Genomic DNA, 144,179 nt, shown 5'->3' on the forward strand with positions numbered 1-144,179 from the left:
CAGACTTTCATCTTTACATTATAGATTACATTGAAATGTATTTGTGAAGATAGATTATGTTATCTAGAAAGTTAATCTCAGGATAAAAAAGTATTATCAAGTATTTTTTATAAAAAGTAGAAGCATTGGGCATGACAGGGTTGAAACATGCTGATTTAAGTAAAAGGCTAAACTAAATGTTTGTGGCATTTCGTGGGTAGATGTTAGGGATGCCTTCTTAAAATGAATATATTAGTCATACAAAATAAAAAATTGTTTCATATCCTGCACCACTTCAAAATGTATCATCTTACATTCCTGTAGATAAAAATTCTGTTCATAATTGTGTGATAAAATAAGGGAAGTCTTTATCTCCATAATTTTCTGAGAAAAAAATTATCTTTTGTACATGCTAAAGGCAGAGTTACTATCAACAAAACAAAAGCAGCCATGTATTTTGCTGCCAGCTTTGTATCAGACACTCTGCTTTACATACCGCATCTTAAGTAATCCTTATCCCAATATTGTTAGTAGGTATATAGCAGTGGACTATTAATCAAATGATGCCGTAAGGACTTCTATCACTTACTAGGTCATTTGATTAGTAGCTAGTACTGCTTGGGCTACTACTGCTTGGGCAAATCAATTATCTTGCTTTCTAATCCTCAATTTTCTTATTAATCAATAAAATGGAGGAAAACAGTAAATGTAATTCACAGGATTGATGTAATTATTAAATAAAACACAATTTTGAAGATAGTATAGTGTAGTAATACTTTGCTAATAATTAGAAAGTGAATCTTGAAGATTTAGTTCATTTTCAATATTATATCTTTAATTATAAATTTATATAATTTATAATTTAATAATGTAACTATAATTTAATATATAACTTTAAGATGATTTAATCAATTTTTGTAGTATTCACAATGTAATGACAATTGGCAAAACACACTTATGTTTACACTACATTATCAGGTTTTTCTTCCTCACTTTCTTAAGTATAGACAATCAACAAAACAATAAATCTACCCTTGATCTGTAGCATTTGCTTATTTTCATGGTGCAAATACTTCCAGCATAAGAGTTTAAGCTATCAATGTGACATTATTGAGCTAGAATAGGGAAGAAATGGATAGTATGCTATTGCACAGTATTTCCACAAGACAGATAAAATAGAGGTAGAGCACAGGTGATATGCTCAAGAGCAGAGGTAATAGTAAAATGTAATAAAATATTTAGGAAATGATGGGTTTTGAATATTTAATTATTTCATTTTTAATATGATCTCTTTAATTATAATTTTATATAATTTAAAATTTAATAGTCTGTATTTAAAAACTGGCTAGCAGAATTCCCGAAAATTTAATAATCAGCTTTCATGAACTGGTACAAGGTGACTCCAGCATGACACTGGTTTTATCTTATGAATAAAAGATTTATATAATATTGAAAATTGAACAATATAATATATTAACAGAATTAAAAAGAAAAACCACATAGCAATCTTATTAAACGACTAAATAATTTGATGCAATTCATTATTCATTTATAATAGAAACTCTCAGAATCCAACATTAAAAGGCAGCCTTCTCGATTTGACAAATAGTGTCTATAAAAATCCTGCAGCTAATATCACAGTTAATTGTGGAAAATGATGATGAGGTACTGTTAGGGGATGAATAAGTTTGCAATAATGTTAACAGATCAGGCCAAAACAGTATAAGGGCAGAACAATGGGTTAGCTGATGCCAGCCATACAAAAATTAGAAGTTCTAGCAACACTGTGGGAATCTCAAGCTTCATAAAATTAAAATTTATTTGAAAGACACAGACTTAGAAATCCCATGAGGTAGCACTGGAGACTTACATATAAAACAAGATGCTGGCCGGGCGCGGTGGCTCATGCCTGTAATCCTAGCACATTGGGAAGTGGGTGGATCACTTGAGGTCAGGAGTTTGAGACCAGCCTGATGAACATGGAGAAACTCCATCTCTACTAAAAAAAAAAAAATACAAAATTAGCTGAGCGTGGTGGCACACACCTGTAATACCAACTACTTTGGAGGCTGAGGCAGGAGAATTGCTTGAACCCAGGAGGTGGAGGTTGCAGTGAGTTGAGATCCTGCCATTACACTTTTGAAGAATTTGATTAAATAGTTTTGCAAACAATAGGAAAATCTAACTTGTTATATCCATAATTTTTTACTTGATAATTGCATAAGTATTGTGGCTATTTAGAGGAATGCTACTCGTTTAATGATAAACAAATATTAATGTTCATTAAAAAGATAAATATATTAAACAAGGAAGGTAGTCATGAATATTCATGTACATGCAAAAAACTTAATGAGATATTGATAATTCCATCAAGAATATGGACAATATTTAAATTGAAAGACACTCACCCAGAAGTATTCATAATAGTAAATAATGCTTAGAGATCTAATTTAGGACTCTGGTTGAACAGATTATCACATGGCTGTTGAATTCTAGTAATATAATTTGTAGAAATTATATGCAAAATATTGAGCATAAAGAACTAAGTAAGAAGAGCATAGGACAAAACAGTGTGTATAATAGAGTATTAAAAACATTATGTACAGATGTTTGAATGCATTTTTGTTTGTCAGTTTAAACTTAAAAAGTCTATCAGCTAAATATGCATCTTCTGTAAGAGTCTTTTCAAAGATTATAGAATAGGCTACAACCATCTAATAATACAAATATTTTAATTTGTAATTTTTAAAACCCTGTGTTTGTGACAGAAGTGTCGCACTGGAACTGATTAAGAAGTGCAAAATTTATTTCTTAGAATTCTGTTTAACTTAGGGACATTGTTTTATGGTACAAACCATCAAAAAATCTAAAACATTCTTATAATCATGTTATATATGTGTGTATAGACATATATGTATACATGTACACTATATATGTATGTATATGCATATGTGCATGCATACAATATTTGAAGGTCATATGCCAAGATAGTAATAGTAATTACTTTGGATTCTGGGGATACATACAATTTAAATATTTTCATTAATGTCTTAAATTTTTCCTTCAGTTGAAATTTTTCTTCTGTAATTTAAAAAAATCAAAAAAGCTATAATATTTTTGCAGTTTTACTTAAGTATGGAAATTTGTCTAAGTGTAGAAAAACACTGGAAAAAATCTTAAAGTCCAGTAATAGAGAAATGATTTAATACATTTTGATATAATTTTATTAAACCTGTTCAATCATTAAAATGTTAATAATTAAGTGATAATAATACTCTTGAGTGAAAAATGATGAATACATCATTATAAATATTTCATAATTTTAATTTTATTTTCAAGCAATCTGTGTTATTATCTTAAATTGCATGCATTATCCAGAAGATGTATGATTATTTTACTTTCAGTGATTTTTAAGATTTTCACAATATAACTTTGTATTAACCTCAAATATTTTTCTTGTTTTTCTCTGAAAGAGTTATCTTTCTACTTACTTCAAACTCTCCAGCAACTGGTCAAAATGTACTTGTATTATCATATGTGTAAGATTTTATTAGCATAAATTGTGTTCATCTATATTGCTATACAATAAACATAAAGATAATACATGCCTACACCTTGGAAAATGTACTTATTAATATTCAATGATACATTATTTGAATTTCAGTAAGAACCGCTGGGCAAAATGATAAATATTTCAGTGGGAATTATCACAGCACATGTCTAATCCTTGGGTGGGAAATGAGAGGACTTTTGAACAGAGGGAGGAAGGAAATTTTTCTGGCATGTGAAGGTCTAAGTTCCAAGGCATGGGGGTCACTTATATTTCTAGGACTCAACATTCTTAACTCTAAATTGAGAGGAGCCATATTAAATAATCTGTAACATCCGTATCTCCTCAAACTCTCCAACACTTTCCTATATAGATTGAAAATTGAAGGGATAAAAACAGTAACATATCATCTTTACAACAATTATGTTAGCTTACCATTCATCAATATGCATGGTTACTATGGATATTACAAGGCAGTTGAAAATAGCCTTATTATATTGAATGTGCCGTTGCAATTACATCTTTTAATGTGATTTTTCTCTTTTCCTTTTTTTTTTTTGAAACATCCTATCTTGACTTTGGACTACTTTTAAGTTAGGTCATCCAGAAGATAGCAAGTGTTCTGTACTAAGAATACAGGCATACTGTGGATATGGCTCCAGACCATTATCACAATAAAAGAATCACATGAACTTTTTGGTTTCACAGGGCATATAAAAGTTATGTTTACACTACACTGTAGTCTCTTAAGTGTGTAATAGCATTATGTCTAAAAAACAATGTACATAACTTAATGTAATATTACTAAAAAATGCTAACAGTAATCTTAGCCTTCAGCAAGATTTCTGCTGGTGGAGGGTTTTGCCTCCATGTTTATGGCTGCTGACTGATTAAGGTAAGGTGGTGGTTGCTGAAGTTTGGGTGGCTGTGGCCATTTCTTAAAATAAGACAACAATGAAGTTTGCTGCATTGATTGACTCTTCTTTTCATGAAATATTTATCTGCAGCATGTGACACTGTTTGATAGCATTTTACCCACAGTAAAAGTTCTTTCAAAATTGGAGTCAATCCTCTCAAACCCCACCACTGCTTTATCAATTAAGTTGAAGTAATAGTCTAAATCCTTTGTTGTCATTTCAACAAAGTTCACTGCATCTTCACCAGTAGTGGATTCCATCTCAAGAAACTATGTTATTTGCTCATCCATAAGAAGCAACCCTTCATCTGTTCAAGTTTATTACATTATAGCAATTCAGTTATATCTTCAGGCTCCACTTCTAGTTCTAGTTCTCTTTCCATTTCCATCTCTTCTTCAGTTACTTCCTCCACTGAAGTCTTGAATCCCTCCAAGTCACCCATGAGGGTTGGAAAAAACTTCTTCTAAGCTCCTGTGAATGTGTATATTTTGACCACCTCCCATAAATCATGAGTGTACTTAATTGGAATCTAGAATCGTGAATCTTTTCCACAAGGTTTTCTATTTACATTGCCCAAATGCATCAGAGGAATACCTATCTATGGCAGCTATAGCCTTACAAAATATATTTCTTCAATCACAAGACTTGAAAGTTGAAATTTTCCTTGATTTATAGGCTGCAAAATAAATGTTATTAGTAAGCATAAAAACAACATTAATTATCCTTGTACATTTTCATTGGAGATCTTGGGTGGCCAGGTACATGATCAATGAGTGGTGATATTTTAAAAGGAATATTTCTGAACAGTGGTTTTCAATAGTGGGCTTAAAATATTCAGCTAACTACATTGTAAACAGATGTGCTGTCAGCAAGGCTTTGTTATTCTATATATAGAGCACAAGCAGAGTAGATTAAGTATAACTCTTAAGGGCCCTAGGATTTTCCAAATGGTAAATGAGCATTAGTTTCAACATAAAGTGGCCAGTTGCATTAACCCCTAACAAGAGAGTCAGTCTGTCATTAGAAGCTTTGAAGCCCGTCACTGACTTCTCCTCTCTAGCTATGAAAATCCTAGATGGCATCTTCTTCCAATAGAAAGCTGTTTTGTCTACACTGAAAATCTGTTGTTTACTGTAGCCACCTTCACCAGTGATCTTATCTAGATCTTCTGGATAACTTGCTGCAGTTTCTGCATCAGCACTTGCTTCATCTTGCATCTTTATGTTATGGAGATGGCTTCTTTCATTAAACCTCATGAACCAAACTCTGCTACCTTTCAACTCTTCTTCTGCAGATTTTTCATCTCTCTCAGCCTTCATAGAATTGAAGAGAGTTACAGCCTTGCTCTGGATTAGGCCTTGGTTTAAAGGAAAGTTGTGGCTGGTGTGATCTTCTATCCAAGCCGCTTATACTTTGTGTCAGTAATAAGCCTGTTTTGCTTTCTTATTATTTGTATGCTCATGGCAATAGCAATTTTAATTTCCTTCAAGATCTTTCCCTTCGCATTCATAACGTGGCTGTTTGGTGCAAGAGGCCCAGCTTTTACCCCATCTCACCTTTCAACATGCCTTCCTCACTAAGCTTAACCATTTCTAGCTTTCAGTCTAAAGTGGGAGATGAGTAGCTCTTCTTTTCACTTGAATACTTAGAGGCCTTTGTAGGCACATTCCCTGGCCTAATTTCAATAATGTTGTGTCTCAGGGAATAGGAATGCCCAAAGAGAAGGAGAGAGATGGAGTAATGGCCAGTTAGAGGAGCAGTCAGGGCACCCATAACATTGATCAATCAAGTTTGCCATCTTATATGTATGATTGTTTGTGGCACCCCAATACAATTACAATAGTAACATCAAAGATTACTGATCACAGATTACCATAATAGCAATAATAACAATGAAAATGTCTAAAATATTTTGAGACTTATCAAAATGCGACAGAGACAGAAAGTGAGCACATGCTGTTGGACAATGTTGCCAACAGACTTGCTTGATCCAGGGTTCTCACAAACCTTTGTAAAACACATATCTAAAAGCTTCATAAATCAAAGCACAATAAAATAAGGAATGCTTGTGTTCGTATGGACTTTAAAAGATCTTCTTAAATAAATGCTGCATGTATCACTTATTTAGAGATGGATACTTCTGCAATGCACACAGAATTTTTGAAATTAAAATTACATACTATAGTTTAAATATTTGTATTCTTGGCCATCATATTATTTGTATTATTAGGTAATTGTAGTCTTTTCTCTGACATGAGAAGATTCTTGAAGTACCTACCTATTTTAGGCTTAGTGTTCTTTGATTTAAGCCATTGAATAATAATCTGTTTGAAAATCTGGTCTGTCTGTGAGTTGATTACTCAGTGGGCAACAAGAGCTCTCCCTCTTTAGTTCAGATGTATGAGTTATAAAAATCCTGGGACTTTGGAATTTTTCATTTTACTTATTTTAACTGATACCTGAAGTATTTTAACCTTTGGTATGGGTTTTATTTTCTAAAACCTGGATGAATTACAAACAATCTAAGAAAGTCTAGGGAGGAAAAATAAGGGCAATTAAAAATGAGGTTTTCCCTCTCCTCCATTCCTCATATATTCATGTCCTTTCAGACACAATAAACCAACCTTTTCTAAAATTGCTCCTATCCGGCAACATATTACATATGATCAGCTTGTTCATTAGTTGCATGTCAATTCCCCCATTTAATCTGTAAGCTGCATGAGCGCAGAAATTTTTCAGGTAGCACCGTATAGACTGTACCTAGCATGGTGCCTGGCACATAATAAGGAAGCAACTAATAACTGTTGAATCAATGAAAGAAAACATGAACCTATTAGAAAAGCATCTTTTTCAAGAAATGGGAAATGAATTTTTGTTATATTGACTGAAAAAGACTGAAGGAAGTCATTATAATTTTGAGATATTCAATATATTTTTAGCTAAATTTTGGGGTGCTACAATTCATCTTATTTAATTGTTACAAGGACCTCTAAAAGTTCAGTTTCGTTGTTTCTATTTTGTAGATTAGAAAACCACAACGGATGGAATTTAATAACTTGCCTAAAGTCACTTAGCTAGTAGGAATTTGAATCCAGATTTGTCTGACTACAGAGGTGTTAAGAACTAAATTGTGCTCCCCAAAATCCATGAGTTGAATTCCTGCCCCACAATATGACTATATTTGGAGACAGAGAGACTGAAGAGGTAATTAAGGGTGTAGTCCTAATCCAATAGGAAGATCAATTTCTGTTCTTTAAGCCACTTCGTCTGTGGAATTTTCTTATGACAGCCTGAGCAGACTAGCACAAGTGGAGAAAAAGAAAAAAAAATAGCAAAAAAAGAAAGAAAGAAAAAAAAGAAATAAAGAAAGAATAGAATGTAACATAATAGCAAAAAATTTATTTATATGAATTTGGAGAAGAAAATTGTGGAATATCTTTCTTTGGACAATTTTAAGAATAGGCTGAGCTATTAGATTTAGATTTTATTCCAGTGTGATTTAGATTTTATTCTTCTTGGAGGCAGTGGTACGATTTAGATAATCTATTAAAATAACTGCTGATCCACATTTCCAGGGACTAAAAGAAATTTTACAAGATGACTCTAATGAGAGTTAGAGCTTAATATTAAAGGGAAGACCATTTATTTTCTTTCCATTTTTCTTTTTCACTCCTGGGCCCCTCCTCTTTCTTTTTTTTCTTTTCTTTTTTTTTTGTTATTATACTTTAATTTCTAGGGTACATGTGCACAACGTGCAGGTTTGTTACATATGTATACATGTGCCATGTTGGTTTGCTGAACCCATCAACTCGTCATTTACCTTAGGTATTTCTTCTAATGCTATCCCTCCCCCAGGCCCCCACCCCCAGACAGGCCCCGATGTGTGATGTTCCATGCCCCGTGTCCAAGTGTTCTCATTGTTCGATTCCCACCCATGAGTAAGAATATGTGGTGTTTGGTTTTCTGTCCTTGTGATAGTTTGCTGAGAATGATGGTTTCTAGCTTCATCCATGTCCCTGCAAAGGACATGAACTCATTCTTTTTTATGGCTGTCTAGTATTCCATGGTGTATATGTGCCATATTTTCTTAATCCAGTCTATCATTGTTAGACGTTTGGGTTGGTTCCAAGTCTTTGCTATTGTGAATAGTGCTGCAATAAACATACGTGTGCATGTGTCTTTATAGCAGCATGATTTATAGTCCTTTGGGTATATACCCAGTAATGGGATGGCTGGGTCAAATGGTATTTCTAGTTCTAGATCCCTTAGGAATCGCCACACTGACTTCCACAATGGTTGAACTAGTTTACAGTCCCACCAACAGTGTAAAAGTGTTCCTATTTCTCCACATCCTCTCCAGCACCTGTTGTTTCCTGACTTTTTCATGATTGCCATTCTAACTGGTGTGAGATGGTATCTCATTGTGGTTTTGATTTGCATTTCTCTGATGGCTAGTGATGATGAGCATTTTTTCATGTGTCTGTTGGCTGCATAAATGTCTTCTTTTGAGAAGTGTCTGTTCATACACTTTGCCCACTTTTTGATGGGGTTGTTTGTTTTTTTCTTGTAAATTTGTTTAAGTTCTTTGTAGATTCTGGATATTAACCCTTTGTCAGATGGGTAATTGCAAAAATTTTCTCCCATTCTGTAGGTTGCCTGTTCACTCTGATGGTAGTTTCTTTTGCTGTGCAGAAGCTCTTTAGTTTAATTAGCTCCCATTTGTCTATTTTGGCTTTTGTTGCTATTGCTTTTGGTGTTTTAGTCATGAAATCCTTGCCCATGCCTATGTCCTGAATGGTATTGCCTAGTCAGTCACAGCTTCCCTTTGCTAGGAGAGGGAAATCCCCTGTCCCCTTGCGCTTCCCCAGTGAGTTGACACCCTGCCCTGCTTTGGCTCACCCTCTGTGGGCTGCACCCACTGTCTAACCAGTCTCAATGAGATGAACCAGTACCTCAGTTGGAAATGCAAAATACACCCATTTTCTGAGTCGATCATGCTGGGAGCTGCAGACCGGAGCTGTTCCTATTTGGCCATCTTGGAACGGTCTCCTCCTCTTTCTAAAATCTGTCTTGGTGATTGGCCTCTGCCACAGAAAAACCAGCTAGAGAAAATTTTGCTGAGTGAAAAATATTTCATGAGAATAAAAAATGTTTGCAATGAAGGCAAGGAGAAGTAGGTATTTCAAATGTAGGCAGTGTGAAAGGATAATAATAATTTATTAAATGCTGCACCCCATCTTGATTCTTGAGGAAGTGTTTTGAGTCCCCAGATTGGCCATGGAAAGCACAGTCTTATGGAGGCTCCACTGCTTGTAGCCCCAGCAACTCTTGGGAATATGGAAATTTAAGAGTTTTACTGTGGTGCAATGATTATCATAATTAGTCTGAGGATCTAGGATCAGGCCCATCAGGCATCAGGAGGCAGTGGGAGAGTTGAGAGGATTAAGCTTCTTCCAGCTCCTCTTTGTTTTCTGCATTCGTAATCAGCAAACTAACTTTGAGCATAAAGGAAAAATGATTTTGGCAATATGGCGAACTCACCTTTCTGGCCATAAGTAGAAAAAAGTATACAGTTGTTGCTCAGTTTTTACATTAACTAGCTTAGATCAGCATTCATGTGATATTTAAATTTCCTTCTGGAAGCAACAATAAGTAGCAAATTTATTCATTCACAAATTTTTCTATTTTCTCATTCATTTAACAAATATATTTAGCACACCTACTATGTATTAGAGATGTACTGCTAGTGGGAATACAGTAGAAATACAATAATTAATTAATAAGAAGACATAATATGTGCCTTCATTTAGTCAGTAAAACCAGACTAACACAGTAAAATAAGTGTCCTTACCATTTCATTCTTCAGTATAATATTTTATGCCAGTTTTTGATAACTACTCATTGAAAGATAAATGAACTTGTTGGGCTAGCTTGGTAAATGTTATAATTTTTATTATTTTCTACAGAGAAAATATTTTCTAATTTATGTTGGAGCTATCTGTGCAGTGGTTTCTCTAGAGTTGTACATCAATGTTTCACTATAAAATGAAGTAATATATAAAATACTACTCTATACCATAATAAACATAGCAATACTTTGAAAAAAAGCCAGAAAATTGACCTGCTAAAAGTCTGTTTCATGCTAGCTTACTATGGGTCTGTGATGAGGAATAAATACTACATTTTACTGTCATTTCAGCATCCATTGATAAGTTTTGTTTTACATGAATCTAACCATTCTTACATATTATTATCAGTTGTTGCTTAGTGTGTTAAAACTCATTAATGTTCTCCTGCCAGATAGATTGTGTCTTGTGACATTCTAAAGACATAGATTGATAGATTGATTGATGCCTTGACTTTGACCATATCAGGGTGTGATGGCAGTCCTCTCGCTCTAGGTACATGAATCCTCATGTGGATTTCCCCCAGCCATTGAGTGGAGGTAGGGATGTACGGACAGGTGAACCTGAGTTTGCATTGCACAAGCAGGAAACAAGATGACTATGTGATGACCCTTTCAATTGAGAAATAGAAAAAGGTTTATCCTGGAGATAAAACAAGTTCAGATAATTTTACTGCTCTGCAGAGCTTTTTTCTGTTTTTATTTTTTTAAAAAAACACTTAATCCATATCAGTAGCCTAGATAATATTGCTGCTTTTCTCACTGGCCTTATGCTGAGAATCTTCATGGTGGTTCTCCCACTCTACTTTGAAATCTTTCTTTTCTTGAAGTTGACACTGTGGCTGGATGTTTCACATTTGTTGATGTTGGTAGAGAAATCATTATATTATGGAACCAACAGCCCCATGGCCTTCACCCATTTCCAGTCTCTGCTTGTTTGCATTTGGAATTTCCTTACAGGACTGAAATAGAAAAAATTATGATGCTCTTTCTCTCTGGAAGTTTCTGTTGATCACAAGATCTTTATTCTAGGTGTTGTTTTTTTAATTATTAATTTGATTCCATTTGATTCATAACTTCCATAAATTTCACTAATAAATCCCTTCCTGTTTTCTAACACTAATATTATTTTACTCTTATTTTTCTACTTTCACTTGATACTAGGAGTAAACTTAGGTAAACATGGGCTCCATCGTTCATCTTGGACTCTTTCTTATTTTTAATTTAACTTTCTTTGGCCCTTAAGTGCAGAGAGGTAAGTTAATCACACTCATCATTTCAAGGCCAGCTATCATCATTTTCTATGCAAGGCCCTTTAGATTTTATTTTTTGGTATTCTTGATATGTGAGTGTTGTTTTCTCCTTTATGCAAATGCCCGCTCTCATTTTATGCCGCACTGCTGGCACCCACCAGAGTTGTCTTTTTCTTTTCTTTTTTCATTTATTTTCATAATTCATTAACCTCTTGCTTGCATTTCTGACTTTCCTAAGGTTAGATCTTAGGGAAGAGGCCACACTATTTTGTCATTTTGTCAGAAACAGAAGGTGAGAAAAACAGATCAACACAAATAGCTACATAGCTTAAGTTTGAGCCCAAGGTTGCTATGGTGCTGTGTCCCTAGTGAGGTAGTTTACCCAAAAGTGTGTCTCCAGACATGCTGAAGAAAATTTTATTCCTTATTAGACTGATATTTGTTTGATATGTGCTGAAGAAGGATCTAGAAAACAAATTTTAACAACTTTGATCTAGCTTCTGAAAGAGAACATTCAAAGGAATTACAGCTTGATGATTCTTTGGGAACAACATTGTTCAAGCCTCTCACCATTCTGAATGTCCCCACAGTACAGAAGCTGTTTGGAAGCCTCATTGACGTTTGTGATTTTAGACACTCTGTGCTTTCCAAAAAAATGTATAGAGCAGACGTGATTTGACATGAACTTAAAACTCACACATGGTGTTGGCACTGTGGCTTTATAAGCTCAGAGGTATCCAGGGACGATTACATGAAGGATGTTTACTATAACTCTATTCTTAATGAGCCAAGCAGGCTAACTACTGAGTGCTTCACATGAGGCATTACATTATGAAAGACTACAGCAGCAATTTACTAAACTGTACATTAGGGACCTAAGTTCGTGCATCTCTCTAGTGACTAATTTGCTACTCCAAAATAAACGAAACTCTACCCGTACCAGGCAAATACTACATGTGTGGGGCCCTGAAATGACTTGTTTGATTCTGCTATCTACAGAGCTAGAGAATTATTCATTAGCATGTATTTGTTAGCTTTGGTTATAAATGTAAAAATAAAACTGAAAATTTTATTAACAACTGTGATAAGGTATTTTAGAATTTCTGTTTGAAATAAAGACTATTTCCCTTTGTCAGATGAGTAGGTTGCAAAAATTTTCTCCCATTCTGTAGGTTGCCTGTTCACTCTGATGGTAGTTTCTTTTGCTGTGCAGAAGCTCTTTAGTTTAATGAGATCCCATTTGTCAATTTTGGCTTTTGTTGCCATTGCTTTTGGTGTTTTAGACATGAAGTCCTTGCCCACGCCTATGGCCTGAATGGTATTGCCTAGGTTTTCTTGTAGGATTTTAATGGTTTTAGGTATAACATTTAAGTCTTTAATCCATCTTGAATTAATTTTTGTATAAGGTGTAAGGAAGGGATCCAATTTCAGCTTTCTACACATGGCTAGCCAGTTTTCCCAGCACCATTTATTAAATAGGGAATCCTTTCCCCATTTCTTGTTTTTGTCAGGTTTGTCAAAGATCAAATAGTTGTAGATATGCGGCATCATTTCTGAGGGCTCTGTTCTGTTCCATTGATCTATATCTCTGTTGTGGTACCAGTACCATGCTGTTTTGGTTACTGTAGCCTTGTAGTATAGTTTGAAGTCAGGTAGCGTGATGCCTCCAGCTTTGTTCTTTTGGCTTAGGATTGACTTGGCAATGCGGGCTCTTTTTTGGCTAATATCCAGAATCTACAATGAACTCAAACAAATTTACAAGAAAAAAACAAACAACCCCATCAAAAAGTGGGCAAAGGACATGAACAGACACTTCTCAAAAGAAGACATTTATGCAGCCAGAAAACACATGAAGAAATGCTCATCATCACTGGCCATCAGAGAAATGCAAATCAAAACCACAGTGAGATACCATCTCACACCAGTTAGAATGGCCATCATTAAAAAATCAGGAAACAACAGGTGCTGGAGAGGATGTGGAGAAATAGGAACACTTTTACACTGTTGGTGGGACTGTAAACTAGTTCAACCATTGTGGAAGTCAGTGTGGCGATTCCTAAGGGATCTAGAACTAGAAATACCATTTGACCCAGCCATCCCATTACTGGGTATATACCCAAAGGAGTATAAATCATGCTGCTATAAAGACACATGCACACGTATGTTTATTGCAGCACTATTCACAATAGCAAAGACTTGGAACCAACCCAAATGTCCAACAACAATAGACTGGATTAAGAAAATGTGGCACATATACACCATGGAATACTATGCAGCCATAAAAAATGATGAGTTCGTGTCCTTTGTAGGGACATGGATGAAACTGGAAAACATCATTCTCAGTAAACTATCGCAAGGACAAAAAACCAAACACCGCATGTTCTCACTCATAGGTGGGAATTGAACAATGAGAACTCATGGACACAGGAAGGGGAACATCACATTCCGGGTACTGTTGTGGGGTGGGGGGGGGGGGGGGGGCGGGGACAGCATTAGGAGATATACCTAATGCTAAATGACGAGCTAATGGGTGCAGGAAATCAACATGGCACATGGATACATATGTAACAAACCTGCACATTGTGCACATGTACCCTAAAACCTAAAGTATAATAAAAAAAAAAAAAAAAAGACTATTTCCCTAGCTATACATGATCTTTATTCCAATAGAATTTCTAGAAACTTTTTTTTTTCTGGATTGGGTTGAAAAATGAGTCTGTTTAAATGTTATATTATGAATTCACAAGTTTTATAAGTATATCAATCATATCTAATGACCTTGGATATCAGGCAGAAAAACAACTCTATCCCCAGAACTGTAACATGTTTTTCTTCTCAGTAATGGGATTACTTTTCTTCTTTTCTTATCATTTTGTGGCAGTTTCACAGAAACAACAACAAAGATCTCCTTTGAGTACATTAATAAGCAAAATCATTGGTCTGAATCATTATAGTTAGTTCACCTTTGAGATTTCTCAGTTCCCTTCCCTTCCCTTCCCTTCCCTTCCCTTCCCTTCCCTTCCCTTCCTTTCCCTCTCCTCCCCTCCCCTCCCCTCCCCTCCCCTCCCTTCTTTCCTTCCCTTCTCTTCCTTCTTTACTTCCCTTATGTCTTTCCTTCCCTCTTTCCTTTTTTACCTCTTCCCTTCCCTTTCCTTTTTTCCCTTCCCTCTTCCCTTCCTTTCCATTTCCTTCCGTTTTCTTCCTTTGTTTTCTCTGTTTTCTTCCTATGCATTTTTCCCTTCTTCCTCCCTCCCTCATTTCCTTTCTTCCTCCCTCCCTCCCTCTTTCCCTTTCTTCCTTTATTCTTTCCCTATTTCTTCTTTTCCTTTCTTTCTGTCTTTTTCTTAAAGAAAAAGGTCCCAAGCCAAGCTGGATCTGCCATGATGCAGGTTCTGGCATGTGCATCCCCACTGCCCTTATTGCATTGCTTAGGGAAAGGCTGACATTCTTCCCCATCTGGATATGCCTGGGGTCCCAGTTACTGGAGGCTGGAGCTCCTGGGCCAAAGGGCATTCTGGGGTTTGGAACCAAATCAGCAGTTCGCAGAATGGCCTGAGCCTGGTGGTGACCTCACAGTTTCAGAGAGAAACTGGGAGGAACTGTGCTGTCAACAACAGGAAGTTGATGAAAAATGAAAGAAGCCCTTGGGGAGTGAAATGAAGAGCAGATGGCTTTAATTGTTAGCCTTGCTGTGACAACTGACAAGAGAAATTCTGCTCTCTTGACGTTTAAAAGATACCAGAAATACCAGTGACCACATTCCATAGCTTCTTGAAGGTTTCCATGTCAAGGAGTTCAAACTCCTCTCTATTTTCATTATTGAGCAGTCCATAAAAACTGCAGGTGATAAGATCCCTGATGGGTTAGCACTCTAAGAGTTTGATAAGGCACTGAGTGCACACAGTGTAAGGGAGTGGGAAGTTACGGTGAAGGGAGGCGCCTATGCAGGGAAGTTCTGAGTGATTTATAATCTAGGCTGCTGCAAGGAAAACAAGCTCAGGTGGAAATCAAGAGCTGTCTCTATAAGCTCAGTGGATTTTCTTTTATTCCTATGACTATAGAAATCCAGTTTAAATCTGTAGTTGTCATATTGTGGAATAGTCCTTTGTTAAAAAAAAAAAAGATTTCTATGAAAACTTTAAAGAAATGAAGTAAAAGAGAAATGAATGTTAACACAGAGATATGATGCCTTATTTGCACAGTCAATTCATTTGTAAGAATTAGAATCCCAAACTATGGAAGGTGGCAAGTGCAGATCCCGTGTATGGAGCATCTTAAGGAACTAGAAAAAAACACATACATGCTTCATGCTGAGAGGTGGATACTCTGTATTACATCAATATGTAATTATTCGATTGAATGTTGCTGATGCATTCTAAGTATTAACCAAATCTTTTTCTTCTCTGGTGAAATAAAATAGAAACATTTCCCCATTACTGAAATCTTAATTAGGGCTACTAAATTAAGACTTAAATGTGAAAGATGAGTTTTGTTCTTTAGCCAGATCCTATAGCATCTCTATGACAATTACCACTATGTTTTCTAGTTTTTCATTGTGACTCTCATATAGAAATCTCCTAGCTCTCTCACCCCTGGGTGAGATAATTCTGAATATGTCCTGCACTGGCTTCCCCCAGAGCTCCCTGGCAGGACTGACTGAGCTCCAGTTACCCACACTGATAACTTGCTTGAAAATTAATCCTTCATTGGCTTCCCTCTCTCCCCCTACTCAATTCCCGATTAGTCTAGTTGTATTTATTCATCTCACCTTTTACTTGAAATGAAATCTTTGAATTGGCTTCTGGAAGAACCTAACATAAAACCCCTTTCCTGATGTACACACCCATTCCATGCAGTGTTTTTATACCGTGTTCCTGCATGGAGCTCTCATCACACCCTATTTTAAGCATTTGTTTATTTGCTCTCATTTTTCATTACACTATGTACTTTTTGAAGTTAAGAAATGTGATTTAACTCTCCATATTTGGATCCAAACAATGGATGGCATCCAGATGGTGCTTATAAATGTTGTTGAAGTGGTGAACATTTTCCTGTCTCTGTTGTCCTTCTGACCCACTCAGTCACAGGTTTTGGCATTTCTTTCATTTCTCCTGCCCAAGCTTTCCTCTCCTCTCACCATTACCCTGGCTCAGGCCCTTACCATTTTGTGAATAAACTTCTGTAATAGTTTCCTACTCGCCATCCTAGACTCCAATCTCAGGTGTCTATTTACACCAGACTCCAAACCACAGGACAACTATCCCTCCAAAAACACCAGTTTCATTTTCTCTCTCCCTTCCTTAAAATGTCCAGTACACACACACACACACACACACACACACACACACAAAATATATGTATACATATACATATATATGTATTTTTATTTTAGTCTAGCCTGTGTTTTATCATAGTCTAGCATTTCGTTAACATTTTTGTCTATAGTGTTTTCTTTGTAGCTAGACAAAAGTTACATACTGCAGATGAGGTATATTATTGTGGTAAATGTCAGAGGCCCGAGACACAGACTGCCTGTTTAATCCTAGGTTTACCCTGTGTTGAGTTCAGTGATGGCCCTCAAAAGATAGAAGGTCCTAATCCCTGGAAACCAGTGAAGTTACCTTATAAAGTTTTCACAGAGGTGATTATATTAAGGCTGTTGAGATGAGGGGATTATTCTGGATTATCCTATCAGGTGCTTTTATAGGCTGAATTGTGTTCCCCCAGATTCATATGGTAAAATCCTAATCTTCGTCCTTCAGATTATGACTGTATTTGGACAGAAGGCCTTTAAAAAGATAACTAAGTTTAAATGAGGCTGTTGGGTTGGCACCTAACCTAATATAACTAGTGTCCTTATAAGAAGAGAAGATTAGCACATATAAAGAGACACCAGGGATGGGTTTAGGCAGAGGAAAGATCTTGTGAGGATACAGCAAGAAGACAGCCTTCTGCAAGCCAAGAAGAGAGACCTCAGAAGAAACCAAACCTTTCCACATCTTGAGCTTGGACTTCCAGCCTCCAGAACTGAGAAAATAAATATCAGTTGTCTAAACTACCAAGTTTGGTATTTTGTTATGGCTACCTTAACAAACTAATGTAGGCCATCAAGAGTGTCTTTATAAGAGACACACAGAAAGAGATTAGACACACACATCGCAGAGAAGGTGCTATGAAGATAAATGTATTAGTCTGTTCTCGTGCTGCTAATGAAGAGATACTGGAGACTGGGCAATTTATAAAGGAAAGAGGTTTAATTGACTCACAGTTCAGCATGGCTGAGGAGGCCTCAGAAAACTTTCAATCATGGCATAAAGGAAAGCAAATATGTCCTTCTTCACATGGTGGCAGGAAGGAGAAGAAGAATGAGTGCCAAGCCAAGGGGAAAGCCCCTTATAAAACCATCAGGTCTTCTGAGAACTCACTCACTATCGTGAGAACAGCATGCGGAAACTGCCTCCATGATCTAATTACCTCCCACCAGGTCCCTCCCATGACATCTGGGGATTAGTGGAACTACAGTTCAAAATGAGATTTGGATGGGGACACAGCCAAACCCTTTCAATTAAGTAATGAGAAATTTGAAGATGCTGGCCTTGAAGATGAGAGTAATGTGTCCACAAACCAAAAAATACTAGCAACCATCAAAAACTGGAAGAGGCAGGCATCGGAATCTCTCCTAGAGCCTCTGGAGATAGGGCGGCCCTGTCACCCCTTGATTTTGGCACAGCGATAGTGTTTTCAGACTCTGGGCCTCCAATAATTGAAGAAAATAAATTTCTGTTTCTGTAATCCATCAAGTTTGTGTTAATTTGTTACAGCAGCTACAAGTAATTAATATAGACTCCTTATTAGGTGTAATCTGGGGCAATTATATTAATCTCTCCAAGCTTCAGTATTTTCATCCGTAAAGTGTTTCCTTATCTCACAGCGTTATCTAAAGACTAGATGACTTAATGTTTGCAGAATCCTTAGAATATGTTTGGCACATCCTGAACATTCAATAAAAGTTGCTTTATTCTTTATTTTGAAGAAGATCAATGACTTCTACATATACTTTAATACTGTATAACATATCTTTGCATTACATACTTTATGATTAGAATGTCAATTTAATAATTATTTATTGTGGGCCAGGTGCAGTGGTTCATGTCTGTAATCCCAACATTTTAGGAGGCCAAGATGGGCAGATCACTGAAGGTTGGGAGTTCAAGACCAGCCTGGCCAACATGTGAAACCCCATCTCTACTAAAAATACAAAAAAGTTAGCTGGGCATGGTGGTGGGTACCTGTAATCTCAGCTATTCAGGAGGTTGAGGCAGGAGAACTGCTTGAACCTGGGAGGCGGATGTTACAGTATCACACCACTGCATTCCAACCTGGGTGACAGAGAGAGATTCCATCTTGAAAAAAAAATTATTATTATTTATTGTGCATCATCTACTTATCTACTTATAGACTAGTGCTATAATCTGAATGTATTCTCCAGCATTTATGTGTTAAAATTTAATTACTAATGTAATAGTGTTAAGAGGTAGAGTCTGTAGGAAGTGATAAAGTCATGAGAGCAGATCCTGAGATGGGATTAGGGCCTTCATTAAAGGGCATCAGAAAATGAGTGCATTCACTTTTGCTCTTCCACCATGTGCGGACACAGCAACAAAGCACCACCTTGACACAGAGATAGCAGCCCTCACCAGACACCACATCTGTTGGCACCTTGATCTTGGACTTCTCAGCCTTCTTATCTGTGAGAAATACATTTCTACTGTTTAGAAAGTACCCGGTCTGTGGTATTTTGTTATAGCAGCAGGAATAGACTAAAACAATTAGGTTCCAAACAGAATAAAAAATGTTGACTGACCTCAATGACTATATGACACTACAGTCATTTTTAACTTATTTAGGGTGAAAGAAAAAAAAACTTACATTTTTTTTTCTGGTTTCAGAACTTAAATACTTAACTATATAATATATGGTGTATATAGATATTTCTTTGTAAAAATCAATGAGTTGAGCAAATGTGTGCCTTTGAAATATTTTCATCTTGCTCAAAGTAAAACAAATATTCCTATTTAGTCTTCCTTTGTTTGTGGCAATTTTGCAAGAAGGAGGTATATAGAAGATCAGGTTCTTTTATGGATGATTTTGTAATTTCCTGATTAGTTGCCTGTGTCCACCATTGAAGGTGAGTTGTGGAGATTTATGCTGATCTGAGCCCAGTGTAGATTCACTCTAGCATTCAATATTCATTGAATACGTGAACAATGCTCTCAGGTACCTCTGGGTGAGTGTGCATGCTGCAACCTCTCAGACCCTGGTCAAAGAATAGCCAGGGCAGATGCAGTTGTCTCAAGAGGATTTTAATAAAATCATGCTTTCCTGTTTATTGTTTGGTGGGACTTTAATACGATATGCAAACTTCAAAAACAATAGCTGAAGAAAGCGAAGTAGAGGATTCCAGTTCTGATACAGAAACACTATGCCCTGGCATTCCTAAAGTTTACAGTTGGTGACTATCAGGAAAGCAAATATTTCATGCAAGGGTAAGCCCTCTAATTGCATTTCTGTTGAATGCTTGCCAGAGCCTCATGTAGAGGGTTCCACAGACGTATTTCTGATCTCACCTTCCCATCGGAGGCCATTTCAAAAGTGCCTGTGGGTGGAAGGAAAGAGGAGGAAAGTCCAAAAAGCACAGGAGGAAAGGCAAGAGGTAGAGGGAATGAGGCAAGGAAAGGAACAAGAGAAACCCTCTTGGGAAGGGAAGCTGTGTTTCATTTTAGTTGCTTGGTTTGGACGGAAGCCTATAAGAGATTGAATAACATAAGAAAACATACGGCCGCCCTCTCTTCTCATTCTCTTTGAATGTATGTAGAATTGCACTAGTGAAACCCAGAATCAAACTCTCGGGAAAGCATATTCTTTAATACTATGTTAATTAATTAAAACCTGTGCATAAAAATTAATTTTAAAATCCATACAATTTCATCTCTGAAAAATGTAATAATAAATTGTTTTTAATTTTTTAGCAAAGATTAACTTATTTGTTTGCTGGTAATTTTTCTTTCTTATTTTTTGCCAGGATTTGTAAAAAACACATTCTCATAAAAAATAAGAATATTATTTATGTGTTTGCTAAGTTACCATTACTATAAGATATAACAACATAAAATACACACTCAGAAAATATTTTAACACATAAACAGTTTTAAATGAGGTCTCAAGACTTGCTTCATAATAGGCTTATTTTTAACACAATTATATGCTCAGCTTCATTTTTCTAATTGCCAAAGTGGGAGTAAAAATTGTACTTATTTCATAAGGTTTTTGTGAGTATTAAGTGTGCATGACTCAGAATGGTGGCACATAGTAAGCACACAATATGTAAATAAATTCATATCTTTGAAAATGTTGCAATCTGATTAGAAAAAAAAGAAATAAAAAGTAAGGGTAAACAATAAATATTGTAGAAATAATCATCCATATGAACTTTTTGCAGAATTGATGGACAAGCAACATGGTTTTGATATAGATGTTTCATTCATTCATTCATTCAATAAATTCATTCAACATTTATTGAGCAGCTACTATGTGCTGAGCACTGTTCTGGGTGCTAGAGTTCCAGCAAGAGATAAAATGGAAACATTTTCACTTCCACAGAGCTAATATTTCAGTGCTGGAATACAGACAATAACCTAGTAAAAACTGAATAAACCATTATACCAGACAGTATGATAAGTGCAAAGAAGGCAAAGTAGGATAATGGAATAGTTGAGAGAGTTGTGGGATAGCCAGATTTAGTAAAGAAAAAAATACAAGATGTCAAGCTAAATTTGATTTTCCAATAAATAACATTTTTAGCATAAGTATGGCCCAAATATTGCATGGGACAAAGTATACTAAAAATCCATCATTGTTTATATAAAATTCAAATATATCTGGAGAGCCTATCTTTTATCTGGCAATGCTATATGGGGTGAAGAGCTGAAGATGAGATATTTTAACACAGATCTGCCTTTTATCCTGTTTTTGGTGGTAGGAGTTGGGGGAGTGCACATCAGCTCTCATAATTTCCTCTTGCTTGCATCTAAGGAAATTCATGCTGTGCCATAGTCACACAAATCCAGTCCTATTTGTCACTGGGCCATTGGGTCTATTCCAGGTGTCAGTGTATGAGGCCTGTCTGTGCCTTCTCTGACATTTAGTACTGACAGGTTATGGGGTTCAAAACTCACTGAAATTACATACTGAGTTGATTGAAGGAAGATGACCAGAGTCCAGGTCTCAATCCCAGGCTGACATTATATACATTTTGTTACAAGGTATTTTAATTCTTGAGCCAGAGAAACACCTGACTTAAATGTACCAAAGATAATACTTTTAAAAGTATATTGTGATAAAAAAAAGTCTATTGTGATCAACAATTACTTCAATATAAGCTACTTCCACACAAATGATGTTACCTGGAAAATTAAAAAAAAATCTTCATAGAAATCTTTGCACTGAACATTTAAAAATTATTTAATAGATTTTTCCTTCATCAGCATGGCGTACTTTTCAGTATAAGCAGGTATGATCCCTACATTTATTGCTTGACAATACACAAATTTCCTTTACACTTCAGCTATGATATTAGAAAATAAAGAAGAAGAAGAAGAAGAGAAATCCCAGAAGCCTGAAATCTATGTTTCTGAGTGGTGAGAAACAGCAAACTGAGGAGGCTGGCAGTCAGGAGAGCCAGGATCAAACTGGCAACTATGGGAGTTTGAGTCTGTATTTTTGTTTTCTTTTCCTTTTCTTATATTTCCGAGAGAAGCACTACAAAAAGAATGTCTTTGGCTTGAGGAAATCCAGGCTGTTTTGGCTGGCTGGACCTTTTCTAGGCTATAGGAGGTGGGAGAGGGAAAGAGATAGATTAGGAAGGGCAGGAAGGAAAAAGAGAAGTGGAGGGAAAGAAAGAAGGCATGAATGGAGAGAACTGAAAATAGTGGAAGAAGGAAGAAAGAAAGGTGAGCAACAATAAATTATCTATGTTGGCTACATTAAAATATTGACAACTAGATCATTCCAGATTTCACCATCTGTATTCATTCTCGTCATCACCATCATCTAGACTTATTCTCAAGACTCCGCCGGATGCAGGACACTATGTGAGACGATACGCCATGGAGATCTTGGGCAAGAAGCTGAGTGGATGACCCCACCATCACTTAGGTACGATCCACTTCCTCTTCGGTAGTGGAGCTTTATAGTATGTTTCTCAGGCTGACCATGTGGAGACAGAACTGGCCAGTTGTTGCTGTTACCATGTACAAACTGTCTTTCTCTGCCCAGGCTAGGATCTCAAAGTTGACTTCAGAACTCTTTACAACATCACGGCTTAGTGACAGGAAAGCTTGCTTTCCAGCAGCTCCTGGCCTTTACTTATTTCTTTCACTCCCACCAATTTATCTTTGCAGTCCTGGGGAATATTGCCAAGTCTCCTCTAGATGGGGGTGAGCACTGTAAATCCCTAATTCCCAAACTAATCTTATAGCAGGGGACGTGTTCTGGGCAGCCTTCCCATTCAGCTAACACAACACGTCCTTTTTTCCTTCCTGAAGTGTGTTCTATATCCTGCATGCTTTCTTATCCAAAAGTTAATTATCAAATTTACTGCATATTTTTTAAAAACCCAGAACACCTGAACCTGGGACAGCACACATTAGTTTTGTTATATGAACTGAGAAACCAGCTTGTATTTTTATTTAACCAGTGGAGTTTCCCTAAAACTAGAGAGTATTTCAAACAGTAGGCTTAGTGTACCCAAAGACAAAAGAGTCCCTGTAGACCATTCAGAAAATGGAATGAACATGCACCAACCCTCAGTTATTCAGAAATAAATGACCCAGGGTGTTCCTTTTCCAGAATTTTCTTCTTTGTCTAAGTGTTTTACATTTGACCACTTTACTTCTTGTTAGAGTACTTATCAGAAGAACAGAAAAAAATAAGGTAATATTCAAATCCCAGTATATCACCATATGATTCACCAGCCAGTATTTGTAAAAACAAAGAACAAATTTTTGTATAATTTCAACAAGAAGTACATGTAAGACAAAAATAGAACATACTATAAAAATCTAAAAGGCTCCAAACTTTTGGGGGCTTCTCAAAAATTACAATCTTAGAATTTCTGTGCATATGTATATTTTAATATTTTATGAAATTATTTTTATACTCTTTAAATATTTCTCATTTTTAAAAAAATTGTGTTATTTATTAAATGTAGTTGGCTATAAACCTATATTGTTAAATAATGAAATTAACATCATAATGAATATTTTCTGACATCCTATAACAGAAATTTAAAAAATTTTCTACTACTACTGCTACTACTAATGGAGATTAGGTATATATATATGTATGTGTGTTTGTGTGTGTGTATTTTTTTAAACAGGGTCTCACTGTGTCACCCAGGCTGGAGTGCAGTAGCATGACCTCAGCTCACTGCAGCCCCAACCTCTCAGGCTCAAGTGATCCTCCCACCTCAGCCTCCTGAGTAGCTGGGACCACAGTGAACATCACGATGCTTGGATAATTTTTAAATTTTTTGCAAGGATGGGTCTCGCTATGTTGCCCAGGCTGGTCTCAAACTCCTGGCCTCAAGTGGATAATTCGTCAAAAATAAAGATAAATCTAATATTCAACCACAATTTTTTTTTTTTTTGAGATGGAGTCTCCCTCTGTCACCCAGGCCAGAGTGCAGTGGTGCGATCTCAGCTCACCACAACCTCTGCCTCCCCAGTTCAAGCGATTCTCCTGCCTCAGCCTCCCAAGTAGCTGGGATTACAGGTGTGTGCCACCACACCTGGCTGATTTTGTACATTTGGTAGAGACGGGGTTTCACCATGTTGGCCAGGCTGGTCTTGAACTCCTGACCTCAGGTGATCTGCCTACCTTGGCCTCTCAAAGTGCTGGGATTACAGGGAATTTAAGTTCAGTTTAATTGTGGTAGAGCAAGTCACTTGTCTGAAGATAATTGTTCAAAGAGAAAATTAAAATTACCCAAACTGACCTGATAGAATTACTTCTACTCTGCTCTCCTCAACACAAGACAGTTTTTGGTGTGTCAGGTCAACCCTGCAGTGGGAGTTAAATACACATTTTATTCTAATATTTCCTCAGTCATGATTTAACTGTCCAAACACTTAAGCCACTGGAAACTCTTCCTATTGGCAGACTCTGTTAAGCTTCCTGGCTGCATTATTTCATCCTCATTTGCTTTGAGGACTCCTTCAGTGCCTATGTTCTATTCAGTCTTAGCACAGGAAGCCTGCAGGTGCTAGCCTTTTGCATCTTTTTTGTTTGTTTGTTTCATCCTCCATGGGGAATAGGCTAGAGAGAGCCAACTAACTAAAGAATTCCATTGGAGAATATCTGGAGCCAGCAGCTGTGAAACAGCAATCCAGCATTATGCGTGCTCTCTCTCTGTCAGGGAAGGCCTAAAGGGTGTGGTGAGTGGCCACTTTTCCAGATGGTCTGCGTTCTGTGATGAGGCCATAGCTGTATGATGCCTCTGCTCTGAAGATGGGACATTTGGCCTTTGGATAAATGTCATTCCCCAAACTTTGAGCCGACAAAACTACTTTTACTGCATGGAATGTTTTTCTTATCTTCAGTTAGGCCAGAACAAAAAAGCCTTGATTATACTTTTCTAAGTATCATTCACTTTACTGTCAGAGAAGTTGTTTTCAAATTCTAGAATTTTAAATACTGGTTTTACTTGTGTAAGTGAGATGGGGGGTGGTGGGGAAAAATATGGAAACAGGATAGGAAAGAAAAAGAGAAAATAATGTGTTAAAAAGAAAAAAAAAGTTGAGAAATATATATTGTTGTAATGTCACGGAACTTTATATACTGAATGCTAGATATGCTGCTTTTTTCTGCTCTCGAATCAGTCCATCTGTGTCATCCTTAAAATTCTTCAAGGGTCCTAAGACAGGACATTAACCTGAGACATTGTTCGAACTTCTGAAATCCTGTGCTCATGCTCATTAGTCCTTCTGATTGGCCAGGATTTGTCATCAGAATGGTCCTAGAAGATGTCTCTGATATTGGTCTGGAATCTATTGTCTTTATCAGCAGAAGGCAATCCCCATATAGCTGTGGGTGATAAAATGCCTCATCACATAATCCTTATATTCAAGTTCCAGTATATATGATACATTATGTAGATTATATTATCCAGTCCCCAAACTGCTTTACTCATTCAATAAATCTTTTTTGAATACTTACCAAGTGTCACGTGCTGTGTGGGGACATAATAATGAACCTTATTAGGATTATTCATTAAAAAGTGTTCTTTTTAACTTCTAGCAAGATCTTTCCCTTTTCAAGTTCCTGTGTATTCTGACTAGATTATGTATATTTTACATTATTTTCAGGTGATTTTTATTTCGGATGTAGCTTATTTGACCCGCAACTAGATTTTAATGTCATCACAATGCTTAACATATTTTGAGGCACATAGGAGATTTTTTTAAAAAAAAAAAAAACCATATCAACTAGAGAAAAATCCATTAAAAATAGGTTTATATAAAAAGTTTAAAGAAGAAGAAGAAAATGAAACAATTTCTACATCATAGAAACATATCTATAGTGTTGAGTCAAAATTAGCAATATTTTGGTTATTGTCTTAAATCCGAGCACATTATAAATATTTGTCAGAGAAAGTCAGACATAAACAGTAAAAATCGCCCAAGCATCTTTTTTCATTTGCTCATTAACAGAGATTGGAAAGGGTTTTTTGGGGGAGAGTTATGTCACCTATTCTAAGATTATGTCTGTGTTTTTATGGTGCCAAACATTTGCATTGAAATGAGAAATGGCACAGGTCTCTTGATTGTTCATTTGGGTAAACTATCATGGACTAGACTTTTTTCCTTCTTTATATGATAGGCCTCAGGTTACAGCTAACCTAAAAATACCGTGGGAATGGTAGGAATTGGAGGGGCTTCTTGTGAAAACACTGTTAGAGTGGTCCCTCTTGAACCTTTGTGAGAAGAGGGAAGAAGAGTATTTTTTTAGTTAGAAAAATAAAGCATGAAGTTATAATCTAGTTTCTTCATATATTGCCCTTCAGGCAATAGAAGAAAACAGTTTCACTTGAGTCACTTTAATAAAATACTGAACTATATATTTTGTTTCTAAACATTGTGTTCTTTTGGAAAACATGCTGTAAAGTTTCTAAGCAATGGAAATTTCATTGTGATAGTACCTTTGCCAAATTTTTGGAAAGTAACATACACATAAAACTCTTTATTGCTGCCAAATTCTCCTGTTGAACCGGGAAAAAATAAAATATTCCAAGTAAAATGTCTGCTAGATTATAACATATATGGTCTACACTTGCAAGACTACATTTACTTCCACCAGGCAGTAAATATTATGCACTCTCACTTACTTAATATTGGCTGGCATTTTGAGTCTAAAAACAATTTCAGGGCCCCTAAATGGAAGATTTTTTAAATAAACTGTGCTCCTCAGAATATGACAAGATTTTCCTAGGAAATCTGCGGGTGTTATATGAGTTAATTTTTTTCTCTAATGAAATATTTTTACATGGTCCATTAACAGGATTCGAAGTGATTAATTTTTTCTTTGTACTTTTCTAGGTAGATCTTTTAGTGGAAAACTTGGGGCAGTGAAATTGCCAAAGCATTAAGAAAAACAAAAGAAAACAAAAAGAAGGGCAAGATACAGGCCTGTTTAATTTTCAAATTTAATAATAGTCTATGGATAATTGAGAGTTGGCAGATATAATGTTTCTAGTCAAGTCCTGCCACCTAAAGAGAAGTATTTCATATCTGAGCCTTGTACAAATCACTGGCAAACACTGTCCAGGGATGCTGTATGGAATTCATCTCTTTCCCGGATTTCAAAAGTACATAAATCCACAATGTTTTGAATGGCTATGTTTATATTTCATTTCCCTTCTTTTTTCTTTTTGGAGGAAAGTCAATCAACCCTATCTTCATCCTTTGCTTCCACTCTTGGTAGAGTATGAGTCAGAGCAGAAATGTTCAATTAAATAATTATCTGTGATCTCAGAGTATATTTATTATAAGGTCTAAAGGAGAAAGCATAAAAAATCAGAACAAAGAAGCTAGAAGAGAAAACAGAACACATTATGGTGAATAATAAATACTGTTTTGCTCACTGGAAAGCCTTTAAATTACACCACTTCTATCTAATAATTGTTAACCATCATATTAGCCAAGCAAATTTTACACTCGTAGCATTGATTTAACAAATAACATTATATATCTAGCTCCATGCAGACTGAGTCTGGTTGTCCTCATAGGACTTTAAACAAAACAGGCACAGCAGTCGTACCTAATTGTAAGGTTATTTAAAGGAAAAAAGTCAATTCTGTAAATTGCTTTGCAATAACCACTACGTATAGTAAAGAGCTCAAAATGCTTGTTTAAAATATCTTATAAAATCAATTGTCTTTATTGTTTTGTGTTTGTACAATAAAATTGTACTTCAAATAAGCCAAAGTTTGCTTACAATGTTCACACTGTGTGCATTCTGCATGTTATTCTTCTTCTTTTTGGTTGTTTTATGTTACATTTTCATTATCACCGAATAAAAAAGATAAAAATGTTTTTAAAAAAATTATGTATTTAAAATCATACAAGAAATTAACTAAAATGTTATATTATGATCTTAATGCAACAATAATTAAATTGAAAGATATACCTGTCAATAATGTTGTAATAACAATAATGTATAATGCATATTTAAATTTCCAACACAGGCACGTTTTTATGTTAACAACAAGTAAATTTTGTTTGCTTCAATGCAACAAAAACCTGGAGATATTCCATAAAACATTTGGAAAAAACATATTTAAAATATTTAAAGTTGTAGTTATTTTATGTCTCTTTGTTGTTGCTGTTCAGAAGACAGATACTTTGGTTCTAAGTCTGATTTTCAAATCAGATTTCTTTGGTTAATGGCTAAATTAAACATCCTAATTTTATTTTCACAATGAGTTAAATGAAGAGATATTTAGGGTTAGCCTTTATTTCCATGATTCTAACTGTCTGGAAATCTCTTCCCTTTGAGGAGGAATTAACACTCTCAGTGTCTCCTTAAAGGGTGGTTTGCTGTGAAGCATTTATGAGTTTTCCCTTCTACATACACTCATGTTTGGTATTTTGGTTTTAATCTTCTCATTCCTTCAGGGTAGCATTTACTTGTAGACATTTTAAATTTCTATGATGCGATTTTTTTTTAAGTGGAAAGATACATTTTATTTTTCAAAGAAGAATATAATTCCTTCTCTTATAGGCATTGAGAAAAACCACTGGTGCCAGAATCTGATTTGCAACTGGAGAAAGTGTATCCTACAACTCAACAAGACACTCACTGCATTGCTGTTCTATCTTGTAGTGTATAGGCCACCTCTAATGTCACTGTGCTGGAAATGGCTTTTCAAGTAAATGTTGTGTGGTGTCCAAGTAGCTTCTCATAAAACAACCTGGAAAGCAGGAGGTACAATGAAGTGCACAGGCTTTCAGTCATCCCTTGATTAATCACCAAGCTTACACACATCAGTACCCTTACTTTTGGTGTACAACAATTTATTCAAAATATGTTTGATTAATTGTATATCCATCATTACTGGGAAGGTTGTGCATAAAATACAATATGAATGCCACTGGCATAAAGCTACAGTGTTACCAATTTGCATGAGTTTATAAATGTAGCTTTATACATCATTTAACAGTTTAATAATTTTGAAGAGGACTTTTAACAGAATTGTGTTATATTAAAGTAGGTAGTGCTAAAATCTAAAGAGTGATTATATATGAATATATACAAGTCATATAATAGTCAAAACACATAGAATTTTCTTAGAGAATATAAAAGGATACACTAAACCTTCAGGGAAAGAAAGTTGTAAACAACTGTGAAATCTTACAAGAAAGGTTAGAAGAAAATCGTGTTTTATTTCTCTCACTTTGGATGCTATATAAATGATATGAGTGAATATTAGTTTGTAGACCATTTTGATTCTGGTAAGACCATGCTAAAAGGTTGTCTACTATATTTTGATCTAATCTTTTTTTTTTTTGAGACAGAGTCTCACTCTGTCACCCAGGCTGGAGTGCAGTGGCACGATCTTGGCTCACTGCAACCTCTGCCTCCCAGGTTCAAGCGACTCCCTTGCCTCAGCCTCCCGAGTAGCTGGGAGTACAGGCGCTCACCACCATGCCCGGCTAATTTTTGTATTTTTAGTAGAGACAGGGTTTCTCCACATTGGCCAGGCTAGTCTCAAACTCCTGACCTTGTGATCCACCCTCTTCAGCCTCCCAAAGTCCTGGGATTACAGGCATGAGCCACAGCGCCTGGCCTGATTGACAGGGTTTCTCCATATTGGCCAGGCTAGTCTCAAACTCCTGATCTTGTGATCCACCCTCTTCAGCCTCCCAAAGTGCTGGATTACAGGCATGAGTCACAGCGTCCGGCCTGATCTAATCTTTTAAAAGGAGCAATCAGTTGGTAGTACAATTGAGAAAAACTGTGAATAATTAAGGCAATGTAAAAGTACTGAAATATTAGGCAAAATTCAAGCAAAGAAGTTTCTTTAGTTAATTGGTATGAATGGTTAGACCTCACAAAAAACAGATCCTACTTTTCAACAAAGAAACCATGACAAAAATAGCAACAACATTCAGTACATGCTGTACAATTAAGCACATGTGCAAATTACCAGTAAAATTGCTGACAAAAAATGTATCATGTCTGTGTCAATATCCAGTTTATTTCTGGAAATGACTAGGGGAAGAAATAATTGATAAACTAAATGTCTGATATACAAACATATCATTTAAGATGTTTCTGCTTCTTGATTTATTAGAAAGAATAACAACTAGGAGAGGAAAATACTAACCTTCCATTGTTTACAGTGGATTTAAAATTACACAGTAAGCGAACACAAAAGATGTTCTTGGAATACTCTGTTAAATAAATTTTCAATGAGAATTCCAGAGGAGCCATGATATTAAACAGATGTATTATTTTCTAGACTTAAAGTAAGAAGGAACGATAATAATTGTTTGTGTATATACAGAATACTATCTTAATATTTATTGTTTTCTCAATAAAATATAGAGATAAAATACTGCTACAACACTATGTTTGAGATGAAAGGGTGGTTAGCAGCTTATTGAACTTTAAATTTTGAGTTTGTATTAAATTATTCAATTTAATAATTTTAAAATGTCACTTTCAGAATAACCTTGGAAAGGATAACTTCTAATAAATTCTTTTATGAGTCAGACTAAAAGCCAATCTTTGTCATGTCTATTAAATCTCTCTTTGAAATATGTGTAGTCTATAGGATTCTTTTTGTTTGACATTATTTCTGAATTGGCTAACCTGTACGGCAAATTACAACAATGCAATTTCAAAATAGAATAACCATGGAAATGCCGGTATCTCTTACAGATCTTGATTTCAATCCTTTGAATATACACACAGAAGTGAGATTGCTGGATAATATGGTAGCTCTATTTTTAATTTTTGAGGAAGCCCGATACTGTATTCCATAGTGGCTGCACTATTTTACAACCATGAAAATGTATAATAGCCTGATTTTCCTCAAGCTGTTCATTTTAAGGAATTGTCACATTTGCCCTTTCTTTGCTTTGAGGGGTTCCTATATCAGAGATCCAATGCTGGGGGGTATGAAAAGATGAATGCCTCAGCTAAAGAAGAGAGAGGAAATTTACCCTTCCTCTGTCTTTTTGTTCTATTTGGCCCCTCCATGGATTGAATAGTGCTCACCTACATGGGTGAGGGTAGGTCTTTACTCAGTCTACTGATCCTAATGCTGTCTGTTCTGGAAATATTCTTACAGAAACACTTAGAAATAATGTTTCACCAGTTATCTGGTGCTCCCTTACCCCAATCAAGCTGACATATGAAATTAACCATCATAGTGTTACCTTTATGATGGCTGGGTTGGTAGGTGGTTCTGTTACAGCTTGTAGAAGGAAGTAGTTCTCTTCAGGCTTTTGTAACATATCTCTCCCTAAATGACTTACTGTTTTCCCATGGGGTCAAATACTTCATTTTTATTGGCAACTCTGAAAGCCCAGCAAAAACTTTGCCAATCTCATCACAGGGTAAAAATGTTTCCCTTTCTGGTTACCATTTTCCTTCTCTCTTTTTCTATGATATCTCCTTTCCATACTGAACTGCCATTCAATGTCATGTCCCGCATCCTGTAGGAGCCCATCTACCTTAACCTTACCATCTGCAATGCATGCCTATTGATTTTCTGTTTACTATGTTGTCACCAGAGAAAATTTCTTAAGTGAGTTTTAGCATTGCACATTTGTGTTTATGTATTCATTTATTTGCTTTAAAAACTTTGGACAAATAAGTTACTAAATTGTTAATAACCAGTGTTTAGCTTTTCAAATCAAACAAAAATAAAATGAAGCCAATTACCTTGAAATACTAAGCAACATCTTAGAGTGAAATGCAATTTGGCAAGTGGGAAGGCTTGAGGCCACCCCTTGCATGTCTAAGCTCAGTTATGCCACATGACTTGAGCTTTCACTGTACATATCAACATAACTGGAATAACAGAACAAATTATTCTTAAAAGTCTTTAGTACATCCAAACAAATTTATGCCTTTAGGAAAGGATACAAGTTACTTTAAAAGCATATTTATTTTGAGACCCAATTCACAAGGCAATTTATTTCTCTCCAGCAGAAACAGAAAGTGGACTTCTTAATTTATTTCTCTTTCTGTTGATTTTTGTGACTTAAAAAAATACATATGCTTCTAAAAATCAGAAATTATTGCCAAATAATTAAACTATGACTGATAGAGGAATGGTGTTGCTGTGATACATGAGACGTAAAATACACAATTATTAACTTTGAAGAACTCATAATTTGTTATGATGATAAAACTTAATAGTAATATAAGAAGAATTCATTACAAGTCTGTATAATCAAAGAGTAGGAAAACAAAGCAAAGGAAATTATTTTGATATTGTTTATTTCATTCTCATCATTGGGCAAAAACAAAGTTGCCTAAAATTAAGGCTTTACTGGTTGGTTATTCAACTCCTCATTTTGCTTCATTGTCTTCAATGATACATCCAAGGATGTTGTGGATTAGCTGGAATATGCCATCTCTGGGTGACGTGGTTCTGTCGTGTTATGTGATTAGAAAATGCCTTACACTTTTTCCATCTCCTGAGGTTGTTCATATTAACCTAGAATGATAGCCCTCCATGTGTGACACCTTAGTTGCCACGAGCATTTTTAGATTTTATTCGGTGTTTCTGCCTAACTGGACTACCTACTCTAGTCACTAGGAAAAAATGATAGCAATTGTCAGTTGAGTTCCCTTAATCTTATGAAAGAAGAACTATTAAATCAAGACTTTATGAAAACAACCAAAGACTTAGTTGACCACGTGTGTATGTACCTTGTGGAATAAAATGTTTGTGGCTTACCACATAATTAATAAGCATAAATAAATATTTAACCCAGATTTGTGCAGCTTGTATGGGTCGCTCCTTCATACTTTTGCAAATCATGATTTGAGGCATCATTCTATAGATATTGGGAAGTCATTTGGGGGGTGTGTGTTTGTGTGTGTGTATGTGTTTTCAGATTATTTTCTGGAAGGGTTACATGTTTTATGAATCCAAGTAATTTCTCTACTGGAGACCTTTCTTCTGGCCATGGAATAACTTCTCCAGGAAGCTTTGATATTCCCATATCATTCTACCACAAGCCTGAATATAGATAAGTCATTTAATTCCTCAAGCAAAACAAACAAACAAATGTCCTAAAAGGAAATTTATGTCTTTATTTTTAAAAGGAGAAATGTAATATTTTTCTTGGTTCTTAAAAAAAATCAAAGCCCTGTCATAACTCTACTTCTCATAATATGCTTCTTATACATACTAGATAAAGCTACAAAATAGTACAGGCATTTATTAGCAATTATTCTATTACTAGAGTATTGCTAAAATCTTTTACCAGATCTCCTTAGCAGAACTGATTTTACGTTGGCTTTGCCTAGGTAATTTGATTCTCTTTTCTCCTTATTCTTTGATATCTCTGATTCTCCTTTGGTTTCTGGAATTCCATGCTGATCCATGTGGAGCTGGTTACTTTCATAAATGAATACCAATTGATAAATAAGAAATTTACCAGTTGCTCAAATTTCAGTCTTTAAGATAAAGAGATGACAAAAAATACACTCATTTATGTTGCTAATTCTTCTTTACACACTGAATACAGCCAATACTACAGAAGAGCTGATGCAACTCCTCTCAGGAGTCAAGAAAAAGAGGAGGAAAAGGGAAAGCCATTAAATTCATTGGCTTGTGATATTTAAAAAGTTTCAAAAAGTAAAAATCTATTCAGAGGATCTCATTTTGTGATGACTTCTTGGACAATGACATCGATTTTTATCCTCAGCCTGTGTGGTCTTACTCTCTGCCATGCTATAGTCATTAAACAGGGCCAACAATAATATCTGTCAATAGTAGCCTTGAATACAGGACTGGGCAGTTAATGATCTCTTATGTTAATTAAAGCCAAATTGACTTTTGAAAAGTAATTTGCAAATTTCAAATTTTATTTGTCATATTGGGATAAAAGTCTTCATTTATGTGTTTTGAACTGAGTATGTAATATTGGAAAGGCTACAGACTTTCTTCTTCTTTTTTTACATTTTATTTAATTTTATTTTAAGTTCCAGGATACATGTGCAGGACATGCAGGCTTGTTACACAGGTAGACATGCGCCATGGTGGTTTGCTGCACCTATCAACCCATCACCTAGGTATTAAGCGCCACACGCATGCATCAGCTGTTTATCCTGATGCTCTCCCTCTGCCTCACCCCAGACAGGCCCCAGTGTGTTGTCCCCCTCCATGTGTTCACGTGTTCTTATTGTTTAGTTCCTACTTAAAAGTGAGAACATGTGGTGTTTCATTTTCTGTTCCTGTGTTAGTCTGCTGAGGATAATGGCTTCCAGCTCCATCCATGTCCCTGCAAAGGACATGATCTCATTAGTTTTCATGGCTGCCTAGTATTCCATGGTGTATATGTACCACATTTTCTTTATGCAATCTATCATTAGTGGGCATTTGGATTGATTCCATGTCTTGGCTATTGTGAATAGTGCTGCAATGACCATACATGTGCATGTATCTTTATAAAAGAATGATTTATATTCCTTTGTGTACATATTCAGTAATGAGATTGCTGAGTCAAATAGTATGTCTGGTTCTAGGTCTTTGAGAAGTTGCCACACTGTCTTCCAAAATGGTTGAACTAATTTACATTCCCACCAACAGTGTAAAGGGTTCCTATTTCTTCAGAGCCTTGCCAGCATCTGTTGTTTCTTGACTTTTTAATAATCGCCATTCTGACTGGCATGATATAGTATCTCACTGTGGTTTTCATTTGCATTTCTCTAATGATCAGTAATGTTAAGCATTTTTTCTTATGTTTGCTGGCCACATAAATGTCTTCTTTTAAGAAGTGTCTGTTCGTGTCCTTTGCCCACTTTTTAATGGGGTTGTTTTTTTCTTGAAAATTTGTTTCAGTTCCTTGTAGATTCTGGATATTAGATCTTTGTCAGATGGGATAGATTGCAAAAGTATTCTCCAATTCTTAGGTTGTCTGTTCACTCTGATGATAGTTTCTTTTGCTGTGCAGAAGCTCTTCAGTTTAATCAGATCCTATTTGTCAATTTTTGCTTTTGTTGCATTTGCTTTTGATGTTTTCATCATGAAATCTTTTCCTGTGCCTATGTCCTGAATGGTATTGCCTAGATTTTCTTCTAGGGTTTTTATAGTTTTGGATATTACATTTAAGTCTTTAATGCATCTTGAGTTAATTTTTATACTACAGAAGAGCTCCAGTTTCAAATGTCTGCATATGGCTAGCCAGTTTTCCCAGTGCCATTTATTAAATAGGTAATCCTTTCCCACTGTTTGTTTTTGTCAGGTTTGTCAAAGATCAGATGGTTGTAGATGCACAGTCTCATTTCTGAGATCTCTATTCTGTTCCATAGGTCTATGTGTCCGTTTTTGTACCAGTACCATGCTGTTTTTGTTACTGGAGCCTTGAAGTCAGGTAGCGTGATGCCCCCTTCTTTTTGTTTAGGATTGCCTTGGCTATATGGGCTGTTTCATGGTTCCATATGAATTTTAAAGTAGTTTTTTTTCTAACTTTTGAAGCATGTCCATGGTAGTTTAATGGGAATAGCATTGCATTTATAAATGTATAGTTTACTTTGGGCGGTATGGCCATTTTCACGATATTGAATCTTCCTATCCATGAACGTGGAACATGTTTCCATTTGTTTGTGTCCTCTATAATTTCCTTCAGCAGTATTTCTCCTTGAAGAGGTCCTTCACTTCCCTTGTTACCTGTATTCCTAGGTATTTTATTCTGTTTATAGCAATTGTGAATAGGAGCTCATGATTTGGCTCTCTGCTTGCCTATTATTGGTGTATAGGAATGCTTGTGACTTTTGCACATAGATTTTGTATCCAGAGACTACTGAAGTTGCTTAACAGCTTTAGAAGCTTTTGGGCTGAGATGATGGAGTTTTCTAGATACAGGATTATGCCATCTGCAAACAGAGACAGTTTGACTTTCTCTCTTCTTATCCGGATACACTTTCTTTCTTTCTCTTGCCCGATTGCCCTGGCCAGAACTTCCAATACTGTGTTGGGTAGGAATGGTGAGAGAGCGCATACTTGCCTTGTGCTGGTTTTGAAGGGGAATGCTTTGAGCTTTTGCCCATTCAGTATGCTACTGGCTGTGGGTTTTTCATAAATGGTTCTTATGATTTTTAGGCACGTTCCTTCAATACCTAGTTTATTGAGAGTTTTTTAACATGAAATGATGTTGAACTTTATTGAAAGCCTTTTCTGTGTCTATTGAGGTAATCATGTGGTTTTTGTCTTTAGTTCTGTTTATGTGATGAATTACATTTATTGATTTGTGTATGTTGAACCAGCATTGCATCCTGGGTATGAAGCCAGCTTGATCATGGTAGATAAGCTTTTTGATGTGCTGCTAGATTTGGTTTGCCAGTATCTTATTGAAGATTTTGGCATTGATGTTCATAAGGAATATTGATCTGAAGTTTTCTTTTTTTTTGTATCACTGCCAGGTTTTGGTATCAGGATTATGCTGGCCTCATAAAATGAGTTATGGAAAAGTCCATTTCAATAGTTCAGAATAGTTGCAGATGAAATGATACCAACTCCTCTTTGTACCTCTGGTAGAATTCAGCTGTATATCCGTCTGGTCCTGGGCTGTTTTTGGTTGCTAGGCTATTTATTACTGCCTCAATTTCAGAACTTGTTACTGGTCTATTCAGGGATTCAACTTCTTTCTGGTTCAGTCTTAGGAGGGTGTATATGTCCAGGAATTTATCCATTTCTTCTAGATTTTCTAGTTTATTTGCATAGATATTTTTATAGTATGCTCTGATTGTTGTTTGTGTTTCTGTGGGGTCAGTGGTGATAAACCCTTTATCATTTTGTATTGTGTCTATTTCCTTCTTTTCTCTTTTCTCCTTTATTAGTCTAGCTAGTGGTCTATCTATTTTATTAATATTTTCAAAAACAAGCTCCTGAATTCATTGATTTCTTGAAGGGTTTTTCATGTCTCTATCTCTTTCAGTTCTTTTATTTTTTTTTTCTTTTTCTTTTTCTTTTTTTGAGACGGAGTCTCGCTCTGTCTCCCAGGCTGGAGTGCAGTGGCGCAATCTCGGCGCACTGCAAGCTCCGCCTCCCGGGTTCACGCCATTCTCCTGCCTCAGCCTCTCCGAGTAGCTGGGACTACAGGCGCCCGCCACCACGCCCGGCTAATTTTTTTGTATTTTTAGTAGAGACGGGGTTTCACCGTGGTCTCGATCTCCTGACCTCGTGATCCGCCCGCCTCGGCCTCTCAAAGTGCTGGGATTACAAGCGTGAGCCACTGCGCCCGGCCTCTTTCAGTTCTGCTCTAATCTTGGTTATTTCTTCTCTTCTGTTAGTTTTGTGGTTTTTTTTGCTCTTAGTTCTCTAGTTCTTGTATTTTTGATGTTAGGGTATCAATTTAAGATCTTTCTACCTTTTTGATGTGGGCGTTTATTGCTGTAAATTTTCCTCTTAACACTGCCTTAGCTGTGTCCCAGAGATTCTGGTCTGTTGTCTCTTTGTTCTCATTGGTTTCAAAGAACTTCTTGATTTCTACCTTAATTTGTTTATTTACCCAAGAGTCATTCAGGAGCAGGTTGTTCAATTTCCATGAAGTTGTGAAGTTTTTGAGTGAGTTTCTTAGTCTTGGGTTCTAATTTGGTTATTCTGTGGTCTGAGAAATTGTTTGTTATGATTTCGGTTATTTTGCATTTGCTGAGGAGTTTTTTACTTCCAGTTGTGTGACTGATTTTAGAGTAAGTGCCATGTGGCACTGAGAAGAATGTATATTCTGTTGTTTTTGAGTGAAGAGTTCTGTAGATATTTATCAGATCCACTTGATCCAGAGCTGAGTCCAAGTCCTGAATATCCTTGTTGATCTTCTGTCTTGATGACCTAATATTGACGATGGGGTGTTAAAGTCTCCCACTATTATTGTGTGGGAATCTAATTCTCTTTGTAGGTCTCTAAGAACTTGTATGTAGTTGGGTGCTCCTTTATTGGGTGCATATCTATTTAGGATATTTAGCTCTTTTTGTTGAATTGATCCTTTTACTATTATGGAATGCATTTTTTTTTTGTCTTTTTGGATCTTTGTTTAAACTGTTTTTTCAGAAACTAGGTTTGTCACCCCTGCTTTTTTTCTGCTTTCCATTTGCTTGGTAGATTTTCCTCCATCCCTTTATTTTGAGCTTAGGTGTGTTTTTGCATGTGAGATGGGTCTCTTGAATACAGCACAATGATTCATCTTGACTCTTTGTCTGGCTTGCCATTCTGTATCTTTTAATTAGGGCATTTAGTCCATTTATATTTAAGGTTAGTATTGTTGGGTGTGAATTTGATCCTGTCATGATAATGCTAGCTGGTTATTTTGCAAATTTATTGATGTTTATAGCATCATTGGTTTTTGTGCTTCAGTATGTTTTTGCAGTGGTTGCTAATGGTTTTTCCTTTCCATATTTAGTTTGTCCTTCAGGAGCTCTTGCAAGGCAGGCCTGGTGCCTCAGCATTTGCTTGTCTGAAAAGGATTTTATTTATCCTTCGCTTTATTTATCCTTCATTCCTTTTCATTTATTAGTTTGGCCAGATATGAATTTCTGGGTTGGAAATTCTTTTCTTCAAGAATGTTGACTATTGTCCCCCAATCTCTTCTGGCTTGTAGGGTTTCTGCTGAGAAGGTCACTGTTAGTCTGATAGGCTTTCCTCTGTAGGTGACCTGGACTTTCTTTCTGGTTGCTGTTAACATTTTTTTTTATTCATTTTGACCTTGGAGAATCTGATGATTATTTGTCTTGAGGTTGATCTTCTCACGGAGTATCTTACTGGGGTTCTCTTATTTCCTGAATTTGAATGTTGGTCATCTTGTTAGGTTGGGGAAGTTCTGCTGGATGATATCCTTAAGTATGTTTTCCAACTTGGTTCCTTTCTCCCTGTTTTTTTTCAGGTACCCCAGTCAGTCATAGGTTTAGTCTTTTTACATAATCACATAGTTCTTGGAGGTTTTGTTCATTCCTTTTCATTCTTTTTTTCCTCTAATCTTGTCTGCCTGTTTTATTTTAGCCAGATAGTCTTCAAGCTCTGAAATTCTTTCCTCTGCTTGGTCTATTTGGTTATTGGTACTTTTGGTTGCATTGTGAAGTTCTCCTGTTGTGTTTTTCAGCTCCATCAGGTCATGTATGTTCCTCTCTAAACTGGTTATTCTGGTTAACAGCTCCTTCTGAAGCCTACTTCTGTCACTTCATTCATCTTAGCCTCCACCTAGTTCTGTGCCCTTGCTGGAAAGGTTTTGCAATCATTTGGTGGAAAAGAGGCACGCTGGCTTTTTGACTTTTCAAGGTTTTTTAATTGATTCTTTCTCATCTTTGTGAGTTTATCTAGCTTTGATCTTTGAGGCTGTTGATCTTTGGATGGGGTTTTTGTGGGGTCTTGTTTGTTAATGCTGGTGTTGTTGTTGCTTTCTGTTTCTTTGTTTTTCTTTTTAATAGTCAGGGGCCTTTTCCACAGGGCTACTGTGATTTACTGTGTGTCCACTACAGACTCTACTTGCCTGGGTCCCTCCTGCACCTGGAGGTGTCACCAGTGGAGGCTGCAGAATAGCAAAGATGGCTGCCTGCTCCTTCCTCTGTGATCTCTGTTTCATAGGGGCACTGACCTGATGCCAGTGGGAACACTCCTGTATAAAGTGTCTGGTGATCCCTGCTGGGGGCTGTCACCCAGGCAGGAGGCATGGGATCCCAGACCTGTGTAATGAAGCACTCTAGCTGCCCCTTGGCAGAGGGGGTGTGCTGCGCTGGCAGGAATCTCACTCTTCTGGACTGCTCAGATTCCTCAGAGCCAGCCCGGAGAAAGACTAAGTCTGCTGATTCATGGTGACTGTGGCCACCCTTTCCCCCGGGGGCTCAGTCCCGGGGAGATCAGAGTTGTATACCTAAACCCTTGGCTGGAGTTTCTGAAATTCAGGCAGGGAGACCCCACCCAGTGAGGAGGGATGGGTCGGGGTCCAGCCTAAAGAGGCAGTCTGGCCATGATCTGCCACAGCCACTGTGCTGCACAGTGGGAAATTCCTCCTGTGTCCAAACTGCCTAGTCTCTTCAGCACTGGCAAGGGAAAAACAGCAGATTGGAGCTGCAGTGATGGCTGCCACCCCTCCCTTCAGGAGCTCAGTAGTCTTAGGCAGTAGGCAGCCACAGTGATGGCGGCTGCCACTTCCCTAGGAAGCTCAGTTGTCTTAGGCAGCTGGAAGCCAGTGATGATGGCCACCTTTCCCTCTGGGAATTTGGTTGTCTTAGGCAGACTCCAGCTGAGCGGCCACTGAGAATCTGCACAGCTCTGTGCTTGGGGCCCAAGGCCTTGGTGGCATGGGCTCATGAGGGGGATCTCCTGATCTGCGGGTTGCACAGATCCATGGAAAAAGCATGGTTTCCCCGGCAGGGTAGCACAATCACTCTCCCTTGGCTGGGGGTGGTAGCTCTCCTCTCCCCTGTGTGGCTCCCAAGTGAGCCATTGCTCCACCCTGCTTTTCCTCATTCTCTGTGGGTTGCACCAACTGCCTAGTCAGTCCTATTGAGAGAAACTGGATACTTCAGTTGCCAGTGCAGGATTTACTTGCCATTTTCATTCTTCTTGGTGAGACTCTCCAACCACTGCTGTTTCTAGTCACTTATCTTGGCCTTGGTGATTTTCTTCTTAATTATGTAATGATAACTTTATATCTAAGCTATTGCTTGATTAAGAGTTGAAATTAGCTTCTATTTATTCATTTATTAAATAAAATAGAACATCATGCTGGGTTTGAGGAATAAATAAAAGCAGAAGGAGGTCTTTCACTTCTGTGACCTAACTGTATGGTGGAAAAGAAAGACTTAAAAAATAGCTTATGTTTACAAATATTATATTAGAGCAGTGATTCCTACTCAGGGCTGTGCAACAGAAATATATGAAAGTTTATTTCTTCAATGTTTCTTAAAACATACATGATTGACTGTGTGACTCTCATGGATATGAGTTTTAAAATATTTTACTTTGAGTCTGACATACACATCTCCTAGTCATATAAAAATGATTCTGGCATTCAGAGGATGGAAATTTTAACTCAGGCTGGGAGACAACATTTGTTCTGGGACATCTTTTATTCTGAGTCTTGAGAATAATGTAGGAATTCACTAGATTGAGAAAACTGAAGGAAAATTATAGTGCAAGAAACATAGATGAAAAGGCATATAGGCACATATAAATAAAAGAAAGACTATTAATGTTTAAGTGTAGCATGGCATGACAATGACCTCTGGAAACCCATGGCAAAAACAAGCAAACACCAACAACATGAAAAAACAGATCTGTGTTGACCAATCACAAAATAAAGTGTCCTTAAAAGTGAACATGTCAACAGAAATTTGAATCAAAGTAAATGACTCTGTCTATGTAAGAGCAACTTTTATTTTCTGGCAAAGAAAGAAGCAGTGCATATGGTAGTGTGCAGGAATAATAGCATGGGAGCAGTTTCCACCCACTGAAAAAATTTGTTTTAATATGTTTGTTCTCTAGGCAATATCCTCATGAACACATGTCATAGATGAAACTCTCTGCCATTTTTGGATTAGTATTTTTTTAGTTTTGAGTAAATTAAAAATTAAAAGTAGGTATGATTACATTTATAAGACAAAAGTTATATTTACATGTCACACATTGTGCTAAGCATTTTAAAAACACTGCTTCATTTAAAAACATTGCAAATTTTTACAACTATAAAATTTATTAGCTTCATTTTATTGAGAAAAGCTAAGATTCTGAAAAGTTGAATGGCTTATCTAATATACTTTGTAACTTCAAATCCAGACCAACTTCTAAGTCTGGCTTCCAATGGACCTGCTCTACAGTCTTCTTGTATGGTTTGGAAACACCTTTTTTTCAGAAATACTTAGCCTATAAGGAGGAGTATGGTAGAAAACAGTTCTGAATGTCACAGAACAAAACACCGTCTCTGTACTTTTTCTCTGTATACACGACAGAAGAAAAACTGTCAAGCAGTAAAGTCTTCACCTGCAGACAGGCATTACTTTCAAGTGTCTCCTTGAGAATATGAAAGATAATTGATAACTGCCATGAATATGTTAGTCAAAATTTGAGTGCATTTTGTTTCAAATTGAACTCTAAAATGAAACATACTCTATGCCAGAGGAAATTCTTTTTTTTTTTGAGATGGAGTCTCGCCCTGTCACCAGGCTGGAGTGCAGTGGCATGATCTCGGTTCACTGCAATCTCCACCTCCCGGGTTTAAGGGACTCCCCTGCCTCAGCCTCCAAGTAGCTGGGATTACAGGTGCCTACCACAATGCCCAGCTAATATTTTTTGTATTTTAGTAGACACAGGGTTTCACCATGTTGGCCAGGATGGTCTCGGTCTCCTGACCTCGTAATCTGCCTGCCTCGGCCTCCCAAAGTGGGAAATTATTTTTTAAAAAATTATTGTATGTATGCAAGGTATACAACATGATGTTTGGATATGCATATATATAGTAAAATTAATAGTACAGTAAAGCAAATTAACCTATCCATCACTTCCTGTATTTACTTTTAGTGTGTGTGTTTAGTATAAGAACTTAAAATCTACTCTCAGCAAAGTTTCGGTATACAATATGATATTATTAACTATAGTCCTCACAGTATACATTCATTCTCTAGACTTATTCATCCTATGTAATTGCAGGTTTGTACCCTTTGACCTACTTCTCCCTATTTTCATTCTCTTTCTGCCCCTGATAACTACTGTCCTACTCTCTGCTTTTATGTAATTGACTTTAAAAAAAAATCCCCCATATTTGTGAAATAATGCAGTACTTTCATTTCTGTCTCTGGTTTATTTCACTTAGCATAATGTCCTCCAGGTTCACCTATGTTGTCACAAACTGCAATATTTCTTTCTTTGTTAAGGTTGAATAATATTTCATTGTATATATAGAGCACATTTTCTTTATCCATTCATCTATCAATAACACTTAGGTTGTTTCTGTATGTTGGTTTTGAGAATAATGCCACAATGAACATGGAAATTCAGATATCTTTGTTAGGTGGTGGTTTTATTTCCTTTGGTATATACCCAGAAATGAGATTACTGGATTATATAGTAGTTCTATTTTTAATTTTTTGAGGAATCACCATACTGTTTTCCATAATGGCTATATCAATTTACATTCCAGAAGGGAATTCTTAAATAAAATTCAAGGGGAGGTGTTATAATTTGGATATGATCTGCCTGTCCCTGTCAAAACTCAGGTTGAAATTTTGTTCCCGATGTGGTGGTGTTGGCAGGTGGAGTCTAGGGGGAGGTATTTTGCTTATGGATCAAATCTGCTATGAATAACTTGGTGCTGTTTACATGGTAGTGAGTTGAGTTCTTGTTGTAGTGAGACTGGATTATTTATCATAGGAATGGACTAGTTCCCATGAGAGTGAGTTGTTATAAAGCCAGAACACCTCTCAAGTTTTCCCCTCTTCACACATATCTGCTTTCCTTTTGACCTTCTCTGCCATGTTGTGATGTGGTACAAAAGTCCTCACTGGAAGCAAGGGGCATGCCCTTGAACTTCTCAGCCTGCAGAACCATGACCTAACATAAAACTTTCATTTTCCTTTTTAAATAAATTACCCAGTCTCAGGTATTTTTATAGCAACCAAAAATGGACTATGACAGTAGAGATTAGCTCATGAATGTTTATTGGCCCCTCTTCCCTAGGTCAGAAAACAGGATTGATATCCTCCTTCTTCATAATTTACAAGGTCAGGTTATTGGCTTTTATGAATACGTAAAACCCTCTGTTCTGTGTAGGCTCACATATCAGCTATATTACTGTCTCATTCTTCTTAGATCTATAGTTTACTGACTCCCTGTCAGTCTTTCCTATTAAGTGAAAGGTTTAGCATGGCTTTCCTCTTCATCCCAAATTTGACTTATCAAGATGGCTTCAAAATTTATGGTATAAACTTATATTTTAACTTTTCATTGTCTTCATCTCTTGCATTCCAATCTTGTAATCCGGACTCACAGCTCCCAATTCCCAGCCTCATACTCCAAATTTCCAACTTTATTATTCCTTTGTAAATGTAACAATACCTTTATCATTAAACCAGTTGAAATTATTAGGTTCTTCTTAATTGGTTTGATAACTTCTTCATCTTTGGAACATTCTTTTCCATCAGCTTCTATGACACCATACTATTATGGACTTTTTTTCTTTCACCTTTCTGATAGCTCATTGTTTCATTCCCTTCATGAGCACATGTTCCCCACTATTCTTTTTTTAAAAGATTTATTGGGGCATAATTGATAGATAAAAATTGTAAACAATTAATGTAGATATTTTAATCAGTTTGAACATATGCATACACCTATGATGCCATCACCACAGCCAACGTACTAAACATACCCATAACCTTCAAAAATAAATTTCCTTGTGTCATTTTGCATGTAGTTTTGTTTGTTTTGGTAAGAACATTTAACATGAGGTCTATCCTCTTAAAAATTTTTAAAGTGCACAATATTGTATTACTAACTATAGGTACTATGTTGTACAACGGATCTGTAGAACTTATTCGTCTTGTATGGCAGAAACTTTATACCCATTGAAGGAAAATTCCTCATTCTTCTCTTCCTACAGCCACTGGCAACAATGTTTCTTAGATTTTTATCCTGAACCTCTTCTTAATTTAAATACTTTGTATGAGTAATGTCATCTGTATCCATTACATTGCACTGTCATGTGTCCACTTACCCAGAAGACTCCAGCTCAGGTTCATCTCCTGGAGACTTTGGAGATGTGTATATCCAATTACAACTAGAGATTTTATTTTAAAGAAGTATTTCCAGGCAGAAAAAATTTGTGCAGAGATCATAGGCAACTGTGAATTTAGAGGATATAAGACTATTTCATTTTGAGTTAAACTGAAGAAAGGCAGAAAGATAAATTTTGAGAGACATGACATATTATTCGTGGAGGTCCTTATAAGACATATTAAAAGATGTGATTTAATCTGAAGTACAACACAGAGTGATTGAAGGTTACCAATCATAGAAATGTGATTAGAGAGATTACTCTGAAAGTGGGATACAAATTGATTGAAGAAAATGCAGTGGAGAATGACCAGTTGGGAATTTTTTTAACCTAAGTAAGAGTTTGTGGAAGTCTGAAATAAAATAATTAGAGAGATAAAAGAAATCTGAAATAGAGAGAAATATTCATGAAATAAATGTATTAAAGAATCTTTTATGCAGTTAGTATAGTGATTCAGTTGACGTGAAGTGAACTTCTTTCACATTGAAATAAATTTAGTAGAGTTCCTGAAAATCATATTTGGGAATATGATCAGAGAAATATATAAGTGTATGTACATATTTGAAAAAATACAATAAAATATGTCAAACTGATGAATTTTGGAAGTTTTACTTGATCCAATACAATTGAGTGATCCATAAAACTTAAAAAGCAAACAAGCAAGTAAAATATAAAGAGTAAGAACAATAACAAAAACATGGATTATATATTTGTGCATTGATAAAGAGAAGAACTAAAGCAAGTTAGATTGTTTTCTACTGACTAAATCAATTGAAGTTGGCTAAATGTCACTATGTTTATGTTTACATCTGTTAGACCAAACCTATATGAATAAAAATACCAATTAGATCATTATTTGATATCACCGAGGAAAAGAATAAGTTATTGCTGTTTTTACTGCCCATCAAATATGTTGGCATCAGGTAGACAGCATTTAGAATATGATCTGCCTATGATTGAGAGAAATATTTATGTTTTGACTTATATTTAAGATTTTCAATGTTACCATATTTTCTTTGGCTACCAAAGACATTAATGCTATTTCTGTTGAGTTTAGAAAATTTTAACAAAAAAATTAAAATGCTATTTTTCCTAACCTAGCACATGAGTTTAAGTTGCAACATAAATCAAAGTAAAGAAATAATGATTATTTATTCCTCAAATATTTTGCTGAGTGTCTACTCCTTGTCAACACCCCCATAGTTGCTGTGGCTATAGTAGGTATGGGAAAATTCCCTGCTCTCAGTGAAAAAGTGAGAACATAAACTAAATAATTATATAAATAAGATGATTTCAGGAAATGTTATGTGTCTTAAAGAAAATAAAATTGTAATTGCTTGAAATAACTAGATATGTAGGTACATGAAAGAAGGTCAAGGTGGTTGAGAATTATGAGTAAGAAAGTGAAAGTATGGATATCAGAGTGAAAGGTGGAAAGGCAGGCTCAGTTCACATAGGACTTTTTATGCAATATATAGAACTTAGATTCATTCTAAATGTGAAATCTGTGGAGGGTTATATGGAGTGGAGCTATATGATAAAATTTATAGTTCTAAGTGACCTTTCTGGCTCCTGTCTAGAAAATGGTTTGAAAAGGATGTAGGTCATGGTGGTCGGTTGGTGAGAATGAAGTGAGTTAGAAGGCATGTGCAGAAGTCTAGTGAGAGATAACAGTGGTTTGGACCAGGATTGTAGAGGAAAGAAAGTAAGAGCTTGAAGGGTTTAGGATATATTTTGGAGGTAGTCTCACAGGCTGGCAAGTAAATTGGGTCGGAGATGACGGGAAGAGGGGATTCAGTGATCCACCATGAGCAAATGGATAAATACTAGTATCACTTACTGACACGAGGAAGATAGAGGTTATGTTTAAGAGGGGGACATGGGGGTAGGGAGGATTAAAACTTATGTCTTTAACATGGTAAGTTTGAGGCATGGTAATTTTAAGGTATCTGTTAATCATCCAAATAGAGATACTGCATAGGTAGTTGGATATACCAGTCTGGAGGTTTGAAGTACTGAACTGAGCTAGGCATAGAGATTGGAATAATCAGCACATAGATGACCATTAGTGTCCACATGAGAGAACTAGAGAGAAGGTAAGGTAACCCCAAAGAAGTCACAGGCTTTAGTCAGATAGGAAGCCAAGTACTTAGAATGTTTAGAGAATTAATAACATAGGGGAATTTGCTAAATAAAAAGAGAGTAGGTGTTTAAGTGGAAGGGTTTGGGGAAAGGCTGGGAAAGGAGGAGGGTGGCAGAGGATTACAGAATGGTGTAGAAAAAGAGGGTGAAGAAAGGAGGAGGAGAAAGGGAGAGAAGCATAAAGAAGGCAACAGATGGGTGAGCCAAAGGAGGAAAGCTGATCAAGGGGCTGAGGGAGGAAGAAAGGCAGAGGAAAGGAGGTGGGACTGGCAATGAATTGGCTAAGGGGAAGATGTGGGGCATCTTGAGAGGAGGGGAAGAGGGGGAAGAGGAGGGTGGGGAGCAGGAGAGAGAAGTCAAGGCAGGTGAAAGAGAAGTTTCCATAACATTAGTTTGGAATACACAGGATTTTAAAATTCATTTGTTTTGACTTTGTTTTTACTATCTTGAGGATTTTTCTTCTCAATTGCCTGAAAGGCAATTTCAATCAGGGATGTTTTTGTTTAAAATTCAGATTAAGCTATTCCGAACGCAATAATACTTTATATTAAATAACACGGTCATATAAATTTTCTTCTCTATTCTGAAGCATCCTATGGCATAAGCAGGGACATCGTTTTATGGAATAAGTGATAATATTCAAACTTGGGTTAAGTGATTTATGGAGTTGTCAACATATTTATTCTACTGTACTTAGAGATCACTGTCATAAAGTGTATACTGGTTTCTGGTGATTGCTGTAATAAATTACCACAAATTGTACAGCTTAAACCATCATAAACTTATTCTCTTACAGTTCTGAAGGTCACTGAATTTCTGAACTCAAGGTGTCACCAGCACCACATTCCCTCTGGAAGCTCTGGGAGAGAATCCATTTGTCTGCTTTTTCCAGCTTCTACAGGCTCCCTGCATTCCTTGGATTGTAGCCTCTCCTCGGATCTGCAAAGCCAGTGGCAGAGATTCTTCAGCCTCTGACTCTGCTTCCTTTGGCTTCAATTATATAGCCTCCTTCTCTTTTGTCTGTAGTCAAATCTCTTTCTATCTACCTTTATAAAGATACTTGTAATGCCATTTATGGCCCATCTGGATAATCCAGGATAATTTCCCATTTCAAGATCCTTAACTTAATTACATCTACAAATCTCTTTAGTTAAATAAAGTCACATTCACAGTTTTCAGGGATTAGGATCTGGTTACTTTGGGGGCCACTATTCAGCCTAAAATATATAGTAATACCACAATATTAGCATTAATTTTTCCCCTGGGTATTTGAGAGAGAACCATTGTTTTATTTTATAATGCTTTTATATGATCCATCTCACACTGTATATTTTTGGTGATGTGGCCCTGGGATAAGCAGGAAATAAAGTTGCATTGGGAAAATGGTTCTCCAGCAAGGTTTCTTTCCATGTTGCTATTCTTACTTTTAGATCTTCCCACCAGAGATATGTACAATACAGTGAGCTTGTTTTTCTCAGCTAAGCAGATGAGATGGAGAGATGGCTGTCCTAAGAACTGCAGTATCTGTCCTGGAATGAGAGACAAAGAGGACTGTCTTTTGTCTTCTCTCTTGGCCCAGGAAGACATATATTCTCCTTTTTGGCTTTAGCTGAGCGAACAGTCTACAGTAAGACACAAAGTATCAGTATTTATGGTGGAGACGCCTGGAGGGAGGATCCTCTGATTATTCTACATAGCGCCAAACTTTCTGATCTTTGAAAAATCTAAAGCACTTTGCTCAGGAGGCATAGTTTTAACCCTGGTGGCCTAAACCACAAATTCCAACTACTTAATTACATTCTGCCTAGAGTGTCCTTCCAAGTATTCCAGAACACAGTGGTGGTTTTCATTTCCTATCTTAAGCTGCTCTGTAGTTGTTCTATTGCTATTATTTAAAATTCCTGAGAACAGACAGATGCTCGTTTTGAAACAGGAATACACATTTCCTATTGAATGAGCTAATACTCTAAAATCTGGTTGCCATATTCCATCTCTAAAGTTGAATAAAAAAATGCATTAGAGGAAACATAATAAAAGGAAACAGTGAAAGAAAATATTATACAAGACAAGGCATCTGTCCTGGTTAAAACCCAAACCAGTTAATGCAGAGAATAGGCCACTTATGTGACTTTGGGTCTGGCTAATGTTCTCATCTGGAACAAAAACAATAAGACACTTGTACTGGTGCCGCAAATGGACAGGCTTATTATTTTTCTAATAAAATGAGTTAAATTTGTTTGAAGGGAGGATCACAGAAGGATGAGAAATTTCCTTACAGCAATAGCATTCCATTTAAAGTAACTCTGTTGTATATTATAGCTCCTCATTCTTCCCATCTTTAGTTCTTTCAAATCATCTTACACAGCATTCACATTTTTAACTTTATAATTCACTCATTGTTAGAGTCATTTAACCATTACAAAATAAATTAAAAAAAACAGAATCAGAAAATTTTGAGAGCGGAAGGGAATCTAGCAATGGTTTATGATTCCAAACCTCTCGCCTTTCTCTTCTGTTTCAGTGGAGGAGCTCTCTCTTCTTTTAAGACAGATCCTTTTAACTGTGCTTCGATACTCGACCCTCCACCATGGTCACTACAACCTACAAATTGGCTTCCTCTGGTATGACTTAAGCTCCTTCTATCTACTTGTATTTTACTCTTGATATATAAATATGCTAAGTTTCTTCCATGTACAACCATAGCAATATTTTAAAAAGAGATGGGTGTTCTTTTTTGCATTTCCTGAGGAGGACTTTCCCCTCATCCTGCCAGAGTCAACTGTTTGACTTTGGGAGAATTGGAATTGTTGACTCTGGACCTGATTGAGTCAGAGGCCATCACTATTTGGCTTTTGACTTCAGAATAAAATATTTGAGTCTACAGCATGACCAAAAGTTTTGAAAGCCAGGCTTGGCTGGGAGGAAAAAAAAACCTCTAAAACTATTTACCTCCCACTGATGTATTAAGTATTTGCCTTACCACCCTAGGTTGTAGATATTTTCTAATTACCAGGGATGAAAAGTCAAGGGATGTCATGAAGAAAGTGTGTCATAAGGGGAGGTGGGAAATCTTTCCAGTCCTTTTACCAGGTCAGGGGTGGATGAAGTTTATGGTGAGACTTGCACATCCCGGTTGCCCCTCTGTAGGCCACGGTTCCAAATGTGACCCATGTTATTAAGTAGGAAAAAAATGCGCAGAAAAGGGCAAGGTTGATATCACTTCCTGTTTAGAATCTGGGAGGAGATGCATATGCAGGTTCCTGCCATAGCAAAGACCAGCCCAGGCTGTCTCTGTTGGAGATCAGCATGTTAGTAGCCAGCAGCAGGCCAGAGGGATGCTTTTGCCCAGCTGCATGAAGGATATGTTTTCTCCCAGCCTAAATGCTATCTTCAGACGAATGAAGGGAAGTAGAAAACAGTGTTGATGGGAAACAACTTTCTTTATCCATAAGACTACTTTATATAAAAAGAAACTTTCGGTTACCTAAGACTAAGGTTAATGTGGCAAGTGTCAGTTAAACTTTTGCCTCCACTAACCCAGGGGGTGAGACACTGGGTATTTATCAAATATTTTTGGATATTAAATATCTGTGGAATACCCTTCTTGTATTTGGAGTGCTTGTCACATTTCTAGCATAGCCTAAGGAAGCCAGAGTTGATTCTGCCAGGTTTCCTTGTTACTGATGTGCAGATTCTTCTCAGATGTGCTCAAACACAAACGTGAGCAAAGTGCCATAGACACAGCAGCGGTAGCATCTGGTTCTTTGGAGGCAGTTGTGATAGAGCTTCTGACATCAGGCCCTGCTTTTGTTGGCATGAACTGTGTGTGGGTCTCTAACATCAGTGCAAACTTTATTATCATTACTAATGCTGAGTAGTCATGGCAGAATGTTGTTGTTGAAGTAACCATATTTTAGGAGCCACCTAGCATGTTTTAAAAATTCCTTTTCCATTTAAGCTAATCTTAGGTAGCTAGGAACTACAGCTAGTAAGAGTCAAATGTATCCAGTGCTTAGTATGTACTATACACTGGTTTAAGCACATCACATGTATTATTTACTGCAAATAATTAACATCGGCAATATTAATAAAATAGATACTATTATTACCTACATTTTACAGGTGAGGAAACTGAGGTATATGGAGATTCAGTAATTTGCCCAATATTAACCAGTAAGTGGTAATATCTGGGACTAAAACCCAGGCATTCCAGCCTCAAAGCTCATACATAAATATTTTATACTTCCCTTTTTGTTGCCTGTTTTTATAGTGCATAAGTAAATCACAAACCCCATGCACATACATTGAAAATGCTTTCCACCTATCTCATTTCTGCATAAAAAACTTTGCTATTTCCTATCCTTCTTGCCATTGCTAGACATGTTGAAAGCACGGCTTACTTTTGCTTTCCCATTTCATCCCCTATCTTCCACTTCTCACTCCACTGATCTATGGCTTCCTTTCCCAATGCTCCCTGTAACTGCTCCTTGTCAAAGTCACCACAGGTTTTATCAATAGTCTCTTTTCTGGTTTTTATTCTGACTCTATCTCCTATAGCATTTGGTATGTGATTCCTTACTTCTTTCTTGATTCTCTTTAGCTGTGCAGTTTCTGTGATATTTTTGTGGCCTGCTTTTTATCCACAACTCTGGCCAGTGTTTCTTAGGGTCCTTTATGTATTCTATTTCCTCTGATACACCTTAGAGACCTTTTAAAATTCACAGTCTCATTTTCCTTTTACATTTTTTACTTTCCCTGGATAAACCTATAAATATTCTAGATACAGAAACATTGATAAACCCCTAATTTATACCTTATTGTATAGATTTCTCTTAAGATCTAGAATCACATATCATATTATCTGCTGGAAATATGTTCCAAAAGTATCTCAAGTTCAAACTAATATTCCCCACATTAAACTCATCTTCCCTTTTTTCCCCAAACTTCTCTTGCCCCTCCATTTCTATTATTAGATAATACTGATTAATTTTGTTTTCCTCAAGTCACATCTCCAGTTAGCCATGAAGTCCTAGATACACTCTGGCTTTCATGTCTCATGTCTATCCCATCCTTACCATCTCTACCAGCCCTGTTTTGATCCCTTTGTCCTGCTTCCTGCAATAGCCTTCCTAATTCATCTGCATGGGATTTCCTTTCTACGTTTCCTACATCATGCACAGTAAGCTTTCCAAAGCATAAAGGTAATTGTTTTACTCCTCACTTAACATCTTTATGTGTCTCATTACTTTCAGGGTGCAGTGTGAGCTTCTCGGCCAGCCCTGTGTGATCTGGCCTGTGCTTATCTAGATACTTGATTACCATACAACTCTGTGTCTACATACCACATTTCATCTAACTGATTTATTTGCAGTTCCCCTAATACACATGCTGTCTCATGCACCTGTTTTTGTTTACTATTAAATTCATCTGACACCGTTGGCTTACTTTAACTGATCCATCAAAATTCATCTCAGATTTTACCTCTTCCCATGTCTTTTTTTGTGTTCTTCCTAGTGGTAACAGTGTTAACTGTCTTACTCACTAGACAGACTTTCAAAAGGCATTTGCTATATCTTTTATCTCAGGATATTCAGGTCTTCCATGATGACTGGACTATTGTAGAAACTAAATATTATTTTACCAAATTAAATGACATCATATATATATATTTATTTGAAAGTTGAGTAAACTAAGGTTCCGAGGGGTTAAGCAATTTGTTGAATGTTAAACTGCTAGTAATTAGCAGAGGTGTAACAACTCTTTACTGTTCTTTAGTTTACATTCTCAGGACTTAACAAAAAGCATAAAATGTAGAGGAGACTCAATATATATTTGTTGAAAGGATAAATGGAAACAGAAATTAGAAAAATCTCATTCTTTTTAAACAAAATGCTAAAAAGAAGTGAATTTCAAAATAGTACAAAGGAGGAAAGCTATAATATATTATTTTATAGTAAAAGTATCTTATTATGAAATGTAATAAATGAATTGAAGCAAATTTTTGAGTGTGGCATTGTGATTTTATAGGGAGCCAAATTGTATCTGTATTTTTCATTCTTTAAATGTGTCATGTAGTTAATTATATTGAATAATATCAAATTAAAATTAAGATACAAATAACTTCCATGTTTAAAGGAAAGTAAACATCTCCCAGATTTATAGTAATATTTTGAATGTCTAAAATATTTTCTCATAAGCATGTCTTTTAAAATTAGTAAACCTATAGAGATTACTATATGCCATAGACAGGATTTGAAAACATGCCCTGATGATCTCCATCCTGGTGTTATGCCTCATATAATTTCTTCCCTTTGAGTGAGGGAAGGGCCTATGATTTGTTTTTTAGTCAAAAGAATATGGCAAAGGTGATAGGATATCACTCCCATGTTTGTACTACGCTTTATAAGACTTCTTTTAGCAGACTAGAGCCAGAGTGTCTCCCTTGCTGGCTTTGAAAAACTAAGATGCCATGTTATGAGAGGGCCTGTGACAGCATCACCTGACAGGGAACCTTGGTGGCCTGGAAGCTGAGAGTAGCCCCAGTTTCTAGTCAGCAAGAAAACAGTGAAGTCAGTCTTATAACCACAAGGAGTTGATATCTTCCAGTGCTCATGTGAGCTTGGAATAGACCCTTAGCTTCAGAAAGGAATGTAGCCTGGCACTCACCTTAATTTTCTCATCCTTGTGAGTTTGAGCCAATGATCTAATAAAAGTGAGCCTGTACTTATGATCCACAGTGACTTTGAGATAATATGTGATGTTTTAAAACTTTCTAAGTTTGTGGCAATATGTTATGCATCAGTATAAAACGACTGCAGGTGCCTCTTCAACATGTTTAATATGACAAGACTTGCTATAAACTTCTAAATTTTGAGAACAAATAAATACATTAATTTATGAAAAGCAAAACTTAAAAGCATTAAAGGAAAATAAAACCTAATGATATCTTAAATAATTTGGGTTCCAAAAAATGACCAACAAATTGTCATGAGAAAAATACATGATAAATCAACTGAATGAATGAAAATGAATAGCAATGTTATATATTCATTTTAATGAGATGGAAAATAAAGGAAAATGCAACCATGTTTATCTTGGGTTTGAATCAATATTCATTCACCGTGCTGTTTTAAAGTATTTTATGGTTATGGTTGTTTTACAAACCATGGCAGCTCAATCTCTGTTTTATTTAGAAAAGCAAAAATATGTTAAAAATAAATAAAAGTTATACAAAACAAGCAATAATTTTTAGAGAAATAATGCAAACTTCAATTACCTCTCATGTTATTTAACACTGAATATCAATAATCAGCTTCTCTAAAATAATTATGTCTTATATTGATCCTTTCCCAAACATATTTCTTCCTTTCACAGGATATTAAACATCTGATTTGGTCAGTATCAAAAAATAACTTCTAACATTTACTTTAAGAATTTTTCAACTTAAGTTTAAGAATACAGCAGAATAAAGCTTAAAGAAAACAAATGTTGAAGCAATCAAACACTTAGTAGTTTTAATTCCCGATTTCCAAAACTTATCAGAGGGAAAAAATACAAATGGCCTATACATATTTTAGACTGTTATGTTCAATATAAAAATTCAGATGTAACAGACACCTTATTTGGAAATTTGGTAGATAGAATCTGTCAGGGTTGATCACAACTTGGAGAAGAGACCCAGAGACTGTTACATTGGGCTTGGGACTATGAGAATTCTATTTACTTAAAAAAAGTATGGAGAATTTAAATGCTCAAAATTTGCTGTTTTAGGACACATGAAACTGAAGTAATGACTTTTATGGCTGCCTAACTACCTCTCATTTGTAGTTTTAAAATATTAAAATTAAGAATATTGGAAATAAATAAATGATACCCTAAAAATGCCTCTTCCAACTGTGTGAAAAATACAACAGTTTCATGTTACTATCACCTCTCCTATTTTTCTTGTCTTAACAAGACTTTGTTACTTCCAAATTCTTAAGTGTTCTGAGTAGTCATGACATTATCATTCTGTATTTGTGATAGGATGACTAGCTTTAGATAGCTCATAGGAATTGTTATTCATTTCTTGTTTCATGATGTTCAGGGTACAACATGTACCAACACTTTTTTCTCTGTTTTCCTTCCTGCAGCTGATCTGATATTAAAGTGCTGGCTTTAATAAGTTTCCACTCCAGTCTAAAATAGATAATGTAAGAAATCCAGAAAGCAGAGGCTGCCAAAGCTCACTGTTTCCTGAAACCAGATTGCTATTTTACTTCTTCCATTGTGAGAAAACACAGGCCTCCAGAACCTGCCCCACCTCTTCCTCAGAGTCAATTGCACCGCCTGTGATCCAGTCACTTCACTGAGGAAGTGCTCTATGTTGAGGGCTATCATCCAATTTCACTTCTTACTTTATTGTTTGTTTTTTTGTTTAAATTTCATTGCTTTCACATCTGGCTGGTGCAGCTTTTATGTGGTATTAAAAGTATGTGTCCAAAAATGTGTCCCAGATGAACATCCTGTTTGCCTTTTGATTTAAATTTCTGTTTAGTAAACCTTTGTGGTTTGGATACAGTGAGGAGTATTTTCGGCAGAACTCCCTACCCACTTCCTCAAAAATAATGACTCCCCTGTCCGTTCCTCCCTTCCTTATGTCCTCTGCTAAATTAATATTGTCTATCATATGCATTCTTAGTGATATTCAAGAATATTACCTCCTCTCACCATGATAAAAATCTATATCTAAAACATTACTGTTTCAGAAGCTCTTCCCACAAAAAGGCTATTGTACATGCTCTGTCATTAGCAGCAAATTGAAAATGTACCCATCAGGCCCTGGTAGAAAAATAACCAGTTTTTGAATTATGAGATATTTGCTTCATTCGGAGAAACATAAACAATGGCTTTTTAAAAAATAGGTTAGCAACTGAATTTTTTCTAGTCAAAATCAGAAAAGAAATATGTTTAAGGTATTTTAAAAATATTTCCTGCAAATTGGTCACAGAAATTCTATTACAGATGAATATATTTACTTGACATATTGCATAAAATTATTTTTTTAAATAAAATATTGTTTAAGCCAATTTTTTTGAAGCAAAATCTTTGGTTGTTCTTGGCATTTTTTAATTTGCTTACTTGGGGGTATATTCTCCCCAAATCCACACATATAATTTTCATTGCCTCTAAAAGGGGTTATGAACACACATCTGAAGGAGAATTGACCACTTGTTTTTTGATGTTTTAAAGCCAACTAAAGCATAAACCTCTTGTTTCCTTTCTGATCCCAGGCTTTTTCAATGAGAACAATGCTTATGCAAGATTTCCTAGGGGGATTTTGTGGTTTGAGGTTTTAATAATCTAGGCTAAAATTCACATAGGAACCACAGCTGCTTGGATAAGACTCTTAGACCTTTTCATTTGAACTGTAGTGAACTTACCAGAATTTTTAACTATTCTGAGCTCTATCTGATATACAAGCAGGGCATGTGGTAGCTGTATTTCCCACGTAAGAATATCTGTATACTTGCAAATTGTATAAAATAACATAAAATAATATGCATTTTTCCTTAAATACTTGTTAATTTGTTTAAAACAGATTTGACTCTTTTAAACAGTAATGAATATTGGTGTTTTGATTCAGTAAGGGGAACCTATGAAGAATACTTTAACAATTAGATCTTTAGCACTGTTAAAATAGAATCTCTTCATTTGCTGAAAAAAAAATAAGCTATGTCTTTACTATATTACTCTTTCGTGATACTTTTTGTAAAATTGATTTTGTATACAGATGCCCCTTTACTTGATGCGGTTACGTCTCCATAAATCCATTGTATGTTGAAAATATCATTAAGCCAAAAATGCACTTAATACACCAAACCTACTGAGCATCATAACTTAGCCCAGCCTAGCTTAAATGAGCTCAGAAAACTTACGTTAACCTGTAGTTAGACAAAATTATCTAACACAAAGCCTATTTTATAATAAACTGTTGGATATCTCCTGTAATTTATTGAATGCTATACTGAAAGTGAAAAACAGAATGGTTGTATATGTACTCAACATACAGTGTCTGCTGAAAGCATTTTGCTTTTTCACCATTATAAAGTTGAAAAATAGTAACTATTGTAAGTCAGTGACCATCTGTACTTCTAAAATAGTAGTATTGTGTTTAAAATGTAAGATTTATTGGAGAATCTGGGCTTTACAGATGCCACTGACCAACCAGAGTCTCCTGTTACCAGCCATGGTCAACCCCACCGTATTCTTCTACATTGCCATCCCTGGTGAGCCCTTGGGCCCCAACTCCTTAGGCCTGTTTGCAGAAATAATTCCAAAGACAGCAGAAACCTATAGTGCTCTGAGCACTGGAGAGAAAGGATTTGTTATAAAGGTTCCTGCTTTTGCAGAATTATTACAGGGTTTATGTGTCAGAGTAGTGAGTTCACATGCCATAATAGCACTGGTGGCAGGTCCATCTATGGGGAGACATTTGATGAGGACTTCAACTTGACGCATACAGGTCTAGCATCTTGTTCATGGCAAATTCTGTACCCAACACAAATGATTTCCAGTTCCTCATCTGCACTGCCAAGACAGAGTGGTTGGATGGCAAGCATGTGGTAGTTAGCAAGGTGAAAGATTGTATGAATATTGTGGAGGCCATGGAGTGCTTTGGGTCCACGAATGGCAAGACCAGCAAGAAGATCACCGTTGCTGACTGTGGACAACTCTAATACATTTGACTTGTGTTTTATCTTAACCACCAAACCTTTCTTTCTACAACTCAGGAGAGTGCCCCTCCACCTCATTTGCTTGCAGTGTCCTAGAATCTTTGTGCTGTCACTGCAGTTCCTTTGCCTTCCATATTTTCCTTATTCCCTTCCATGCCTAGCTGGATTGCAGAATTAAGTTTATAATCCTGAAATAAAAACTAAATTACAAAGAAAGAAGATCTATTGAACAATCTGTTCACCAAGTTCCTGAAGTATGAAATACATTAAATTATAGCCATCAGGTATATTTAAATGAGGCTCCAATGTTCATATGAAAGGCAAGCATTCAGAGTCTATCACAGTGTTATAACGTTATTTAAACATTTATTTAATCAACAAATGACTGCATACTGAGGAATTTACAAGTAGAGAATATAATAGAGAGAAAGTTTATGAATGGTCCAGCACTAAATTTAAGTGAAGGGCCTAATCCAAAGAGGAAAACTTTAAGAGCTAGGAAAGCTTAAATGACTTCGGGGCTCCTTTTCAGGGCATAGAGCCTCAAAGATGCTGGCTCTGCAGCCTGGGAGGCATTTCTCTGGGAAAACATAGCCTTGGAAGGATACCAGGCTTGAAGGACTCTGCCCTTGCTGGGCATCAGCCCCACGTGCCTTTACACACAATGAAACTTAGTGGTTCTCACCTAACCAGTAGTTTGCAAAGTCTTCTACAGAATCCTATACATTTACAGAATTGTATGATGGATTTCCACAGGGAGAAGGGTGTTCTCTGTTGATGAGTAAGTAGGATCTGGATATCTCCTTCAATTTTTGTCAGAAGTGTTCCACATTTTATCAGCTTTATATTAATTTTCTGGTTAAGATTTAATTTAAACCCATCCTTTGAGGAAATGAAAAAGGACAAGTTTAATTTCTTGCATTACAGAGTATTAAAAGAGTCACAGCCTACCACATATTTCGTATGACCCCTAACCCTGAATATGAATGGGTAATAGATCACCCATGTTGCATTATGGCCAAGGTAGTCTGTGCGACTCAGATGACACCAGCTGAATCCCAACACTTCGGAATTAGACATTACACTAAACTGTTGGCAAGCATGTACTAAAAGAAAATTTGGTAGATAACAGGTACAAATGATAAATGGTTTCTTGAAAAGAAATCAACCAAAATGTTAGGGTTGTTAAGATAAATGTTAAGATTTATTATCCTGGCAACTACAGACACAAATCAAAGCATCCTCTGTCACTTTGGTCATCTATAAGCCCTCTGCATTGGATTTCCTTTCTCTACTGGTTGGTTTGGTAATGCTTTCTCACTATTCCTAGATAAAATATTACTGATAATTAATTTTAAGTTATTATAAAAGAATATGAAATCAGCTGTTTCAAAATCTGGGTGTACACTCTAAAGGATAGCAGGATTCTCTGCTCCCTCAGAAATATGCTTTCCTAGAATAACAGGCTTTGAAGACCATTCTCACCATTCTCCAATTTGTGAATTCAGAGACAAATGTAAGGACAGCACTTTCTAGGGATAGATATATTCCTTGAATGGCTTGTTTTGACCACTGCAAAAACTCTCTGCATGAATATCCCATTTGAACCTCTACACTAAGAGACTTGACCAAACTTTAACACAACTTCTGGTAGCTTAAGGCCACTTGGCTGGAACAACCTAGCCCCCATTTCGAGTTTCTGTCTGTCTGAAAAATCTCAAGGCTGTCAAAAGAAGTTAGTGTTTGTTTTAGGCAATATATGACCATAGGTCCCTGACCTTAGCATTTGTTGAAAGGGGCTTATAATTCTGAATCTTTCCACTGCCCGTTTGAGATGTATATGTATCTCCTACAACTCAAGAGTGTCTTTCTAAGGATCCAAAAGCCATTCCTTTGAAATATAATCATCAGGAAAGACAGGACCTCTGTCTCACAGTCTCTGGGGGAGGATAGAATCCTAACTTCCATAACTGACCACTAGCAGACACAGCTTCCCTGATCACATTTGTACTGACCAACACTTTGTAATTTTTCAATTGAGTCCCCTCTTCTTCTCCCTCCCTACACCCCATTCTCCCTTTAAAATTCCATATCATCTTTCAGCAAGTTGGAATGAAGCTTAGCTCTTTTCCTTACTGTGAGTAGTTAGAGAATACAATATCTTCAACACCTTAACTAATGTCCAGCTTTGTTTTTCTTTGACAGTTTTAAAAGAGGAAACAATGATCTGGCTCTTGAGGGAGACTGTGGAGAATGGTCTGTGAGGAAACTGAAGCTTAGCATTGAGGGACCTTGCTTTTCAGGAGCTTGCTAGCAATGCTGGAGAGTAGTTCAGCAAGTCCTTGAGGGTGATGGGGTTGTCTTTGATAAGAATCCAAGAAAGTGTTACTTGATTCATACACGAGAGGCATAGAATCAGGAACTACAAGAGATAGGAAGTCTGGTGGAAGGTGAGTGAATTACCAAGAAGTTATCTCCCAAATTGGACAAGACCTGATAGGTTTGAAAATTGTTGAGATAGTTCAGCTGTATTTTGCATACTCTGACAATAGTTCAAGGCCCCAGAGGGAAGAAAAGACTTTAAACTCTAAGTAACTCTGAAAGCATTAACTTTGGAAATCCTCTGGAGTGAGGCAGGCTAGGAGAATCAAGTTACATGAGCCACCATTTAATCAACATAAAGAATGATATCATTCCATGGAACTCTCTGAAAAGCAGCCATGAACAAAGCATGAGACAATGATAATAAAGGATAAGATTATTAGATATCTCAATCAGCAAGGACCATTGAGAAAAACTAAAAAAGGAAATGTCTCTTAGTTACCATGTCCAATGTGCAATAGATAAGAACTTACAAATTTTCTTTCAAATGTTATGTGAAAATTATTTATACTTTTGAAAAGCTATTTCCAGATCACGCCTGTATGAGTCCATTTTTATGTTGCTGATAAAGACATACCTGAGACTGGAAAGAAAAGGAGGTTTAATTTGACTTACAGTTCCACATGGCTGGGGAGGTGTCATAGTCATGGTGGAGGGCAAAAGGCACTTCTTACATGGTGGCAGCGAGAGAGAATGAGTAAGAAGCAAAAGCGGAAAATCCTGACAAACCCATCAGATCCCGTGAGACTTATTCACTCTCACAAGAATAGCATGGGAACGACTAGCCCTCATGATTCGACTACCTCTCCTTGAGTCCCTCCTACAACACATGGAAATTCTGGGAGATACAACTGAAGTTGAGATTTGAATGGGGACACAGCCAAACCATATCAACACCGAATACTGTACTTCTTTTAACAGATTCAGTATGGATTAGATGAAATGTAATGTTAAACACTGGGTATGTAAAACATGAATAATATTTCTTTGCTGGTTAAATATTGCCAATGAGATTTCATTGGATTGGTACTGAACATGTCTAATTTTATGGTTGTTACAATGATTTGGATAAGGAGGACACAGTCACAACTAAGCACTTCAGTGAAGCAAAGTATGCAGTTTTGTAGCTAAATTTCAGAATGATTTGGTAAGGCTGTATAAGTAGGTAGAATAATATGATGACCAGCTACCTAAAGTGAAAGTATCATATTTCATCTGTATAAAAGTTACAACTGGATGTTGCAAAGTGGAAAGGAGTTATTCTTACTTTGCCAGGTATGTCATGAGAAAAAAGACATTGCTGAGTATAAATAAACATTTTGAGCCCAAATGAACGAGAGAATCATTTTTAGTCAGGACCCAGAAGTTTATAAGAATGATCAAGATAGAGGGTGGAGACAACCAACACTGTAGTTTGGGAAAGTCCAAGATTTAATCATTAACAATTTCAGCTGCATCTTCCTCAATCTTATTGCAGTTCACAACAGTTCCTTTTTCATGAAAACTCTGGCATTTGTTTGGTTTGTCTTTTACTTTTCAACCATCAGGCCCTTTGTTTTTCGGACTCCTCTTTTTCCTGTACCCCAAAATGGGCTGTTCCTTAAGGTCCTATTTTCAGTTCTCTTCTTCTACTACAGGCTTTTATTTAAACATTTTATTAATTTCATTAAATGTATTAAAGTAAATACATTCAAAGCTCTGGCACTGTCTTTGCACATATTATTGCTCATTGGATGGCAGTAGATAATATTTCTCCCTCTGATATTTCTTCTACTACTATAAACAACCACAGGAGCTGCTGCCCCTTAACCACTGTGAACCTGTCTCAACACCGGTGAATTAGATGTAATATCTACTTCATAGGATTAGCTTGAAGACCAAATGAGTCAATATATAAAAAGTGACTAAGCAAACTGCTTAGCCTGAAAATAATCTATTTCTTTTTCTACATTTGCTTCTTGTTTTGACCTATCACATGAGGGTGATTCTCAGGTTGTTCTCCATTCTAAATTGCTCTCCCCAACCCCTCATTTTTTTAAAAACAAAAAAAGTATTAAAGATCTAAATTGCTGTTGAACATCCCTGATTTGAGTTCATTTTTAAAAAATAAAATCTTTCTTTGGCTGTTTAGATGGAAACATTATTTCTATATGCTAAAAATATTTCATAATAGAGGGAGAAAAAGCAAAAATAAGAATTCATTAACTTTCCATTTATATCTACATTTTTTCCTGACTTTTCTTTTTCCTTTGGGAGTTCTATCATCTTCTGTGCTGCAAAAGTTGATATTTCAGCTTCAATTTTTGAAAATTGATAATTTTTCTTATTACATAGCAATATATGTTTCATGATGTAATATAAAATTCATAAAATAGGACTAATAAAAAAAGACTATAAAGAAACTCCTAAAATTTCACCAATCTGAGGTGATATTTTGATTATATCCTCCAGGTACATATTGTATATGTATTTGTATATTGAATATGTATATTATTTTATCGACTGCTTTGTTTCACTTAAAATATAGAAATATTATCTACACCATTTCTCAAATTACACATGTAGCTGATTATAATTCCATTTAACTTGTTTATAATATTATAATAAACAACATACAGCAAAATTTTATGTCATTTTGACTTAAAAAATTTTTCTCCACCATATTCTATTTTTTTGATTTTATTTACAAAATTTTCCCACATATATTTTGTTTATTTCCACCATTATACTAATGTATTCCTTTTACTTATTGTGAAGACTAGTAAAATAGAGTAATTCAATTCAGCTTTTTAATTGAGAATCTACTGTAGGTCAGATATGCTAAGTACTAAGTAAAGTAAAGAAAGACGAATAAGAAAAAAATTCTTTCTTTACACTAGTAAGAGAGATAGAAATGAAACTTTTAATGTAGTGTGGTGTATGTGATAAAAAGTGCTTGCACAAAACAATTATTGGAGTAATGAGTAGAAATTCTACTCAAAAGTATACATTTAATATATTACACATTTTATGAAGCATATATACATTTTTAAGAATTGTAGTGTGCTATTAGTTGGTATATTTTGAACTATTACAATTAATATTAAACATTATTAATATTTTAAGTGTTAAAGATCAAACAACAAATCTCAATAAATTAAATTTAAAAAGCATGATATTAATGAAGCACACCTATAATCATAAAAGACAAGTGACTTATAATTTATTTTTAAATAAAAGGAGCCTTGAGTCTATACATATGTGAACACTCATGGAGTCAATACCCAACCAAGACCGGGGAGGTGGGGGGATGGGGAATATGAAAGCTGTGCAAATATCAAATACCTAGTTTATTTGAAATTCAAACTTAACTTCGTGTTTTGTATTTTTATTTGTTATTAGGTTGCTGCAAAAGTAATTGCAGTTTTTGCCATTAAAAGTAATTACCACAGTTACTTTTGCATCAGCCTAATACATCTGTCAATCCTAAGTCTAGGCTATCTCACTAAGGGTAGAAAACCTGATGTGAGATATGAAGGATGAGAATGACCATAAGAAAAGCTAGGATACTGCAGGAAATAATAAGTGCAAAGTCCTTACAGCAGGTAAGAGATTGGCCTGCTCCATAAACAGAGAAGGGGTGGGCACTGGAGCACAATGAACAAAAGAGTATTGGAGAAACAGAAGTTCAATAAGGTCACAAGAGAGAGGGAATAGCAAAGAAGGAATGATGATGCTACTGGTCAAATTCATAGAACACATTGAAGAAAATGCTGTGGATATTAATGTATTTCAGTCAGGGGATCAAAAAACCAAAATCATATTCCAGAAAAAGCATATTAACAGTAGCGTTTAGGAAAGATTGGAGAAGATTAAGAGTGAAAGCAGTTAGTTTCAGTTAGTCATGTGAACAAAAGAGGAGAGCCTGCATTAACAAAGGTAGAAAATACCCTTCATATGAAATGTGAAGTTGAGTTTGAATTTCAGATAAACCAACTAGTTTATACTGGAATATAGTGGGTTTTAAATTTCTCATTTGTGATCTACCATTAGAAACATTTTAATCCAGCACAAACTATGTGCATGTGCATGTAAACACACACATATACACACCTATTAAGAATATTACAAAATAATAATGTACTCAGCCTTACTACAGGAAATCCTCTCTGATATTTTTATTCTAATCATATGTATTCTTTCATTAAAAATCTTTGGTAACTACCCACTAATTTTTATATCTACAAATGGATTATGATAATTTAAAAATATTATTTTAAGAACAAATTCAGAGTAACGTCAGCAAGATGAAAGACTAAGAAGTTATGCTCTCTTTTCCTCACAGAGACACTGAGTAACAACAATAGATGAACCAGAATACCTCCATAAGAATTCTAGAGGTCAGTCAAAAAGCTACAGTGTCCATGCCATTGTAAAATCAAGATGAAATCCAGTGAAAGGGTTAAAAAAAATTGTAGCATTTGGCATGCCCATTTACGCCCCTTTCTCTGCATAGCTAGTGCAAAAACAATTAGAAGAAAACCTCTTATACCATGGTCCTTTCTCAGGATGGAAACAAAAGGGTGCACCTTGAATCTAATGCTCTGGCTTACTGGGGACGGCCTGTATTAGTCCATTCCCACACTGCTATAAATAAATACCTGAGACTAGGTAATTAATAAAGAAAACTTTAATTGGCTCATGGCTACACAGGCTATACAGGGAACATAATGCTGGTATCTGCTCAGCTCCTTGGGAGGTCTCAGGAAATTTACAAACATGGTTAGAGGCAAAGGGGGAGTGACCAATTCACATGCCTGGGGCAAGAAGAAGAGATAGAGGTAGGAAGTGCCACATACTTTTAAACAATCAGATCTCATGAGAACTCTATCATGAGAACAGGATCAAAGGTGGAAATCCACCCTCATAATTCAATCACCTCCCACCAGGCCCCACCTCCAACACTGGGGACTAAAATTGCACATGAGATTTGGGCAGGAACACAAATCCAAACCATATCTCTAGCCAAGAGACTGGTTTCTATCTCACCTGACTCAGATGCAACCAGTGTCAGAGTATAAAAGCCACTGAAAAACAGAAGTAAGTAACATGCTGCAGTTCTGCAGGCAAATGCCAGGGTGAGCAAAAAATCATGAAAAGCTTGAGAGGTCTTAGAACCTCCAGTTAGCCCAACTGGTGAAAATCTTTCTTTGCACAAGGTCAGTATGCAAAGACTGGGACTGGTGGTCATTTTTCAAATGAGCAAATCCCAGGAAAAAATTACAATACATACAAAGAAAGAAGAAATTTGACCAAACAAAGGAACAAAATAAAACCTAAGAAGCCAACCCTAAGAAATACAGATCTATGAGCTGCCTCATAAAGAATTTGAAATAATCATCATAGAGATATTCAAGACATTCAATGAACTGAAAAAAAAGATCACAGATAGACAACTAAATGGAAACAGGAAAACTGCATGAACAAAATGAGAATATCAACAAAGAGAAAGAAGCTATTACAAAGCTCTAAGCAAATATTCTGGAGCTGAAAAATACAGTAATTGAACAGAAAAATTTATTAGAAAATTTCAGCAGCAGATTTGATAAAGCAGAAGAATCGGTTAACTTGAAAACAGGTCATTTGAAATCATCAAGTTAGAGATGCATAAAGAAAAAAGAATGAAGAAAAGAAAAAAGAGCCTTGGGACTTATGAGATACTATCAACTGGGCCAAAATACACATTATGGGAATCCTAGAATGAGAAGAGGGAGTAAAGGTGAGATATAGTATTTAAAGAAACAATGACTAAAAACTTCCCAAATCTGAGGAAAGAAATGAACTGTCAGTGAAATAAAACAGTCTAAAATCAAAGGCAAAAGAGAGAATCTTGAAAGCAGTAAAAGAAAAATGATTTGTCACATACAAGGGAACCTCAATACGACTACCTGTGGATTTCTCAGCAGAAACTTTGCAGGCTAAAAGACAGTAGGATGATATTTTCAAAGTACTGGGGCAAACAACAATTGTTGACCAAGATTACTGTATCCAGCTAAATAATTGTTCAAAACTGAAAGATAAATCAAGATTTTTCCCCAGAGAAACAAAAGCTGACAGATATTACCACTAGACATGCTCTGCAAGAAATGGCAAAGCAACTAAATCAAGTTGAAACAAACAAACAAAAAACAGTAGAGAATAACACAAAGCTGTAGGAAAATATAAGGTTCTCCCATAAAGGTAAAATCATGAACAAATATAGTAACCTGTACTATTGCAATTTTGATACAAATAATTTAAATGACAACAGCATTTTAAAAACTACAATTGTATGTTAATGGGTGCACAATATATAGAAATGTAATTTGTAAAAATGATAACATAAATTGGAAGAGTGGAGCTGTAAAGAGACAGAAGTTTTGTATGTAATTATAGTTAATTTGTTATTAGTTTAAGAAGGAATGCTATAACTTAAAATGTTTTATGTAACTGCAATTATAGCAAACTTAAATGGAAATGGAAAGGAAATAAAAAATCACTATAGAAAAATCAATAAGACAAAAAGGAAGGCAGCAATAGAGAAAAGAAGGGACAAAAAAGCCATGGAATAACAGAAAACAATGAACAAAATGGCAATAATAAGCCTTTTCCTATCAGCAATTACCTTAAGTACAAATGGATTACACTTCCCTATTAAAAGGCATAGATTGGACCAAGCACAGTGGCTTCCACCTATAATCCCAGCACTTTGGGAGACCAAGATGCAAGGATCACTTTAGGCCAGGAGATCAAGACCAGCCTGAAACCCAGTCTCTAAAAAATTTTCTCAAACTTAGCTGGGCATGATGGCATGAACCTGCAGTCCCAGATATTTGGGTGGCTAAGGCAGGAGAATCACTTGAGCCTAGGAGTTTGAGGCTGCAATGAATTATGTTTGTACCACTGCACTCCAGCCTGGATGACACAACAAGACCCTGACCCTGTCTATTAAAAAAAAAAAAAAAGACTGGTTGAGTGAATAAAAACAATTAAAAAAATCCACTTTTATGCTATCTACAAGAGACTCACTTTAGATCTAAAGACACACAGGCTGAAAGTGAAAGGATGATAAAAGATAGTCACATTTGTGACTACACAAATATAAGATAAAATAGACTTCAAGGGGGCAGGGCCAAGATGGCTGACTAAAAACAGTGCATTTGGAGGATCTATCACAATAAAACATAATAAGCATGTGAAACCTTCACTGGCAACCAAGGTATTCAGGTTCTCTCATCAGAACTCACTAGGAGGCTGGCACGACTCCATGGAAAAAAGGAAGAACAGTGCGGTGCAGTGGCCCACCTGAGAGCCACATGAGGCAGGGGACCCCCTCTCCCCAGCCAAGGGAGGCCATGAGTGTGCTACCCAGCCAGGGAAACTGTGCTTTTTACAGCACTGGGACTCACAACTGCCTAACATGCTAAGCTCCCTGGGTGGGGAAAAGGTGTTATCCATCTCTATAGATTCAGGCTATGCATTTCCCCTGCTGTATGCAGGGAGGCTGGACTGCTTGGTCCCAAGACTTGTCCCCCACAGCTCAACATAACAGCTGTGGCAGTCTGCAGCCAGAGTGCCTCTTCAGGCCTGACTCTGACCCAACCTTCCTCATTGGGTGGTTCTTCCCTGCAGGAACTCCAGAAACTCCAGCCAGAGGCTCAGGGACAGAACCCAGATCTCCCTGGGCCTGAGCCCCTACAGGGATGGATGGCCTCAGTCTCAGCAGACTAGCAGACTTAGCCTTTCCTCCTAGTAGTTCTGAGGATTCCAGGCAGCCCAGAGGAGTGGGTTTTCCCCTAGCAAGGCACATCGCCACCACCAAGGGACAATGTGCTTCATTAAATTGGTCCTATTCCCTGTGCCACCCAACTGGGTGAGACCCTCCAACAGGGGTTGTCAGAGACCCTACACAGGCACAATCTTACTGACATCAGGTTGGTACCCCTCAAGGTCAGAAGTCCCAGAAGAAGGAGCAGGCACCCATCTTTGCTGTTCCCCAGCCTCCTTGAGTGACATCTCCACGCACAGGAACGAATCAGATGAATAGGGCCTGAAGTGAACACCCAGAAAACTGCAGCAGCCCTACAAAAGAGGGACCTGACCATTGAAAGAAAAACAAACAAGTGGAAAACAACAACAGTATCAACAACAACAACAACAAAGCCCCCACAAAAACTCCATCCAAGAGTCAGCAGCCTTGAAGGCCGAAACTGGTCAAACTCATGAAGACGAGAAAGAATCAAGGAAAAAAAGCTGAAAACCCAAAAGGCCAGAATGGCTCTTATCCTCCAAACGATTGCAACATCTCTCCATCAAAGGCACAGAACAGGATGAAGGATCAGGTGGGTGAATTGACAGAAGTAGGCTTCAGAAGATGGGTAATAAAAAACTATGCTAAGCTAAAGGAGCATGTTCTAACCCAATGCAAAGAAGCTAAGAACCTTGATAAAAGGTTAGAAGAATTGCTAACTAGAATAACCAGTTTAGAGAGACACATAAACGACCTGATGGAGCTGAAAAACACAGCATGAGAACTTCGTGAAGCATACACAAGTATCAATAGCTGAATTGACCAAGCAGAAGAAAGGATATCAGAGTTTGAAGACCACCTTGCTAAAATAAGTCATGCAATTCAAGACTAGAGAAAAAATAATGAACAGGAATGAATAAAGTCTCCAAGAAATATGGGACTTCATAAAAAGACCAAACCTATAATTGATCGGAGTACCAGAAGGAGACAAGGAGAATGGAAACAAGCTGGAAAACACACTTCAGGATATTATCCAGGAGAATTCCCCAACCTAGAAAGACAAGCAAACATGCAAATTTAAGAAATACAGAGAACACCACTAAGATACTCCATGAGAAAATCAACCCCAAGGCACATAATCATCAGATTCTCCAAGGTTGAAATGAAAGAAAAACTGTTAAGGGCAGCCAGAGAGAAAGGCCAGGTCACCTACAGAGGGAAGCATCAGACTAACAGTGGACCTCTCAGCAGAAACTCTATAAGCCAGAAGAGATTGGGGGCCAATATTCAACATTCTTAAGGAATAAAATTTTCAACCTAGAATTTCATATCCAGCCAAACTAAGCTTCATAAGCAAAGGAGAAATAAAATCCTTTTCAGACAAGCAAATGCCAAGGGATTTCATTACCACCAAGCTTGCCCTGCAAGAACTCCTAACTGAAGCACTAAATATGGAAAGGAAAAACCTGTACCAGCCACTGCAGAAACACATCAAAATATAAAATATAAAGACCAATGACACTATGAAGAAACTGCATCAACTAGTGTGCAAAATAACCAAATAGCAGCATGATGACAGGATCAAATTCACACATAACAATACTAAACTTAAATGTAAATGGGCTAAATGCCCCAATTAAAAGACACAGACTGGAAAATTGGATAAAGAGTCAAGACCCATTGGTGTGCTGTATTCAGGAGACCTATCTCACCTGCAAAGACACATACAGGCTCAAAATAAAGGGATGGAGGAAAATTTACCAAGCAAAAGGAAAGCAAAAAAAAAAAAAGCAGGGGTTGCAATCCTAGTCCTGACAAAATAGACTTTAAACCAACAAAGTTCGAAAATGACAAACAAGGGCATTACATAATGGTAAAGGGAACAATTCAACAAGAAGAGCTAACTATTCTAAATATATATGCACTCAATGCAGGAGCACCCAGATTTATAAAACAAGTTCTTAGAGACCTACAAAGAGACTTAGACTCCCACACACAATAGGAGGAGACTTTAATACTCCACTGTCAGTATTAGACTGATCAATGAGACAGAAAATTGACAAGGATATTCACAACTTGAACTCAGATCTAGATCAAACGGACCTGGTAGACATCTACAAAACTCTCTACACCTAATCAACAGAATATACATGATTCTCAGTGCCATATGGCACGTATTCTAAAATTGACCACATAATTGGAAGTAAAACACTCCTCAGCAAATGCAAAAGAATGGAAATAATAACAAACAGTCTCTCAGACCACACAACTCAATCAAATTAGAACTCAAGATTAAGAAACTCACTCAAAACCACACAATTACATGAAAATTAAACAATCTGCTCCTGAATGACTCCTGGGTAAATAATGAAATTGAGACAGAAATCAACAAGTTATTTGAAACCAAGGAGAACAAAGACCCAACATACCAGAATTTCTGGGACACAGCTAAAGCGCTGTAAGAGAGAAATTTATAGCACTAAATGCCCACATCAGAAAGCTAGAAAGATCTCAAATTGACACTCTAACATCACAATTAAAAGAGCTAGAGAGGCAAGAGCAAATGAATCCAAAAGCCAGCAGAAGACAAGAAATAACTGAGACACTGAGACCAGAGAATAATTAAAGGAGATAGAGACACGAAAAACACTTGAAAAAAATCAATGAATCCAGGAGCTGTCTTCTTTTTTTGAAAAAATTAACAAAATAGACTACTAGCTAGACTAATAAAGAAGAGAGAAGAATCAATTAGACACAATAAAAAAATGATAAAGGGGATATCACAGTGACCCCATAGAAATACAAACTACTGTTAGAGAATACTAAAAGCACCTCTTTGCAAATACACTAGAAAATACAGAAAAAATAGATAAATTCTTGGACACATACAGGCTCTCAATACTGAATCAGGAAGAAGTTGAATCCCTGAACAGAACAATAACAAGTTCTGAAATTGAGGCAGTAATTAATAGCCTACCAACCAATAAAAGCCCAGGACCAGATGGATTCACAGCTGAATTCTACCAGAAACACGAAAAGGAGCTGGTACAATTCCTTCTAAAACTATTCAAAACAATAGAAAAGGAGGGACTCCTCCCTAACTCATTTTATGAAGACAACATCATCCTGATATCCAACCAGGAAGAAACACAACAAAAAAAAAGGGAACTTCAGGCCAATATTCCTGATGAACATTGATGTGAAAATCCTCAATAAAATTCAGGCAAACCAAATCCAGCAGCACATCAAAAAATTTATTCAACATGATCAACTTGGCTTCATTCCTGGGATACAAGGCTGGTTCAACAAATGCAAATCGATAAATGTAATCCATCACATAAACAGAAACAAAGACAAAAAGCACATGATTATCTCAATAGATGCAGAAAAGGCCTTTGATAAAATTCAACATCCCTTCATCTTAAAACTCTCAGTAAACTAGGTATTGATGGAACATATCTCAAATTAATAGGAGCTATTTATGAAAAACCCACAGCCAATATCATATTGAATGAGCAAAAGCTGGAAGCACTTCCTTTGAAAACTGGTACAAGACTAGGATTCCCTCTCTTACTACCCCTAGTCAGCATAGTATTGGAAGTTTTGGCCACGGCAATCAGGCAAGAGAAAGAAATAAACGGAATTCAAACAGGAAGAGAGGAAGTCAAATAGTCTCTGTTTGCAGATGACATGATTTCATCAATAGATGCAGAAAAGGCCTTTGACAAAATTCAACAACCTTCATGCTAAAAACTCTCAATAAATTAGGTATTGATGGGACGTATCTCAAAATAATAAGAGCTATCTATGACAAACTCACAGCCAATATCATACTGAATGGCAAAAACTGGAAGCATTCCCTTTGAAAACGAGCACAAGACAGAGATGCCCTCTCTCACACCACTCCTATTCAACATAGTGTTGGAAGTTCTGGCCAGGGCAATCAGGCAGGGGAAGGAAATAAAGGGTATTCAATTAGGAAAAGAGGAAGTCAAATTGTCCCTGTTTGCAGATGACATGATTGTATATCTAGAAAACCCCATCGTCTCAGCCCAAAATCTCCTTAAGCTGATAAGCAACTTCAGCAAAGTCTCAGGATACAAAATCAATGTGCAAAAATCACAAGCATTCTTACACACCCGTAACAGACAGAGAGCCAAATCATGAGTGAACTCCCATTCACAATTGCTTCAAAGAAAATAAAATACCTAGGAATCCAACTCACAGGGGATGTGAAGGACCTCTTCAAGGAGAACTACAAACCACTGCTCAATGAAATCAAAGAGGATACAAACAAATGGAAGAACATTCCATGCTCATGGGTTGGAAGAATCAATATCATGAAAATGGCCATACTGCCCAAGGTAATTTATAGATTCAATGCCATCCCTATCAAGCTACCAATGACTTTCTTCACAAAATTCATATGAAACAAAAAAAGCCCACATCCTCAATCAACAACCAAAAAAAAAATTGAATATTCTATTTTAATTCAATATACTACAAGGCTACATAACAAAACACGGTATAGATCAATGGAACAGAACAGAGCCCTGAGAAATAATGCCGCATATCTACAACTATCTGATCTTTGACAAATCTGACAAAAACAAGAAATGGGAAAAGGATTCCCTATTTAATAAATGGTGCTGGGAAAACTGGCTAGCCATGTGTAGAAAGCTGAAATTGGATCCCTTCCTTACACCTTATACAAAAATTAATTCAAGATGGATTAGAGACTTAAATGTTAGATCTAAAACCATAAAAAACCCAGAAGAAAACCTAGGCAATACCATTCAGGACATAGGCATGGGCAAGGACTTCATGTCTAAAACACCAAAAGCAATGGCAACAAAAGCCAAAATTGACAAATGGGATCTAATTAAACTAAAGAGCTTCTGCACAGCAAAAGAAACTACCATCAGAGTGAACAGGCAACCTACAGAATGGGAGAAAATTTTTGCAACCTACTCATCTGACAAAGGGCTAATATCCAGAATCTACAATGAACTCAAACAAATTTACAAGAAAAAAAACAAACAACCCCATCAAAAAGTAGGTGAAGGATATGAACAGACACTTCTCAAAAGAAGACATTTATGCAGCCAAAAAACACATGAAAAAATGCTCATCATCACTGGCCATCAGAGAAATGCAAATCAAAACCACAATGAGATACCATCTCACACCAGTTAGAATGGCCATCATTAAAAAGTCAGGAAACAACAGGTGCTGGAGAGGATGTGGTGAAATAGGAACACTTTGACACTGTTGGTGGGACTGTAAACTAGTTCAACCATTGTGGAAGTCAGTGTGGCGATTCCTCAGGGATCTAGAACTAGAAATACCATTTGACCCAGCCATCCCACTACTGGGTATATACCCAAAGGACTATAAATCATGCTGCTGTAAGGACACATGCACACGTATGTTTATAGCGGCACTATTCACAATAGCAAAGACTTGGAACCAACCTAAATGTCCAACGATGATAGACTGGATTAAAAAAATGTGGCACATACACACCATGGAATACTATGCAGCCATAAAAAATGATGAGTTCATGTCCTTTGTAGGGACATGGATGAAACTGGAAACCATCATTCTCAGCAAACTATCGCAAGGACAAAAAACCAAACACCGCATGTTCTCACTCATAGGTGGGAATTGAACAATGAGAACACATGGACATAGGAAGGGGAACATCACACACTGGGGACTGTTGTGGGGTGGGGGGAGCATGGAAGGATAGCATTAGGAGATATACCTAATGCTAAATGATGAGTTAATGGGTGCAGCACACCAACATGGCACATGTATACATATGTAACAAACCTGCATGTTGTGCACATGTACTCTAAAACTTAAAGTATAATAATAATAAAAGAAAAAAAAGAAAAAAAAAGAAAACCTCACCATCTCAGTTCAAAAACTCCTTAAACTGACGAGCAACTTCAGCAAAGTCTCAGGATGCAAAATCAACGTGCAAAAATCACAAGCATCCCTTTGCGCCAACAATAGACAAGCAGAGAGCCAAATCATGAATGAACTCCCATTTAGTCACCACAAAGAGAATAAAATACCTAGGAATACAGCTAACAAGGGATGTGAAGGACCTCTTCAAAGAGAACTACAAACTACTCCTCCAGGAAATAAGAGAGGACACAAACAAATGGAAAAATATTCCACACTCATGGATAGGAAGAATCAATATTGTGAAAATGGCCATACTGCCCAAAGTAATTTATACATCGTATGCTATTCCCATAAAACTAACATAGACATTCTTCACAGAATTAGAAAAAAACTATTTTAAATTTCATATGGAATCAAAGAAGACCCCAGATAGCCAAGACAATCCTAAGCAAAAACAAAGCTGGAGGCATCAGGCTACCTGATTTCAAACTATATTACAAGGGTACTGTAACCAAAACAGCATTGTTCTGGTACAAAACAGATATATAGACCAATAGAGCAGAACAGAGACCTCAGAAATAACACCACACATTTACAACCATCTGATCTTAGATAAACCTGACAAAAACAAGCAATGGGGAAAGGATCTCCTCTTCAGTAAATGGTGCTGGGAAAACTGGCTAGCCATATGCAGAGAACTGAAACTGGGCCCCTTCCTTACAACTTATACAAAAATTAACTCAAGATAGATTAAAGACTTAAGTGTAAAACTCAAAACCATAAAAACTCTAGAAAAAACCTAGGCAAGGCAATACCGTTCAGGACATAGGCATGGGCAAAGACTTCATGACAAAAATGCCAAAAACAATTGCAACAAAAGCCACAATAGAAAAATGTTAGCTAATTAAACTAAAGAGCTTCTGCACAGCAAATAAAACTGTCATCAGAGTGAACACGCAACCTACAGAATGGGAGAAAGTTTTTGCAATCTACCCATTTGACAAAGGTCATATTAGACCTTCTGGATATTACCAGAATTTACAAGGAACTTAAACAAATTTACAAGAAAAAAGACAAACAACCCCATCAAAAAGTGGGCAAAGGATATGAAAAGAGACTTCTCAAAAGAAGACATTTATGTGGCCAACAAATATATGATAAAAAGCTCAACATCACTGATCATCAGAGAAATGCAAATCAAAACCACAATGAGATACCTTCTTGTGCCAGTCAGAATGGAGATTATTAAAAAAGTCAGGAAACCATAGACGCTGGCGAGGCTATAGAGAAATACGAATGTGTTTACACTGTTGGTGGGAATGTAAATTAGTTCAGCTCTTGTGGAAGACAGTATGCCAATTCCTCAAGCAACTAGAACCAGAAATAATATTTGACCTAGCAATACCATTACTGGGTATAAACCTAAAGGAATGTAAATCATTCTACTATAAAGACACACGCACACGTATGTTTACTATAACACTATTTACAATAGCAGAGACATGGAACCAACACAAATGCCCATCAATGATAGACTGGATAAAGAAAATGTGGTACATATACACCATGGAATACTATGATGCCATAAAAAGTAATGAGATCATGTCCTTTGCAGGGACATGGATGAAGCTGTAAGCCATCATCCTCAGCAAACCTAACACAGGAACAGAAAACCCAACACTGCATGTTCTCACTTATATGTAGAAGTTGAACAATGAGAACACACGGAAACAGAGAGGGGAACAACACACACTGGGGCCTATTGATGGGTTGCGGGGTGAGGGGAGGGAACTTAGAGGATGGATCATTAGGTGCAGCAAACCACCATGGCACACACATACCTATGTAACAAACCTGAATGTTCTGCACATGTATCCTGTTTTTATTTTTTTAAGAGGAAATTAAAAAAAAAGAAAAAAAAAGCAATGCTTGAAATAAATAAAATAATAGATTTCAAATTTTAAAATTTCACAACGGAAACCAAGATATTGTACGATAAAAGGGCCAATTCACTGAGACAATATGACAATTATAAGTGTTTATGTACCAAACCTTAGAGCTAGTAAATATGTAATGCTAACTTTGAGAGAATTGAAGGGAGAGATAGCAACATAATAATAGTTGAAGACTTTAATACACTCCTTTCAATAATGGAAAGAGAAAACATTACAACTGATAGCACAGAAATAAAAAAGATTATAAGAAAACACTATGAACAAATATATACCAACAAATTCAATAACCTACGATAAATGGATAAATTCCTAGAAATATATAACCTACCATGACTGAATCATGAAGAAATAGAAAATCTGAACAGACCAATGATGAATAAGGAGATTGAGTCAGTATTCAAAAACCTCTCAACAAAGAAAAGCCCAGGACTGGATGGCTTCATAGAGAATTCCAAGCACATTCTCTTACTGACAGCATTACCCTGATACTAAAGCCAGGCGAAGACACTCTAAGGAAAATAAAAACCTGTTGAGTCTATATCACTGATGAATATTGATGCAAAAATCCTTTTAAAACAGTAGAAAACTGAATTCAACAGCACATTTTATAGATTATACACTATGACCAAATGGAATTTATTTCTGGAATGCAAGGATGTTTCAACATACGAAAATCAATCAATGTAAAATACCACACTAACAGAATGAAGGACAAAAGCCACATGATCATCTCAATACATGTAGAAAAAGCACTTGACAAGATTTAACACTCTTTCATGATAAAAATATTCAACAAACTAGGAATAGAAAGGAACTACCTCAACATAATGAAGGGTATTTATGAAAAGCCCACAGATAACATCAAATTCAACAGAGACAGACTAAAAGCTTTGCCTCTAAGATCAGGAACAGGGCAAAGATGTCCATGGCACTCCTATTCAATATGGTATTGAAAGTCTTAGCCAGAGTAATTAGGCAAGAATAATAAATAAAAGGCATCCAAATCAGAAAGAAAGAAGTAAAACAGTTTCTGTTTGCAGATGGCATTACCACTAATGTTTCTGTTTGCAGAGGGCATTACCAATAATGTTTCTGTTTGTAGATGGCATTACCACTAATGTTTCTGTTTGCAGAAACCATTACCACTAATCCTGTGGCCACAGATGGTGCCCAGTTTGAGCAGGAATAAAATACTACATAGGGTTAACTGGCCAAAGTCCTTTGAATGGAGCACAGAAACCTGCTTTAGAGAGCACTTGAATAAAGGCCCAAAATTTAAAGTAAGGTATAGTTTCCTATTAAAACTTTAGTGTTTATAATATTATATACTTTCCACAGAGAGGAAAACTGTCCTACCATGTTGATGTTTTAGCTCCTGACTCCCAACAGATGTATGGTGAAACAGTATGTCACATTCCACGTTAAAAAAAAAAAGAAGAAGCAGAAGCAGAAGCAGAGGCAGAGGCAGAGGCAGAGGCAGAGGCAGAGGCAGAGGCAGAGGCAGAAGAAGGAGAAGGAGAAGGAGAAGGAGAAGGAGAAGGAGAAGGAGAAGAAGGAGACAAATAAATTGAAAAATAACATCTTGTGTTCTTGGGTTGGAAGACTCAATATTGTTAAGACGTTCATTCTACTAAAAGAAATCTACAGATTCAATGCAATTTCTACCAAAATGTCAATGGCTTTTTTTTTTTTGCAGAATGAAAAATTCATCCTAAATTTCATGTGCAATTTAAATAAACCCAGAATAGCCAAAACAATTTCAAAAAAGAACAAATTTGGAAGACATATGTTCTGATTTCAAAACATATTACAAAGCTACAGTAATCAAAATAGTGTGGTACTAACATAAAGAGACAAATAGACTAATAGAGTAGAATAGAAAGCCCAGAAATAAAGCCCTGGGTATAAGGTCAAATGATCTCTCACAAGGATACCACGGGGAAAAGCTAGTCTCTTCAAACAATGGTATTCGGAAAAGTGGATATGCACATGCAAAATAATAAAGTTGGACCCTCGCCTTACACCATATACAAAAAATAATTCAAAATGGATTCAATACCTAAATGTAAGACCTAATACTCCTAGAAGAAAACATCAGGGAAAAGCTACATGACTTTGAACCTGGCAATGATTTTTTAGCTATGACACCAAAAGCACAGGCAACAACAGCAATAATAGACAAATATGACTATTTCAAACTTAAAACCTTTTGTGCATCAAAAGGCTCAATCAACAAAGTGAAAGTGTATTTAGAATGGGAAAAAATATTTGCAAATCACATATCTGATAAGGAATTCATATGCAGAATATATATAGAATTCCCACAACTCAACGACAAAAAATCAAATATCTCAATTAAAATATGGGCAAGGAACTTCAATTGACATTTCTTCAAAGATGATATACAAATTGCCAACAAGCATATAAAAAATGCTTAACATCTCTAATCATCAGAAAAATGCAAACTAAAACCAAAATAAGATATTACTTCACACTCATTAGGATAGTCACTATGAAAGTAAAAAAAAACAAGTGTTGTGAGAGATATGAAGAAATTGGGACCCATATGGATTTCAGTGGGATTGCACAATGGTGCAATTAGTGTGGAAAACAGTATGGAAGTGCCTCCAAAAATTAAAAATACAACTGATGTATGATTTAGCAATCCAACTTTTGATATATAAACAAAATAAGTGAAAGTAAGATCTTGAAAAAATATTTTCACATTCATGTTTACAGCAGCATTATTCACAATGATCAAGAGGTAGAAGCTACCCAAATGTCCAAAGGCAGATGAACTGATAAACAGAATATGGTGTACACACACCAGGGAATATTAGCCTTAAAAAGAAGGAAAATCTTGTCATATGCTACAACATGAATGAGACTTGAGGCCATTATGCTAAGTTAAATAAATTAGTCACAAAAAGACAAATGCTCTAAGATTCCACTTATATGAGTTGTCTAAAGCAGTCAAATTCATAGAAACAGAAAATAGAATAATGTTTACCATGGCCTGGGGGAAGGGAGGAAAAGGATGTTGCTATTTAATGGATATAAAGTTTCCGATTTGCAGGATAAGAACATTCTGAAGATCTGTTTTACAACAATGTGAATATAGTTAAAACCACTGAACTGTACACTTAAAATTAATTAGGATGGTAAATTTTATGCTATGCGTTTTTTACTACAAAAGAAAAATTGGTTCATCTTATGCATTTCCTTATACCAAATTGTATCTTTCGTCTCTCTCCATAATTTGTGGCAGTCATTGCATTCTTTTTATCTCTCTTTTTTATGATAATGAAACTGGTAATTTGCTTATCTCCTAAATATCACAATAGACAAAGGGAGGCAGAAGTACGACACAATATCAGTGCCATATAGGTAATTCAATCAATATTCCCATTTATTGACACTAAAACACATTATATTATTTACTTCTCAAAACTACCCTACGGAGTATTTTAGTGTTTTTTTTAAAATAAGAAGACAAAGGCCTATGAGGATAAGTAATCTGTAGAAGATCTCATAGCTGTTAAATTTTGAAGCCAGAGTTAGAGCTCATGGTCATCTCACACTGATGTAAAAATCTATATTCTTTCCACTACACTGTATTTGATGAACTAACCTTCCTGCCCCCATATTTGGCATTAGGGAGATTTTCATGAGGATATGAAAGGACATATTATCTCTTGATATTAATTTCCATATCTGTGATAAACCTGATATCCAGATATTGACCTGAAACCCTGGGGAAAAACACGTATTTAGGAAAAGTATCTTTAAAGAGGATATTTAACTAGTACTAGATAATTGATTAAGAGCTTATTAATTTTCAGACTAAATGCTTATTGCTTTTATAAATGATCTTTTATTTAATGTGGGATTTTCAAGTGGGCTTGAAAGTCTGAATGGCTAGACTGAGTAAGTGCAATAGATAATGTAGTTGGTTCTTACAAATTATTTTCTACCTTCAATCCAGTTGACCCCTGGCTGCCATTCCTCCAACTCTTCCAGTGATTTTGTAAACATGTAATTATCTATAATAAGTCCTTTTCCTTTTGAAATGCTTATGGTATTTTCTCTTTCATACAACTGGACCTGACAGATTAAAGAAGGAAGCTTCACACTTAGTAAAAGGTAAGACAAGATGAAACTCAATCACAAACTCTAGTCTTTTACTGTAATAGAAAGCTTAGACCTGTGCTAAATATGCCTTCATAACTTTTAATCTGTTTTCACCATCTTCTCAACCTAGATAGACTTGCTCATTAGATTGGTAAGCTCTAGGTACTAGGTATTCAAGTAAAGAAACTTCTTGAGGTACAGAATAAATGAATATCATTCTCAGAGTACCAACATTTTGAAAAAATGAGAAGAAAAATGGCAGCAGTAAAAGACCCCATTATGAACACAGGCTAGTAACTTTCTTAATCCAAAATTTCAATTTGTTATAATGACAAATACATTTTATTCATGACAAATGTAAAGTATTGAAAGAGAAATAATCAAATAGTTTATAGCCTATACTCCTCTATTTCCTGAGGATGCTGGCTTTGTAATTTTTGATAGTCAAGAAAACAATCATAAACCTAATACAGTGCTTTTGTGCAAATATTCTGTCTCATTTCACTTGGAATATGGAATATAATTTTGACCACTGCTTTTTGGCTGACCCATGATAAAGATATAAATTATCTAGAAAGGCAAATAGATTATATAAATGGGATTCTATATAAATCAAACACAAACTCCTGGAAAGTTGAAGAGTAAACGAGATGATTAAACATCACAAATTAACATGGTGCTTGTACTCAATAAACATAGCTATTATAATTATTTAAAAATTAATAAAGAGTTAATACTATACTCTTTATAAAATGAAACACCAGGACAAGAAAATAATGCAAAGGATAGCTTAACTGTGAAAAATAATTTAATATTAAATAATGCTTAGAGTTGTTAATCCCAATCAATACAATATATATCTTTTCAGTGTCTCTTCACATAAATCTTATATAATACTATTGCACAAGTTTGTTAAAAGAAAAAAAACTACTAAAAATAAATGTGTGTGTGATTTTTAGAAGACTACATATTTATATGTTCCACATATTGAATCAATTTTCAAACGTCAAATTTTTAGAGTGCTTTTGGAGTGGAACACATCCTGAGTGTGCCCTTTCAGTCCAGTCTCTTACTGATGCTCTCCTAATGGCATTCACACATGCATACAGCTCGCCTCCTTAGAAGCAGCCTGCTTTAAGATTGAAAATATGACTGAGAGTGGCCAAAATACAACTCTCTGTGAGTGTTCCAGTTATGTCCTAATTAACTTTCAATGTGTCAAATTCAAGTGTTAGAAAATGGCCAAGGAATTAAGGAGGTAAGCTGAGATTTTACACTTTTCTCAATTTTAAGCTTGTTATTAAGTGGAAAATAAAGACTACGTGCTTTTATTGCTTTAAAAAAGATAAAAAATGACATTTAATGACATTCTTGAAGAAGATGAACATTTGCAATTGCAAATGGAACTCCTTGGAAAATAAGCCTTCGGTGCTTTTGTTGCACAGATCTTTCTTTTCCAGTTCAATATGAATCTCGAACTTTTAAAATCCAGATGGGCAGCACATGACAAATATGGGTAAACTCAGCCAATGGAACAAAAGTATTTATTTCCACCCTATTTAATGTGTTACTTCCTCCAAGTAACAATAAAAAACTAAAACTTCTTGAAAATAAATAAAATACCAATAATTTAAAAAGTGGTGAATAAATTCCAAGAAAAATATGATTATATTCATTGTTATTATACCTTCAATCATATTTAAAGGGCATTTTGAAACTGGATAAATTAAAATGTCCAACTAAAAGTATAGTTGTGTCTTAGTTAACCATTCTGTTTCCAGAAAGAACATAAATAAATATATCTCACAGCAAATTCTTAAGCTTTATATAACTTTATTTTCATCACTCTTTATCTCTAGGATTTAACAAAGAGCTGCTGAAGGTTTCACTGATATGGAAGCAGTGAATTTATATTTCAGAAGGAATATACAGATAAGTGATGGATTCAGATAATTTATAAGCTTAAAAATGAATTTTAAAAATATAAATCAAACTATATCTACTTTGTGATCAAATCCATTTGGCTCCATGTTATTATTTTAATGCCCTAATGGAGCTACTTCTCTGCACAGCTTTCTGGGAGTCCAGAGACTGCTCTATACATTGGAAAATATCATGAATGCATTCAAGAGGGGAGTGACAATTGTTCCGTACACAGATTTTTCCAAGCATTCTCTGTTTTTTATACTTTGTCTTGTATTCTTTGATCAATTATTACCTCCAAGCCCAGGGTTCTTTAGGAGAAAATTATCTCCTCTTTTTTGGTATTCCTCTCTGCACACACTAAGTTTTCAACTTATCCTCTGTTAACATAGTTACCCTTCCATGAGCTTTCTCTTTCAAAAAAGTAATTAGGTACTGTAGTTGAAATTACTAGTCTGTGTTTGGCTCCTCTCCTGCCTTCCTTTCTCTCTCTCCTCTCTTTTCATTTCTTTCTTTCCCTTTTTACTTTCTGATAACTTAGCAGAATTTGAAAAGGAAGAAGGGGTAAATGCACATGGATGCCTTGATGTGTAACCAGACACACAGACTATGGATCCTAATACGCTCTCTGCTCTATGCAGAATTGGCTTCAGATTAGGCTGCCCTGAGGCTGGAGGTTAAAGACCTGGGTGATTAGAGCTGAGCAGCATGAATAAAGCAAGGGCTGGCATTTCCACTCAGTTGCTTGATTAAATAATGCTCCTAACTTAAAAAAAAAGTCTTATTTTTTTGTTCGTTTGAGTCACATCATTGATGTAACTGTGGGTTTTCCATTTCTTGGCAGTACATTTTCTGGTCTCTATGATTTAGTTGATTTCAGCTTCTATTTTAAATCTATTGGTGTTTATCATGTCAAAGAAGCATAGACACAGATATATCCTTCCTGCAAATCTCTTCCAGACTTTTCTCTGATTTACATCATAGGCTTATCAAGCTACTGTGCTTTAGGTACAAATACCTCTACATTTCTTCTGTATGCCTTTTAAGGCTTCCCTTAACATGGTCTCCTAATCAACATTCTTTCCTGTCACTCTTTACACTTCTTGGTCTGGCCAGGTGAATCTTCTGTGTCACCAACACCAACCTACACCACACCATGTGATCCTGCCCCTTCTCTTCCAGAACTCCCACTTCCAGAAATGACTCAGACCACTCAGGACTGTCTTTGCCTCTCTGGAAGGTTCATTTCACTACTGCCTGTCTTCTAAAACTCTATCTCATCCTCAAGTTTCAACAGAATTTTCTGCTTTCTTGCACAATGTAAGCACTTTCTGGTTTTTCTACTTACCAGTTTCCTGCATAATTGTCCTTATCTCCTTGAAATGGATTTTAAATTCTGAGAACAGGGACCATTTTCCATTTATCTCCATGCCTCACAACACGAATCCTCTTTCTGTGCAGGGGTCCATTGATTGGCCAATTAAAAAAAAAAAAAGCTGGTCTCTTTTGCTTTTCAGTTACTGGTTTCATAGGTCAGTTTAATTTCCTTATAGTAAGTTTTTAAAACTAGCTTTTGAGAATTGGGAGGTTTGGTGTTTTACAAATGAAGTCCTTGCCCATGCCTATGTCCTGAATGGTATTGCCTAGGTTTTCTTCTAGGGTTTTTATGGTTTTAGGTCTAACATGTAAGTCTTTAATCCATCCTGAATTAATTTTTGTATAAGGTGTAAGGAAGGAATCCAGTTTCAGCTTTCTACATATGGCTAGCCAGTTTTCCCAGCACCATTTATTAAATAGGGAATCCTTTCCCCATTGCTTGCTTTTGTTAGGTTTGTCAAAGATCAGATAGTTGTAGATATGAGGCATTATTTCTGAGGGCTCTGTTCTGTTCCATTGATCTATGTCTCTGTTGTGGTACCAGTACCGTGCTGTTTTGGTTACTGTAGCCTTGTAGTATAGTTTGAAGTCAGGTAGCGTGATGCCTCCAGCTTTGTTCTTTTGGCTTAGGATTGACTTGGTGATGTGGGCTCTTTTTTGATTCCATATGAACTTTAAAGTAGTTTTTTCCAATTCTGTGAAGAAAGTCATTGGTAGCTTGATGGGGATGGCATTGAATCTATAAATTACCTTGGGCAGTATGGCCATTTTCATGATATTGATTCTTCCAACCCATGAGCATGGAACGTTCTTCCATTTGTTTGTATCCTCTTTGATTTCACTGAGCAGTGGTTTGTAGTTCTCCTTGAAGAGGTCCTTCACATCCCTTGTAAGTTGGATTCCTAGGTTTTTTATTCTCTTTGAGGCAATTGTGAATGGGAGTTCACGCATGATTTGGCTCTCTGTTTGTCTGTGATTGGTGTACAGGAATGCTTGTGATTTTTGTAGGTTGATTTTGTATCCTGAGAGTTTGCTGAAGTTGCTAATCACCTTAAGGAGATTTTGGGCTGAGACAATGGGGTTTTCTAGATATACAATCATGTCATCTGCAAACAGGGACAATTTGACTTCCTCTTTTCCTAATTGAATACCCTTTATTTCCTTCTTCTGCCTGATTGCCCTGGCCAGAACTTCCAGCACTATGTTGAATAGGAGTGGTGAGAGAGGGCATCCCTGTCTTGTGCCAGTATTCAAAGGGAATGCTTCTAGTTTTTGCTCATTCAGTATGATATTGGCTGTGGGTTTGTCATAGATAGCTCTTATTATTTTGAGATACGTCCCATCAATACCTAATTTATGGAGAGTTTTTAGCATGAAGGGTTGTTGAATTTTGTCAAAGGCCTTTTCTGCATCTATTGAGATAATCATGTGGTTTTTGTCTTTGGTTCTGTTTATATGCTGGATTACACTTATTGATTTGCGTATGTTGAACCAGCCTTGCATCCTAGGGATGAAGCCCACTTGATCATGGTGTATAAGCTTTTTGATGTGCTGCTGGATTCGGTTTGCCAGTATTTTATTGAGGATTTTTGCATCAATGTTCATCAAGGATACTGGTCTGAAATTCTCTTTTTTGGTTGTGTCTCTGCCCAGCTTTGATATCAGGATGATGCCGGCCTCATAAAATGTGTTAGGGAGGAGTCTCTCTTTTTCTATGGATTGGAATAGTTTCAGAAGGAATGGTGCCAGTTCCTCCTTGTACCTCTGGTAGAATTCGGCTGTGAATCCATCAGGTCCTGGACGCTTTTTGGTTGGTAAGCTATTGATTATTGCCACAATTTCAGAGCCCGTTATTGGTCTATTCAGAGATTCAACTTCTTCCTCGTTTAGTCTTGGGAGGGTGTATTTGTCGAAGAATTTATCCATTTCTTCTAGATTTTCTAGTTTATTTGCATAGAGGTGTTTGTAGTATTCTCTGATGGTAGATTGTATTTCTGTGGGATCGGTGGTGATATCCCCTTTTTCATTTTTTATTGCATCTATTTGATTCTTCTCTCTTTTCTTCTTTATTAGTCTTGCTAGCGGTCTATCAATTTTGTTGATCTTTTCAAAAAACCAGCTCCTGGATTCATTAATTTTTTGAAGGGTTTTTTGTGTCTCTATTTCCTTCAGTTCTGCTCTGATTTTAGTGATTTCTTGCCTTCTGCTAGCTTTTGAATGTGTTTGCTCTTGCTTTTCTAGTTCTTTTAATTGTGATGTTAGGGTGTCAATTTTGGATCTTTCCTGCTTTCTCTTGTGGGCATTTAGTGCTCTAAATTTCCCTCTACACACTGCTTTGAATGTGTCCCAGAGATTCTGGTATGTTGTGTCTTTGTTCTCGTTGGTTTCAAAGAACATCTTTATTTCTGCCTTCATTTCGTTATGTACCAAGTAGTCATTCAGGAGCAGGTTGTTCAGTTTCCATGTAGTTGAGCGGTTTTGAGTGAGTTTCTTAATCCTGAGTTCTAGTTTGATTGCACTGTGGTCTGAGAGACAGTTTGTTATAATTTCTGTTCTTTTACATTTGCTGAGGAGAGCTTTACTTCCAACTATGTGGTCAATTTTGGAACAGGTGTGGTGTGGTGCTGAAAAGAATGTATAGTCTGTCGATTTGGGGTGGAGAGTTCTGTAGATGTCTATTAGGTCCACTTTGTGCAGAGCTGAGTTAAATTCCTGGATATCCTTGTTAACTTTCTGTCTCATTGATCTGTCTAATGTTGACAGTGGGGTGTTAAAATCTCCCATTATTATTGTGTGGGAGTTTAAGTCCCTTTGTAGGTCACTCAGGACTTGCTTTATGAATCTGGGTGCTCCTGTGTTGGGTGCATATATATTTAGGATAGTTAGCTCTTCTTGTTGAATTGATCCCTTTACCATTATGTAATGGCGTTCTTTGTCTCTTTTGATCTTGTTGGTTTAAAGTCTATTTTATCAGAGACTAGGATTGCAACCCCTGCCTTTTTTTGTTTTCCATTTGCTTGATAGATCTTCCTCCTTCCCTTTATTTTGAGTCTATGTGTGTCTCTGCACGTGAGATGGGTTTCAAAAGCAAGGGCAACAAAAGCCAAAATTGACAAATGGGATCTAATTAAACTAAAGAGCTTCTGCACAGCAAAAGAAACTACCATCAGTGCGAACAGGCAACCTACAAAATGGGAGAAAATTTTCGCAACCTACTCATCTGACAAAGGGCCAATATCCAGAATCTACAAAGAACTCAAACAAATTTACAAGAAAAAAACAAACAACCCCATCAAAAAGTGGACGAAGGACATGAACAGACACTTCTCAAAAGAAGACATTTATGCACCCAAAAAACACATGCAAAAATGCTCATCATCACTGGCCATCAGAGAAATGCAAATCAAAACCACAATGAGATACCATCTCACACCAGTTAGAATGGCCATCATTAAAAAGTCAGGAAACAACAGGTGCTGGAGAGGATGTGGAGAAATAGGAACACTTTTACACTGTTGGTGGGACTGTAAACTAGTTCAACCATTGTGGAAGTCAGTGTGGCGATTCCTCAGGGATCTGGAACTAGAAATACCATTTGACCCAGCCATCCCATTACTGGGTATATACCCAAAGGACTACAAAATCATGCTGTTATAAAGACACATGCATACGTATGTTTATTGTGGCACTATTCACAATAGCAAAGACTTGGAACCAACCCAAATGTCCAACAACGATAGACTGGATTAAGAAAATGTGGCACACATACACCATGGAATACTATGCAGCCATAAAAAATGATGAAATTCATGTCCTTTGTAGGGACATGGATGAAACTGGAAAACATCATTCTCAGTAAACTATTGCAAGGACAAAAAACCAAACACCGAATGTTCTCACTCATAGGTGGGAATGGAACAATGAGTTCTCATGGACACAGGAAGGGGAACATCACACTCTGGGGACTGTTGTGGGGTGGGGGCGGGGGGAGGGACAGCATTAGGAGATATACCTAATGCTAAATGACGACTTAATGGGTGCAACAAACCAACATGACACATGGATACAGATGTAACAAACCTGCACATTGTGCACATGTACCCTAAAACCTAAAGTATAATAATAAAAAAATAAAAATAAAAATAAAAATGTTGTTTGACAGACCAAAAAAAAAAAAAAAGAATTGGGAGGTTTAAGTTTTCTTTAGTTAAATCAACCAGTTAAGTGAGGATAGTTTTGTTTTCTGCTTCCAGTGAAACAATTTGGAGTATAACTAAAAACCAGTTGGATTTACTATTGTTTATTTCAAATTTTTTATGTTTCTCTGTGGGAGGATACACTAGCTATTGATATTATCTATACCATTTTTAATCCTTATTTGCATACAGTTCCTCAGTTTACATTTTTATTTTTTCCTGAGTGTTCCCAAATTAAAAAAATATTTTTTGATATGTTTGTAGAGATTTTTAAAAAATTTGTTTTGTTTTCATTTGTATTTTCATCTGCTACATTTAATAAAAGATCGTAAAGTAATTTTCTTAAAGTTTGTTCTTAAGTCTATCCCATGTTTAGTTAGACTAAATGCCAAGCTGTGTTTGGCAAACTTGAGAGGGTAACTGCTAATTAAGCAAAGCTTGTTTAATGATAAAAAGGAAGCAAGAGAACTCCTTTAAACTAGGTGTGAGAAAGTGATTCGAGCATGTCGAGTACTGCCAAAATGTTTCAGAATCCTCTGTTAATGATTTAATTAGTAGCAAACTGTCATCAGCCTTAGTAAATGTCTTAACACTTGTTTCTTTTAGTCAGCCCCTAGTGACTTAAACCTGCAACTTCTAAGTCATTAATGTTTTGGGTCATTAGGGTATGTTAACATAAGACTTCATTTGGTTGGTTTTAAACTATCTATAAAAGTAAGCTCTTTTTTTCCCCCTTTCTCTTCTTATTGCCTAACCATCACATTTTTATATGTTTTTCTTGCCACTGCTGGGAAACTGTAGTGCTTCACTTGTAAAGATAAATACTACTGTAATGGATTTTAATATTTTGGCCACCCAGCACCACAATTTAATTTGAGATATGCCTCTCCTTGAAAGCCATCTTGGTGGAACATAAAGTCTGTGAGACTGCCCTACTACTTCAGAAGTTACCTTCAAATTACTAGGAATGCTTTCTGTATCTTACCACACTAGCAAAGCTAAGGATTTTAAAGCTTGAGCAGTGTAAAGCAAGGCCAAAAGGATGACGTGGGTTTAATCCATTTTCCTAAGATTATCAAGCAACCCTTGCCACTGAGACACTCTGAGTTGCTCTGGTTCCAGATGGTTAAAAAGCTGTTCATCTTCAGCCTTCCTTCTAATACTGTGAGCTCCATCTTTTTCAAAGGGAGCCACTCTTTATAAAGTCACCCTAAAGTCATTATTATTTTTTGCTTGCAAACAGACCACTTCTGTGATGTACTCACGATTATTTGTAATTGTCTCTTTCCTTGTGTGCCAATATAAGAACAAAGCTAAGTGGTGCCTTTTATTACTAAATATAATTTTTTCCTGTTATTTAATATTTCAGGGAAAATTATTTAACTTGTATTTACTTGTATTAAGTGCAAAGAAACCTCTCTAATATTATGCCATGTGTCCCAGTATCTGGAAAACCTAACTCAGGTGAATGTGAGATACTCAGAATGCTGGACTATCTATCCAGAAGCAAGAAAAAGATGAGTGATTATGAAAATGAGTCTCTTCACATTATGAGGATGACAAAGTTGTGGAATAGTAAGAAAGACAAAGAATATGAAGGTGCTTCATTTTTAAGTGTATAATGCTTTGCTAAGAATATAATCAGATTATGATTATATATTTGGAGTAGTGAATGAAAATGTAAATTAAAATACTATTTAATTACTGCAATTTAAAAATGACTTGGAAAAGAAAGAAACTAAAATTTTCTACGTTTTTAGAAAAAGTAATATATACTTTGTAGACGTAAAACTTATTTGAGAAATAAATTGTGGTTTAAGACAACATTGTGGAAACTTAGAGTTCATTAAATAGAGTGTCTTCAAGTAGTTGATCATGTTCTACAGTACTTTAAGTCTAATACAGTTGATTGCTAGGGCAAACAACTGGTGTCACAGACCAATCCCAGTGGTTTGGGCCACCTATCTGTTTCTACCAACCTTCATCCTAAATCTTCATAACTCTCTAACCCTTTTTTCCAGAACGCTGAAGACTTTCAGAAGTTAAAACTAGATCCTCTTCTGGAGGAAGTGGGAGAATCCTTATCTAATTTAATCTAGTTTAACAGATCAAATTAAGGATTTATAGGAAATTACATTCGTATCTTCATTCACCTAAAAAGGAGTAATCTTTTGAAAATAACTTAGAAACCACTTTATTTTTATATACCACAATTTCACTGAAATTCTACCATGTGAGACAAGTGAGTCTTAGAACTACTAATTTAGATTTCAATATATTTTCTTTGAGACAATTATAATGGCTTAAAGAGAGAGGTTCAGTTGAATTTATCTCTTAGCTTAATTTTTTACTTCGTCCTTTCCCTCTGCTCCTACTTTCTGTCTCTAGGCAAAACATAATACAAATAAATCTTGATTAACTTGTCATTCTTTTTAAAAAATGAATGTCAGATTCTGTAGCTTCAAATTGTAGTTTCAGCCTGTTTTAATCAGCATTTTAGAAAGGGAATTTCTTTTAGAAAAGTGTGTGACCCATGTACCATAAAATTGAGTTTCCATACTTGTTACTTCCTTGTTTTTCCATACTTGTTACTTCCTTGTTTTTCCTGTTTAACAGCCAAACCCAATGAAAGGTTTGCTGATACATTTCACTTATTTTTCAATGAGATGAGGATACTGTTAATTTCTTTGGAATTTTATTTCTTGAAAATATATTTTTCATATGCAGTCTGCCATTAGGAAAAATAAAACAGCACTAAAATCATTATGATTAAAAAGAAAAGGATGACATATCTATTCTTAACATACAATAAATCAGTCAACTTGTTGAAGAAACTCTTTGTGGTTTCAATCAATTCTACTCATAGTACTACTGCATACATGCCACTTCTTTTAAAACTTAACACATGAGAGATAAAAAAAAGGCACATCAGCTAAAACAAAATGTGAGAAATTCAGTTCATTGTATGTTAGACCTTTATACTGTTTTTGTGGTTATAATAAATTGTAGATTTATGAGTAGACACTTTATTGGGAGAAGTGCATTTTGGTGTTTAAATATCTTGATATTTCAAAAAGAGATTATGCATAATAGAGCTACTTTCTTGTCAAACATATTACAAACACATATAGCCACAAAAAAGCACTAATTTAGAAATTCTAAACACAGGGTGTTTGGGTTAGATGAGCTGAAACATAACAATTAACAGAGAATGGAAGTCCTCAAACACAAATGGACTTTTTTTGAAGGTAAAGGAAGAAAGAAAAGTCAAAAGAGTGAAATGAATATCAGGAAACCAAACTGTAAGCATGTCAAAACACTTTCCCTACACAGTAACTCTCGTTTTTACCTCGTAGTCTTGTATTTGCTAGCTGATTAGTAAAAGAGGCAAAAGGCAAAATTTGTTAACCATTTTTTGATCCAATAAAGTGATCAAATCCAAAACATAAAAATTTAGTAATTATAATTTCCTTTAATTTCTTTCATTTCCAAGTTCTATATGAAATGGATTCTAGAGATTTCCATTGTGTAATAAACATACCTATATGAATATTAGTTGTTGCTTTCCAATGCCCTAGTTCTTTTGTGTTTCTTAATTGTATATTAGTAACCGTAGCTTCAATCTGGTTGAAAGGATGCTTTACACTTTCAGTCAAGATAGGCCTTTTCCTTGGCATATTTATATAAAAACGAAGAAATATTTTCAATAGTTCAAATGTATTGCAAGGACTCAGACCAGGCTTGAATTTTATTACCAGGCAGGGGGTTGACCACAGAAGTAGGCGAGTAGGGCATAGAGGTTGACTTCCACCTCTAAGGGTGGTTTTTGGTGTGTGTGTGTCTGTGTGTGTTTTAATTTATTCGTTGCTCTTAAAAAAATGAAGAGAAAAAAACGAGCTGAATAACTTCTGGTTGGCTGGATGCCGATATTATTTTTATTGGCAAGAGCCGGTGAGTGGCTGAAAGGTGGCCATTAACACTCTGACAGAAAGTGCTGACAGGGTGATTATAAGATTAACACCCTATGTTATATTAAGAGTGTCAAAACCTCACTCTTACCTGTCAATGGAAAATAACAGCAGGCATGGAAGCACTACAGATGCAAAACGATTTCTAATGTGGAAGCACCGTGCTTTGGTGTGTCTAAACTTTTGTCAATGCCCATATTAGCTACTGAATTCAGCGGATGATTGAAGGCATTCATTTTTTACTCAATAGCATGATTTCAGAAGTGAATGATTTTATAAAATCTGCATATTATAGTCATTCTCAATTGGAATAAGAATCTCACATATAATTTGGTAAGGAGAAACTAATAGTGAATATCACTTCTTTTATAAACCTAAATTGTATTTTTTTGTTTTTTTTTGTTTGTTTGTTTGTTTTTGAGACGGAGTCTCGCTCTGTCGCCCAGGCTGGAGTGCAGCGGCGCAATCTCGGCTCACTGCAAGCTCCGTCTCCCGGGTTCCCACCATTCTCCTGACTCAGCCTCTCCGAGTAGCTGGGACTACAGGCGCCCGCCACCACGCCCGGCTAATTTTTTGTATTTTTTAGTAGAGACGGGGTTTCACCGTGGTCTCGATCTCCTGACCTCGTGATCCGCCCGCCTCGGCCTCCCAAAGTGCTGGGATTACAGGCGTGAGCCACCGTGCCCGGCCCTAAATTGTATTTTTTAAAACAATTATTTACCTCAATTATGAGGAAACATTTAACAGACAAGCTATTTTCTAAATTGTCCCTATACTGCTTTGTAGCTCCCAAACTGAAAATTCCTCCAAATTCTGGCTCCAAAACCACATAACTAGAGTTTTCCTTCAACAAGGTGTTTGATTATTTGTTGGCTTATTCACTCTTAATCAGACAGGGTCAGATCCTTCCTTTGCGACACATACAAGACTCCACTAAATGTATGTAAATGTAAAATATTAGCATCAATTAAACCATAAAAACCTCTAGTACTTTCTCGTCTAGGAATGGCTATTCAACATGTTGAATTCATCATTTCTTTTGACCGAATTCTGCTTGGAAAACATGAAAAATCAAGATTTGCAGAATAAATGACAGTTTGAGGAAGTGCTTAACCTGAAGGTCTTGAGTCAGAGAAGTGAGGGGTGAAGAGAGAAAATTCTCTATCCCATATCACTGAGAGCCAAACCAGGTCAGTCTCTTTTTGGGTTCTAATGAATCTGCACATCATCCAGGGATCTTGGGCTCAGCCTCATTTTCTGGTCTGTCCTGCACTAGAAGATTCACTTAGAAAATGAGGGCTGATCAAGAGCCCAGGACTCCTCAAGCCCCGGGAATGTGACAGCAGTCCTTTGGGAGCAGGGTAACTATGGGTGCGAGGACAGGAACTGGACATGGCTGTGGGCCTAGATTGACTTACAGCTTTAAAATCTTTAGATGCATGATATATCAATCTCCTTATGTAGTCTCACCCTGTGCCCTTTGTTCACAAAGATTAGAGGTGGGCCTGACTAGAGACTATTCCTACCCAAATATTTCTTTTTCTCAACCATGAAAATAATTATCAAGTAGTCCTATAAGTTCAATCCATTAGGCTTATATAGATAGGATATTTATTTATGGTGTTTTTTGGTGAAGATGTGTGATTTGCATTTCTATCATTAGGTTAGCTAAGACAGTTAATAGACTCAAGAAAGTTTCCAAATGTATGTTAATGGCTTGGTGATCAGGGAAAATCTGGGCCACTTTATAGAGACCTCACAGAACTCCATTGGAGGCAATGTGGTTATTCTCCTGATTTATGCTGAAAATAATAACAGAACCATTTAACCTGGATGGATAGGTTCTCAAACAAACAATAAAGAAGAATGGTTTTAAAATCCAGAGTGGAAGAACCTAGTCTTGGAATCGAGACACTTTGATTGATTGATTCCAATATATTACAATGAGGAGGATTCTAATATATTACAATGAAGAGGCTGGAGTACATTGGTGGTGTCCTATGGCCCTAAGCAACCTCTAAGGACTAGTACAGGAGATAGGGTGAATAGTAGTCAGGGACTCCCACCCCACCCAGGTTAATGGTACAGTGTGTCTTTAATAACTAATTTGGCAATGAAAACAATAACAGTTTTCAAACCATGGACTAGATAATTTCAAAATTCCATTCTATCTCAAAAACTTTACAGTTTTAATTATGTAGAAAGACAAAGAAGGACTTTGGGTAATCAAACCTAAATGAAACTCTTCTTCTTTGACATTAAAATAAAAATAAAGAGAAAAGCCCCAAAGAAATGGCTTCATGAATCTTATTTTCCTACTTGATAGAATCATAAACTGATTGAGACACATATTTTTCAAACCCCTGGAATTCAGAAGGGCTGAGTTATCTCAGCACATATTCTCTGTTGGATTTATTAGTGTTCCCACTTGAACAGATCAGTTTGGTGAGTATAAACAGAGAGTAGATTTTGGTCACTGAGGAAGTAAAGGCCAAAAATGAGAAAAGTGGCTTTTATGAAAAGAAGGTTAGGAAATTACTGAGAGCTTTTAAAAAGACAAGCAACATGGACTGAATGACAAGGAATACATATAATATGAGCAGGATGGCATTAGATTGATTGGAAAGGAGAAATGCAGGAGGAAGGTAGGAAGGAAAGGTAACAGTAGTCCAGCTGTGTGATGACCAAGGCCAGGAGCTAGAATTTGGCACAGCTGCAAGGGGAGAGGGAGGAAATGCATGTAAGTTGCCAAAGAAGACAAGTCAAATAGGTGTTAGAACGGGAAAGGAGCCAGTATCCCTAGGCTTCCCATCTACATCTCCGTTTACTCAAACACAATTTCTCTTTTGGGAAAGTAACCTTTGTCCTTTATCCTAAGTACTTTCTAATCATCCACATCCTACTATAAGGTTACATATTAGTGGAAGTCAACTTGGAGACTTCTCCAGTGACATGAAATTGTTTTCTTTTACTCTGTGGTTTAACAGTTTCTCCACAGTAACAGGGCAGTCTTTTTATTACCAGAAACATGGACCTTATTTGTGGTCTTCAGCCATGGCAAAACTCCCATTAAAGCCAATGGGAGTTGTGGCTAAGTAAACCTTAGTGAATAATACTCATTTTTTATAAGGTTTGGAATATGAAGCAATCAGAATTGTTATTTGCTTATTATTTGTTGCCTTTGGTTCCCAAGAAAGTATTACTACAAATAGGATGGAGGGTTATGTCTTTCTTTACATGCACAATACATTTTGAAATCTTGAATAGAAATGATATATTCTTCAGGAAGGAAAAACATATAATTTTAATCAGCTCTTGATTATTGATTTAGAAATTATTTTATCTTTCTCCAGTTGGGTTTAACACTTGCAAGCATTTTTACAGTGTATTATTTCTAGAAGAAAATTATTAATTCATTTGCTATTCCAAATAAGTTCTCTGAGTTCTATTCCACCACGAAAAATAAGAAGTAGGAAGAATATAGCTTCAGGGAAAAAAAGCAATATTATTTAGGGAATGCTTGAGAAATTTATCAAATATTTCCTAAATAATTTCATAAGAGTTTACACCAAATAATTAATAGTGCTGTTTGTATTGGAAATTTCCTAATGGCATCTCTTTGATCTGTTGTGGGACACAATCACAAAATTAGCAACAGCCAATTGACCCTCACCATGAAAGTATTAGATCACTTGGTCACCAAGGAAACATCACATAACTATATTAAACAATATTTGCATACTACCTTCTCTCTCCATTCTCTTAATTTTGTATATTATACGGTAAATGCTGGGGGGAGATTACTATTACATATTCCATTAATTGAGAACAACTAACTGTATTGCTTATAAATTGGTTTTTTAAAAATAAATAAATGAATTGTTTATTTTGAATTATTTTAGGAAATATGACATAATTTGACTAACTGGGTCATTCATTCCCTGGTAGAGTAATTTTGGCAGTTTTAGAACACAGGGCAATAGTGACTACTTTCTTCTGGAAATGCTATTTGTCCTTCTATAATCAGCTCTTTGCTGGTTAATTTTTTACATGTTTGACTACTCTCTTCTAGTATTTTTAATTATCTCCTCTTCTCAATCTTCCACAAAAATCTTATTTCCTTCCCTAAATGTGTTATTTTCTTGGTGAACTTTCCCAAATACACATCTTCAGGCATCACTTCAACTACAGATCTGTAAGCTGGCCATGTGTTTTTGTAAATAAAGTTTTATTGGAACACAGCCATGCTAATTCATTGTCTACGGCTCTTTGTTTTTTTTCATTTCAATGGCAGAATTGAATAGTTGAGACAGAAGTTGTGTAGTCCACAAAGCTTACAACATTTACTTTCTTGTACTCTAACAAAAAGTTTGTTAACATTTGACCTAGAACCTAGTCAACTCTCCATAATTGCAACAGGAAATTGAAAATTCAACATGTTCAAAGCAAATTTATTTAATGCCATTGTTATCTACTTATTTTGTTTCATTGAATGTTTTAAAAATGTCTTTATCTTCCTTTTCCTTTGTATTTCCCACGTCGCAACAGTCTGCTAATCTCCCTCAAGTCTGAATTCTTATCACTTGATTGATCCTGTCCATCTCTTACCTGAATATTTTAGCATTTAATCTCATTTTGGGCTTCTCTTTCTTTAAATGTATTACATGTTCTTTTGCCAGTAATCTTAGGCAAAAGACTTAGCTGTTCATGTATTTATTATTTAACTTGCTTTTATACCACCCGTAACTTCACAATAGAGTCCAAAACCTTAGCCTGTAATTCAGGACCATTTATTCTACGTTTCTGCCACTCCTTCTAGTGCTACAGGTACCTACTCACTTTCCAAAACACTATTGCCCAAGCAAGTCATATCCTTTCCAGCTCATGCATGTCTTTTTATATTATTGTCTCTCTGCTTGAAATGCTTTCCCAATTTTTCTTCTGTAATCCTACTCATTTTTTTTCCATGCTCAATTCAAATGTCAAACTCTCAATGAAGCCATTCTCAGTAGGCAAAATTAAATCGTACTTCATTCTGCTTCTTTATGGCTTAGGATGCATACAACTTTCTTTGATCTTCAGCAATAGTCTCAAAAAAATCACGATAATTTTTCTGTTGAATCTATATATGGTCTTAAGAATACTTTTCAGGCAATTACTATCACTCTAAAGGTAGTCTGAGATGTAAAATCTGTATCATACCATGTGCAACACTACGTTCTTTAACAGGGACAGCAACTTCTTCATATATTTGTTCCAAAATCCCAGAATAGAAATAGGCTCTTAAAAATTGTTTAAACTGTTAAGTTTACCTGAACTGGTTGAAATTGAGATGGAAATGCTAATGTAGTATTCAAACTTATCTGTTAAGGGGGAACCTCTAACATTTCAGGTATGACTTAAGTTACTTAGAGACAAATACCTAATCTTCTGATTTCAATGGTGAAGGTGTATCTGTCTGTTGACAAAATGAACTTTTTGTCAGCTTAGTAATAAAATAACAATGATAATAATTATAATTTATGGATTATTTTCTAGTTGCTGAGACCTTTATGTTTAATCGCATTTAACTCAAAAACATCTTAATTGTTGTTCTCATCATTTTCTTCTTCATCATTCCATTCTATAGACAAAGAAATCAAATGTAAATAATTTAATTAATTTGCTCTAGGTTATATAAAGAAGAAGTAAAATATCTAGGATTAAAGGTTAATTCTGCCTAACTTCAAAGCCTGGGTTCTTAACAAATAAAATAAATTGGTCTTTAATTTAGAGTAGATATAGAGTAGAGTAGGTAGATATATCTCTACTTTTTATATGGGGAAAATTATTCCATTATTTTTTCAAACAGTACATAGGGAATGATTATAGTGTGGAAACCTTTCAGAAATGCTTTAGAGTCTGGTGGATTTGGCATGTCTTCCAATCATTGTTGCACGTGCATTTCAGCTGAATCTACTTCAGTTTCTAGATACAAGATGATGTGCTCAGTGTTAAGTATCAGATTCCCAAATGACTATCTTCAATGATCTCTGTTAGGAATAACCTCTAAAGTTTGAGAATTAGGACAATGGTGACGTTTCAAAAAACATTTTTTTTTGGCTCATCCTTTAACTCTCTCAATGTAAAAACCATTTTCTTCATGTTGGCAGCTATATTTGTTGTCTTAAATCCCAGTTTGTTTCAGGCTATACTATCTAGTTATAATGACATTCTTGTCTTTTAACTGCTGTTGTTTACCAACAGTGTGCCCTGTTTGTGCTGCAGACTTCCATTCCTATTTTTCTTTCAGCTCAAACCTTTGCTATTATCCTAGGAAATTTCAAAAGAACAACATATCCAGCTCCTGGTTCATTTACCCTCTCAGCCATGAACTCTCAAAATCAAAGCCAGGAAGTTGTCATCACCTGAAATTATTCCTCTCACAAAATCCATAAATCAGATGCCCACTGTCAGGAGACGATTCTCCATGGGTGTCTCACATGTCTGCTCATCTTGAAGGTAAGGTATTGATTACCCTTTGCTGTAAACAATCTTTAAAAGGATGGACATACAGAAATTACTTCAAAGAAAGAGAGCCTCCCTCCAGAACAAGGGCATGTTTGCTTACAACCTTGGAAGATAGACACAGTGACTTCCTCCAGAGCAAAGGGCAATTGTGTTTACTCTCCAACGTAATAAATATAATAGTTTCCATTAGAGCAAAGGGCAGGTGTGCTTATTGATCATTATAAAATGTTTGATTTCCCTAAACTTAAATTTCTCTCCTATAACTAACCCATTGAATGTATGGGTGTCATCTGTGTCACTGTGTTGCCTTATGGAAATTAGGGCTGAGAGAACTGGAGCAAGATTAGTAACATTCTGGCTAATTCTATTTCTGTGAGTAATCAACCATCTTCTACATACATCTATAAATGTGTGGCGGGCTAATTAGTTACCTTGCACCTAGGGTAAAATCTCAGCCTCTTTACAGTTCTTAGCATCCACTCCCATATACTCTTATATTCTTCCATCTTGCCTGTTAATCTTGCCTGCCTGCCACCTTACCCCTTTCTTGGCCACTTAACTTGCACCAGGTGCAGAATCCCTCTCTTGTCTTTATTAATTTCTAGTCAATACCCTAAACCACGTTGCCAGTGTATCCTTTCATTAACATCACCCGGAAAATTTTGAATTTTTATTATTCCAGTTATGTTCTTTCTTTTTTCAGGCCACTGAGCACCTCTGGGAGAAAATATGCAGCAGATTGGTATTAATGAAACTTTTGTGAGCAATGTCAACTACTCCCCAACTGTTTTCTAGTCATATGTCTCTCTTAACTTCAGGAAGTGGCTTTCAAACTTGTACAACTCTCTTCAATTTCAGTATCACACCTCAACCTTCTTAGTTTTTAGCAAATTATCTTGCTTCCTACTGCATAAAGAAGAGAGTAGCTATGAAATGGAATATATTGAAATTTTTTGTCAACAAATGCATGCATTTGTGCTCTCTTTACATAAAATATGTAAAGAAAAATATAAAAGTCACACATTTGATTTAAAATACATTGAACTTAAATAAATCCTAAAATATCTAGCATAATTATTTTATTCTTGCTATTTATGAAAGTTTGGCTCCTGCAGCAAAATTAATCTGCTGAGCCAATAATGATTATTTTCTCTGCTTTCTAGAGTGGGAAATGAGTCAATGAGAAATGAGCTGCTTCTGACGTAACACTCTTGGGAGAGATGGAGCTATTGGAAAACATGACTTGCTCCAAAATGCATGAGCTAACAGGGACAAAGGAGAAAGGGAGGATGAGAACTTTACAAGAGAGCTATAATGGGGTGACACTGCTGTAGTTGGCACTTTCTTCTTATTTGAACAATGTCTTTAGATCTAACCCAACCCTTGTGACTTTCTCTAAATAGAAGCTTAGCAAAAAGCCAGCATGGTGAAGTCAACATTCAAGATACATTACTAACATACCATCTAACTTCAGGCACAACAACCAGGGAATGAATGTCTGGGACATTAAGACATCTTGTACTGGTACCAGGGTGAGAAAATAAAAGGCATGGGAAGACGTTCCCTATCTTTTTCAACCAAAAAATAGACTAGTTTCCCCCTTTTAAAAAATATGCACTTGATGTTAAGTATGTTGTCTATTATATCTGGACACATTAGTGGATTAGAGAAGGTTAAAGAAAGCTATTTTTAATCCCTCTAGGAGCAATTCTGCCAACTCCCTCCTATCTAAGGTTAATCTTGCCATGTGCTTTGGACCACAACCTGTTGTGCTATCAAAGCAATCTTGCATGTGGCACTGTCGCTTCTGATTCTCCGTACTCCCATCTGAAAATTTAGCATCACGATTTCAATATTCTCAAGGCTGTTTCACTCTATTGGATCCAGTAGGCTCCTTTCAGTCTTTGTCCTACTTTGTCTCATTGCACATTTACATAAAGTTGACCAATTTTCTTTCTTAAATAATTTTCCCTTGGCTCTTATAAAAAATTGCATTTTCACAGTCTTTCTTCTACCTTTCTGCTCTCCTTACTTTTTCTCTTTTTCTCTGATTCCTCCTACTCCAATAACAATGAAATATTGGATTTCATCAAGACTTTCCTCTAGGTTCTCTTCTTTACCTTACTATACTGTCTGTAATTAGGTAATCTCATTCTCTTCAAGGACTCCAAAATGTGACTTTATGCCAGTAATTCCAAAATCTCAATTTCTAGCATGAGAGTCTCTTTCAATTTTCAGGACCTAATATTCTGGAGCCAATTCATTTTATCTGTAAGCATCGCAAACAAAAATATGCAAATAAATCTCAGGACTCTCCACTCTGCAAGACACTCTAACTCTGCTTCTTTTCCTCTGACATTAATTATTACATTTATATACTATATAATATTAAATATAAGTAAAATTGTATTGGAAATGCATGTTTAATGAGATAACATACGTTTTTATTATTTGTTTACAAAACCTAATTTGAACAGATAAATGAAGTACACAGAAATGGAAATAGGATTTAAAAATTGCAATGCCACACATATTAACCTATATATTCTAGAAATCATTTAGTGATTAATAACAAAATTACGTATTAGTCGTCTCTTGCTAACAACTAGTGTATACAAATACAATTGATTTTTACTAATTAATCTTATATCCATCTAGCTTGCTAAACTTTCCTATTGTTTCTAATAATATATCTGTAGTTCTTCAGGTTTTTCATATAAAGAATTATATCACTTACCAATTTTGACATTTTTATTTTCTCATTTTCGTTCCTCGTGATAGTAATGCTCTTTTCTTGTATTTTGCATTTTGAGGTCAAATATAGTGTTGAAAAGAAGTGATGATAGTATCTTGTTTGGCCCATTTTTAAATGAAATGTTTTTAAAATTTCCCCATTTGAGATCACGTTTGCTATAAGGTTTTCATACATTTTATCAAGTTCAAGAATTGTTTCCTACTCCTAATTTACCAAGATTTCCTGTATTTTATTTTGCAAATTATATCAACCTCTTAGAATAAGATGTAATGTGTTCTTTCTATCACCATTTGTGACAGTTTACTTGTAAAGCACCATACAACTGCTCAGTATCTCTAGCCAAACACTTAATGTATGCCTTATTTATTTATTTTATACAACAATAACTTTATTTCTAAAGATGCCTTCCAATGTTAATCTATGTAGATTTACATGTTTATAAGGTTTTAATCATATTATTTTCACTTGTACCTTTTTCTTTGTTAAGTTTTGTATTATTTTTAATTGACGTATAATAATTGTACAATGTATAACTTATTTAACTAACAGAGAGCTATGCTGGCCAAGTAAAGTTGCATTGAACCAAACAAGTGGCTGATGATATATGGCTTTTTGGAGATTTGTTTTGGGTTATGCTGGATAAAGGGACAGGATTTAATTGATTTCAAAGTTACGGAAGCATAGTTTGTGTAACACAAGAGGGAGTGAGTTACTATTAGTTCTAGAGATGTCACTTAGGGTCCACTGAAAATTGGCAAACTTTCATAATGTGAAGTTATGTCTGATTAGTTAGCTTTCAAATGTGTGTTCACAGAAATAAGTTGTCCTTGATTAATTAAACTGGTTTAAACAACCAATTCTCTAACACCAACTGGGTGTCCTATAATTCAGTTGAATTCTGACCTTAACTGTTCAGAGTTATCACAGATCACAAAAGTAAAAGGGCTAAGCCCCACAGCACTGTCCCCACTTCAGATACCATTTACAAGTCCTGGGTCCCCAGGCTACCTGTGCTTCTGTATGACTTGGCTATACATTCAGGGGTTCCTACGACCTCTTCTTTGTATCTGAAAATTTGCTAGAACAACTCACAGAACTTAGGAAAGCACTCTACTTAAAATTACAGTTTTGTTTTAAAGAGCTCAACTCTGAAATAGCCAAAGGGAAGCGAGAAATTGGACAAGGTATGGGGCAGTGGAGAGGAGGTTCACAGCTTGTACGATTTTTCATAACAGAATCTAGGCATGCCACCCTCTCAAAACATTGATGTGTTCCCTGAAAGCCCCCTAAACTTCCTTGTTCAAGGGTATTTATTGAGGCTTCATTACATACGCATGACTGATTAAATAACTGCTACCTGATTAAACTCAATCTCCAAGTTCCCTGTCTTCTTTGGAGATTGCTAGGTGGAGCTGAAAGTTCCAATCCTCTAATCATGTGAGTGACAAGCCATTCCCTTTAAACTTTCCATAGGCCTACCAGAGATCACTTCCTTAGCATAAACTCACAACAGAAAGAGGTTCCTTATGAATAACAAAAGATGCACCTACCCCTCAGGATCTTATTTCAATGGTTTTTGAATCACTGTGCCAGGAATGGAGAGCAAACACTAAATATATATTTTTTATTTTACTTCACATGGCTACAGCTATGTTCTATAGAATAATCAACAATTTCTCAGTAGTTTGGAGGCTTTTAAAATTATCTGGTCATCCTAAGGATTTTGTTTTCCATTAAGCAAAGCTGCACATGAGACCATCAGGGACCGCCCAGCTCTTCACCATTTTTGTTGATTTCCCTTGGGTTTTGTCTGAAGAAGCCTGATTTGCTATTTGTCTTCATTCAATCAGTATGATTCCATTCTGTTTTGGTTTTGGAGTCATTTGTTGTATCATCTCTCAGGACAATGATTATGTAGAATCATTTAATATTTTAAACAACATTATTGGATAACAGCTGACTCTGAGAAAGTAGATAAAATTGAAATATTATAAGAAGGAGTGCTAGACAAGGTGGCTCATATCTGTAATCCCAGCTACTCAGGCAGCCAAAGTGAGAAGATAATTTGAGCCCAGGAGTTTGAGGCTGCAGTGAGCTATGATTATAGCTCCACTCTACAGTTGTCCACTGTACTCCAGTCTGGGCAACACAGCAAGAGCCTGTCTCTAAATAAAAAAAATATATATTTTTTTCTTTTCTTTTTCAACTTTTATTTATGATTCAGGGGGTACATGTACAAGTTTGTTACCTGGGTATATTGCATGATACCGAGGTTTGGGGTACAAACGATACTGTAATCAAGGTACTGAGCATAGTACCCAACAGTTAGTTTTTTAACCCTTGACCTTCTTTCTACCTTCCCTCTCTAGTAGTCCCTAGCATCTATTGTTGCTGTCTTATGTCCATGAGTACTTTGTGTTTAATTCCCACTTATAAGTAAGAACTTGCGATACTTTGTTTTCTGTTCCTCTGTTGATTTGCTTAGGATAATGATCTTCAGCTTCATCCATGTCCTGCAAAGGACATAATTTTATTCTTTTTTATGATTACATAGTATTCCATGGTGTATATGTGCTACATTTTCTTCATCCAGTCCACTTTTGATAGCCTCCTGGGTTAATTTCAAGGCTTTGCTATTGTAAGTGGTCCTGGCATGAACATGTGAGGACATGTGTCTTTTTGGTAGAACAATTTGTTTTCTTTTGGATATATACCCAGTAATGAAAGTACTGGATCAAATGGCAGTTTCATTTTAAGTTCTTTGAGAAATCTGAAAATTGCTTTCCATAGGCACTGAACTAATTTACATTCCTGCCAAAGTGTATAAGCATTCCCTTTTCATCACAACCTCACCAACATCTGTTTTTTGTTTGTTTGTTTTTGGCTTTAATAATAGCCATTCTGACTGGTGTGAGATGGTATCTCTGATTAGTGAGTGATGATGAGCATTTTTACATGTTTATGGGATGCTTGTATGTCTTCTTTTGAGAAGTGTCTGTTCATATCCTTTGTCCATTTTTTAATAAGGTTATTTGTTTTTTGCTTGTGGAATCATTTAAGTTCTTTATATATTCTGGATACTACGCTTTTGTTAGATACACAGTTTGTGAATATTTTCTCCCATTCTGTAGGTCATCTGTTTACCCTGTATATATTAGGTTGGTGCAAAAGTACTTATTTTTAATGGTAAAAACTGCAATTACTTTTGCACCAATCTAATTACTTTTGCCATTGAAAATAATTACTTTTGTAGCAACCTCATAGTTTTTTGGTTGTTGTTGTTGTTTTGTTTTGTTTTTGCCGTGCAGAAGTTCTTTAGTTTAATTAGATTTCACTTGTAAATTTTTGGTTTTTTTGCAATTGCTTTTGAGGACTTAGTCATAATTCTTTTTCCAAGGCTCATGACCAGAATGGTGTTTCGTAGGTTTTCTTCCAGATTTCTTATAGTTTGATGTATTACATTAAAATTCATCTTGTGTTAATTTTTGTATATGGTGAAATGTAGGGGTCCAGTTTCATTCTTCTGCATATGGCTAGACAGCTATCCCACCACCATTTACTGAATAGGAATTCCTTTCCCCATTGCTTATTTTTCTTGACTTTGTCAACAATTAAATGGCTGTAGGTGTGCAGCTTTATTTGTGAGTTTTCCATTTCGTTCCATTGGTCTTTATGTCTGTTTATGTACATGCTGTTTTGGTTACTGTAGTCTTAGAATATAGTTCAAAGTCAGGTGATGTGATGCCTCCAGCTTTGTTCTTTTTTACTTAGGATTGCTTTGGGTATTTGGCCTGTCTTTTGGTTCCATATGAATTTTAAAATAGTTTTTTCTGATTCTCTGAAAAATGACATTGGTAATTTGATAGGAATAGCATGGAATCTGTAGATTGCTTTGGGCAGTATGGCCACTTTAATAATACTGATTCTTCCTATCCATGAGCATGGAATGTTTTTCCATTTGTTTGTGTCATCTCTGATTTCTTTTAGCAATGTTTTATAGTTCTCCTTGTAGAGATCTTTTACCTTGGTGAGATGTATTCCTAGGTGTGTGTGTGTGTCTGTGTGTCTCTGTGTGTGTCTATTGTAAATACAATTGTGTTCCTGACTTGTCTCTCAGCTTAAATGTTATTGGTGCATAGATATGCTACTGATTTTTGTATATTGATTGCTTATTCCAAAACTTTGCTGAAGTTGTTAATCAGTTCCAGGAGACTTTTGGTGGAGTACTTAGGATTTTCAAGGTATAGAATTATATTATCACCAAATTATATTATCACCAATATATTCCCTCAAATATGTTTTCCAGTTAGTTGGCTTTTTCTCCTTCCCTCTCAGGAATGTCAATGATTCATGAGTTTCACTGCTTTACATAATCCCATATTTCTTGAAGACTGCTAATTTTTCAAAATTCTTTTTTCTTTATTTTTATCAGATTGGGTTAGTTCAAAACACTGGTCTTCTAGCCCTGAAAATCTGTCTTCTGCTTGGTTCAGTCTATTGATAAAGCTTTCAATTGTATTTTAAACTTCCTTAAGTGAGTTTTTCAATTCCCAAAGCTCTGACGGATTACTTTTTAAGATGTTTATCTTTTCCTTCGTTCTCTGGATTGCTTTAGAGGTTTCTTTGTGTTGGTTTTCAACCTTATCTTGGATCTCAATAAGCTTCTTTGCAATTCTTACTTTGAATTCTTTATCTGTCATTTTTTAGTGTCCATTTTGTTTAGGGACCATTGCTGGAGAGCTAGTACAATCCTCTGGTGTTATCATGATATTCAGATTTTTCATGGTCCCAGAATACTTGCACTGGTTTCTTCTCATCTGTAGGTGCTGGTACTTCTAATGTTGTAATTATTTTTGTGTGGATAGGATTTTTTCTTTTTAAAATTTTCCTATGTTATTATTATTATTATTTTATTATCTTTTTATTCTACCTTTTTTTCCCCCTGTCTCTAGGGCATGTGACTATAGAGAATGCTGGGTAGGGTCTTTTGGCTTTGTTTCTGTACCCTATGCACTTTTAGAAAGTTTTATATTGGGCTGTGCAGTTTGTCCTATAAGCCCCTAGATGGCACTTATGGCTAAGAGCTGGCTACAGTCAACATAGCTGGATAAATACTTGATCCTTGTTTACTGGCAGAAGCTGTCTGATGCCTCAGGCAAAGGGCTGATTCATGGGAAACACAGTGGTCTGAGCTTTCTGCTGAAGCCTGGGGACGTGGAAGCCACAAAGGGTGGTGTCTGACTGGGAAGGTCCATCTGCAGATTTGGACGGAAGGCACAAACACTAGCACCAAGGGAGAATCCAGTGTGTGATGACCAGGCACCCAGAGGTATGCCAAGGCATGGAGCTGGGAAATCTCCTCAGTTCCAAGTTTTCTGCATGGGAACTGGGGGAAGAGTGGGTGCTCCAGTTGCCTGGATACCTGCCTGGGTGTGGAGCAGAGAGGGCACCCCTGCACCAAGATCTCCATACCGAGTAGTGGGGCAACTTAAACTGCTGGACCAGGAAAGCCAGTGCTCTAAATGCCTGGAGCTCTGCCTGGCCATAGAACAGGGAGGATTTTGCTACATCACGACATATGTCCAGGAAAAGTAGAGTGGCTCAGGCTATTGAGCCAGAAAAGCAGTGCTCCTAATGCTTGGTGATCTGCCTGGGCATGGAGCAAAGAGGAGCACTCTGCACCAAGATTTCTGCACAAGAAGGGTGTGGAGGCTCAGGCTACTGAACCAGATGAAAAGGTACTCTGAATGACTGGATTTCTGCCTAGTAGTAGAGCAGAAAGGGCCCCGCTGCACCACAATCTCAGGGGAGCAGCGTGGGGCATCCAGGAATGGCACAGGCAGATCAGTTCCACATTGCTAAGCTGGCTCTGGCTGCAAGTCTTGTCATCCAGGAGAAACTGCAGTTGTAGTAGCTCTCTTCCTGCCACAGGCTTGTTACAGGGGAGAGCACAATTCCAGTGCCTACTGCTAAGGCACTTTCCATAGTTCTGGCTATGGAGGCCCCTACTCCACTCCAGAGGAGATGCTCCAATCTCTGGCCTAGGACTGAAATGCCTGTGCAGCCACACTGCTGGGTCACCAAAGAATAGTTGACTTTGTATGTGCCCGAATTAAAAATAGTGTCCTGATTTCAGTCCTAGGTCTGGGAAAGTATCTGCAGCTTTTCCTGGTGTCTTTTCCTCACAGCATCTCTGAGCCTCTCCCTAAGTTAACTCCAGGGTTTGGGAAAAGCAAAGTGCTCTTACTTGGTCTGGATTGCTTGGATACCCAGTGGGAAGATGAGTCACAGAAGGAAGCTCTGCCTCTCTCACGTACGGGGCCTTCACTCACTGTCATGGTGGCCGTATGCTAGCCTTCTTCTCTCTGGAATATAGGATGTCCTTCACAATTCTGGTAGATGCCCATTCTCCTTCTCAAATTAAAGCTCACGGAGTTGATATTTATGTATTATCTTGCTATTTCCAAATGGTGAGGCATGCTGAAAGACTCTAATCCACTGTCTTGAAAAAAAACATAAGGTAATTTAAAAATATTATCCGAGCATGGTGGCACATGCCTAAGGTCCCAGCTACTTGGGAGGCTGAGGTGGGAGGACTGCCTGAGCCTAAGTGGTGGAGGATGCGGTGAGTTATAATCATGCCACTCTACTCTAGTCTGAGCTATGGAGCAAGATCTACATTAAATTTTTAAAAAGGGACTGCTATCTGGAAGATTTCCCAGGTCTATCAAAGAAATATAATTACTATGTGAGTGGAAATTGATTATGTCCTTTGCTATCATAGAAAATATATTGTCTTAGTGTTTGTTTACTAAGAAGGCCAGTGTGTCCCAACTGTGATAGGTTGCCTCATGGAAGAGTTTGTCAAGTGTCCATTTGAAATTAGTTAATGTTATCTTAATCTCATGAATCTTGCAACTAGATTGTCCTCAGTGTCTCTTTTCAGAATTTGGGAGCAAATCTGAACATTTCCATGAATTTGTTTTTCTGCTCTATGAGGGGGTCCTTATTTAAATACTTTAGTTATTGCAGCCTGGTAAGATTAATGATCTGCTAAAGTTTGTCTTCTAGCTTCCCTAAGAAGCACTCCCTTATATGTTCAACACAAAACAATCCAGGGTAAAACAAAAACATATGAGACTAAAATTTAGACAAATAAACAAAAGGGAAGAAAAAGAATAAGAAGTTTAAGTAAAAAAATTTATCAAATATTGCAATAAAAGTTTTAATTACTTTATACAAAGGCCTATATCCATGGTAAAGAAAATTAGAAAAAGGCCTAATTATATTATACCATGATTTAGGTCGAATTGACATATATAAAGACCTATTGGTTATGAACCCTCTGGTAACAAAATTAAATAGCAACAAATCAAGTCAGTGCTTATTTCTAATCAAGCTCAACTGGCAGCAAATTCGAAGATCAAATGAAATTTGAGCACAAGGTATAAGGATAGCATGCTTATTGGTCTGAGGGTGCCACAGAATATTACCAAGTGAAGGGCTATGGAACTCATTCTTGGTCTAGTTTTGACTGAGAAAAGAATCTGCTGATCTTATATATAGTTTAGGCAAATTGTTTGTTTTGTTTTTTGTTGGGCATAGGAGCAGATGTAGGTTGTTGTCATTCCTAGAGAATGGTTTATGTTGTCCATGGAGGCAGGAGTGGGTTGCTATTAGTTTTTAAAATGTTTTCTGTTATTTACTGAAGTATGTTTGTCATTGTTCACTATACAGGTGGAACTTGGTTAATGTTAATTTTAGAAGCATGGTTTGTAATGAGTCTATTGCTGGTTAGCTGATGTTCAAAGTGTAGGGCTGTCACTGATTGGCTGGTTTTTAGACACGGATTGACTGAAAAGGATTGTCATTGATCAGCAAAATACGTTGAAAGCCACATTTCTCATATTGACTTGTTAAAATGGCTGTAGAACAATGACTTTTATTCTAGGAGTGTGGACTTTTAATTTTCATGTGTTAGGGATAATTTGTTCTTTGAAAGTTAAATAAAATAAAATAAAACTCTCTGTGCCTGAAGTTTAATTTGGGGAAATGTTTCTGTTTTGCTACTATTTCAAGTCCTTAGTAGTAGCAGGACTATTCAGGCTTTTTGTGGCTTCTTGATCCTGGTTTGGTAAGTTATAGTTTTCAATGTGTTTGCCCATTTTGAATAAATTTTCAAAATTGTTGTCTGTTGAGCCTATTTTCCTGTTATCTTTTAATTTTATTTATGCCTTATCTGTAGTCTGGTCATATTTTCCATTTATAATATTCGTGCTTTCTTTCTTTTTGTCTTTAATTGTCTTGTTAACTATTTGCATATTTTGATATCATTTTTCTAAACAACCACTTTTTGGTTTTATTGATCCATCTATTGCATTTTCATCACTCTAATGTATCTTTATTTTCTATTTTACATTTATGCTTTTATTTTTATTGTTTCTTTTCTTCTGTTATATTTGGTTATTATTTTCTAAATGTTAGATACTTAGCTCATTAATTCTTAGCCTTTCTGAATTTCTGATGTATGCATTTAAAAATATAATGTTCCCTTAACGGGTGTCTTATGCAGCCCTATACATTTTGACATGTAATATTTTATTATTATACACCTCTAGGTCTTTTGAATTTTTCATATTGATTTATTTCTAACTCCTGAGTTATTTGGAAATTTTTTTTCTAATTTTCAAATATAAGATAATTTGACTTATCTTTTTATTATTAACTTCTGAATTTCTTGGTTTGTGGTTAGAGCATATGGTCTCTATCATATCTGAAAAATAGAGTATAAGGGGTAGAAGGGAAGTTTCAGTCCCAATTTCTACCAAAATGCTGAACCAGCAGAAGCTTCAACATCTACTTTCCTTATGCCTTTCTAAATAGGTTATACAATAACTTCTGGAGAGTTGTACTCTTTAGATCTTTTTTTCTGTCTCTTCCGGTGCTTATGAGTTTATATTCTCCTCCTTATGCCTTTCTAAATAGATATACAATAACTTATTGTATTATATTGTATATTGTATAATTGTATATGTATAATCTATTTAGAAAGGCATAAGGAGGAGAATATTAGCTCATAAGCACCAGAAGAGACAGAGAAAAAGACCTAAAGAGTACAACTATTTCAAAACTACAAATTGAAATTGTATTTCACTGAAAGTGGAGAAAATAGAACTAAGAAACAAATAATATAGAGTAAGCATAATAAATAAAAAAGGAAGCTATTAAATATATACCATAAGAATAAGAAAGCATAAGAAGATCCAAATAGGGTTATGTGTGAAGATAATAGATGAAATAAAGAATATACTAGGTAGTATAAATAAATAATCGGTGAATTACAAAATTAAAGATTAGTTTGGGAAACATTCCAGAAAGAAACAAGGAAGCATAAATAAATAGAAAACTTACAGAAAAGTTAAGTGACATATGGGGAAAAAACAAGTAAAAATATCCTTAATCAAATTCCCGGAAAGCAATAGTTCAAGAAGAAAATATTGTCATTCAAAGTAGCTAGGATATAATTCAGGTGAAACTTAGGACCTTCAGAACCTGCAGAAGCCTTGTATCTGAGTCTTCAAAGAAGTTTAGAACTTCACTAAGTTTAGAAGTAAAAGGAGGGACTAAGTATTTCGGGAAACTTGGAAAAGAGAGGTTTGTTTCCATATCTGTAAATAAGCCACATAGATTAAGTGTGAGATTTTGACATCTGTTCTCACTTGAATGTATTCCAACTACTAATATGATTTGTCAGTGAGTTGGCCAAGCCCTTTTAGAGTTGTCAGAGATACCAATAATTCTCTACCTTAGACCCTAGACTTGGCCAGTCCAATTCACAGACCTATTGCTGCCTCGCTGGCCTCTGTAGGCATTTGCATGTAAATCCCCATAATGATTATGACTATAGATTCTGAAGTCAGGGGCCTGGGTTCCGGTCCAATTTCTGTCAAACACTGATCGCATAATACTGGGCAAACTACTTAACCTCCTCTCTGCTTCAGCTTCTATATCTATAATACTAACTCTTGCAGCACTTTGTATAATGTTCAGGATTTTACAAAAATAAATCTCACAGTAGTTTCTGTTGTTATCAGCCAGTTTACACCAGAGCACATTTTGTTTTGTCCAATTTCTGATTGGTTTAGACACTTTATTACATAATATCTTCAATGGTTCCTTGATCAGTAAGAATAAAAAGCCTGAGATACAGGTTACATCACTATTATAATAGAATCCTTTGCTCAGATTTTTAGAACTATTTTGGTGAAAGAAAAATGGAAAAGACACCGTTGTTCATCAGAGAATCTTGGAAGGTTGGAAATAAGAAAAGGTTGGGTTGAAATTGGAGATTTCGGTGAGAATTGAATTGCTCGCCTAATAGAGTGGCAGGTAATTGTGATTCTTAGTGGTGATTCTAAAGGTTGCTGGAAGGAGGAGTGAGAAATGGAGAAGTTGAAGCTTGAGTGGGAAGAATTTTAAAAGGAAACTTTTAAGGAATATATAAAATATTATTTAAAGATAATTACATGTTGTGATGTACACCCTCTACCTTTCTAAATCATCAGGAAGACCTACAAAGTTTATACTGTTGGGATTTTTGCCTAAGTATAAGAGAGAAAGACCAAAATCCATTTCTTGCTGCCAAAAAGTTTATTAAGACATAACTAAAATAATTTAGCACAAGATCTGAGTTAGAAGTGTGACTATGTGAAGTCAGCTCTATTAATTTTCATACATATCTTGAAGAGAGTGTTGGGTTTACTGCAGGACCCAAACTAGGACTTCCCGCTACTCTTATCCAATATATTGCCAGGCAGGTTAATTTCAGTTGATATCTGCTAACAGCAATACCTAATATTTTGCCTTTCATGCTAATACATAAATATTTATTTATATATAATACATATATTTTTATATATAGAGGGGGTATTGTAATAAAAAAAGTATGTCAGAACTAGGGCAGCAAGAATGGAAATAGAATTTAAAAAATCACTGTTATGGCAGCCATTCTGAAGATACAGAGGGATGATCAACTTAAAATTTAATAATCCTTATGGCTTTGGCAGTTTATTATATCAGCAAGAGTTCACATGTAAGGTGTTGTTTAATATTATAACTGCATATATTGTTATTGCAAAGAATATTAAAATATGTTATACCTATTTTAAAAATTTGTTATATTCACTCTAATGAATTAATTCCTTACAAAAAAAGAATTACTAAATTGATCATGTTCAATGATTTTTCTAAATAAGTCTAAGAGTATTTGACTGATTCTTTGTTGCTTTCCTAAAGGATTTACTCTGTCAAGTCATATAAAATATAAAATTTCTTTAGTTGTCACGGTTAGTTCAGATTCTTTACTCTGTATGAGTAATAGATTGCAGTGTGTTTGTTCTTCATATTCATTTGTTTGTAGTGTACATGTGAAAAGTATTAATACATAATGAGAAATACTACAAGTACTTTCTTTTGCTAGGTATCTTGATAATTTAAGAACTTCATAGGTAAATGAAGATTTAAAATATTAAAATTCGGCGGAAAATTAAATATTTGTTTAATAAATTTTATTTACACAGTATATGAATATATTCTTACAAAATATATTTTCAAATTATCTACAAATCTCCTCATATCATCACCCTCAATCCTGAGTTCTGGGGAAAAAAATCAGTTTACTTTCTCATTATTTGTATACATAGATTGGACCATATGAAATTGTCTTCCTTGTAGATTAAAAATAGGTGAATATCAGCAATTTCATGTGTTTCAATGTAGCATTTTAACATTTGGATTTAAAAAATAAATACCATTATACTCTACTTATCTAATAGAACTTGAATTTTTGATCAAATGTCTTAGAAAACAATTCTTTTTATAATACATGATATCCTGAGGCATAAAATAAGCCATTCTCTCAATAACTAACCTTTGGGTTGTGCTACTTTTTTCACCGTAACTTATTTTACATATGTCCTTGAACAAATGAGTAAGTGTTTCCCTAAGGTAAATTCTAGAGGTAAAACTGTTAGGTCCAAAAGAATACACATTCTTTTTACTAGTTATTGCCAAATGCCAGTTCCTATTTAAAATCCCACCAAAATGTGAAAAGCAAATGACCTTGCTTTTCTAAAACCTTAATACTTTATTTTCCTGTTTAATTTTTTGTCCTCATAAGTTAAAAGATAGTTGTTTAATTGTTTTAGTTTATGTTCCTGCTATTATTAGTGATATTATCTATACTGTCTACTTAAAGTGAATCTCCTGTAAATTGTACACACACACAAGTCTCTCTTACCTAAGAAATCCAAGATTTTTAAATATGAGCATTTTCTAAACATTCCAAACAGTTATATATAAGGAGGAAAAGGCTCCCACATGTAATGTCACTACTTTTACAGATGATTTAAGCTGTTTAATTCTTGGCAAGTGTTATTTTCAACCTTCCTCCCCCCTTCCTCATATAGGATCAGTTATAATTTATCAGCTCAGTAAGAGTATCAGTCTTAAATGTGTTTCCTAAAAATGACTTATTTCTCCTTTAGAAAAAGGATTTTTACTCTGGGCCAGAATATAATGACTGAAGTTTATATTCACTCTGAATTTACTTTAAAATGAACTTTTTATAAATTTTGATAACTTTTCTAGAAATGCATTAACATGGAGATGTAACACGAACTTTCTGACTCAAACCACTTAGACAGGCAGGTTTGGCATCCTCCTGAAACTGAATAGGTATGGAAACTGTGCTTCTTGACCCCTAAACATTCTATCTCAAGTCTGTCTGTTGCTAGTACAAAGATAGGGGCTTCACGAATTTTATACCTGAGCCAGGTTTCAAAACTGGCTGGGAAAATGGAGTAAGAGTGACCTTTAGTGGCCACTTTGAGTAATCACAAAGTAATTTATGTCTCAAGGGGACGGATGGACATTCTGTTTGCATGACTTCTTAACACAGCAATGTAATAAGTTGGAATTGGCTAACCATGAAACATTTATTTTACTTTTTATGTCACTCTATTCTAACAGAAAATCAAAACCCTATGAGTCAGTGTTCAGAAAGCTGAAAAGGTACATTTTTAATTGGTAAATGGAAATCTAGTCACACCTATTAAAGTGACTTTGGGGCTTCAATGCCTAAATCCGCACACAAACAGATTTGGAAAAGTACCATTTAATTGAGGCAAAAATCTTTTGCTTTCCATGGGTTAATAAAAGCCACCTGGCAGTCTTTTGAACCTCAGAACTAAGCAGCAGGGGGAGGAGTTATGTATTAGCACCATATCTGATCTCAGAAAAGAAAGACTCTCTCCCAATGAGAATGAAAGTCACTATTAATGGGAATTAAATGTTCAAAACGTATATTTTTCTTTTTGTCAGGAACATTAGTGCTTACTTCTTTTCTATAATTCCACCTTAAGATGTAGAGAGCATCTCCATAATTAAGACATTTCACTCATAAAACCTAGGTGTTGCTTTCTTAAATACATAGTTTCTCTCCAATAGAAGCACTTTCTAGTGAAATATATCAAACGCTTTATTTCTAATAAACCTAAAATAAGAATGTGACTAAGCAGTCAAATCAGCTAGCTCTTCTACATCCTCCTGAGTTCAATTAGCCCCTGCAAACTCAGGTGTATTTGCTGAGCTTGTTGCAAGGATAGATCCCCCAAATAGAGAGAAGCTGTCTATGCATGCCCTTTCTTTTCTCCCACATTCAACAAGTGGGAAAATACTTTCTTCTCCCATGGAAAAGGATGAGTGTGGGCTGGAAAGAAGTCACGAGGGTGACTCTTGGGAATAAGGTTTCCTTCTACATTATTACAGACGGTCCAAATCTAAAACAACAAACAACATTTCTAAGTATACATTTGAAAGAGTCGCTCCTCATAGCACACATTTGTTTTTAAAAAGCAATTACTGTCTTATTCACTGTTAACAGGGCATATTTACTTAAAAGATTTCGCAGCAGTTGTCAGCATCCTTTTTATAGGAAAGTGCACAGTTCATCTTTAGCTGCTAATATCTCAGAATATAGAATTCAAGACCAGAAATGATTGAAAAAGACACAGATGATGTTTATATACTGGTAAGGAAACAATAAAGGAAGACATAACCATTATGAGGATGTATTCCATAATAAAACCTCAAAATATATAATGTCACAACTAACAGAAATGCATGGAGAAATAGATATATTAACTATTGTAGTTAGAAATTTTTAACATTACCTTTCAGAAACCAAGAAATCAAACATAAGAAAAAAAGAAAAAATGCAAACATAGCATATGTAAAAAATATAATGTGCAAGTTTAAACTATTAGATATTTATACAGCTCTAAACCTAACAAAGAGAAAATATGCATTTTTATTATAAATTGGTAACTCATAAAAATTGACTTCTACTATTGCTCAAAGGAATCTTGAATAAATTCCAAAAAAGCAAATAACATACTGACTAGGTTCTTTGGCCATAATATTATAAAATTAGAATGTAGCTAACAAAATTTAGTATTTATAAAAACAATAATATGTGTTTTAGATTTCAAAAAGGAAATAATAAGGAAAATTGTAAAATATTTAAAACTTAAAGAAAATGCATGTGTGACAAATGGTACTTAAAATTTGAGCTTTAAAAAGTAACATTTTTCAGGAAGTAAAAATTAACTCAAAAAAAAGAAAGAAGAAAATAATAGAGAGCATTATAATCAAGAACTTGCTAGTAAAGTTGCATACTTATATACAGGATAAATTATGGGAAAAAGTATTAAATGTCAAAAAGGTACAAGAAGAAATAAAACACTCAAGCAGAACAGTGCAATTGAACTGATAATCAAATCTTAGAGCCTCCCACAACTGCTCAAAACCCAGATTGTTTTATATTTGACATTAACCAACATTTAAGAAATAGTTATTTTTTATATTATATGTGTTTCTAGAAATGAGAAAACTGCAAAAGCTGTCCACCTTCTTCTGTAGGGTTAGTAGAATCTTGATTTCACAACTAAGAAAGAACAAAATACAGTAAGGATATTATTGGGATATTTGCCTTAGAAACCTAGAGGCAAGTATCCAAAACAAAATATTAAATAAATAAATCTAACATGTTACAAAATATACCAAAATCAAATGGTATTTTTAATCCCAGAAATGAGAAGATGATAAACACGAGAAACTCTTTCAATATTAAAGCTCTCATTAATAAACTGAGAAACAAAATGTGAGGATTTTAAAAGATGCAAATAGTAGTTTGATAAATTTTAACATGTATTTATAATAAATAATTAGAAATGTAGAAATAAGATATTCCCTATTTTGGAAAATATTTTATATCAAAGTACCAGTAAATAGCATCCTTAGTGGAGAAGCTTAAGATATTTCCTTTAACATCAAGGGTACACATAAAACAAAGCTATCCTCTATCATTGCCACTATTTAGCATAAGAGTAGTTTTCATTCAACACTCAAAGAATTTAAAAAGAGGAAATAAGAGGTGTAAGTCCTCAAGGAAAAGAGGACTATATTATGTTCATACAATATGATTACCTATAAAGAAAAACCAAAAGAATCATTAGAAAAAAATAGAATAAGAGCATTCAGCAAGGTTTCTGGGCACAGGATTGACTAAGAAAAAAAAACAATAGCATTTATCTATTCTACTAATGCAACTGAGAAATATAAAGTGTCCACGAATTTACCTAATAAAGAATATACGAGACTTCTATGGAGAAAAAAATCTAAATTCCAGTAGAAAAATGGGCAAAGAGTTTAAGAAACAATTCACAGATGAAGATTGCAAAACGTTAAAAAGTAAATGAGAGAGGCTCAAGCTCATTGGTAAATAAAATGCAAATAAAAGCAACAATTGCAGATGTAAAACTCTATAGAATTTTACCATCAGTTCAGCAGAATCTTGAAAGGCGAAATACTCATAGCTATATAGAGTTATAGGTATCCTCCATGCACTGTAGGTGGTAGTATAGATTCCTACCTTTTAGACAACCATTCTGGAGAATAACTTGCCAATATTTAAACAGAGGAAATGCATATTCCATTACTCACCAGTCTTGCTCTCAGATTAATATTCTATGGAAATAAAGGTTATAGGTACAAATGGTGATAGGTACAAAAATTTCCAGAATTTTTGGAATTTGTGCATCCTTCTCTGATGGAATGGTTAGTGAAATGTGTGGGTGCATGCTTTAGAATATTGTAGCAGCACTTGAAAGCCTCGTATTGGATATACAAATAGAAACAATCATGAGTGAGTCTTAAAAACATAGTGATGAGTTTAATAAGTAAAAAAATTCAAATTTATATAAATTAAAATACATATATAAATACAAAATAGTAATACATATTTTATGAGAATTTGTACAAGAAAAAATACTACATCAAAAGCATTAGGAAAGTAGCTTACAATGAATGGCATGGCATGGAGATAAAAAGGTATAAATAAATAATACAAAAGAGGGGGCCTTGGTTCTATGGATCAATGATAATTGTATCATAAACAGAAGAGTGTGATTAACCCAAAGTTATGTATTTGAGGTAAAGAGGAAAAAAAGTCTTTAGATAATCAAGGAACCTACATATGGTTAAAAAAGAGAATGTTTTATTATTTCCATCTGATACAAAGTATTATGGGACTCTGTTATTTAAAATAATCAAATCTGAAAATCCACTTAACAGTACTCATAGATGACCATATTCTGAAAGCAAGGAATGGAAAAAAGGACCATTATCTACTTCTGAGAATGAGGACTAGCTAGCCCTCTTTCCCCTCATGTGTGTTATGTTTTTGTGGGGCTCCAATGTTATATGCAAATTTTTTACTCGCTGGGGAGTCGGTGCCCTAACCCGTGTATTGTTCAAGGATCGACTGTAGGATTTTTTAGATAAGTTCCAAAGGATAATTTATGCTATTTTCATTTGCAAATATCATCTTAAAAATATGCAGTTATTAAGAAGTGATTCAGAGACTCATAAGGAGAAAGACTGAAAGTGTATGTGAAAGAAACAGTGCAAATCAGAGAGTAAGAGGTGATCCTAACCAGAATATTCTCATGTTTCTTGTATACTTAGCACAGACAGCTTAAACCATGCTAAAAGGATAATTAATTCAGTACAGTTAACTGAGAGGTTTTTCTGTTATAGTAATATCCTGTTTACTTAACATCTTTTCTCCTTTCAGAATTTTGCAATAAATTCAGCGTATTAACTAGATAAATAAAAATGCAGACAGGCACACAAGTGCACACACACACACACACACAGAGAATAAGATAGTATCTTGAAGTATTTATCTTTGTGTTTTTTTTTTTTTATTTCTGCATGTCTCTGCAAATTAGAAACAAACACATTGATTTGAATAGTGTTCAAATTGTAATAAAGGAAAGGCAAAGAAAACGAAACAGTTAAAGCACCTTTTCTCCCCAGACTAGGCTCTTGAAAGCCCAAAGTTTCAAACCTGAGCAGGATAGGGCATAGAGGTTTTGCTTCAGCAAAGGATTTAAAAATGTGTAGTAGGAGAAACAACATTTGCCTGTGACATGGCTTGGCCGAGCTGCATCTAAACTAGCCCAAGTGGACAGCCACATTTAGAGAGCCAGGACAAGCATATGTCAACCCCACTGAAATCCAGAGAGGTGGCAGTGGCAAAGGGATTTAGGAGATTTTCATAGCACCTATACTTGAATGAGACATGACGGTGATAAAAACCTGCCCTGGCCGGGCGTGGTGACTCACACTTGTAATCCTAGCACTTTGGGAGGCCGAGGCGGCTGATCACAAGGTCAGGAGATCGAGACCATCTTGGCTAACACGGTGAAACCCCGTCTCTACTAAAAACACAAAAAATTAGCCAGGCGCGGTGGCGGGCGCCTGTAGTCCCAGCTACTACTCGGGAGGCTGAGGCAGGAGAATGGCGTGAACCCGGGAGGCGGAGCTTGCAGTGAGCGCCAAGATTGCGCCACTGCACTCCAGCCTGGGCGACAGAGCCAGACTCCGTCTCAAAACAAACAAACAAACAAACAAACAAAAAACTTGCCCTGATGACATTTTTAGATTTATGTTCACATATAAATACCTGCGTGTTTGTGTGATGCACAAGTGGCCCATTCCCTTGATAGGGAGACTATGCAGAGCAAATGAGGCAGGTGCCATAATAATTGCTCTCTTCAGTATCTACCCCAACCTTTCCTACCTTTCCTCCTGACCACTAGATTGATAATTAGGGACAAGTCTTAGCATGACCCAACTGGAGAATCACTGGACCTGACAAGGAAGAAGAGAAACTGTGGGCCATAGGACCTGTAGGACTAGATAACGTGTGCTCAAGAGTGGATTCTTAAGGTACTGCATTGAGGAGAATAGAACACAAAACTAGAAAATGGATATTTGGTCAATATAGGGCAGTTTCTCATGATTCAGAATTTAACAGCCTGGCAAGGACCCAAGGATAACAACTCATGTTGCCATAAGTGTATTAATTCATGATAGGATGGCACTGGGAAGCTTGGAAAAAGTGATGACCCACATTTAATGAAGGAGAGATGCCAGAATAATCACGCCAAATTATAAAGGAAAAGATTAAAAGTCTCAAAGAAGTAGTCATGCTGGAATATGTCTACTATATTAGACCAGAATATTTACTAACTATGTTCCTTGGATTCCATAAAGAATACGCAGTTTATTTCCGGGTAAGGTGGCTCACGCCTGTAATCCCAGCACTTTGGGAGGCCGGGGTGGGTGGATCACCTGAGGTCGGGAGTTCGAGACCAGTCTGACCAACATGGAGAAACCCCTTCTCTACCAAAAATATAAAATTAGTTAGGCGTGATGGTGCACGCCTGTAATCTCAGCTACTTGGACAGCTGAGGCAGGAGAATCGCTTGAACCTGGGAGGTGGAGGTTGCGGTGAGTCGAGATTGCGCCATTGCACTCCAGCATGGGCAACAAAGAGCGAAAATCTCTGTCTCAAAAAAAAAAATTACAAAAAAAAGAATACTCAGTTTATCAAATTGATCATTGAATGTGTTAGTGAGGAGGATATTGGTTCAGTACTGGCTCTCCAAGACTGACAGGAGAGGGTGTTACAAAACTGTGCTCCCTGGTAGCAGCTGGATGATGGGATCACAGAATTTGAGAAGCTATCAGAAGCAACAGAGGTGGAATTACCTTCAAGGCAGCAAGATTACAGTGGCACCAAGGGGATGCTAACCTACAGAACTATATAATTGAAAGAGATCAGAAACAAACAGGAAGGGGACTGAGGTCACCCATCTCAGCGGAAAATCACCATCCTTGGCCAGTTTCCAAGGCTAGTTCTTAGACACAGAACCTGTCAACTTAAGGACAGTCCAGATATCCATGAGGAAGCACCCTGTGACACCATGATAAGTTTACACAGTAGTGATCACCTCAGTCTTTTTACAGACAGACAGACTTATGACCATTTACTTGAGTAACTGTACATTTGGATCTGCATCTGAGTTGCTTGTGATACCATGTGCCTCTATATGCTGTCATGGCATCCCTCTTATAGAAGAGATATATAAGGGTCAGGTTATAAATGAAATCTTTACATAGGTCCATCTTACCCTGATACTACTGGGTTCACCAACTGACCTGCTGGGCATTTCCCCAGTTTCTAAGTGTATGATCAGAATGGATATAGTGAGTTGTTGGCAAAACCCTTACCATTGGTCCCTGAACCTGTGGAGTAAGAGCTATTGTAGTGGGAGAGAGCAAGGAAAGGCCCTTGAAACAGTCCCAGTTTACTCACCAAGGTAACAAATCAAAACCAACAGATCATTCCAGAGGAGCATGCCAAAGACTATACTACCTTCAAAAACTTAAAGGACTGAAAGGATGTTGATTGGGATGGTGATTACTCAAATGTAATATATTTGTCAAATCTCATCAACTTATAATATGTGCATTTTTTGTATATTAAATTATGGTAATAAAGTTGATTTAAACAAAGCAAAACAAAACTAACTTTTTATAGCTAGTCAGCCTGTGTGAAAGATAACTCTGTTTCCAATACATTATGTTGAACTGTTCTCTTTTGGTACAACTTGTGTTTTTTAATGTGCCTCAAAAACTGCTAAAGTTCCCAGAATTAAGCTAACTGTGGAAGTTTGTGGTATAAATGGAGAAGCTGTGAAGACAATCCCCAGGTTTAAAAAATCAAACAATGTAGAAACCTATCTTTCAGTTCAGATTTTAGTGTTAACAATACTGATTTCAGTAAAATACCTCTAGTATCCTCATTTAAAAGAAAAAGCACAAACACAGAGTTTAAGGATGGAGGAAGCAACTGTGGACGTTTGATTCTGGTTACAAATGTCTGTGAAGATCTAACTGTATTAGCAGTGTTATTTAAATTGTTCCGGTTTAATAATTGAGATATAAATTAATGAAGATTTGATAACTTTGTTATCCACCTAAGGCCTATTAACTTTAGTGCATGATTTTCTACAATACAAATTTTTAAAGAATATATATAGCATTTAAAGATCTGTTCTAAAATCTTCAACCACGTTTTTTCTTCTTTCAATAGCAATAAGTGGTTCTTTAGCAGCATTTTCAGTTTCATTTTATATGAATAAAGTTACTAATAAGTAGGTTCTTTATAAAATCAGTTATATTTTGCATGGTCTATAAATATTTCAGTTGCATAAGTGACCTGAGAAGATCTAAGTCTTTATCACTATCTAGATATCAGATATCATTCAATGCTAGATATAGTTAAAAAAAAAAAAAAAAAAGCCCTGTACTGAACACGTGAGACTTCTGATTTCATACTGGACTACAGGCCCCGCCACCACCTGGCTAATTTTTGTATGTTTAGTAGAGACGGGGTTTCACCGTTTAGCCAGGATGGTCTCGACTTCCTCGGCCTCCCAGAGTGCTGGGATTACAAGAGTGAGCCACCGCGCCCGGCCTTTTGATTTCTTTACTTGCTGTCAGCCCAGCCCAGAATACAGTCATTTTGTGATGCATGTAAATTACTTTTGTGTCTTTCTCCATCTTTTAATTAGGCTATTGCCTTTATAGTAATAGTATGATTGCAGAAACTGTAATTTTTGAAGTGCAGAAAACTGTTAATGCAATTAGCAAAAAAAAAATTAGTATACTTGCATGCCCATAAGTTTTGTCTAAAATCTTTTCAGTATACATTACATCTTATTTTATTTCATAGACTTAATTTTTGTCCTAGTTATAGATTGCATTATGCATTTGAGAATGAAAGGCAACTTTATGTTAGTAGTTATTCTTTCTCATATCTTTTCATGATGTTATGAATTTACATTGAATAAAAATAGAGCCAATTGCTTTACCCTATGGTTTCTTTCAATATTGTAATATGTTTTAACATAGATCACAATTAAAGCCTACTGTGCTTCATAATATTCCTTGATGCCAGCTGTTCACCATCAATAAAATGGCAGTTTCTTCTTATTTCAGTGATTTCTTCTTAAATTTTTATCCTTGAATTTGTGAAATTCTGAATAACAAAAGTGATACACGCAAATTAATGCTTTCACATTGGTAGTATCTGGTCAACAGGAGTCTCTAAAATGAAGAATGAACCCAGCCCAGTGTCAAAACCAATTATAGTTGAGGAACTTTTCACAGACACACCTAATTTAGCACTTCTTACTTGATATTTAAATGAGCTGTCTGAGACACATTTCTGATGAAATGTCTCTGTGATTATTTGAGAAAACTGAAGACTTTACTCTGGTAGCTCCATCATTCCTGTAATTGTTTTTGCACATCAGAACTAATTCCCTATTTTGAACTCAACAAATGCCAGTTTTTAGAGCTATGTAATGAAGGAAACAAGTTCAAACTTTATTTCTTCCTTTAATGCAATCAGAGGTTATGTTTGTTTAGAAAGCTAACATCTATCCAGATCATACACACGCACCAGTGTCAGGCCAAAAAACACAGGCCCAAAACCACTCATTCCATAACTCCCTCATTTTCTGACCTATGGCTGTTATTGTAGGAATTGAATCTATCAAGAAGTTGCCTCTGGTACAGTCAGAGAATATCATGGCACCTTGTGCAATAATTTGCAAACAGTGGTTTGAGAGAAGTTGTATGAAAAAAATACATTCCAAACCTTGACCTCCCTACGTTGTCACAGTGAATGTTTGGCTGGGCTTAGTTCCAAAAAAGCAAAAGAAGTGCATCTGAGAGCTAGGTGAGGTTGGGAAAACATGCTTGGCAGCTAATGATGAAGGAGAGTAACCTTCAGTCTTTGGCTTCAGGCACATCTGAGGTGAAGTCTCGGCTCATCTGTCTAGCATGTGATCTTGTGCAACATATAACCCTCTTTAAAACTCTATCTTTATCCATAAAATTTGGAATTTAATAGTAATTGCCTCATTTGGTTGTGTTGACTCAGAAAAGGTCCTCAGTGAGTGTTTTTTGAATTAATGAATTTAAATACATAATGACAGAATTTGCAAAGTGACAGACATGTTTAATTGTTTTTTTATTATTGTGTTTATTGATCTTATATTTGTGGTTATTCATAAAGTTTTACTTGGTCTCAGAACAAAATGGATAAGATAAAATGAATATCTTGTTTCAGAATTAGTCAATGCTCCACAGCAGAAATAGCTATTGTTACTATACTGCTGGGTACAAGGACAGAATAAAATACCCACTTAGCCATTTTAGGAAGATGCTCCTCAAATTCCGAAGAGGCTTGGAAAACAGAACCCAATTTTGATCCTTCTCCTTGGACAGTCAAACTGGAGAATGGTGATTGGTCCCTGTGAGTTTATTTTAACCTGAGGTTCCTCCAAAGGACATTTCAGAGAGTACGACATAAATCTGCGTACCATGTTTCCCTTTCTGCTGCTTAGAGAAGCCTTTGGCATGGCTAAGCATTTGCAAAGTACCTACTCTGATGGCCTCAGAGGGAATGTATGTAGGTATTGACTTGTGGCTGTTAAAATATTCAACATATTCAACTAGTTCAGCTATATTTAATATGTTCATAAAATTTAAGGTGACGTTATTTTCAAAAAGAAAATTTAGAAATCTAGGTCAACATTTTAGTAATCTTAAGTCAAAGTCTTAAAAAATAGATTAACCTGGTAAATTCTAAAGGCATACAGCTCTTTCAGATTTTAAGAGACATATACAAAGTTCAGAACATTTTAAATGAAAAATTGACACTGTGACTAAATGAAAATAAGAATAATAATAACATTAATATAATGGATAGCATTTATCCATAATATAATGGATAGCATTTTTATAAGACATCTGGTCAACACAAGATTCAAATACTCAAATTTTTCTTTAAAGATATTTTAATAAGACAGGCAAAATAAAATATGTTTATTATAGGAAGCCTAATGATTAATTAATTTCATATTTTCTTTGGAAAAATATTTTTTCATTTATTTCTGCTACAGCTGAAAGATATATTTATGTTAAGCTTCTCCTGGCTTAGTCCTATGGGCTCCATGGGCATTATTTGCTTGGAGTGGTAGAGGCCAAAGCTGGGGCAATGTCACTTGTGGAACTCATCTTGCAAACTCATTGTCAAGTGAGGGGAATTCAGCCAGCGGCCTTTCTTACTCCTGTTCTTCCATGCAACCACTAGACCATTCTCTTCTTTTTAAAATATTTAAAAAATACCTACTCATATATACAAATCCCTGCTACCTTAATAATGTTTGATTGCTTCATTTGTCTTCCCATGCTCTTCTCTCTTCTAACAGTCATTCATGGTATTTGAAAATGATTCAAACGGAATACATTTAAGTATTGCTTTGTGGCTCAACAAAACAATGCCTCTCTGTCTGTTCTTCTTTTGCTGTCTTTGACAAAAAGACAATATACATATTTGTATGCACACAGTTACATTCGTCGTGTATTTCTAAACCCTCACTCATTCTTCTTTTACTTGAAACTATTCAAATTTACCTAAGCATAATATGGAAGACTTTTCTTTCCCTGTCTTTAAGCTCCTTTCATCAAAAAGAGAAGAAATAGTGATGGCTTGAAATAATGTGATGGTAACAAAAGGAAAGAGAAAAGTAATCAGCATTATTATTAATAGATTAGTTTGAAGGATATGTATACACACACATGTATGTGTGTATCTATCTCTACACATTATATATAGATGCTTTTCAATGTCACTTTTTAACTATACTTTCTATGAGTAAGTAAAGTTGACAGATGCCAAGTAAATATTAGGTATGTGACATCCCAGTAGGCTTAGGGTACTAGAGTAATTTGAGAGTGCTATGGAAATATGTGTAATCACAATAAATTTACGTAGGTCAAAAGTTTATCAAGATTAAAGGTAAAACATATTTGACTGGGTCAAAAATGTTTACATTTAATGATGACATAGACAAATTGGATGTGGGAAAATGGAACAGAAGAAAAGATAGAGGAGCCTGCAATTTTATAACATGGATATTTTGGGGACTTTTAAATAAAACTCTACTCTTATGTTTATATCAAATTCATGTGTATGTACCCAAAACATAGAGCTCTACAACAATTTTATTTGATTTTGCTTCCTTTCCTTATAAAAACTTCCATTCTGTATGTGTCACACACCATTTTTTTTCTTCTGTATTAACCTTCTGGGAGAAGAGATTGAATTAATAAATTGCATCCTCATCATCTAGTGACTCTTTTCTGCATTCCTTCAGAAAACTTTAGTCTTATTTACATATTAAATCATGAAAAAATAAGAGAAGCAAATGCAATGGGAATATGGATTATAGAACATACTTTAGGAGAAGAAAACCTTCAGATTAAGTAAGTCTTATTATACTTATGTGTTTGGGGAAAGTGAAGAGTCTTCAAATATAAAAATATAATTTCTTCTATATTTAATTTAGATAATATCAGTCCAACAAATTGAATTTAGAGAAATGGTCTTATTTGAGAAGTTTACTTCAGTACTTCAGTTGCTCATTCATTCATTTCTTCAATAAAGTTTTTTTTTTTTTTTTTACACCAACTATATGCATAGTAATGTCCTAGATCCTTTGAGTGAAAGAGAGATCTATTCTTTTATACAGCTTATAATGTAGTGGAAGAGACAGACAATAAGCAAACAAAAATAATTTCACATAGTGATCAGTGCTATTAAGAATAGTAAAGTAATTATAGCTAGATAGAATACTTTTTAGTGTTCTATAGCACTGTAGGATAACTATAGCTAACAATAATATATTATATGGTTTCAAATATCTAGAAGGAAGATATTGAATATTCCCAACACAAATAATAAATGTTTGATATGATGGATATGCTAATGTGACTTGTTCACTATACATTATGTGCATTGAAACACCACTGTGTATCCCATAAATATGTATACTTATCATATGTCAATTAAACAAATGAAGAATAGAAAAGAAAAAAAGAATAGTAAAGTAGGTGCAGGGATAGAGAGTGAAACTGGAAATGTCTATTTTAGATGAGATGATCAGAAGAGGTTTTCTGAGGAGGGAGTATTTAAGCAGAGGCTTGCATAAAGTGAAGGAGAGAGCCATGGGAATGTTTAACAGAAGGGTAATCTAAGCAGGGAAAGGAGAATTTTAAAAGCACTATATTGGGTAAAGTTTGGCACACTTGACAAAAAAGAGCTCAGTGTGATTAGTGCTGAGTAATAGAAGGAAAGAGTGGAAGAAGACAAGATTTGAGTGTAGCCTTGGTGAAATATCAAAGAAGATCTTATAAGCCCTAAGAAACAAATTGTATCCTATTCTGAGTGAGAAAGAAAGCCCCTAGACGTTTTGAGAAAAACGAGTAACAAAATCTAATATTCAAATATTTTATCTGTTCCTTCCTTTCTTTTTGTGGTATTCCCATTATTCATATTTTGCACTTCTGTAATTGTCCTACAGTTCTTGGGTATTCTGTTTTTTTTTTCTTTTTTTTTTTTTCTCTTTGCTTTTCAGTTTGGAAAGTTTCTATTGACATACGTTCAAACTCAGTGATTCTTTCTTAAGTCACGTATAGTCTATTGATGAGCCCATCAAAGGCATTCTTCATTTCATTTATTGTGATATTGATTTCTAGTATTTCCTTTAAATCTTTCTTAGAATTTCCATCTCTCTGCTTTCATTACCCAGTTGTTTTTGTGTGTTATTAACTTTTTCCATTGGGGTATGTGGTGTATTAGACAGAGTTGTTTAAAATTCCCAGTATAATTTCAAAATCTGCCATAGTTGACTGGTTCTGAAGTATGCTTTTTTGTCTCTTCAGACTGTGCCTTTCTTTTTTTTTTTTGCCTTTGGCATGCCTTATAACTTTATGTTGACAGCCAGACATGATGTATTTGGCAACAACAAAACAAAACAAAACAAAAAAAAACACCACCACAACAAAACAAACTGGAATGAATAGACCTTTAGTGCAAATTTTTATGTTTATCTGACTAGGAGTCAGACTTCTTAGTGTTTGCTGTAGTGAAAATTTCCTCTAGTATTCTTGTTTTTGTCTCCTCTGTTGACTTTGAGTTTTCTTAGAGACTTCTTCTTAAATAGGGTGCGAGGCTTAATTCTTTCTTTTCCTTCCCTCCCTCCCTCCCTCCCTCTCTTCTTTCTTGCTTTCTCTTTTCTTTTCTGCTGTAATCCCTGTTATATAAGTGCCATATTGGTTCAGTGGAAAGGTGCAGGAGGAGGAGGAGTATTCTGTATTCTGTGATTAGGTCTCTGTCTTCTTTTGAGCCTATATTCCTGGTTTGTGATCTTCACAATTGTTTCTGAGGTTTCCTCCCCACATCTCTTGGGCTGGAGGGATCAGGAGTTGAGGTGGAGTTGGGGTATTTTTCTTCTCTCACATGGAACACTAGAAAGGGACTAGTGTTGAGTGCTTCCCTTTCCCCATATTGAAGGATATAGGGCTGAAGTTGGGTATTTCCTTTCCTCTAAGCTAGTTAACCTCTGGCAAAATAATTTCCCTTGAGGGCAAGCTATACTAAAGAGATCAGAGCTCTTAGTGCATTTCAGAATGGTTATTTGTCTCCTCCTTGTGCTAGAAGAACAAGGATAGTTTACTCTGATCTTCACAGTAAGAACTTCCTGAGGCTCTAGGAGGAAAAACTCACGAAAGTCTGATTTCCCCTGATACTCCCCTCACTTTTTGGAATTTTTAACTCTCTAGCTTGTCCACAGTGAGCCTCCAGCATTTGACCAACTATAGGTTAAGTGTTTCTACTGGTATTGACTCCAGGTCAAAATGAAAGACAGGGGAATAAAGAGAAGCACAGCTTGCTACTTTTCCTCCTGGTAAGCTGTGCTTCTCTTTATTCACTGTTTTCCATTTTGGGTGACAGCAGTTTGTCTTGGACATCAGTTTTTCATGGATCTAAGATTTGTTAATTTACAATTTTACAATTTTTGTGTGTGTATGTGAGGATGGGAGGGACAGCTTTCAAGTTCTTTATATATTGGATCAGAAATGAAAGTCTCCCAATGTTTTCAACATAATATGGAAATCAATTCATCTTGCCTCCAGAGAGTAGAGCTCATGGCTAGGGAACAGGGTAGAAAGAAAACATACTTTTCTCTCTAATCTCCTTAGTAATATTTGAACACTGTAGTATGTGACTGTATTAACTATTTTAAAATGTTTAATAAAATAAACTATATGGATAGTTTATTTTTATGAAAATATCTTTGTTTATGAGGAAAACTCAATTGTTTATATGTTGAGATTTATGTGTGATTAAAACAAATATAGCCCATTAAAATACCAAGTCATTTTAATAATGTGGAGTTTTGAATTGGTTATACAAAATTTTGAATAAAGAAGATCTTCAATATAAATACAGGTAAATGGTAGAATTATAACCAGGATTGTGTGTTTGGTAGTTTCAAGTTGAATCAACTTGGTTGAACTGATTTAGTGACTTTTGATTCTTGCAGGATTAACTCGTTAAACTTCCTTTGAAATTTTGGTTTTGTCCTATTCCAGACTGCAAAGTCTATATGCCAAACAAAACCAGAACCTTTTAAAAAGACTCTATTGAATTTCCTGTGCACTTGTGAATGTCTGTGGTTTTTATCATCAAACCACAAAAAAAGGAGGATTAAGATATGTGGACCTTGCAATGATGGTGAAAACTTCACATTAATTATGAATGAAAGACTTAGCAGAACTGAGCAAGTTCAGATTAAGTTTGGCAAATTTATTGTTATTTTCCAGAAAACTAGCCAAGTATTACAGGGTGGGGGTTACCCATTCTCTCCTCTCTACCACCACATGTTTCCCTTTGCATCAATTATGTCACTGAGATTTTGGCAATTTCGCTCTGGATTTATGGGACTTGGAAAGAAGGCTAATGACTGCAGCCTCTTGGGCTCTCTTTTCTGTGGAAGCATTCTCCTTGAAGTTGTCATTTTAAAATATCCTATTGCTGGTATCTGCCTCTTGTACTTAATCTCACCCTTGAAACATCCCAGATCTTGTGATGTGGCTAGCTCTCAGAAAAATATTGCTGCTGCTAGATAGCCAAGAACCTTTAATATTGATATAATATTTTCCTAATAGTCATTGCCTGTTCTAAAACATTACGAAAATATGTTTCAGTATATGAAACTTTTCTATAGTCCTAGTATCATCTATAGTTCAGTCTTTATCACCCCACATGGCAACAACTATGGATATTGACATTTGGAAGATAGTTGAGTTCAGATCTGGATTTTTACCTCCCTTACCTGCTGTGCAAACTTAGAAAATTGCTACACATTTCTGACCATCACTTTCTCTAGAAGAAATTGGGTTTAATCAATTCATAACAGTCAGACTCCTGGGAAAAAAGAAGCATATTCAATAGTGTTAAAGAAAGCAAATTTAATGAAGAGGCTCTTTACAAGGTTGTGAGCAGAGTTCAAAGGAAACCAGCAATTGAGAATGGAAAAGCCCAGGGTCAGCACCACCAGGAACACACTATTATGTCTACACCTTAAGAGGCAAGGAAAGGGCATGGTTACCAGAACCAAGCAAGAATGCTTCTACAGGAGAAGGTTATCCAGTAGGAGCTAAATAAATGGAAATACAATATGTGCAATGTGTTTAGAAAAATAAAACTAGTACAGAGGCATAAAATTGTGTTTAAGCAACTAAAATATTCATAGAGGAGAAAAGTAAAATTTGGAAAGATGTCAACAATTGGGTACTGGTGATAGGAATAACCGTTTTTTTCTTAGAAAAGAGAAATAACAAGGGAATTTACCCAGAATTTATTTAAATGTTATACAAATTAAAATTTAAAAAACTGTGATATAACAAACCAAAGGAAAATAACTATACTTCTGAAACAAACTTAAATGTATAAAAGAAGTCACTATATGATTAAAAAAAAAATTTCTGAGAGGAAGATGAATTTTTCAATAAATATTGCTTAGAAAGTTGGCCAAGAGTTTGGGAAAGATTGGATGCTACTTTTAATATACAATAAAATAAAGAAACGTCTAAATAAATAACAAAGTCTTGGAAACAATGAATTCTATATAATCAACACAAAATATTTGCGAATACAGAATTGAGCTGATGCTATTTTTGTTATCCTTTCATTTTTTGAAGATTTTATGTATTTTCTGCTTCCCATTATACTCTATTCCTTGGTGCTTGAGTTATTTAGAAATGTGTCTTTTCTTTATTATTTTAGTATAATTTTTACAAAGTATACATTTTTGTTTCCACTTTATTTATGATTTAGTCAGAGAATGTTTTTGTATATAATGTATTTTTAAAAACTAATTGAAACAATTTATAGGCTAGTTGTGGTTAATTTTTTTTTAATGCTGCCTGAATAATTTATGGTCAAGTATTCAAAAGCAAATGCAACAAAACCAAAAAAAGACAAATGGGACCTTTTTAAACGAAAAAGTCTGCACAGCCAAAGGAACAATCAACATAGTAAACAGATAACCTATAGAATGGGAAAAACATATTTTCAAACTATGCATCAAAAAAAGAGCTAATACCCAGATGATATGGTTTGTCTCTGTGTCCCCACTCAAATCTCATCTCAAATTGTAATCGCCATGTGTCAAGGGAGGAACCTGGTGGGAGGTAACTGGATCATGGGGCGGTTTCCCCCATGCTGTTCTTGTGATGGTGGGGGGAGTTCTTATGAGATCTTCATGGTTTAAAAGTGGCAGTTTCCCCTGTGCTCTCTTTTTTCTCCTGCTGCCATGTAAGGAAGGTGCCTTCTTCCCTTTTGCCTTCCACCATAATTGTAAGTTTCCTGAGACCTGCCCTGCCACGTGGGACTGTGAGTTAATTAAACCTCTTTTATTTACAAATAACCCAGTCTCAAGTAGTATCTTTATAGTAGTGTGAAAACTGACTAATACACCGGAATCTACAAGGAGCTCAAACAACTTAACAATGACAACAAAATAAGCCCATTAAAGAGTGGGCAAAAGATGTGAACATTTTTCAAAAGAAGACATACAAGTGACCAAGAAACATATGTAAAAAAATGCATAACATCACCAATCATCAGAGAAATGCAAATGAAAACCACTATGAGATACCATCTGACACCAATTAGAATGGCGATTATTAAAAAGTCATAAATCAACAGTTATTGGTGAGGATGCAGAGCAAAGGAAACGCTTATATGCTGTTGGTGGGAATGTAAACTAGTATAACCCTCCTACTGGATATATACCTAAAGGGAAATAAATCATTCTATTAAGAAGACATCTCTACTTTTATGTTTATCACAATACTATTCATAATAGCAAAGATATGGAATCAACCTAAGTGTCCATCAATGGAGAATTGGATTAAAATATATTCTATATATATATACACACACACACATATACACATATATATATATACATACATATGTATATGTATGTCAAATACCACATGCTCTCACTTACAAGTGAGAGCTAAACAATGGGTACACATGGACAGAGTGGAATAACAGACACTGAAGACTACAAAAGGTGGGAGAGTGAAAGAGGGGCAAAGTTTGAAAGTTACCTATTGGGTAAAATATTCACTATTTGGACAATGAGTACACTAGAAGCCCAGACTCCACCACTCTATAATATATGCATGTAAGAAATCTGCATATATTAACCCTAGAAATAAAAATTTAAAAATGATAAAATTTTTAAACATGCTTCCTGAGTACTTGAAAGACTATATTCTCCATTTTTTGGGCAATTTGCTTTTTGTATTTATTGTTTCAAAAATCTTTTAATGGGGGTGTAGAAGTCCTCAAAGGTTAATTAGGTAAGAATTGATTTTTCAGTTTCTCTAATTTTGTATGTATTCTTTCCTCAAATCTAACTCCCTGATAACTTATTAGAAAGGTTATTATGCATTGTTTCGTTGCCTTTTGTCATCTCCTCTTTACCTATTGATATGATTTGGCTGTGTCCCCACCCAAATCTCATCTTGAATTGTAAGTCCCACAATTCCCACATCTCATGGAAGGGACCCAGTGGGAGGTAATTGGCTCATGGAGGGGCAGGTCTTTCTCATGTTGTTTTCATGACAGTGAATGTGTTTCACAAGATCTGATGGTTTTATAATGAGCTGCACAAGCTCTCTCTCTTTACCTGCTGCTATCCATGTAAGATGTGACTTGCTCGTCCTTGCCTTCTGCCTTGATTGTGAGGCCTCCTCAGCCATGCAGAACTCTAAGTCCCTTAAACCTTTTTCTCAGTAAGTTGCCCAGTCTTGGGTATGTCTTTATCATCTGAGTGAAAATGGACTAATATACCTATCTTTTGTTTTCCTCTGCAAAGTCATACCTCTCACCAATCTAAGTCTTGCTATTGTGCAATGCTCTGCGTGAAAAACTTCCAAAGTAGTATTTGGAAATATCAGTGCTGGTGTTGAAAAAGGAAATGATTTTAGTTCCTGCATAATAAGTACTTTTGAAAGACAAGCAGTGTTTGGCCAGGCGTGGTGGCTTACCCCTGTAATCCCAGCATTTTGGGAGGCCAAGGCGGGCAGATCACGAGGTCCAGCCTGGCCAACATGGTGAAACCCAGTCTCTACTAAAAATACAAAAAAAATTAACTGGGCGTGGTGGTGTGTGCCTGTAATCCCAGCTACTTGGGAGACTGAGGCAGGAGAATCGTTTGAACCCGGGAGGTAGACATTGCAGTGAGCCAAGATCACTGCAAGAGCCATTGCACTCCAGCTTGGGTGACAGGGCAAGACTCCATCTCAAAAAAAAAAAGAAAAAAGACAAGTAGTTTTCAAATTAATTTCTGAAAACAAAATATAAGTATTATATATATAAATATATATTATATTGTTTATATAACTATATAGATATATATTTCATTCACACACCTAGCATATGCATTTTTAATCAACCAAAAGAAAAACAAAAGTCCCCATGTACAAATGAAAAAAATCCAAAGCGTTGACACAGGCATAACTAATATCAACTACATTTACATACAGCTGTATAAGCTCAAGAAAGCTCTTCTATATGTATACGCAAAAGTTATTTATTATGAGATCTATATACATTTATTCCCTCAGAAGCCTTTAGTGCCACCTCTAGGTAAAGACACCAATACTTCATTTACATATCTTATAAAAATAAAAAGACTGTTTCCAGGATTGACAATACTGTGCATCCTATATTCAGACCATGTAGTTGCTACTGAATATAAATTTTGTTAAAAGACAAAACTGTTAAAAATAACTATAGCTACAATAATGTGCTAAGTGATACATAGTATAAAAAGATGCAAATTGTAACATCAAAACAAAAAATGTAACACCAAAAACAAAAACATCAATAACATAACATCAAAAACCTATAACCGCTATATATATAGTGGTTATTTTTATAAATGTATATGTAATATAGTGGTTATATTATATATATATACACACATAATATAGTGGTTATGTATAATATATATTAATGTCCACTGTTGAACATATATAATATATACATATGTAGTGTCTTCTTGCTGTTTTCGTTTGTGATTCAACAGTTTTTTGTAGTACTATGCTTTGATTCATTTGCCTATAATAATGTTTTAAGTTGATAACGACTCAATTTCTGTTGCATATAAAAAGCTCTAGACTTTTACTTTTCCCCTACTACATTTTATAATTTTATGTCACAATTTGCATCTTTTTATATTGTTTATAACTTAGCAAATTATTGTAGCTATATACAATAAAAACATAGTACTGCAGAACACTACTGAATCACAAAAGAAGACAGAAAGAGAGAAAGAAAGGAACCAAAGAAATACAAGCAGCCAACAGGAAACAATTAACAAAATGGCAATAATAAGTTTTTAATCTATTTGTAGTAACTTTAAATGTAATGGATTAAATTATCCAATCAAAAGACATAGAGTGGCTGAATAAATAAAAAATAAGATCCAACTATATGCTGCCTATGAGACTCACTTTCGCTTTAAGGATGTGCATAGGCTGAACGTAAAGGGATTAAAAAAAATTTCATGCAAATGGCAACCAAAAGGGAGGAGAGGTGGGCATATACATCAGAAAAAAATAGGCCTTAAGTAAACAGCTGTCAGAAAAGACAAACACTTTCATTATATAATGAGAAAGGAGTCAATTCACAATTGTAAATATATTTGCACCCAACATTAGAGCACCTAAATATATAAAGCAAATATTAACAGAACTGAAGGGAGAAACAAGTAATACAATCATAGTATAAGAGTTTAAATCTATTTTTTAACAATGAATAGACCCTCCAGACTGAAAATCAATAAGGAAAATGCAGACATGAGTAGAACAATAGATCAAATGAACCTAACAGATCTGTGCAGATCATCCCATACAACAGCAGCAGAATATATATTCTCAAGTGCACACAAAACATTATATTAATTATATTTAGGCCACAAAATAGAACAGTTATTATGCATTCTCTCTTTTGCCTTTTGTCATCTCCTCTTTAACTACCTTCTTTTTTCCTCTCCAAAGGAAATTAAGAAATTTAAGAAGATTGAAATCATATCAAATATCTTTTCTGACTACAATGGTATAAAACTAAAAATCAATTACAGAAAGAATATTGGAGAATTCACAACATGTGGAAATTAAACAACATGTTCCTGAAAAACCAATGGATCAAAAAAGAAGTGAAAAAAAGTGAAACAAATTTGAAATAAACAAAATGAAAACATAATATGCCAAAACTTATGAAATGCAGTTAAAGCAGTTCTAAGGAGAAAGTTCGTAGCAATAAAAAAGAAAAGCACTCAAATAGGAAACCTAAATCTATGCCTTGAAGACCCAGAGAAAAAGAACAAAGTGTAGGATACGGTGGCTCACATCTGTAATCCCAGCACTTTGGGATACTGAGGTGGGCGGATTGCCTGAAGTCAGGAGTTCGAGACAAGCCTGGCCAACATGGTGAAACCCCATCTCTACTGAAAATACAAACATTACCTTGGCATGGTGGTGGGCACCTGTAATCCCAGGTACTTGGGAGACTGAGGCAGTAGAATGGCTTGAACCCAGGAGGCGGAGGTTGCAGGGAGCCAAGGCCATTCTGGTGACGTCTCAGACAAAAATGAAAAACATGATATTGGACAATGAAGAAATAGTGATCCTTGTTATCATGTGGCAAAGAGTATGGCTGAATTATGTTCATGCCCTACTGTTTTGTGGTAGAACTTATAAGCAATGAAATTCAATATGTGGCTGGGGAAATATCCATGCAAAGTGTTAAAGAAGCAGCCTGGTTTCTCTTGACTGCTTCTTATAAAATGCCAGAAGAAAGAAATGAGTTGAAGACATAGTTGTTAATCAAAAGGGAAGCAGAATTTTAAAGTTTGAAAATTTCTAAGCCTAGCCATATTGGAAAAAATGAGAAAGTCTGTTTATGTGAGAATAAGGGTTTGGCCAAGTGTATTAGGGTTCCCTAGAGGGACAGAACTAATAGGACATGTATATATATGTATGTACATATACATATACATATATATACAGGGGAGTTTATTAAGTATCAACTTACATGATCCCAAGGTCCCACAATAGGCTGGCAGAAGTAATTAACAGTAGGTCCTGGCTTTGGTTGAGAATTAGATGGTTACAGGAGTGCTTGGTTTGGCCGTTTGTGGAGCCTCCAGTTGATTATTGTGTAGGGAGGGTACAGCCACAGTTTTGCCATAAAGATATTTTTGTTGTTGTTGACTATGATCAGTTCTCCAGGAAGCAATAGCTCTGGTTTCTTCATTCAGGGCCCTCACTATTTCAACTCTATACCCATTAGGCTCAAGGCCATTTTAAGAGGCAAGATTGAATACACAAGCTCAAGTTTCATTGAGAATGTTATCAATGACAGTAACATTTCCTGACTCTGTTTTATCTCCTCCATGTTAAATAAAGCATGCTAATAGTGATATGGACAGTGAAGCCCAGGCTGAGGTGGTCTCAGATGGAGATGAGGAACTTATTGGGAACTGGAACAAAGGTCACTCTTGTTGTGCTTTAGCAAAGAGACTGGTGGCATTTAGTCCCTGCCCTAGAGATCTTTGGAACTTTGAACTTCAGAGAAATGATTTAGGACATCTGGTGGGAGAAATTTCTAAACAGCAAAGCATTCAAGATGTGACCTGAGTGCTCTTAAAAGCATTCAGTTATAAGTATTCACAAAGAGATGGTTTGAAATTGGAACTTATGTTTAAAAATGAAGCAGAGCAAAGAAGTTTGGAAAATTCGCAGTGTAACATTGCAATAGAAATGAAAATCCCATTTTCTGGGAGAAATTCAATTTGGCTACAAAAATTTGCATAAGTAATAAGGAGCTGAATGTTAATCACCAAGACAACAGGGAAAATGTCTCCAGAGCATGTCAGAGATACTGGTGGCAGCCCTTCTCATCACAGGCATGGAGGCCTAGGAGGGAAAAATAGCTTCATGGGCCAGACCTAGGGCCCCACTGCTGCTTTGTGCAGCCTTGGGACTTGATGCCCTGTGTCCCAGCTGTGGCTAAAAGAAGACAAGGTACAGCTTGAGCCATTGCTTCAGAGGGTGCCTGTCATATTAGACCATGGTTTTCTTTCTGCTGGTGAAGGCTGGATTAACCCTTAATGATTCCTAAGGTTAGTCACAAATGTAGAGGCAAAAGAAGACCGGCATCTTTAATACAGAGAAAGTTGACAAGTCCAGAGAGGAACAAGGTAAGCAAACATTATGGAATTATTTTGTAGAAAGAAGATAGGAAAATGTAAAATCCATCATATTACATGATTGAGAAACCTGCAAATGAAGATTGCACGACGATAATATAATTTGTTTTCTTTTTTCTTTTTCTCTTTTTTTTGGCCAGGATGCCGACAGAAGATAGTTTTCATACTAAAGATAAAAAGCTAAAGTATGAAGATTCAAAAATCCTCATACTTAGGCACAATGAAATTGCAAACTTGCACATTTCCTTATACAGGTGAACACATGATTGGATAATACTTAATCATGTGAAAACAAAATACCCTATCAGACTAACAAAATAATGTATTTCTGAGTGCATTTGTGAGATGTGCACTTGTGCTTTGTCAGTTACTCTAAGTGTTTGCTGCAGTTCAGTAAATCAAAGTGACACTGATAAATGTAACATTGCTGGCTTTGGGGAAAGAAAACAAAATGAAACAAAACAAACTTAAAAATATATAGTTATTAGTGTATTCTCACCCAATCCACCTCTCTAAATGTTTTGAGATAATAGCATTTAAGGAAATATTCTAGTTTTGGCTTGGGAAAGGGCAGAGGTATAGAAGTTTATCTAAGAAAGAATGGGGAGTGGTCTGTTTGCCTCAGGCCAATAGGGTGCATTTGATTAGAGGGAAAAGAAACCAACAACAAAACAGCCTTTAAATAGCTTTCCTGGAGTGTTGACTACCCATATTAAATCATCAACACCTCACTGCACACCATTGCCGGGAGAGAAGAAAACATCCTTCCCTTTCATTTTTTCTTCCTTTAAAAGGCCAAACATGCTGTCTTTGGATTGAGTTCAATCCTGCTTTAATTCATTAAAAAGTGAAACAAAATCACCATTTACATCCTTGACAGCTGGCAGGTTTTATGTGTTCTTACTACCCCTGCCAAGTAGCAAAGGTTTCATTCAATTCAGTCACGGATCCTTGGAGATCTCCAAGTGTGGAGCCCAACAAAACACAGTGGTAACAATGACACAGAAACCTGAGGGCATGGGGTATTATGCCAATGCACCGGTGTGTAGGAAGTCATAACTTTTAAAAACTTCAAATAGAAACTACAACAAAAGCTTTGAGAGGGCCCAGATCATGGGAAGTTTCGGTACCAGTTGGGGTAGAAGTGTATTAAAACGTTATTGATTCTCTTTAATATGACTCTAGCTATCTAAAGTAAGAAATGTATTTTGAAGAGCACATAATAAAAAGAAGTTGATAACTCAATTATCTTTCATCTTAAAAAAATATATAGAGAAATGGAACTTGTAAATAAAATTGGAATGTAAATAAAACTGAGAATTGGACCCTAGAAGAATTCTTGGAATTTAAAACATACTTGTTTTTATTAAAAAAAAATACTACTAATTTCTTAAAGGCATGAGGCTTTAGTATGGGTGGGGTAAGGAGAAAAATCATGAATTTTGAACTTCCTTTTGTTACTTAAAAACAGAAAAAAAATTATATAAATGACTATAAGGAATGACTAGTTGTAAATTAATTATGGTAAAGTTTAGGCTTCTCTATAATTGTACTTTTCTTTTGGCTTGAATGGGAGCTCGGTTAATTATGTGTAGTTATCACAAGCCTTGCAGTGAGAGCGAATGTGGGTTAACAGGGTAACTAAATGTTAACTGTATTTCTTAACCTGGACTAGCTTCCACAGGCACCAAATGGTTGTCCTTCTCCAAAGGCCAAAGCCTAGTGTTCAGAGATCTACTTTTGGAATCTGACTCTGAGTTTCTATCCCACTTTTACCTTAGCAGATGTGTGATTTTAGGCATGTTCCTTAATTTTTCTAGACTTCAATATCTTAATTTATAAACTGGAATAAAATAAGAGTATCTACTTCCTACAGTTGGAATAAAGATTAAATAAGATAATGATATAAAGTGTTCAAACAAGTGCTTGGCACATTGAAGTATTCAAAAATGTTAATGATAATTATTACCACAATCTAAGGTATATTTTTCATTTGCTCATCTCTAGAAGTACTAGCTTAAATGATAAATTCAAGTGCCAGGTCAAGTACTTTGTCATCCTTGGCTACAAAGGCCAAATGATTTGCAAACTAGACATGGATGCCACTGTTCATTATTGATACTGCTTTGAGATAGAATCAGAATTTTAACTTAACCCTCTACTTTTGGTTTATACTTACTGCTTTTTGACTAAATGAAGGGTAGAAACAAAGCTACAATCAGGTTTTAGCACCAAAAATAAATGTTTTATTTAATTAATGCACTTGTGTGTGTTCTTATGTGTGTGTGTGTGTGTGTGCATATTGTACATATTTGGGCTTCGAAGACAACATCCCTGCCGTTACCAAGGACATCTAAAAGGGATCCACAGCCACTTTCATAATTGAGTCTCAATCCAGCCCAGTAGTATTGCCAGATTAATATGGTTGGCTTTATTAAATTAAGAAACAGCTTTATACATAAGAAACTATTCACCAATCTTCACTATATTATTAAAAAATAGTTGTTTTGTCAATCGTAGATTATTTCTATTACTTGACTGGGGCAGTTTCATGTAGTTTTGGTTAGTTATTTTTATATGCCTGTTATTTTATGATTTTTACTTCTTATCTCTTGTAGGAGAAATGGCTCAGAGCTGCAACTACAGCCCAGAAATAGAACTACTTTTGGCTCTGAAACAAAAAGCCAGAGGCACTGGACTTTTCCGGCAAAATGTAATCAGTATGGCATGTGTTTAGCCTTTGGTTATTTCATTTATTAAGCTAGGAAGTTCTTAACAACAACAACTTGCTTTGAGAAAACCATGTTATTTCTTTTTGCCTGTGCAAGATACTGTTTGTTGAAGTTTAAAATATATATATAATCCCAGGGTTAGCATTGGCCAATAAAATTAATTTACAGAAAAACAATGCAGTGACTTCTAGTCATTATAATTTTTGAATTCTTTTTTTTAAATATCAGTGAGGGAAGATGAGAGACATATTTTGTTTCCAACCAGATCTTATAGTGAGAAATTTAGTGGGCAATAAGCTTTGGAATACATTTTTATATAGCAAGTAAGACCAAGAAATTTTTCATCTAGAGGTTTATGAGACTTCTGCTGTGTAAGTCCTGAAGTTTTTGAACTGATACAGAATTACAAATTTCAACATAGGTAGAAGAAAATGGAAAGGCAGAATCACAAAGGATGTCATAGCAATTCTCTCTGTGTGGATTGTTAAGTTTCTCAAATAAATTACAATTTTAAAGTCTATTTTTTATAGGCATGTACGCTTTGAGCAAAAGAGAGCTATCATGAAGACATTAGTCCAAAAGAAAGATATTTCCAACACCTCGAAGGCAACATATTTAGAAGTGAAGTCCTACTTCATAAAATACTTCTTCCTTCTAACAGGACCATTTTTATAAGGTGTTAAAATGTAATATTCTGTAAGTTAAAACACAGTTCTTCCACAAATAAAAAATGAACACAGGTCAACAATTGTATTCAACTCATTAATTTATGAGGGAACCGGAGAAATACTAAGACTGGTTCAAAAAGCTTTGAGAAGATGAATATCTAAAAACAATTTAATAAAGGGCAGTTTGGATAAGATTGCAAGTTTAGGTACAATGCTGGCTAATCTCCTAAGGGGCAAACATCCTTAAACTCTAGGATTATCTTTTCTTTTTTATAGAAATTGTTTGTATATCTACCAGGCAAAAATCTAGAAGTTAACTTTAGTAAGTCTGAGACTTTAATCAGTTATAAACAGGGAATTGAAAAAAGTATGTTCTCATTAGCATTTAAGTAATTCTTGCCTGTGCCATTGAAAAAAATGCCTCTTCTTTTATTTTTTTCTGCTTTATTTTCAACTTTTATATAATTTTTCTTAAAATAAAACCACAATTTTGCAAGGCTAGGAATATTGACTTTCTCTCCAGTCTCTCAGGTTGTTTGCTGCATCTCGTTGATACATTTTCACAGTATTTCCAGGCATAATATTTCTTTTCTTTTCCTTTTTTTTTTTTGAGATGGAGTCTCACTCTGTCACCCAGGCTGGAGTGCAGTGACATGATCTTGGCTCACTGCAACCTCCACTTCCTGGTTTAAACAATTCTCTGCCTCAGCCTCAGGAGTAGCTGGGATTACAGATGCCTGTCACCATGTCTGGCTAATTTTTGTATTTTTAGTAAAGACAGGGTTTCACCATCTTGGCCAGGCTGGTCCTGAACTCCTGACCTTGAGATCCACCCACCTCGGCCTCCCAAACTGCAGCATAATATTTCTAAAGCATGCTCTGTTTGATAAGTGAGTTACATGTTCAAGCACATTTAGAAATGTAGACGTGTTCTTTTTTCCCATAACCAATGAAGTTACCATTGGATCTTGGATACAATTAGAATTGATGTGGAAGAATGGAGAGTTCTCTGTTCAATGTACCTTCTTTGAAAGAGCTGTGATACAGATCAAGGACAAAATGGGCCACCATGTTGGGAAAGAACTTCATTAGAGATAGCTCTGAGCTTGACATTTCTTTGTAAAAGGCCCTTCCTTCTTTTCTTCCTTTCTTTCTCTCCTTCCTTCCGTCCTATCCTTCCTTCCTTCCTTCCCTCCTTCCCTTTCCTCCCTTCCTTCCCTCTTTCTTTCTTTCCTTCCACCTTCCCTCCCTCCCTCTTCCTTCCTTCCTTCCTTCCTTCCTTCCTTCCCTCTTTCCTTCCTCTCTCTCTTCCCTTCATTCCTTCCTTTACTCTATCTGTATTCCCATATGTATTTACTTATTAAATATCTTTCTTTCCTTGTCAGTGAAGCAGTTAAGTAGATAGACTTATTGTGCTTGGAAATAAGAGATACTCTCCAACTCCCAACTCCCATAGAAGGTGGGGCTGAATCCAGGAGGAAGTCTGAGGAAATAAAAATGTGTAAAAAGAGCTATGTCTCTGTTAATACTAATTTATGAATCAAAATATGAATCTAGATTCTCTAAATTTATCCTAAACTGCCTTTCATATAACATTAAGAGAAGGAATTCCAGGAGACCAAAAACCAAACAACTAGAACAAGCTCAGGATTTCTCTGAATGTATGGGAATAATTCCTTGCTGCATCTTGAACTTGGATAAGTTATTAACTAATGTGGGAGAAGTGCTGTTATTAAATACATATAATAATATTAATAATGAGCACCTGGTATATGTGAAAACTTTTACCCATGCCAGTGCTAAGTTCTTGAAACCAAACAGTCTTTTTTTAAGGTCAATTCATTGACCAAATGGTTTTAACCATTTTCTGTATCTCAGCTTAGATTGTAAGTCATATGTAGCTATCTGATTTTTTTTTAAGAAATAAGATTTTATAAAAAATTGGATTAATTTTCCCACAAATTTCACATAAGTGTTGATGATTTGGCAATTGTCTAAATTGGCTATTCTTATTTCTCTTGAAATTCTCTTTCTCAAAAGTTTTACCATGCTTGGGAAAATAAACTTCTAAAAGCTGAAAGTGCATGAAGATGGTATAACACTAAAATATTAAGAGGATAAATTTTACTTCTAAATTTTAAAATGTATTGCAGACAGGAGAGTATTAGAAAACTTATTTTTATTAACATTTTGTGTGATGTATATTTAATTCCCAGGGTAATACATTTTTGCATTCCTGTCTGATTGGATGATCTGGTCTTGTCAAAATTACAAGTCTACGAAGTGTTGAGAATCTTATGATACAGACTTTGTATTAATTTGCTAGAACTTCCATAACAAAGTATCACAGACTAAGTGACATAAACAACAGAAATTTATTTTCTCCCAACTCTGGGCATTGTAAATCTGAGATCAAGGAGTTGGCAGGGCAGTTTTCTTCTGAGATCTCTTGTCTTGGCTTGAAGATGGTCATCCTCTCCTTGTGCCTTCACCTGGTCTTCCCTGTGTGCCTCTGTGTTCTTGCTTCCTCCTCTTACAGGGACACCAATCAGATTGGATTAGAGTCCACCCAATGACCTCATTTTAACTTAATTATCTTGTTAAATATACTATCTCCAAATATAGTCACATTAGTCTAGGGCACTGGAGGTCAGGACTACAACATAGGAATTGGAGAAGGAACACAATTCAGTCCAAAACAGACCCCAAATCTACCCAATAACAAGTTTCAATCTTAATTGCAATTGAACTAGATTTGGCAAGGACTAACCCAACTCAGATTTTCTAGGCATATAAATGTTTAAATATGTATTGCACATGTGTTTCACATCACCTGCTCTTTTTCCCTGGCGTGCATTGGTTTTAGCTGTCACTCTTTTGGTTTAGAAAATTACTCCACCCAGTTCCACAATTAGCTTTAATGAAGAAGTTAAAAATCACCCTTCTTAATGACTCTCTGCTTAGAATTTGATCACTGAACTTATACTGATTCAATATTTTGAATACTTTCAATCCAAATTTACAGAAACACATAGAAATTAGTGAGTGTTGTCAAAAATGTCAATTTCTGATATGTTTACTTTCTCATTTTGGTAGTGAAAGAAACAAAGCGTAATGAATTTCTAGGGAAAAAATATGGCTCTCACTGTGATAAATACAGGGAAGAGAAATTGACCCTTTAAGAAGGGGCATGAATACTTAAGTGGTATCACTGTTTACTGAGGACACTCAATAAATGCAAGATTATTTTATGCTTTAACCATTTACCACCTTCAGAGGTGCTATAACAAAATCTCCCTTCTCTGTTGAAAAACATTCCGGGAAGTTTTGATAACTTATTAGGCAATTTTAGTAATCAAAATTTTAGTTAAAAGATACAACGTTTCAGTTATGTGGGAGGAATGAGTTCAAGAGATTTGTTGTATAACATGGTGACCACAATTAATAACAATGTATTTTGTTCTTGAAAATAACTAAGAATGTAGATTGTAAGTATTGTCACCACAAAAAATGATAAATATGTGAGTTAGTGAATATGCTAATTATCTAATTGAGCTATTTCACAATGTACGGAAATTTTAAAAATCATGTTGTACTTGATAAATATATGCAATTTTTGTCCATTGAAAAATAAATTAAAAAGAAAGAATAAAGAAGAGTCTATTCTAACTTATAACTTCAGTATT

This window comes from Hylobates moloch, unplaced genomic scaffold (assembly GCF_009828535.3).
Source record: "Hylobates moloch isolate HMO894 unplaced genomic scaffold, HMol_V3 SCAFFOLD_3, whole genome shotgun sequence".
In the NCBI taxonomy this organism is placed as follows: Eukaryota; Metazoa; Chordata; class Mammalia; order Primates; family Hylobatidae; genus Hylobates; species Hylobates moloch.